At 37.9% G+C, this 129,874-nt stretch overlaps 2 protein-coding genes across 4 annotated transcripts; one reads left to right on the top strand and one right to left on the bottom strand.

The window, feature by feature from the left end:
• Positions 1-13,051: 13,051 nt before the first annotated feature.
• On the bottom strand, positions 13,052-96,325 carry urb1 (URB1 ribosome biogenesis homolog). The gene is made up of 39 exons (XM_052013906.1): positions 96,016-96,325; positions 93,721-93,860; positions 91,571-91,722; positions 89,438-89,570; positions 87,729-87,825; positions 87,174-87,259; positions 82,920-83,045; positions 81,481-81,611; positions 79,953-80,148; positions 78,245-78,382; positions 77,042-77,215; positions 75,568-75,715; positions 73,562-73,684; positions 70,782-70,894; positions 69,609-69,728; positions 66,056-66,172; positions 64,638-64,776; positions 63,340-63,510; positions 62,507-62,706; positions 60,549-60,770; positions 57,621-57,788; positions 55,605-56,469; positions 54,348-54,555; positions 53,183-53,369; positions 53,011-53,069; positions 50,805-50,995; positions 49,266-49,376; positions 49,109-49,172; positions 47,703-47,871; positions 47,422-47,524; positions 29,712-29,872; positions 27,673-27,784; positions 23,931-24,037; positions 22,514-22,657; positions 22,250-22,359; positions 19,925-20,080; positions 19,128-19,369; positions 16,578-17,159; positions 13,052-13,451 (listed from the first exon to the last, which is right to left on the bottom strand). Exons 1-39 carry the CDS (start codon positions 96,146-96,148, stop codon positions 13,243-13,245), a joined length of 6,807 nt encoding a protein of 2,268 aa, XP_051869866.1. The 5' UTR covers positions 96,149-96,325; the 3' UTR covers positions 13,052-13,242.
• Positions 96,326-97,124: 799 nt separating this feature from the next.
• On the top strand, positions 97,125-107,566 carry n6amt1 (N-6 adenine-specific DNA methyltransferase 1). 3 transcript variants are annotated; one of them, XM_052014317.1, is made up of 7 exons: positions 97,125-97,286; positions 99,800-99,937; positions 100,847-100,933; positions 101,320-101,410; positions 103,348-103,431; positions 105,140-105,281; positions 106,359-107,566. In XM_052014317.1, exons 2-7 carry the CDS (start codon positions 99,810-99,812, stop codon positions 106,463-106,465), a joined length of 639 nt encoding a protein of 212 aa, XP_051870277.1. In that variant the 5' UTR covers positions 97,125-97,286; positions 99,800-99,809; the 3' UTR covers positions 106,466-107,566. The 3 variants fall into 3 exon arrangements, with proteins under 3 accessions (XP_051870277.1, XP_051870279.1, XP_051870278.1); XM_052014319.1 differs by lacking the exon at positions 97,125-97,286 and adding an exon at positions 97,297-97,721; XM_052014318.1 differs by lacking the exon at positions 97,125-97,286 and adding an exon at positions 97,297-97,781.
• Positions 107,567-129,874: the final 22,308 nt, after the last annotated feature.

The raw sequence follows: 129,874 nt of genomic DNA, 5'->3' as shown, positions 1-129,874 counted from the left end.
AGGAAAGGCGGTTATGTTTTCTGCAGGTTTTATTTTCTAATTGTCTCATAATGTTATAGAGTCATAGTTATACAGCACGGAAACATGCCTTTCAGCCCAACTGGTCCATGTTGACCAAGTTGCCTAACTGAGCTAGTCCCATTTGCCAGCATTTGGCCCATATCCCTCTAAACCTTTCCTGTCCATGTACATGTCTTTTAAATGTCATAATTGAACATGCCTCCACCACTTCCTCTGGCAGCTTGTTTCATATACACACCACCCTGTGTGAAATAATTGACCCTCAGGTCGTTTTTAAATATTTCCCCTCACTTTAATCCTACGCCATCTAGTTTTAGTTTTCCCACCCAGGGGAAAAGACTGTAGCTATTCACCTTGTCTGTGTCCTTCATGATTTTATATACTTCTCTAAGGTCCTCAGCCTCCTATGCTCCAGGGAAAGAAATCCCAGCCTATCCAACCTCTCCTTATAACTCAAACCCTTCAGTCCCAGTAACATCCTCATCAATCTTTTTTTGCATCCTTTCCAGTTTAATGAGGAATCAAGAACTGGAGGGCATAGGTTTAAGGTGAGAGGGAAAAGATTTAATAGGAATTTAAGGGGCAACTTTTTTTTACACAAAAGGTGGTATCTATGTGGAATGAGCTGCCAGAGGAAGTGGTTGAGGTATGTACAATAATAACTTTTAAAAGACGATTGGACAGGTACATGGATTGGGAAGGTTTAGAAGATTATGGGCCAAACGCTGGCAAATGGGACTAGCTTGGATGGGGCATCTTGGCTGGCATGGACCAGTGGGCTGAAGGACCTTTATCCTTGCTATATAACTCTATAAGGCTACATTGAAACCAATATGCACCATAACTGCCTTTGCCTATCTTGGTTTAAATATTCTTTAATATCATTGCCCAATAAAAATCTATTAGTCTTATTTTCAATGGATCCCCAGTCTTTTGAAGGAAGCTCTAGGCCTTATGTGAAGAATAGCTTCCTGACATTAGCCCCGAAAAACCTAGCTTTGCTATTAAGATGTGCTTTGTTCTTGTCTACCTCACTAGAAGAAACAGTTTCTCCCTAAATACCCTATAAGCCTTATAATCAGTTACAATACTTATAGATATTTATGATTTGTGTCATGGGAAGTTATTTTGTTAGCTCAGCATGGTTTCTATAAATTTAATCTATTTTAGCACAATGGAGTTTTTTGTACTCCAAAAGCATTAGTTGAAAATAGCAATTCTTTTGGTTAATTCATAGCAAGCTGCTCTGAATTACTGAATTTTTCTGTGTACTTGTTTGCCTTCAATGTTTGTTTTCTTCTTTCGCAGAGTGTGCATATAAAAACCTATATCACTCTTTAAAGCAATTAATCCCTTGTGACCCTTTAAAACGATTAATCCCAGGCATTCTTGATTGGTGTCAACTTGCTGAAAGTTGTTTAAGCACAGCACTTTTGCTGAGCTTTTACAAAGACTTAGCACAGACTTTGGGCTGAAGGTGTTTACATAAAGTGCCAGATTTTTCTGAAGCAAGACATCTCACAGTGTGCCCACTAGTTGGGCTTTCCCCTCCATCTTTCACCTGAGAATTATATTATTCGTATTGGCACTGTGATACCATCTGTATGACTAATAGATTGGGATACCATCTATTGCTGCAAATAATAATGATGTAACAGAAATATAGGCCTTTTGGAACTTGATTGTATAACAGGATCAACAATCTGGGTCCTAACCAATGAAAACCAAGATGTACTCCTTAATATTAAATGGTTTGTTGTGAAGTCTGAAGTGTTCAATTCTGAAGTCACTTGGAGTTCCTGAATTTTGCCAATTAAACAGAGGTTTATAATGTTATGAAAACAGAAACTGTGGAATATATTCAGCAGGTCAGGCAGCACAAAATTTAAGTGGCCAAATGTGCCTTAAATCTTTATTATTTCATATAATTTCTATATAATTAAGATCTCATATCAACAAACTTTCATTAGAACTATTAGTAAATCGAATTGACAATTCCCACTGCCATTTATTGAGGAGGTGTGGTCACTTTGGGAGCTCCAGTTAGTGAAGTTAAGGGAGAAAAATAACATATGTGATGCTTTGGTACTCTACAAGTGTGCTGCAATGTCAGAGGTATCTTTTTGTTTGAATGATATGTAAACCCAAGACCATGTCTACACTTCCAGTTGGATGTAACGATCCTATTCTGTAAAGGAGGGGGTGTGTTATCTTTGGTATTGCCAATATTTTTTTCACAACTGGCAACTCAAAAATTGTTTGACCATTAGTGCAATGTTGTTGGTGAGAGATGGTTGTATGTAAATAGCAGCTTACATTATAAATGTTGGTACATTTCAAAAATACTTCCCTGGCTGAGATTGTCCTAAGGTCATAAAAGGTGCCATATAAATTCTTGCTTTGTATCCCTTTGGTGGAAGCAGGTCTAGGAAGCTTCGTGAACTCAAACCTCAGGGCCATATTACTTGAATAATTTCAAAACAGAAAATTATATTGTTATAAGAACACTATCGCCTTGCAAATATTATCTCTTCACTATACTACAAATGTTATTCCAAAATTAAGTCTTCAGCTTAATGGAGTAATCAGATTTACAAAAATTGCAGAGAAATAATTTATTTCCTTCTCCTTTAATTGGTAGAGTTTACTTACTATTCATCTTTGATTTTTTTTTCCACTGTATATCCTCAGTGGTTCCTTGAGAATAGCTGTTCCATTTGCCTTTCTTGATTTTGATTCACCTTCCTTAGCTCTTCAGTTGTATTTTGTTATTTTATGAATGTGACATTGTAGCCCATCAGAAAAGTGCAAGCTTGATCCAGAATTTGCAGACGGAAAATAGTTACAGTCGTGCATGGCACTAAAAATATGATAGAAAACAATTGCTCCATACAACTATATCCTGTTTAGTTTTGCATGGAACAGTCACATAATTGAAAGAGGGATGGTGGAAATAAAGTAAATCCCTCCAAATCTTTTCTAAAAATATTTTCATTTAACATTTTCATTAATAATTTATATACTAATGTTTACTTGTGCCATATTGCAAGGAATAAATTATCATTAACTTGTCTCATTTTCTGTAATTATCCCTGTCATTCTTTCTCTTCACCTAACTTGTATTTATATTGCACAGATGTTTTCAAGTATTTTCTCATTGTGGTGTTTCTTTGTCTCAAATGTTGCTGCTATTTGCTCTTCCTCTCTCGTGTAAGTTTTTCTGCATTGTGTATTTCCCAATCTGATAGTTTGATTCAATACTATGCAAGGTCACAAAGTGGGTTAGGAGGAGGAAAGCTATCTGACCCATTTTTGCTGTTTAATCCAGAAAAGTTTTACAACCCCAATCACAGAGTAAAAGTGCTTGTTAATAAATCCAGGATGTTTGTCTAGAAGTTCACTCCAGAAGTTGATCACAATCTGTTTGATGATATCCTTGGCATTAAGGATTTCTTCACTAATATGGACCTACCAACAAAGTGACCTCTTGTACAATTTTTCTGAATGTCACTTTATCAAACAATTTCCAATCTTAAACATCTCTTGTGTCTGAAAAGCCAGTCTTTCCATGTGCCACTGATGTTGAGAAAGTGTCATAGTTTCCCTGTGACCAGGATCATTCCCATTTTCTCATTCATGCAATCTCTTTCCCTCTCTGCGCTTACCTTATCTATACCTGGTGCATCTTCCACCTCACTCCTTAAAGCACAATTCACTTTCCTGATCTGATGCTAACTAACAGAGGAAATAAACAATAGCATTTATCTTTCAGGACTACAGCTACACATGTCATCAGGAAAAAAAATGCATCCCCTATTTGACCTCTGTAGTTACTGTCCCATCCCCAACTTTTAACTCTCCAAGGTTTTTGCTATACATCACACTTCCTAGTCCATTTCTCCCAAAGTGTAGTTAAATTCTGCAATCTCTAAACAGCAATAAAGGGTTGCTGAATAAATAGTCAAAACTAACATCCTCTTTGACTGTAGCTGAGGTAAAATATCTCCCTTCATCTTATATGCAACATTTAGTATAGGTGGGTTCATTGTCCTCTTTTGCTATTCAGCTATTAGAGGCAACCTCTTCTTATCCATTCCTACTGATTCCAGCAGTTTATATTTCTCCAGAAATGTCTTTTCTGCCTTCCTAACAGATACTCATTCCTATTTTTTCTTATGTAACATAGGGTCTTCAAACTGAAACATTTCTCTTTCCACAGATGATGCCTGACCTGTTCATTGGTTCCAGCATTTTCTGTTTTTATTTTCCTATCTAATTACTGTTCTTTGCTTAAATAACCCACTCTCATATTTCCAACATAAATGAACAAAAAATATGGTTGAAACACTTTTCGGCAGACTGTTAGGGAAAGATACTAAAACTAAATTTAAAAAAACAAAAAAAGTTTATTCTTCCACATGTTAATTATATTTACAAAGATAGAAAATAATTATGAAAAGAGACTTGGAGTCTAGAGACCACAACTAGAATTGCAAAGACTAAGAAGAGTATTTTAAAATTAATTCTTCAGATGGGAGATACTTCTGATTGAGGATTCAGTGACAAGAGATCACTAGTTTGAGAAGTGAAACCAGGAGGGATTTCTTTACAAACTATGCAATGCTCTGCTAATCATTGAGCCAGGGGCTATTTGTTCTTTAAGGAAAAAGCAGATGAATATTTGAAACAAAGATCAAGCACATGAGGAGATAATGGGACAGTGCAATTGCTTTGACAAGCACACAATAGATGATGAGTTTTTAGTGCTGGAACCGAACATGGCTTTATTTTTATCCCATTTCCCTTGATCACTCAAGACAGCTGGTCAAACATCATGTCCTGTATGAGTCACAGATTTCTCCAGCTCGATATTGAGAAGACTGAAGCCATTGTCTTTGCTATCTACTGTAAAGTCTGCTCCTTAGCTACTGACTCTATCATCTCCCCCGGCCTTTCTTGGCCTGAATCAGGTCACTGACAGCCCCATGTCTGGTTCAACCCTGGGTCAAAGCCTATTCATCAGCAATCTGATTATGTTTGTGTGCAGACACTGTTAACTCACTTCTTCACTTCCCTTTCACTGGAGTTCTACATGATCTTTGACCAGACTTGGCTGTTCTAACATCCTCCTTCCTGGCTCAGCATCATTTATCCTCCATAAACACATTGCAGCTTAACTTCATGTAGTCTATCCCACTGTTTGCCTGTTACCCCTTCTTTTTATTGACTATTAAAATCTTTCTGTTCCTCCATATATTAAATGTCAAATCTTCACCATCATTTACAAATTGCTCCAACTTTTTGCTTAGCTTTCCTCAGTTCTCTCTTCCTGTGTCAAAAGGCATTTTCTGTAAATTTGTTTACAAGTATTTGGCATGTCTTCTTCATTGAAAGTATAAGTGTCTTGCATCCTGTTGTCTAAATACTGCACTAAGACAAGAGAATCAAGCCCTGAACAATAGATTGGTGGTACTCCTGCCACTGAGCCAGGAGGCTGGGAGTACAAGATCTGGGCCATAGGTTTGAGCACATGATTACAGCTACATACAATTACAGTGAGCAATTGCTGCACTGCTAAACATGTCATCTTTTGGAAACTAAGGTCTGTCTGTCTTTCCAGATGGTTTGTAAATAATCCCATGGAACTATTTTTATCAAGGATGTAGAAGAATTCTTGTATTTCCTGGCCAAGATTAACTGTAGAAAAGTATGGCAAAGAAGGCAGTCATTCAGCTACACTTCCATGCCAGCCAAAAGTGCCATTTAGCTTACTCCCACTTCCCAGGTCTTGGTCCAAAGCCTTGTAGATTAAACTGTTCAAAAACTGAGTATTTCTGCCTTCACCATCCTATTGGTGAGTTCCAGACCTTCATTATGGGTTAAAAACTTTTCCTCAATCTTTCTGATAATTAACTTAATTAACCTAAATCTATGCCTCCTGGGTACTAATATCGTTGCTGAAGGAAATAGAGTCTCTCTGTTTCAATACTCAACATTTTGTGCAATGCAATTAAATCTTCTCTGAGTTCCAAAAAGAAAGCAGCATCAGCCTATCAGTTTCACCTCATTACAATCATGCTTGCAGCTCTGGCAACTTTCTAGTAAATCTCCTCTCTTATCCTCCCCCAAACCCATAGCGCTATCATAACCCTCCTGTAAGATGGTGCACTTAACTACACACAGCACTCTAGCCATCACCTAACTTGAGTTTTATGCAGTTTCATGTAACATCCTGGTTCCTATGTTCTATGCCTTGACCAAAAAAAAATACAAGTATTCTATAGGCAGCCCACACACAAAATTACCTACCCATCTTGCTACCTTCTAGCAGTGGGCACACACTCTAAGATCCCTGTGTTTCTCCACAATCCATTGTATCATAGATTATTTCCTTGGCTTTCCTGTGCAAATTCCAAATGCAATGCCCCTCACTTCTCTGGATAGAATTCCATTTGCCATCTCATGTCCACCAAACCAATCATTTGATACTTTCCTGTCACTTCCATTCTTATATTAAACCAGACTGCTAGTTTTGGTATTTTCAGTAAAACTCAATCATAATTTCAATCATGATTATGTACCACCAGAAGCAAAGTACTTGGTGCTGTGCAATGTGGAACCTCATTGCTCATAGCCCTTCAGTAATTTAAACTCCTGTTGACCCTTACCTTTTGTTCTCTCCCACTGAATCAAATTTTGATCTAATTTGCCAGTTTCCTTAGATCTCGTGGGATTTTACTTGCTTGATTGATCTGCCAAATGGGATTCTGTCAAATGCCTGCAAAAAATCATGTAGATGTCATTATGTGTGGTATCCACATTGCCTCTGCAAGGTATCTAAATTGTTTATTAGACATTACATTTCTCCAGCAAGGTGACTTAGAGATTAAAGGCCCTTCAGCCCATTGAATCTCTGCCAGCTCCCAGAATAATTCCCGGTAACCTCTCCCACATGCCCACCTTCTTCACAAATGGTATCACGTTAGAAGCCTTCCCATTCTCTGGCATCACGTCTATGACCTGGTAGGATTAGAAAATGATGGTCAGAACCTCTGCTCTTTATGTACTTTCATAAGTTAAAGCTTCACTATTTTTTTCCTTAGAATGTGCAAAGGTTGCATGTTTTCTATCAATTTTACCACATATCAAAAAAAATGTTGAAAAGCTTACTGAATAGGGTGGAATGAGATGGCAAGAGTAGTTATGGAACAAATGAATATTATAAAATTATTTAAATTTATAATTAGTCAAAATGCAGTGGCAAAAGTAATAAAGTTGGTTAAAGTCTAAGAGTTTACAGTGTGAGGAATTTTAATATGAAGATAACCTAGTCAGCCCAGTGCTCACTTTCTGGATCAGGACCCTTACCTCCACAGGTTGTGGATTCAAATCCAACTCTATAGAGTTCTTTTGGCTGAAATGGAGGCACATAACATAGAACGTTAGAAACAGTTGTTCTGCTCATTCATAACAATATGCCTGATCTTATCTTTGGCAACTTCATTTTCCTTTCTGATCCCCATAACCTTCGATTTCCCAATAGTTCAAAAGCCTAACTATCCATCGTTGAATATGCCTAATGCCTCAGCAGCCACAGCTCTCTGTGGTAGAGTTTTAAAGATTCATAACCCTCTGAGAGAAGAAATTCTGCCTCACCTCAGTTTTGTGATCTACATCTTAAGATAATGCCTCCCTGCCTCTTCCACATGTAGAAACATATCCTGTCAAGGCCCCTCAGAATTGTTTATTTCAATGAGATCACTTCTCATTCTTCTAGAATCCAGAGGTTAGGCCCATTCTTCTCAATTTACCCTCAAAACACAACCCCCTCATCCCAAGAATTAATATAGTTAGCCTTAGCTGCACTGCCTCTAAGTACACAGAAAGACCCTTCAGCCCATCTAGTCTATGCTAACCTGATCTTCTGCCTAGTCCCATCTACCGTAACCCGGATAAGGTCCATGACCTCACTACTCTTTTGCCTCAGTTCTATAGTCTCTGCATCTGTCTCTAGAGTAAATACGGATGCAGAAAATTCATTTAAGATCTCTCCCATCTCTTTTGGCTCCACACATAGATGACCACGCTGATCTTCAAGAGGACCAATTTTGTCCCTTGCTATCCATTTACTCTTAATATAGCTATAGAAACCCTTGGGATTCTCTTTCACCTCGTCTCCCAGAGCAACCTCATGTCCTCTTTTTGCTCTCTTTTAAGTGTTTTCTTGCATTTCTTATACTTCTCTAGCGCCTCATTTGATCCTATCGCCTATACCTGATATGCGCCACCTCCTTTTTCTTTACCAGGGCCTCAGTAGCTCTTGATAACCAAGGTTCCCTAAACCTGCTAGCCTTGCCTTTTATTCTAAAAGAAACATGCAGATTCTGTACTCTCAATATTTCACTTTTGAAAGCTCCCACTTACCAAGTATCTCTTTGCCAGAAAACAGCCTATCCCAATCCACTTCTGTCAGATCCCTTCTGATGCCATCCCAACCCTAGGACCAGTCCTATCCTTCTCCATAATTAACTTGAAACTAATGGATTTATGATTACTAGATCCAAAGTGTTCCCCCACACACACTTCTGTCACCTGCCCTTTCGTTTCCTAAGAGGAGATTCAGTATCATGCTCTCTCTAGTTGGGACCTCCACATATTGATTATGAAAGCTTTCCTGAACACATCTGACAAACTATCCCATCCAATCCCTTTACAGTATGGGAGTCCCAGTCAATATGTGGAAAGTTAAAATCACCTACAATCATGACCTTATTTTTCTTGCAACTGTCTGCTGTCTCTACAAATTTGTTCCTCTACATCCTGCTATTGGGAGGTCTATAATATAGTCCCATTAACGTGGTCATCCCTTTCTTATTCCTGTTCCACCCATATCGCCTCAGTAGATGAGCCTTCCAGTATTTCCTGAGCACTGCCGTGACATTTTCCCTGATCAGAAATGCCACCCCTCCCCCTTTAATACCTCCCCCTCTATCATGTCCCCTGTAATAAAGGCCAACCTACCACGTGATACTTAATTGCTTGCTATACCTTCACATTAACTTCACGTTTCTTCAAGGACAGGCAGACCTCTCTGCAGTCCTGTTCTTCAGGTGTTTGTAAAATATCCCATAGAACTATTTAATGGAAATACAGAGAAGTTTCCTATGTCTTGGCCAATATTTATCCTTCAATCAGCATTACTAAAAAAATTATCTGGTCAACTTCACACTGCTTTTGTAGGAGCTTGCTGTACACAAGCTGCATGGTGCATTTACAGTAGTAACTACAATACAAAATTATGTAGAGATGTTCTGAAGTTGATAAAGATGTCATATAAATACAAAGCCTTTAGCAGTAGTTTTTTTAATGTATTGATTATTTAAAGAAATGCTCTCTTCAACAAAAAATTCCGTAAATGATGGAAATCTAAAGGCTAAAACGGCCCCAGTCAAAACTGCTAGACATCTCATTGATTGTCAATTTTTGTCACTTCCCTGAAGCATCAAACAAAAAGTCTGGAGCAGATGACCATAATGAAGTAGTAAACCAAAGCCCTGTCAGCTCTCTCAGGTAAATGCCAAAGAATCCTTGTCACTATTTTGAACTGCGTCAATTATCCCATGGTAATATTTACCCTTCACCAAATAGACTGAAAAATCAAAGAGTTGCAAAAGCTGGGTAATAGAAACAGAAATTGCTGGAAGCATTCAGCAAGTCAGGCAGCATTTGTGGAGAACGAGGCCAATCACATTTCATCAGAATTGGGAACATTTACAGGTATACAAATGTTAAGATGATGTAAAAGGAGGGAAGGCAGAAGAGTAAGAAAAAAATACCAGATTTGTGATAGGGTAGAATTCAGGAGAGATTAATGACAAAAGGGATGATGGAGCACAATTAAAGAAGATAGCATAGGACAAGAAACCAAAGAGGTGTTTGGAGTTGCAAATAGGTTGCTTTATTTTGCTGTGTTTAGAATCATGTATTTCAAATGTAATTCTACTTGAATTAAAGTGAATAACTAAAATATCAAATTATAAAGAATTTATTGACCTTGTTAACTCCGAAAAACTGTACTGCCAAAGACATGTTGTAGATTGTGAATGACTGCATAATGTGCAGAGTGAATTACCACTTTTTCCATTCATCTCTCTTTTAATATTTTGGTGTTTCAAATTATCATAGATGAGTGGATGTGGATCTTTGGAAGGCTTTTGATTAGGTCTCCAACAGTTGGTTGGTCAACAAGTTTAGAGCACACTAATTGTGAGTGAGTTACTCAAAAGGATTGAGAATTGGTTACTGAAAGAACATAAATAGTGCAAATAAATGGATCCCTCTCTGTTTCACTGCTTAGGTCCCAGCTAATCACAATCTATTTCAAGGATTTGGCTGAGGAGACCAAATGCCATCTTTCCAAGTTTGTTGATGACACTAAACTAAGTGGGAATGTGGCTCTGGAGAAGTTTTCATGGACATGGAGAATGGGCAAGAACATGACCCATGGAATATAATGTGGGAACATGCAAGAAGATTCACTTTGGTGCACTAAACAGAAAAGCAGAACAATTTTAAGTGATGAGGGATTACATTATGTTGATATTCAAAGGGATCTAGGTGTGTTTGTGCACGTGACTGAAATCCAACATGTGATTAGGAAAGCAAATAGTATGTTAGCCTTTATTGAGAAAAGATTTAGAAAGTAAAGCCTCGCTGAAACTATGTGGCTTTGGTGAGACTATACCTGAAGTACTGTGTACAACTTTAGTCTCCTTACCCACGAGAAGTTCCCACTGGACTGGTTCCAAGGTTTAATGTACAAGATTGACTGGACGAGGTCTGAATACACTAGAATTTAGAAGATTGAGAGAAAATCTCATTGAAATTTACAAAATTCTTATTGGGCTCACCAGGCTGAATGCAGAAGATATTTCCCCTAATTAAGGAGACTAGAACCAGGAGTCACAGTGTCAGAATAAGGGTAGGCCATTTAGGACTGAGTTGTGGAAAGGCTTCTTCACTCAAAAGGTGGTGAACTTTTGGAAGTCTCTACTCTGGAAGGCTATAGACTGAAATACTCTGGATATTAAGAGAATCAAGGAACATGGGGTAAGAACACAAAGCTGGTGCTGAGGTAGAAGATCTTACTTAATGATGAAGCAGGCTCAAAGGGCTAAATGGCCAGCTCTTGTTTCTTATATTTGGTTATAAATAATTAAGACAACAATGTATTTATATAGCACCCTTATTCTTTGTTCGCATGCCTTTATATAAACTCTAGCTCCTGTAAAGCACATTAGAATGATTTGCTACAATAAGGCAGAGGAGCAAGAGATAGGTCAGAGACAGGTTGTAAGGAGAGTCTTAAAGGAGGAAAGAGAACCAGAGAGTTTAAGGGAGGAATTGCAGAGCTTGGTGCCTTGACAGTGAAAAGGACAGGTACCAATGATTTAGCAATTAAATACAGGGATGAGCAAGAGGCTAGAATTGGAAGATAACTCTGATGGTCCAAATAGGCTGGAGGGATTACAGAGAGAGGGAGGGGCAAGTCCATAGAAGGTTCTGAAAACAAAGATGAGGTTCTGAAAACAAAGATTTTCTCTTTGGAGAGGAGGAAGATGAGAGGTGACTTGATAGAGGTGTACAAGATGATAAGAGGCATAGATCGAGTGGACAGAGACTTTTTCCCAGTGCGACAATGGTTAACACGAGGGGACATAATTTTAAGGTGATTGGAGGAAGGTATAAGGGGATGTCAGGGGTAAGTTTTTTTACACAGAGAGTGGTGGGTGTGTGGAACGTACTGCTGGCAGAGGTTTTGGGCGCAGATACATTAGGTACGTTTAAGAGACTCTTAGATAGACACATGAATGATGGAAAAAATAGAGTGCTATGTGGGAGGGAAGGGTTAGATAGATCTTAGAGCAGGATAAAATATCGACACAACATCATGGGCCCAAGGGCCTGTACTGTGCTGTAGTGTTCTATGTTCTAATGTTGAAAATCAAGGCAGTGTTTCATCAGGAGCCAGTGTAGGTCAGCAAGAACAGGGGCGGGCAAAAATTAATAGGATTTGGTCCTAATTAGGTCACTGGTAGCAGAGCTTTCAATGAGAAACGTATGGAGAATAGAACAAGTGAGGCCATCCAGGAGTACATTGGAATAATGGTGCCTTAATAGAGGCACTGTTGATTTCAGCAAAAGATTGGTTGAGGCAGGGCTGCTTCAGGAGATATTACCAAGATGGAAATAGGCAGATTTTAAATCTAACGTTCATTTCACGTCAAATATGATACCAAAATTATAAACAGTCTGCTTCAGTTTCATATAGTTGCCAGGGAGAGGGATGGAATAAGTTGCTGCGAAATGTGTGTTATGGAGATGGAATTTGTGAAGGCAAAGACAATAAATTCAGTCTTGCCAATATGTTAGAGGAAACATGTTCTACTCATCTAGTGCTTATATTGAATAGGCAATCTGACAGCTTAGATACAGTGGAGTTGGATGGAGGGGATGGGGCCAAGAGAAGTGAGAGTGAATCAGAGCTGGTCTTTTAACATCCATGTAGAAACTGAGGTTGCTGAGAGGTAGCGTAGGGATGAGAAGCAATAGCTGGCCAAAGACACATCCTTGGGGAAACAACTGAGTAAACTATAGGGGTGTGGGAAGAGTAGGTTTTGCAATAACTAGGCTGGAATCCATCAAGATATATGGTTTGATACATGGGAGCAATGTTTGGTTTACAACACAGATAAATGATAGAAGATAGGTTGATAGTGAATAAGTTGTTTTCTCTAAAATAGTCTGGTACAAAGACTGGAAGAGTGAACTGTCAAGGATTTTCAAGTCTTGACCATAAGGAATAGACTTTGTTGAGATGTCATAACAAACATAAAGTTATTTGTATGCAAACACCTACGTAATGCCTCCTATACCTAAATAAATGTCAGTATTGTACTACTTAACTATTTAAATATCAAAATATTTGAAAAGTAGGACCAATATTCATTTGCAAAATAACTGATATTCGTAGAGAAATAATAATTTATTAAAAACATTTTTATAAATTTTCAATGCTGACAGATTAGTATCCAAAATACTGCATGTCTTGACAATGCTGAAAATATTCAATTGTGTGATCATACATTTTCCCACCAACAATAAACCTCCGGCAAAATAAACTGTGAATTTAGAAGTGTAACTAAAGAGGTAATTTTCCGCCTACTGCCTTTCAAGAAGTAAATTAATGTCTTTACAGAGGGACACAATAGCATCGGTTGGCTTCTGCTTTTCTTTCGTACTCTTGTCAAACCTTGATGTTACTTCAGTGGCTTGCAGGGTCAAGGATACATGAGACAGTAAAAGCTGAGGCTTCTGACCTCCAAGCCACGAATCCCACAAGTAATCAGATAGAAGAACCAAAGCTGCGGCTGTGAGAGAACATAGAATTAGTTACCATAAAAATGTCCATTGCATATAAAACACTTCACTTTTTACACAGGATAATTCTGTACCCTTGTTAGGTGTGGTGTGTGCACATTCTTTCATTTTCTCTCATTCCTACTTTAAAGCCAAGAACACTCGTAGTTGAGAGAGTGGTATATGGTCTTTCATCATGCTACTCATGCTTAGATCTCATTCATCGCTACCTCTGTTATCTAGCCCAGCCCTCCCAGCCTTCTGTGCATTCCCCCATTTCCCTCACCCAAACATTTGTAATGTTTTCTTCAGCTGTCTGGCAAATTTGGGAACATCCTTCCTAAGTGCCTCCACTCATCTTTTGTTCAAGGGGCTCAAAATTTACCACTTTGACCAAGCTCCTGCTCAACTGCCGTAAGGATTCTTTGTTAAATGTTTGATCATTATGTTCCTATGGAGCTCTTCAGGGCACTTACATCACATAAAAAGAATGTTGTTCTAATAGGCACCTGCATGGAGGTATTCATGAGCAACTCATCTGATTTACTGGAATAACACACAGAAAATGGAGGAACTCAGCAGGTCAGGCAGCATCTACGGAGGGGAATGAACAGTCGACGTTTTGGGCCAAGACCCTTCATCAGGACTGGGAAACGTCGACTGTTCAATTCCCCTCCACAGACGCTGCCTGACCTGCTGAGTTCCTCCAGCATTTTGTGTGTGTTGCTGCAGATTTCCAGCATCTGCTGTCTCTCTTGTGACATCTAATTTAGTGCTCTTTGATGTATGCAACACTGTAGAGATTAGGGATTTATTCTCAGGTGATCCAAAAGGCATTAGAAGTATAAAGTCGCCATATACATCTGTTTGGTTTAAGTTAATGAAACTTAAAATTCACATGCAGTATACTATTTTTGGTAAGCATCTGTTGATATATATATAAAAAATAAACAAATGACCACTTAAAAAAAGGAAATAAATATCTGATGAATATGGCAATGTGAAAACTAAACTGACCAGCAGAAAAGAAACAGTGATGAGATTATGCTGCTGGCAGTTCCACAGAGAACTGTTGGTGAGCTGCAGGCATGGCTCAGTTTATGGTTGACTTCCACAGCTGTGCATTGCAAAGAAGAACCTTTGACTTAATGGCAGGGATAACTGGTGTAGGTAGAGTGATTGAAAAGCTAAGTGCAAGAGTGGTTTGTGTTATATCTTCTTCATTTTACTCAATCCTAGTACTTTTATTAATTTATAGTATATAAAGTTAAGTAAATTTATTATATTTTCAATTTTTGATTATTTAAATCCTTTTGAATTGTTTTTAAGTGTATCCAGTCGTCAGGCACGTAAAAGCAATCCAAAAGCAGCAAGCTGCCAAGAAGGTCACAAGGCTGATCTGGGAGCAAGGCTTCAGCATTCTCACTGGATGGCTGTGGCAGTGAGATCTTGAGGAAAATATGACTGTTGGTGTTGCAAAAAAATACAGCCATAGGGATAGCATGAGCAGCAAGCCAGATTGAGCACAATTCAGACTGCTAATACCCAATGAGCAAGGAACAGTAAACCCTCTCAATAATATAGGCTTCAAAAGCTATATTAATACTAAATTTTAGGTGGCAGCACATTGAAGAAAGAATGCTTTATCTGGATTTATTGAGGAAACGCTATAATTTGAAAATGAGTCCTGAATTTTAAATCATTGATGATGATTTACTGGAGCTTAGGACAATTGAGAAACAAAGCTGGGTATTATAACAATGATTAGTACACTTAGAATATTACCTTTTTTTACCTGAAGAATTTAATTTCCTGTGATAACAAATTAGTTAACATGTCTATGTAAAATTTTAGTGTACAATTTCAATCTAGTTAATCAACATGCATATTGCCACAGGATATTAAATGCATTAAAACATAGTGTAAATCAAATCAGATGCTATCAATAGCATCTGTTCATTCTATTTAATCATATTTTATGACATCAGACATTTGCGCTATTATTGTCTGAAGCACAAAGAGTCAAGGAAGTGTAAATCAGAGTTCAAAAAAGCATCAGAAGGGATAAAAGATAAATTTGTAAATCAATTTCAAAGACCCCATCAGGTTGGATTTATGAATCAGCAGAAATATTGGTATTTATTCCCTGGAAATAATGACAAATTTAAAGCTCAAATCTCACTGAATCATTATTAACCTGATCCACTTCAGTTCCTCCAACAGATTGGTTGTAACCTTATGTTCCACCTGGGTAGTCTATAACCCAATGGAATGAACACTGAATTTTCCAATTTTGAGTAATGCTCACCTCCGGTGTGTTTCTCCCCACCTCTGGTGTGTTTCTCCCCACCTCTCTCTTCTTCCACTTCTCCTCTGGTCCTCGTAATTTTGTCCCTCTTTCCATACCACCCATCCAGCTCCCTCTCCTGGTACCATCTGCCATTCACCTCTCTGCAAATGGTTTCTAACTTATCAGATTCCAGCACTGATAGCCTTTGTTTGATCGGCCTGTCATCCTTTCACTACTCCTCTGTCCACCAATTACTCACTGGCCCCCTGTTGCTCCACTCCCCCTCTCCTCTTTGTGCTATTTATCTTCCCTCTCCACCCTTGGTTCTGATTTGGGGTTTTGACCTGAAACGTCGACAATTCCTCTCCCCACAAAGATGCTGCTCGACCCACTGAGTTCTTCTAGTAGATTGTTTGTTGCTCCACTTCAGGTTTTGCTAGTTTCAGCTAGGCGGTTGGTGGCAAGAGCTAAACTCAGTCAGGCCACGATAATCATATTTTCCTTACCATGATAAGCAACACATCAAGGTAAATACAACAAAGATAATAAGAAACTTTTCAAAAACCTGAGTAAAAAGCAGTATTAATGTTATTTTAGAATACTGAATTATCAAGATACTTTATGGTACAGTGTCCAATAAAAGTTTGGGTTTTAAGTTTTAAACACTGATACCATGGCTAAGCTGGGATCAAATATTTTACAATAATGAATTACTGTGAATGGATATGAATTTGGGAGAAATAAAATTCAAGGAAAGTTTAAATCATCCAGGGATCTTTCTTTAACAAGTCTGGAAACACAGCAAGGGAACTGGTAAACAAAGGCTGAGGGAAGATAATATATTCACCTTTTCTTTCATGATCCTGGCCTTTCAGAGCAGGAAGGCAGACTGGTTGGATAACACTCTTGTACACATAGTTGTCTGTCAAGCCTCGAACCTCCAGCAGCTGAAGCATAGTGCAGGTAAAGAGGTGCAAATGGTTCCCTGTCAAATCATCTCCATTTACATTGTTAGTAACTCTACTGTAAAACTGTAGCAGATGACGCCATAAAATACTGTCTTTCAAAAGTTCCTGAGTCACAGCACCACGAGACAGATTTCTCTGAAGCCATCCCAATAATGAGAAAGTTTGAGACTCACTAATTGGATTTTCAAGTGCTGACTTGACAACCCATTGAACTACAATGTGTATTGTTGCTTTAACAGCACAGTCCTCTTCCTCTTGGCTTTCTTGGTGGTCGATGGTTTCATCTGGGAGTTGTGCATCCCAGTTAGTGAATATGGACCTCAATGAAACTTTGCATTCCTCTAAACAAGATTCTTCGGCTTCATTTTCTGCATCCTCTTGCACCTCCTCTCTCTTTTTTCTGCTATACCGAGTTGCTCCCCAACCAAGTCCTTTAGCTTTGTTCTTCTCTTTAGTAACTTCTGTAAAGATTCATATAAAGGGCAAAATCAGTGGTAGCATACAGGACACAATTTATTTGGGGAAGAGTAACCTTCCATTTAAATATTTATGATTATTAATCATTAAATGAGTTAATGCTTTATCTTGTCTCTAATAGCTTAAGTAGTTTATAAACTTAATCTTCTTTATTATTAAGTAGAAGACTGTGAAAAACAATTACTTATTATGAAGGCAAAAACGTAATGTTACTTATTGCTGAATATCCTTCAGAGTCACAAGAAAAAAACTGACAAACATAAAAATACAAGATATTGAGTGATACAGAAAAAAAACAGGCACTTCGGCCCCCAAGACTGTGCCCACAATCAAGCACCCATTTATACTTGTCCTATTTTATTTTCCACACATCTTCATCATCTCCCCCAAGATTCTGCTACTCACTTAGGGCAATTTACAGTGACCGATTAACTTATCAACCCTGCATTGGGATGTGGGAGAATATGCAAACTCCACACAGGCAGCAGCACCAGAGGTTGGGATTGAACTCAGGTTGCTGGAACTGTGAGGCAGCAAATCTATCAGTTGCACCACTGTGCCAGCAGATAATTTATAATCTGTAAGTTCATTAAAATCAACTGACTTTTATGACCTTGCCTGAAGAATTTCTTTAACTGTAAGTAGCTAATGTATTGAGTGAGATGTGCTGTCATATTAGCCTAAAAACATGCAAGTACCTCTATCTAATGAATTCATTTTGGCCTCATTTTAAATAGACCTTCTTGCATTTACTTCTTCTGCTAAATGGCATGGTTATACGAAAGCAACATACTGCACGTGCTAGAAATTTGAAGTAAAGATAGAAAATACATGAAATTCTCAATGGGTCAGGCAGAAAACATGGAGAAGCAGAGTTAACATTTCAGGTCTATGATGCTTCATGAAAACTAACCCCAGGGCTTCGCTTTGAAACATTGACTCTATTTCATTCTCCACTGATTCTACCATGCCACTGAGAGTTTTTGATTGTTATTTCAGATTTCAAACATCTGCAATATTTTTCATGTAAATAGGGTCAAAATGTATAAAATAATTATAAGTAGCTTTATTGCAGGTATCAGTGTAGAGGTATTAGCTATCAACCTCTCTATATTTACAATGGTATCATAACTAAGGGAAATAAAAATTATGAATATTTCATAAGTTATCCACGTTATTTCGGCCACCAACCAGGGGATGTTTCAAATGTTGGTGCATGGAACTTGCTTTACCCTGGTAAAGACAACTTGGATCTAAGTAACAGTTGCAAGACTAGTAGCCTTTCACTAAGCATCCAATGAAACTGCAAGGTGATCTTTATTGGTTTTAGAGGTGTGAATGTCAGACCACCATGTTGAGGTAGTGTTCTGGAAGACAAAGAAGTGAGAAGTGCCTGCTGAACACTTCTCTTAACATAACACCAGAGAAAAAAACAATATATTGAGTAATATGCAAAACACTTTAAAAAAAAATCAGTAGAATGGTTGACTCCTTGATAAACAGCTGACATTTTCCAAAGACCTTCAGAGAGTTTACTATTCAAGATGTTAGTGTCACTGGCAAGGCCAGCAGTGAGAAGGTTGTGGTGAGCTTTAGTAATAATATGACTGAATGTTAGGTCAATCTAGAGGGCAGTTAAAAGTCAACCCCATTGCTGTAGGTCTGGAGTCACATAGTGGTCAGACCCACTAAGGGACAATGTTAGTGAGCCAGATGGCTTCTACAACCTGTTTGTTAATGAGTATTATCATGATTTATTCTCTTAAAACTTCCTGTATTTAATGACTGAATTGAAAGAGTAGAGATATTACGGTGGGATTTGAGCTTTCATTTTATTAGTCCAGATATCTGGTAACTTAACCACTATACCATTACTGCACCCATAGTTGCATCGTTTAACAAGACTGAATAAGATGAAGAATAATATTTTTATATTAAAAGTAAAAACTTACTTTGCAATTCCTTAACATTGTATTTGTGAGCCAGATTTTGCAAGAGTTCCTGCACATGGGACTCCCTTCCTACAATACTCCACTTATGTAACAATAACAAGGCCTCTGTGTAAGACAGAACTTTTTCATTCAGAACAATCCATCCTTTCTCCTTGTAGTCACCAAAAGCACCACGTTGATGTTGTAAAACAGAACTCAATGTGTGCAGAAATTTTGAAAATGTTCTGTTCTCCATTTTTATCCTGCCAAAAAAACGCATTGGGGTATTAGTTTAATATACTGAGTGGAGATGTACAAATCCCCTTCTATTTTTTCCCACCTTCCTTGTGATATTCTGGATGGAGTCAAACTGCCTGTCACCTGGGCATATTTTAACAAATAACTTTGGTGGCAGCTTGCTCTGTTTGCATTTATCTTCTTCCATTGAGCAAATACACATGAAGGCTTAATCACATAATCTAGGTTTGCATGCTGATGGCATACTGAAGGAGCTCCTCAATGTCAGAGATGCTGCATCTGGACATGATGTTGGGTGAAATTCTGCATGAATTCTGAAGATCCCATGTTATCATTGATGAAAAAAAGGAAATATTTGTGAATAACGGCAAAATGCACCCCTCAAATAAGATCACTCTAAAACAGGTTGACTGTTTATTCATTATATGTTTTCTTGGATTTTGTTGCATAACACAATGCTTTTAAGTATTTCAGCAAGCAAAGTAGTGGGTAAACATAAATATTATGTGAGCAAGTAAAAGCTTCCAGAAGAATGTCATTGAATAATGCATATTTCTTACCCAATGTGTTGTATCAGAATAGTCAGAACAAACAGAAATTCATTTATAAATAGAAAAGGTAGAAACTTTTGAGTGGTTTCTTTGTTTCCCAGGTTAGTGAGCCACAAGGTGTGGAGGAGTGAAATTAAATCAGACATCAGTCTGTTTTCTAAAACCCTGGGGGGGAAAGAAATCCAAATTAGTTCCAATAATATCCAACAGACAATTATCTATATTTCAAACCTCACAAATAAAATTAACATATTTGATAAAGTTTATTAAAGTAATGTAAAGCTATGAGTAAATCACATTATAAGGACGGCACATCTCAGGATGTCCAAGTATATCACGGGAATTATATTGTGTTCTCATAGCTGTTTATATGACCTCCTTTACAATTGATTAGGACATAAAAGTGCAAAGAATTTCACAGAGCAATATTTTAAAAATAAATCGGTTCAACAATTTATAGCCTGATAATAAATTATTTTTTAAGTGTCAAAGTTATACAGGAAGGAAACAGGCCCTTCGGCCCACTCGTCCATGCGGACCAAAAGGTGCCTACCTCACCTAGTCCTATTTGCCCACGTTTGGCCCATATCCTTCGAAACCTTTCCTATTCATTACAATGTCTTTTAAACATAGTTGTACCTGCCTCTACCACTTCTGCTGGCAGCTTGTGCCATATACCCACCACTGTGTGTGTGGAAAAAGCTGCCCCTCAGGTCCCCTTTAAACCTTTCCCCTCTCACCTTAAATCTGTGCCCTCTAGATTTAGACTCCCCCACCTTGGAAAAAAGACTATGATCGTTCACTTTATCTAAGCACCTCATGATTTTATATACCTCGGCCACCCCTGAAACTCCTGTGGTCCAGGGAAAAGCCACAGCCTATCCAGTCTCTCCTTATAATTCAAGCCCTCCAGTCCTGATAACATCCTTGTAAATCTTTTATGCACCCTTCCTATAGTTAGGGCACCAGAACTGCACACATCCAAGCGCAGTCTCACCGACATTTAGTACAATGTCCCAACTCTTGTACTTGATGCCTTGACTGATGAAGTTAAGTGTGCCAAGTGCCTTCTTCACTATTCCTGTCTACTGGTGTTACCACTTTCAGAGAACTATGTTCTTGTATCCCTAGGTCTCTCAGTTCTACATCATTCTCCAGGGCCCTGCCACATTTACTGTGCAAAGCCTACCCTAGCTTAACCTCCCAAAATTTCACACTTGACTGAGTTAAATTCCATCTGCCATTCCTTGGCTCATTTTCCCAGTTGATCAAGATCCTGTTGTAATCTTAGATGCCCTTCTTCACTGTCCACTATACCACCAATGTTAGTGTCATCTGCAAACTTACTAACCATGCCAACTACATTCTCATTCATATTGTTAATATAGATGACAAATGACAGTGAACCCAGCACTGATCACTGTGGAATACCAGTCCCCAGGCCTCCAATCTGAGAAGCAACCCTGCACTACCACCCTCTGGCTCCTACTACCAGGCCAATTTTGTATCTAATCTAACCTTCGAGACCAGCCTACCATGGGGGACCTTGTCAAAGGCCTTACTAAAGCACATGTAGACAAGGGATACCACCCTGCCCTCATCAATTCTCTTGGTCACTTCTTCAAAAACTCAATCAAATTTATGAGACACAATTTCGCATACACAAGCCACGCTGACTATCCCTAATCAGACCTTGACTTTCCAAATGCAGGTAGATCCTGTCTCTCAGAATCCCCTCCAGTAACTTTCCCACCACTGATGTCACACTCACTGGCCTGTAGCTCCCTAGCTTGTCTTTGCAGTCCTTCTTAAATAATGGCACAACATTAGCACCCTCCAGTCTTCCAGTACCTCACCCATGGCTAACGGCGATCCAAATATCTCAGCCAGAGCCCCAGCAATTTCTTCCCTGGCTTCCCACAAAGTCCTCGTCAGGTCAGGACCTGGGGATTTATCTACTTTTATGCACTTTAAGACCACCTGCAGCTGCTCTATTGTAATGTGGATATGTTTCCAGACATCAGTTTTCTCTTCTCTATGATCCCATCCACAGTAAATACAGATGAGAAATATTCATTTAAGATCCTGTCCACCTCCTGTGGCCCCACACATAGATGACCACATTGCTCCTTAAGGGGACCCTTACTACCCCTTTGCTTTTAATATACCTATCAAATCTCTTAGGATTCTCCTTAATCTAATATGCCAAAGCTATCTCATGTCCTCTATTTGACCTCCTGATTTCCCTCTTAAGTGTACTCCTAACTGAATGAAAAATATATTCGATAAATTAGAAAGAGAGTTGTTTGCTGTTGCTGTAGAATGTGAACATACCTTTTCTGTAAGATACGCGATATCCAAGTCAGTAGGTTGTGGTCTCTGATCAGCTGATATGCTGCTTTTGTGATGTGTGCTGCACGTAATAGAATCTGGATAATCTGGTACTTTAAATAAAGAAAAACATTAAAATAATTTGAAGTGAGGGACATTTAATCGCCAAACAAAATATAACAATGGCTTCCTCATGTTGCAGCAGATTATGAAGCCAGATAGTTAATTTTACAGCTATTTTACTTCCAAGTGGAAACAACATCTTACCTCTGCTGTCTCATCACACAATGGGCTGTTAAAAAAACCTAAGAGAACATGGACTATTTTCTGATGATTGCAAAGCTCAAAGCAATGCTTGTCCTTTAAACTATTGATAAGGAGGTCGAGAATCCATTCACGTTCAATTTTATGCTGTAAGAGAACAAAATAAGGGATGAAAGATGAAATCAATATGCACTTTCCACCATGGAAGTTTAGATATAGGAGATCATTTAGATCACTGTGATGGCCCAATAGCAATTCCACCCCAAATATGTTAAACACTGAAACGGGAAACTTCTACTTTTTGATTTGATCGGTATTGTGTAATCATTAATTTGCTCCTCTAATCTCTCTAATGAAGACAGTGTCTGCAATGGCTTCATGTGAAATGGGAAATAAACTTGGAAGCCATTTGTCAAATAGGTTTTACTAATAAATTTTAGTGGATGCATTTCCCATGGGGACATCACTGCCAAGTTCAATCCTCTATCTTTCCAAAAGCAATTGCTAAATAGGTGCTTCCAGGTAGATTGTTACAAGGCGTGAGAACAACACCCTGGACTTGTCTTGCTTTAAACTTGGATTCACATCTGGCTTGATGTACAGAGGGATCTTAGGGTGCAAGTATGTAGTTCCCTGAAAGTGGCAACACAAGTGGATAGGGGGGCAATGAAGGTGCATGGCATGCTTGCCTTCTTTGGTGGGGACATTGAGCATAAAAGTCAGGATGTTGCAGCCGTGTGAAACATTGTTCAGACCACATTTGGAGTATTGTGTGCAGTTTTGGTTGCCGCATTACAGGAATGATGTGGAGGCTATGGAGATGGTGCAGAAGAAGCTCCCCAAGATGTTGCCTGGATTAGAAAACAGCTGTGAGGAAAGGTTGGACAAAATTGGATTGTTTTCCCTGGAGCGTCGGAGGCTAATGGGCAACCTGATATAAGGGTAGATAGTCAGAGTCTTTGTCCTGGGGTGGAAATGTCAAATACTAGAGGGCATAGGTTTAAGTGAGAGGGGAAAAGTTTAAAGGAGACTTATACTGCAAATTATATAGAGTGTGGCTGGTGCCTGGAACATGCTGCCAGGGGAAGTGGTGGAAGCAGATATGATAACCACATTTAAGAGTCATTTGGAGAGACACATGAACAGGCAGGGAATTGAGGGATGTAGACCATATCCTGGCAGATGTGCAGTTTAACTGTCATCATGGTCAGCACAGACATCGTGGGCTGAAGGGCCTGTTCCTGTGCTGTACTGTCTTATGTTTACAGGAATTGAATCAGAAACCTTCTTGACTTGCATGGCTCATTGATGTACTACTTATTGCATTTACATAAAAAGTTTAATTACGTTTTTGGAATGCTGTATTTTAATTGCTCTTCCATCACCAAGTGCTCAGAAAGAAAAAGTAGAATAATTTTACCTCCATATTAAAGCTGTAGAAAAGCTTAAAAAATCCAGGCACTTTATTTAAGTCCAAATATTGATGTGCCAGAAGGAAATGATTAATCTTCATATACATGTGTTCCTCTATTGGGAAGTGAGGAAAAATACATTTATTTTAACAAGGAAAACCCATACTGACAATAGAAAAGTTAGCTTTTAAACTTAACATTTATTCTTAGATCTGACCTTTCCTCTTTAATTGCAAATTAAGTTATCTTTAATCAACGACAACCCTTTCGTTTTCAGGAAAGTTGAACTTTGTTCCAGTTTTGAAGTCATTTGTTCTGCATTAAAATTGCTTTAAACTTGTCATAATAGAATCATTTTTAAAACCTGATAAACACATGAACAGTTGAGACTCCTCGCTAAGTATTTAGAATAATGTTGACTTTTATGTCAAGGGCTAAGGTCCATGGCAGGCAATTAGTACAATATTGTTTACACAAAGGCGATTAGACACCCAACATTTAAATGTTTAACTGTAGTTAATGTGGCAAAGATGAAAAACAAGTCAAGTTATACACATTTTATGTTTGAACCAGAAACTACAAACCATGCAGTTAAACTTATTCAGTTGTATCTGTAGAACCGGGTGCAAGACATTATCCACAAGAGCCACTACAACTGTAAATTTATGTCAAATTACATATTATTCAAACGATCGATGTTTATTATAATTCATTATACAATACAAACACTTCTTAAAATTACATCATTAGGTCTTTTTTTTTAACTGGCTTAAGAACCACTGTTAAACAAAGGACTCAAAAATATCACCTGAATTTGCATTTCAGTTCTTCCAGATTACTGGAAATGGAACAAAGATATCCTTTTTTTATATTATTTATCATCACAGAAGGAGTATGCAGCAGTATCCTTGATATTATTTATAATTCCTACAATGATCCGTTGCACTGCTACCTGAAGCCACAAACCTTGGTATACTTTGCTGCACACTCCATCAAAACATATTGCAGTTCAACAAGTGACTTGCTTAAATTGAAAGAACTGAAAGATTATTCAACAATCTGCAATTTAAAAGGATATTAAACCGGCTAGATCAGAATGTGACAGCCTGAATATGATTATGTTGAAAGCTGAAATATGACTGAATTGGAAACAAATTAAATAAAATTATATTTGGTATGATACATCAAATAGGTACACAGGTAACTGGATGCAACTGATAATATAAACACAATTTCACTGATAATTTATAGATGCCATTTGATGGAATGGAACCAGAAATAAAGGACTACAGTTATATGGAGAGATCAGAGAAGATGGGGTTGCTCACTTCAGCATAGAGAAAGTTATAGAAAAGTTTTAACACTAGGCTTGGCAGGATGTGATTTTTGTTGGTAAGTGCTTATTTCACCTTACATTCAAAGAAAAAAATTTCAGTCGTTAATAGTGAGCAGACAACCCAACATGGTCAAATTTGTATTTTCAATTTTATTTGAATGCAATATAACTACTACATGAACAATTATTTATAGCAGGCAAAATTTATATTATTGATTTTCACACATCTACTTTTTATATTTTGACAGGTAATTATATAAAGCTTTTAATAGTATATAGACATTGCTAAACTGTTTGCCTCCCAAACCCCTAAATTTTGTGCAATTCTGAACTTTTAAATCAATAAAAATTAAAATAAATGCCTAAAAACAATAATTTTATGTATTGGAATTATTTAATGCTAAAAGAATCAAATTTTGCCAAGTCTGAATACAAATGATAAAAAAATTTGAGCTATTTCCATAGGATACAGAGATAGTAACTTTTTCACTAGTAGGAGAATTGGTACCAGAAGAGACAGATTCAAGATATCTGCTGAAAGAACCATGGTAGAGATAATGAATTGTGTCACATAGCAGAATGGTATGATTTAGAATCCATATTTTGAAAGAGTAGTGAAAACATATATCATAGGAATTTTCAAAAAAAAAATTGAATAAATACTTCGAAGGCATACCAGTTACAGGGATTTGGTGAAATTAGAGACATTAAGCTAAATTAATATGTCTTTCATAGGGCCAACACATGCACAATCGGCTGAATGGTCTTGTCTCTGCCTTATCATTCTGTTTGGTCAGCAGGTTCCTTAAACCTATTTTAATTTCATGGAATTAAATAATGCATTCTGGAATTAAAAGAGTCAATTAACCCAAAATTCACAGCTTCAGTGTTCGGACAGATACCTACCAAAAGCAACAAATCAAAGAATTGTTTGAACATTGGGGAATGGGAGATGCAATGTATAGATAGACAAGAGATGAAGATACCTCAATGAAGCATTGTGATATTCCAACTCTACTGAAACCATTGAAAAAGTTTCTTTGCAAAATACGATCAATAAAGTTTGAGTAGCATAGTGGCAGCATTGTAAATCTAAAATTATACTTTTCATTACTTTCAGGGCCACATCCCATATGAGATTAAAGGAGAACCTCTTGTGATACAAGTTATATATAATCTGTTAAACAAGCAGACTTGAAGGCTTTGCTTCTTCTGATCCTCATTTTCTAACCAGTCCTCCTTAAGATTTTGCACAGATAGCAATGGAACAAGTAATATTGACAATGATGCCATTTGACATATGCTGAGTTTATCAATTTACCTAAATGAACCCTCTTATATATTGCTGAATTTGAACCTAAGTAGCTAATAAATGTAAAGTGTATTCAGAGTGTGGTTGTTCAGAAAATGCATCTTAAGCATTTATGCAAAAATACCAACTATTTGCAAATATTGCAGGAACTCTTTTAACTGTTTCGATCTTGTCTTTGAGATTTAGTGAACTTTTACTAGGTTGCAAAGACTGATGCTAATCAACTAAAATTTAGCATTACATGAAAACAGATAATGCTGAAAACTTTCAGCAGGTTAGGCAATAACTAGAGAGGGGGAGAAACAAAACTAAAGCGTCAAATCGATGCTCTTTCAGCAAAACAATGTTTCAGGTCAATGCCCCTACATCAGAACTGAGCATTTGCAGTATTTTGTTTAGGAAAAATGTAATATTTTCCACCATTTTCCTCCTTACCCTATTTTGTTCCTACCCAGCATGGTTGTAGTTGTCTATTCATTGAGGAATTGATTTTTAAAATTCTGCAAATAACTATAAATATCTCTGCTCATATTTCTGATCAAAATAGATACTAAAAGGCATTAATCATTAATAAAGGGTTTGGAAAATACATTTTATTTCTGAATTTTGACAACAAAAATATTTTGTTCTATAAATTCCTGGCAAATCCACCAGCAATTTTCCACATTGAAGATCAGGAACTCTGAGAAATCTGTACAAGCATACAACAGTGTCAAAGTACCAAACAGCTTAGCACATCAGTGTCTTCCACTAGACTTAACAGATGTCCAGATGTGAAGATATTTGACCTCTAGCGCAGCTCAGACCTGCCCTTCAATGTGCAGAGGCTGAGATCAAAGGGAACATGGAGACAAAAGAGAGACTGCAGATGCTGGAAATCTGGAGCAACATACACAATATGTTGGAGGAACTCAGCTCAATGAGATCTTCACAACATCAATTATGTAAAACACCATTTGGAAACCCTTCCTAAACTAAGTGGAAAAATTTTTAATTCTGTCTCAACATATATCGGTCCCATATCATTTTCTGCCTTGGAGTGGTTATGATATCACACACTTTTAACTGACAGCAGAAAGTTGAAAGCACTATTTTCACTAACCTGGTTTCAGCATCTGTTGTGCAACTTTGGCAATATAAAACGCCAAGCAAAATGTTAACCTGAGATTAGGTTCTCGGATCCCATTTTTCACAACATCCAACAGATACAGCAGCTAGACAACAGAGAAGAGAGAGAAATTATCCACCATAACAAATTTGCGGGACATTACTCAAGTTTTGGGCACTCAGCTGTGGTTGAAAGCAAAACTATGAGCCCAATAACACAGGTGGAAAGAAAATATTGGGCAAGGAAAATGTAAGCAATCAGAGAGTCATGACTGATAATAAATTAAAACCATTTTAGTGATAGTAAAGCAAAACAGTTGCAATCTAGTAAAAAAGAACAATACTGGTTAAAAACGATGAGGCAGAATTGTCACTTTATAAACCATTGGTTTATAAACTGAAACACTGTATACAGTTCTGATTACTGCAGTATATAGAGGAGACTAAGTTATTGAAAAGGCATGGAAAAAAGTATGAGTATGACATGCTGCTGGGGGTGGGGGGGAAGTTTCCACTGGTATGAACAACAATGCAACAATGCAAACTGGCATATTTTCACTGGAAAAGATGTTTGAGTGGTAATATGATTACTTGTTTTTTGGATTCTAAAACGGATTAAGTAATGTAAACATGACAAGCTACTTCACTTTGTTCAGAACAAAAGAATCATTTTGCAGCTACAAGGACAAATTCAAAACTATGCAAGGGATGGAATATTTCAATGAACAAATATTCAATCAATCGAACTGACTCCCTAGAAAGATTGTGGAAGCAATTACCATTAATTCACTTAAATGGAAGTCAGGTAGTTTTGTTTCAGAGAACAGGGAAACAGTAGTGGAGACATTTTTAGTTGCATATAAATGCTCTGGGAATTGCTGACTTTAAATCTATTGTTTCTAAAATTCTTTAAAATGTTGGTATTTTCTTCCTGCTATGTTTTTGCCATAAACTAATTAAAAGAGATTAATTCCTATGATAAGTCAACAACACCATTATTGTTGAAGCACATGGCTAACTGCATAACAGAAAGTAAACAAGTTGGACCATGACTTTTTTCTCCTTTTAAGCATTCTGACATTCCTATCTTTCAAAACTAGTGTCCATCTTTTAGACCTGTTCTGATTTCCCACTTTGAGTAAGGTTTCATACTTTATCTCTGCATGCACTGGTGGTGTATGACATATTCAAATAACATCAGGAATAAATTTAGAGACCCCTAGTCAAACCCTGAAATAAAATACTGGAAAAAGAACCTGAATAAGAGTATAAATGATCACAACAACATGAAAACAAATAATGCCACTTTACCGTGTAAGAGGTTAAAACATCCCAAGGTATCAACAACAGCAGTCAGATTTGTGCTAAGAATTGAATATGGTCACAGGTAGAGTTGAAAATTGAAAAAATGTACAGTGTTTACAACTTGTGTAGTATTGCTGCTTATCACTGTGATTGAGGGCTTGCCATGGCGCTGATGACACATCATGTCATGATGGCTTAGACCTTTCTAATCTTCCCAAGGAGGATTGCAAAGTGGTGGTATAAAAGACAGAGGGAAGAAGAGTGAAAAATATATTTTTGACTGACCATCAGCTATGTCCAACTCGGAGTAAAATTAAAAGTAACGTTGCACTGACTCTATTTCAGAAGCAGGCACTTGTTGATCAGCAATGACTTTCCAAATTTTGTGTCTGTTGATTGCAACTTTGCACAAACAGGCAAAGATCTCTCATTTTATTAGAGGTCTTTGATGTGAGATTTCGAAGTGTCATTTAGTAGTTGTGCTCTCTCAGTGCATGATTTGCAAAAGTGTCTAAATTAGCTCATTTTGGGACTTTTTAAAAACTAAAACCTGCATTCCTTTTTTTAAAACCAAGTAATGATGTCAACACAGTTTACTCCTGGACTTGGAAGAAAACGTTGATTACTGCTTGAAAATCTAAATCCAGAATAGTTGAATGGACTGAGTATATATATTTGGGAGGATTCCAGGCACTTGTAAAGGTTTGCTGTACATTATATTCCACTTACTTGCCGCCTCTCCTTAAAATGAGCAGCCTCCAGATGTGTGCGGTAATTACCCAGTATATGATAAGCAGCAGCTCTTATTTTAGGATCATAACTGCTAAGAGATGCCGCAGTTAGTCCAAAAGCATTCGTGTCCACAAACTTGTAGCAGTTGACCACACTTTCTACAAAAATAAATATTACAAAGATTTTAATTTAACTGACATCAGAGATGGTGAAATATTCCATATGGCCTCAAAAGCAAACAATTACTTTGAAGCATAGTCACTGTATTATGAAGCATTCTATAGACAAACTTTGTAATCGTGTGTATGAAATGACTACCACATTAGTGATCAACAGACGGGTTTTGACTGGAGATGAATGTTGGTACGGCTGATGATAAATATGGAGTAAAAACAGAAAATGCTGAAAATACTCAGCAGGTCAGGCAGCATCTATGGAAAGTGAGTTAATTTTTCAGGTTGAAGATCCTTTGCCTGAACTTCAACCTGAATCATTAACTGTTTCTCTATCCTCGATGCTGTCCAACTTGCTGAGCATTTTCTATTTTCATTTTAGATTTCCAGCATCTGATTTTCATTTACCAATGGAAGATTTCCTTGCTCTACTCTTAATACTAAAAGAGCAGTTATTGGGAAGGCTTCAGTTGAAGACCAGGCACAACAAAATGTGTTCCAATACACAGAAATAATTGTCTATCATGAAGTGATTGCAGAAGCACACATCTCAACTAAACCTTATCAGTTAAAACTATTGATAACACCATTTGATGAGATCCATTTTGAGAGCAGGAAAATGATCACAAAACACTCATGCTCTGCTCTAATTTCACCAGTGGACAAAACAGTTTAAAGCCAATGATATGCTTATTTTAAGTATAGTTACTGCTGGAATGCTGTAAGTTTCATATATATCTTGTCAGTTTGACAGCAAGCAACTACCTTCTTGGTGAGATGGAGATGTTGTGATGGGGAATTGATAAATGGATTGATTTTCTTTGGTGTTGAGGCCACTACAAAAATACAGCTGGCAATGCATGTTTGTAATCAAGTCACTCCTTTGTGCTAGAGATGGTAATCTGATAGGTTAATCATACTTGCCTAATTATGCTATTAGGTTGACTTGCTACGAGAATATGAAGGAAGAAAGCCATCATTTGGAGCTAATCCTTTGGTGAGATAATCCTGCAAACCATCACTCTGTTAAATCATTTATTGTTTAGACAAGTAACAGGAAATGTTATCAGTCTAATGTACATAATAGCAAGCTTCTGTTTTGAGTAGTAAACTATAGCAATATGCTATGCAGATTGTGTTTTCTAGATCTTGGCTCTTGTCAAAATTTGTTCTAATTATTTTGATCTAACTTTTCTGCTCTGTTCTTGCACATTCTATTATCAAGATAATAACAGAAACACTTTTGTTTGAAGATTTCTCACTAGTTTGACTTGGGGATTATTAAGTACAGTGATAGCATTTCTGTACAGTGGATCACTAAATTACCAGGAACATAAAAATTCCATACCTTATAATAACTTAACTCGGGGAAACCACTGATCATTGGTGCAAGACGTGTAAATAGCACACTTGCAGAAAGTGAAGAAAAAAGCATGGTTTACTGAGTATGACTTGCTAATTACATTTTGCATTAAAAAAAAATTAGATTTCCAGTATTTGCAGCATCTTGCTTTTGTATGCCTTACTGAAGGTCTGGTTGAGGCAGATTTCAGCCATATAATTTTTACTGTACTTACTCTGGAAGTACAGATGCTAAAATATTTTATTTCACAATACTAACACTCTTACATTAATGTGCAGAAAGCGAGTATACCATCTGTCCAATCTGATGTTTACTTAATAATTATAGTTCTTTTACTAAAATTATTTGTTGCACAGCACTCAATTAAGACATTCCATAATTCACTAGTCCCAACAGATCATAAAATCATTTGACTTTACCTACATAATAGACAATTATTTTGCAAATAGATACTTTTATTTAAATAGACAAGGCTGAGTTAGAGGAGGGAAAATTGATAATCGATTTCTTCTTTTTCTTTTTAGTTGAATCCGGAATCTTAGATGTTTGGAGATTTCTACACCCATATGATAAAGAATTTTCATTCTTTTCTCATGTCTACCATAATTACTCAAGGATTGATTATTTTTTTATTGATGCTAGACTAGCTCCACTTACTATGGACTGCAGACACGATGCAATTGCCATTTCTGATCATGCACCATTGAGATTATCAATTAAATTACCAGACAATGGCGATTTAACCCTTCGCTATTACAAGATTTAGATTTCGTCCAATTTATTAAAGAACAGATTTCATTTTTCTTTTTAACTAATTTTACTGAAGAAATCTCCAGTGGGATAATGTGGGATACTTTTAAAGCATACATCCGTGGTCAAATTATTTCATATTCCGCTGGATTGAAAAAACGAACTAATAACGAAATACGTATATTAGCTGACAAGATTAAAGAAATCGATAAAAAATATTCTGTTGCTCCTAATCTGGAGCTTTTTAAAAAGAGAACAGAACTCAACTACAACATAGTTTATTATTAACATCTTCAATTGAAAATCTACTACTTAAAAACAAAAGTCAATTTTATATACATGGTGACAAATCTGGTAAATTATTGGCCAACCAATTGAAAGCTACTTTATCTAAACGTCAGATTAATAAAATTCATAAACCAGATGGTACCTACACGATAGATCAAGTTCAAATTAACAAATCCTTTCAAGAATTTTATTCTTCTTTATACCAATCAGAATCCCCTGAGGATCCTACGTTAATACATGAATTTTTAAGAGATTTGAAGACTCCCCAATTATCTTTAAATGAACGCTCTAAATTAGATGCTCCCATTTCGGAGGAAGAAATAAAGAAAGTAATATTTTCAATGAATTCGAGTAAAGCACCCGGCCCTAATAGATATACAGCTGAATTTTTTTTAAGTCCTTTTCTGATATTCTTGTTCCCTGGTTAGCCAAAATTTTTAAAGATGCCCTATCAGTGGGTAAACTACCACAATCTTTCCAGGAAGCAACTATATCTTTAATTCTTAAAAAGGATAAAGATCCCACTGATTGTGCATCTTATAGACCTATTTCTTTACTAAAAGTAGATTCCAAAATATTTTCCAAAATATTGGCCTTTAGATTGGAAAAGGTTCTTCCACAAATTATCTCTGAAGACCAGACAGGATTTATTTAGAATCGTTATCTACATTTTAATATCAGGAGATTAATGAATATTATATATACCCCTTCATCCCAAATTCCAGAATGTGTTGTTTCACTAGATGCTGAAAAGGCGTTTGACGGAGTCGAATGGGAATATCTATTCAATACACTTCAAAAATTTAATTTTAGCCCTAAATTTATATCTGCGATTAAAATGATTTATTATGCACCTATGGCTTCAATACTTACTAATAATCAAAGATCTCCTCTTAGCCTTTCTCGAGGTACCATTAAGCCCTTTATTATTTGATACTGCTTTAGAACCCTTGGCTATTGCACTTCGGGATTCTTCAAATTTATGTGGCATTACTCGTGGACAGAAGATTCATAAGATATCTCTTTACGCAGATGACCTGTTACTTTATATTTCTAATCCGGAGGAATCTATCCCCGCAGTACTATCACTATTAGATCAGTTTAGTGTTTTTTCTGGCTATAGATTAAATTTTAATAAGAGCGAACCTTTTCCATTAAATATGCAAACCCCAATTTATAGGCAATTACCTTTTAGATTGGTAACTATTTTATGTATTTAGGTGTTAAAATTACCAAGAAACATAAGGACTTATTTAAAGCTAATCTACTGCCTTTAATTGACCATGTTAAACAATTATTTACTAAATGGTCCCCACTGTCTTTATCATTGGTAGGCCGAATTAATGCGGTTAAGATGAATATTTTACCAAAATTTTTATATTTATTTCAAGCGATTCCAACTTTTGTCCTGAAATCTTTTTTTGACACAATTGATTCTAAATTCTTTCATATATTTAGCAGAATAAAAACCCAAGGTTAAGTAAGAAATATTTACAAAAACTAAAAAAGGATGGTGGTATGGCCTTGCCTAACTTTAGATTATATTATTGGGCAATCAATATCAGATATTTAATCTTTTGGATACAAGATTCTAATGTAATTCAATGCCCCAAATGGGTACAATTTGAGTCCCAATCAGTACTTGAATTTTCACTAGTTTCTATTTTAGGAGCTTCACTCCCTTTTGCACTTACCAAATTAAGTAAACATATGATTAACCCAACTGTTAAACATACAATATGAATATGGTTTCAATTTCGTAAATTTTTTGGATTGAATAAATTTAATCTGTCAAGTCCCATTCAATCTAATTTTTTTTTCATCCATCCAGAGTTGACTCAGCTTTTTCCATATGGAAAAGGAAGGGAATAGTATGTTTTTGTGATTTATTCATTGATAACTGTTTTTCATCTTTTGAACAATTGTTTAACAAATACGATTTGCCTAGATCACACTTTTTTCGATATTTGCAGATTAGAAATTTTTTAAAAGCTACTATACCCTCTTTTCCGACACCTTACAAAACTGAAATTACGGAAAAAATTTTAGGTTTTAATCCTTGTCAGAAGGGCTTGATAGCAATAACCTATGATCTAATTATGAAAATACGTCCAGAACCACTGGACAAAATTAAGAACGAATGGGAAAGCGAACTCCAGACGTCTATACCTACAGAGACTTGGAAGAAAATTCTTCATTTAGTTAATACATCTTCAATGTGTGCCAGACATTCTTTGATACAGTTTAAGGTAGTTCACAGGACCCATATGTCAAAAGATAAGCTAGCTCGTTTTTATCAACATATAAATCCTATATGTGACAAATGTAAATCGAATGTGGCTTCTTTGACACATATGTTTTGGTCCTGTCCTCTTTTAGAAAAATATTGGAAAGATATTTTTAACATTATTTCAAATGTATTGAAGATTGATTTACAACCTCACCCTATCACTGCAATTTTTGGATTATCAAGGGTAGAGTCTGGCCATCTATCTGCTTCCGCTAACCGTATGATTGCCTTTGTTACATTAATGGCCAAATGATCCATTTTGCTTAAATGGAAGGATCCAGTACCCCCTACTACTTTTCAATGGTTCTCTCAAACTATATCATGTTTAAACTCGGAAAAAATTAGGAGTGGTACTGTTGATCCTTTGCTTAAATTTGAGGAAGTTTGGAGTCCATTTATTCAATATTTTCACATGATATAGATCTCCTTGTAATAACCTTTCAACTTAGAGGAATGGAGTTGACGACATAATATTGCTCCGTTTCTACTGAGAAATTTTAGTCCAGTTTTTTTTTGAATTTTTTTTTGTTTAGCTTAGTTTGGTTTGATATATTGTTTATAATTTTTCTTATTGATTTGGGGATTTTTTTTCTTTCTTTTATATTTATATAATAAATCTTTTTCTTTCCTTTCTTTTATATTATATTGATTTACTAAGAGATCATTGGATCTACAGATTTTTTATATTTTATTGTTCTTTATGATTATCCAAGCCATGATTGTTCTCCTGATCTCTTTGTATTACATGTATAAACATTGATGTTATATATTAATCTGTATTAATCTGAAAACTAATAAAAAGATTGAAAAAGAAAGAAAGATTTCTTCTTGCATGTGAAATATTCTTGCATTGATCTTAATTTCATGCCGTGCAGTGAACTGTGTATTGGCGACATTGTGTCACTGAGTAGCATGACACAAGCACATGCCTAGGATTTCTAGAAATAAGCCAGTTAACTCTCTCTTTCTTCATTGAACTTTGTACACAAACACTGTCTGTTTGATTTCTTGACCAGAATAAATGGGAGATAAAACAAAAGATGGATGAAAACGATGGATTATTTCAGAACCACCCCACCAGGAAGGATTGTTTGGGACTACAGACAGTGGGAAGAGAGGAGATAAATGGGCAGGTGGTGCACCCTGTGACAAAATAGAATCTTCCCAAAGCAATGCTGTAAATAGTTCCTAATGCTCATACAAAGCACAACACAAATAGGGACCAAAAAACTGTATTAGAGTCATAGATTCATACAGCACAGAAACAATTGCACATATTTTGAAGAGTTGTCAAAGTGTCATGTAAAAATCTTGTTCCAAGGAATGGAAAATGTTTACATTTTGACACCTAGTATCAGGATTAGCATGCCACACAAAAATAGTGTAAATAACTTTCACTGATGTGTCTTGATAACTTTCATTGATGTGATTGAAGTCAGACCCTCCTTTGGCCCATCAAATCTATGTTGACTATCACCCTTTATACATCAATTCATATGGTCATAAGGTGAATATGCAAACTCTACAAAGACAGTGCTGGAAGTCAGGATTGAACCTGGGTCACTTGAGCTGTGAGGTAGCAGCTCTACCAGCTGCACAACTGGGCAACAGGGCCATCCCCCAAGTTATGGCTGCTCTAATTATGTATGTTGCACCTTGTACATCAAACTGTAATTGCTATTGTGAGACGTATTGAGCCCAACTGCATGAATTTGAATGAATCCAAGGTGCTACTGAACTCTTCTTTTTCGTATGTGTGAGGGAACAGAGAAAGAGCTAGTAAAGCATCTCAGGATTGTGCAACTATTTCAAAATAATAATTTTTGACATCACCTGCGGTGCAACTGCTAAAATATACAGTAGTTGCCTGAGTGCAACAGGTATTCATTAGTTATTCATTGGTCAGTTTTTTTTAATGCTTTAAGGAATTATAGAAAAGGAATTAGTCTCTGCCAAGCTTACACACAAACTTAAATGTAAAGAATACAAAACAGATTAACAATTTAAAACTATATAAAAAATCTGTAAACTATAAATCTCTGGTAGTAATAAGAAGCAATATTAAGAGCCTACAAAGAGTTCTGTGAGAAGCATTTCAAATGTGCAGCTACCACGTTAAGTATGCATAGTGGGTGACTTGCCTCCTGATTCCCACCTTTTCAGCATCTTCAGAGCAAAATTCAGGCCTGGGATGGAATGCCTTCCACTTATCTAAGAGACTACATTTCCAGCAACACTGAGGAAGCTTGCCAATATCCAGAACAAAGCAGCCCACTCACCATTCTCCCTATCGCTGGTATACTGCAGTGTTTACCATGAGCAAGATCTATATGATGCATCAATTCTCAAGGCTTCTATAATGACATTTCTCAAAGTGTGGTCAATAACTTAAGAAAGACAAAAGTAGCAGCTGTCAACATTAAGTTCATCTTTAAGTAATGTTATCCTTATTTGGAAAAATATAAGTGTTCCTGTGTTGCACGGAGTGCCACACCAATGAGAGAAGAATTTGGTGACTTAGGAGTTGATTTCACATCTTTGTTCTGTTACGGACTCAGTGAAAGTCCCTTTAAGATAGAGAGTGTGTGTGTATGTGTGTGTGGGGCATGCTTACGTCAATAAAAGATAAAGGACATAATGACGTTGTTGAAGAAGTTAGAAGAAGAAGAAGAGAGAAGAGAGAGAGAAGGGAGAGAGACACCAGCCTGCTAGTTTTCTCTATCGATGGATGAGAAACTATAACTGTGTCTGCCACTGACATCCATGTATGGAAGTTGGAAGTAATCCGGTGGAGTTCACTTTGTTGCTGACCTGTAGAAGGAAACAGGTATTTGTGTGTGGACGACCACGATTCGGATGCTTCTCGGGGTGAGGAAGTCACTACCGAGTAAACACTGAAGTGTCGTTTGGGTTCCATCGTGGAACATTTGGATTTCGTATGTACTCTCTCTCTGTTTCTCTACGTCTACGTCTTATCTTCAGACAACGGTGGTTGTTGAAGAAGCCCTTGCTCATGTTTCACCTTATGGCTTGCGGAACTGAACTTTAAGAACCATTCCTGAACTGGGAGTTTTGGACTTTGTCACACACACACACACGAAGAGTTTAGTTTTGGGGTTAACATTCGAGGTTTAACATTTTTGAATTCTAACATACTAACATTTTTACTTTTATTTTACGTATTATCATAAGTAGCAATTAATAATATAGTTTTTAAACACTGAATCATGCTCAGTGTGTTTCTTTTGTTGCTGGTTCGTGACAGTTCTATTTTATTTTACTGCTAGATTTTCTTAACCTTTTGAAATGTAGTTTTTAATTTCAGTAGTGAGCAAGTAGCAAAAAGTGGTAAACAGATAGCCTTCTAATCTTCCAGTTAATTAGGTGACAAAGTGGAAGAGGTTAACTGAAGTTACTGTCAGCTGACTCAGAACTTGTGGTACCTGGAAATATAAATGTATGGGTTCTGCTAATGCACAGTTTTTTTTTAGCACAATATGCAGAGCCCGTTCAGTTCAGTGTCTGCAGGATGTAGACTTTGATGAGTAAGGCCCTTTGGTAAGGTAAGGACAGGAAGAAATCACTGCAGTATTTAAAAATACCTCATTTATTTTTGGTTAATCTGATATAATCTGGCTGGTGAGATTGTAGTTTTCTTTTCTCCATTTTAAAGAGGCTAACTTCCAATTATAATTTATTGAAGATTCTAACTACATCTGGTTTTAGTGAGCAGATGAAACTTTAGTAGATGGGAGGTGATTGAGACCTCTGAGATCCACAGTGAACACACACAGAAAATTAACTAAATGCAAATGCATGCAGCAATCGTATCTAGATTTAACAAATTAATAGCAGACACCAGAAATATACAGATATCGTTTAACAGCCATTCTAGAGACATGGTTGTAAAGGTAGTAGGTTGGGAATTAAGTTTTGCTTGCATGCTGAACTTTTAAAAGAGATAGGCAAAATGGGAATGGAGGAGGGTTAGCCCTCATTAAAAAGGATGGAGGCAGAAAGGGTTTTATTTCCAGAAATCAAGAAGTAGGCTTGGTTTGAGTGGAGCTGGGGAACAGCGAGGGGTAGAAAATATTGGTAGGAATTGCTGCAGGCTCCCAAAGAGTAGTGATCATGTAGTGCACTGTATACATCAGGAGAGCTGAGGTAATGTAACAAGGATAATACAGTAATCACGGAGACTTTAACTACACATGGATTCTGTAAATCAAATTAACAGTAACAGTGTGAAGGACAAATTCAAGGAGTGTTTGAGATGATTTTCCAGATCAGAATGTGGAGAAATCAACTAGGGAATAGGCTATTTTAGATCAAGTGTTGCTTGATGATTGATAATCTTCAGTTAAGAAGCATTCAGGGAAAAAAAATGACCATTATGTAAAAAGGGATTGAAAGGGATTTAGTTTAATGCAAATCCAGTGTCTGAAATCTAAATAAATCAAAGGTATGAGACACAATTAGCTATGATACACTTAAGTTAATAAAAGTTTACAACAAATATTTATCACTTTAAGGCACAATAACCCAACACAAAAAGTTGTCCAAAAATGATTAACAAATGAAGTTAAAGACAGTATTAGGTCAAAGGAAAAGGCTTATAATATTGCCAAAATGAACAGAAAGTCTAAAGTGTGGGGGGAAAAAATATCAAAATTCAGCAAGAGGACCAAAGCATTGAAAAGGAAAGGTAAAGCAGAATATGAAAATAATCTAGTCCACAATCCTTAGGTTTGCTAATTTGTTTGGCAATTTTACATGACTACCTGTTGGATTTAATACTATTCTTAACTTATTTTGCTCATCGTAATAGCTTTGCTTTTTCTTTTGTATTTTTATTGTCAGGTAGGATTGCATAACAGCTGTAGTTCCTGCATTCGATCTTTAAATGTTTAGACTTAAGGCACTGTCACGCTTTTTAATGAAGCTCCCCATTCTATCATACCTGACTCATTTCTCATACCTTCATGGTTTCCTTTCTTTGGATTTTAGACTGAACAATTCTACTTATCTCATCTCAGTGAAGAGCTCTGTCACATTATAGTCACTCTTCCCTAATGGAACCCACAAAACAAAATTGAATGATAAAAAAAATAGCGTATCTTATTCCAAAGGGATTAACAATAACTCTGTTTCTTACTCTGCGTATGCTACTTGACCTACAGAATATTTCCAGCATTTTATTATTTTAGATTTGTGGCATCCTTGTTTCACATTATTGTTGCTGTTCTGGAACCTGAGCCTTTGTTACATGGAAGAAGCTTTTGATGAATCATATGAAGCTTGATGAAATGCTTGACTTTCATAATACCAAATGATCGTGCAAGTAGCTATGACAGTCGCAGGATGCTATATTGAACAAATTCCCACATGGAGCTGAATATGCTCTCTTCATATGTAATTGAGATACATCACTATTTTTTGTGGCATGCTAATCCTAATACTAGATGCCAAATGTAAACATTTTCCATTCTTTGGAACAAGATTTTTATACAAGACTTTGACAATTAACTATCATCTTTGGCTTTGAGCTGCCAGAGGAAGTGGTTGAGGCAGGTACATTAACAACATTTAAATGACACTTGGACAGGTACATGGATAGGAAAGATTTAGAGGGATATGGGCCTAACATGGGCAAATGGGATTAGATGGGCATTTTGGTCGATATGGAACAGTTGGGCCAAAGGTCCTGTTTCCATTCTCTATGACAATTTTTCACCACGCATGAACAAAGCAATTGGCGCAATATCCATTAGTGCTTTGCAAAGCCTCTTAATCTTTAAACAACAATCCAGTATTCAGTGAAAAAAAATGAGATTCATTTTTATAATGTATCTGTGATATGCCTCAAAGTGCTTTACTTTGAAGTATAATTATTGCTATACATCTGAATTCAGCAGTTATTCCATGAAAAGTAAGATTCAACAAACAGATGAAAATCAATTAAATTGTTGCACTTGGAAGATGTATTTGGGATCGATCTGAAGGACAGCTGTTTTTCTTTTCCTCTAGCAGTTCCATGGGACGTTTAATACCCATTGAAAAATCACTGGAACAGATTTGGCTTAACGCCTCTTGTGAAAGACGGCAACGTAGTACTCCTTTGCTATTGCAACTTAATATCTGCCTGGTAAAGTTCTAGAGCAACTTTGAACTTATGATTAATTTCTGTCTAAGAGCTGAGCATCAACAAATTAGGTGGTTGACAGAGAAAGGCTAATTTTATTAAATTTGCTCCCAGAATGGAACCTCGCCTGGCGGTTGTACATTGAGGTCACTTTGTGTTCTCGGTGGGTTAGCATCCATGCTGTGAGAGGGAATTTTAAGAATTGCCCCTCACATTACCCAAAGTTGAAAAACATCGTAATGAGCCTCTTTTACTTTCTAAATGTCATTAAAACCTTCTAGATTAAAAAACACATGGTTCCCAAATAGATTATACTCTTGAAGTGGACAAGTTTATGCTGAACTTCTATTGCAAAACTGTCATTACTTTTATTAACCTTGCAAGATCAAATACATCTAAAATTATAAAGATTTTCACTGACGGATTTGTGTCAGACAAATGTGATTTCCTTCACATTCCAAGGTCACTACTAGTTGCGAAGCAACAGCATATCATCTGAAACAACGCAACACATTTTTATTTAACATCCAGCCAGATGGTGATGTGGGCTATTTATGTAGGGACAGTTTTGGTTTTAAGATCATATAATTTTAACTGCATAATTATGATGTTAAAATTAAAAGAAAATCAAGGTGTTCTATTGCTCATCAAATCCATAAATAGCCTCAAGCTAATATCCTTATCATTTTATGATGACCTTCAAAGTCTTTGATTTACACATTTTGATGGAGCTTCTTTCAATAACTATATTCTATAACAGATACTAAACTCCATTGACACTGTCTAGGTAACTGCAAAACAGAGTTAAAAAAACTGACTCTTACAGAAATAAGTTTAAATTTCATAGGCACACATGCAGTAAAAATCCCCAGTGCCTGTTAATTTAGTATCAGCACTTTAAATATTATATTTAATGTGGGTAAATGATATTTTATAAAAATTGAATACAATGGGGTAGATATTAGTGGACCCGGCCAAGAATTGCTGTGTGTAGTCTCCGCACACCTACACTCAACAGGTCAGGATTCAGAAGGCATGTCACTTACCCACCACACCTTCAAGTCAGGTAACAAGATGTCAAGAACACAAGAAAAAAAAATCAGGAGTTAGCCACCTGGTTTCTCTAGCCTGCCCCACATTCAATATGAACATAGTTGATACATCCCAGGCCTCAACTTTTCCTCAGTGCCAGATCTCCATAGCCCTCTATTCCGTGATCTTCTAAAAATTTATCTACCTCCACTTAAAATACTTCAAATGAACTGGCCTCCATAACTCCTTGGGGTAGAGAATACCATACATTCACTACGCTCTGGAAAAGGAATTCCTATGTACTGTTGGATTTGACTGATTTTTAACATGTATAGTGTTTAATACACCTCAAGTGGCTGTACAAGGTATAACTGCTTTTTAGCTTACTGGTTCGTCCATCAGGTGAATATGTGTTTTCTCATTGGTTGGTTTTCTGATTGGACTATTGTTAGCTAAGGAGTACCTCTTATCTCAGGTATAAAAAGGTGTCGTTTTTTGTTAATCTCTCTCTTTGCTCTCTTCACCCTGGCCTTAGCTCATTTTTATTTCCTTTGTCTCCGCTCATCTCCTAGTAGTAAAGCTAGTGCCATGTGCTCTGTGACTGCTTCTTTGTTTTAAACTTTTCCAATAAAACTTTGTGAAGGACCAAGTTGTTTTCAACTCATTCTTGGACTCCTGAAAAAACCTGCAGAATCAAAAATAACCGGATCCAATAGTACCTTGTTTTAAATGACTGGCCCTTTATCTTGAAACTATTTCCCCTCATTCGAGACTCTCCCACCAGTGCAAACGTCTTAACATCTACGCTGTCATGCCCCTTTGGGATCTTATATGTTTCAATAAGATCACCTCTCATTCTTCTAAACTCCAAAAAAATACAGACCAAATGACAATGAAGTGGCTGGCAGGTGACAGAATATGAAGGCATTTAAAAATTATTGAAGTTGAATTAAGTTGTTAAAAACTTAAAAATAAAAGTTAATTTAAAATACATAAAATGGTTAGAAATACTTAAAAGATAATTGAAATTTACTTAGTTTCCTTTTTGCCTCTTAATCTGCAGGCCTAGAATCTTTACTGAAATCAGTAGGATTCTTGACCCTACTCCAGGCCTGACCTAGCATAGAGTCAACAAGATCATTCATCGGCATTGACTGGGCCTCACCAGTGACTCCACATGGAGGGCAGTGGTGAAGCACTACTGCAGATTCAGCACCATCTGTTACTCAGTATGTCAAAGTCAGAGGCCTACTGAAATTTAAATAGCTGAAAGCCAGCAGTCCTGTTCTAAAGCATCAACTCCATCCACAAATATTCTCCCTAATAAGATCATTAAGAGGAACAGGAGTCGACCATTCTACTTGCCAAGCTTTCTCCGCTGATCTGGCTTGCCTTAATTCCACTTTCCCTTCCTATTCTCATAACTCTTGATACCCTTAGAGATTAAAAATCTACTTAGCTCAGTTTTGAATATATTCAAGGATTCAGTCTCTGCAGTTTTCTGGGACAAGGAATTCGAAAGACTCATAATCTTTTGAGAGAAGAAATTCTTTCTATCTCAGTCTTAAATAAACGCCCCATTCTGAAACTATGTCCTTGGGTCCTAGACTCTCCCATGAGGAGAAACGTCCTCCCAGGTGCCAAGCTCCCGGAGAAAATATTATGCTTCAATAAGAGAGTCCTTCATTCTCCTAAATATCAAAGAATACAGACCCAAAATTAACAACTGAATCTAACATTTTTCTAATAATAGACATTCGGCTGACCAGCCTATGGTTACCAGTTTTTACTCTTCCACACATTGACAGCTTTTCCTTGATTTTGGAAGATTTCAATTAAAGCATCCACCATCTCTGTTGCCTTTTTTATACAAACCATTAAGTTCAGTGATGGTGACGGTATTTGATTTCTCTCCTGTACTTTTATTAGTGTTAATAGAATACATAGCATTCTTTACCCTAAAGACTGATGCAGAATATCTATTTAGCTCCTCTGCCATTTCCTTGTTCCCCATAACTACTTCCCCAGCATCATTCGCTGAGAGACCTACACTTACTTGGACCTCTTTTAAAATGTATTTAAAGAAGCCCTCATTATCAGTTTTTATACTTCTTATTAGTTTTCCATCATAGTTTATTTTCTCCTTGATCTGTTATTCTAAGATCATTTATTAAACTGGTCTTGTTACACATTACCAGATCCAAAATACAATGTTAAGGTTCCACATAAAATGAGTTTCAACTCATTTGTTTGTGAATAAGGAGATAATGTTCATTATCTCACAAAAATAAGTGAGAATTTCTGACTTTTTCTAAAATAATGAAACAAAAGACAAAATTATTACAATGCTCATGATGTCATTTGTAGACTGTTACTTGCAAGGGATGAAGCAGCCTGTTATGTTTATCCTGTTATGCAGGTTCTTTCACAAACTTAGGAAGTACCTCGACTCATTATCCATAATGAAGTACTCATTAAATGAAAAAAAATGTGCAAGCCAATTTCAATGCAGCAAGGTGCTGCAAAGAGCATGAACTGTAATGCACTGAGGATGAGACAGCTTTCATTGACATTGATTGAGAGATAAGTATTAGCCAGATAACCTTTCTCTCTCTGAAACAATGCTACAAGGCCCTTAACATCCACCTAGAATGTACATGGGCTTGCAATTCAAAAATCACACCCAAAGGATGACAGTCATACAGCAATGGAAATAGGTCCTTTGATTACCATATCTGTGCCGGCCATCAAATATTTATCTCCACTTATCCTATTTTCCAGCAAATAGTCCATAGCCTTTTATGGCATGGCATTTCACGTGCTCATCTAAAGAGTTAAATGCTTTGGGAGTACCTGCCTCCACCAACCCATCAGGAAGACTGTTCCAGATTTCAACCACCATCTGCAATTCATCCTAGCCTTCAGAAATTTTTTTCAATAATTTCCCTACCACTGATGTTAGATTCACCGGCCTTTGATTACCTGGTTTATCCCTGCTGCCCTTCTTGAAGGAAGGTGCCACATTTACTGTCTTCCATTCATCTGGACCTTTTCTAGAGAAGACTTGAAAATTTTGACAACAGCCCCAGCAATCTCCCGCCTTGCCTCCCATCAGGTCATGGGGATTTATCCATCATTAAACCCACAAAGACATCTAATAGCTCCTTTTCTAGGAATAACTTGTTCCAGAATTTGATTGTTCTGCCCCGACTTCTCTTTTTCCACATTTAGGTTAGGTATGATTAATTAAATCAAATTAACAATTATGCATTTAAAAGAAAAGTCTTCCCACTGACTAGGTGGTCCATAGCTAACTTGATACTCCAGTTGGATACCAGAATAACATGGTTATGTAACCAGCTGATGGAGAAGCCAATGTGCTCCTCTGCTGGGAGAGGTAAGTATAGTTTGCTATCTGGTGGCCTAGCCCAGGAACACATAAAACAACAAAACTAGGGCATAAATTTTGATGGGATTTGAACTTGCTGGCATTTACCTAAATAAATGCATGTTTAGACTTTGGCGCATGCTTATCCGTATTGAGTTCAGCATTATATCATGGAATTCACCCATTCATTTGGATTACTTAACACAGGTTATGAATAACAAGCCATTATTTACTGTCCACCCCAAACTGGTCCCTGAACGAAGTGGTTTGCTGAATCATTTTGGAAGGTGGTTAAGAGTGAACTGTATTGTAGATCGGAGTCACATACAGCCTGGATTAGTTCAGAAATGGAGATTTTACAGCTGTGAGAAAAAAGTAAGCAAATTACACTTTTACCAACTAGTTCTGTTTGGAGAAAAGTTTTTATGTGCTTTGGGCTATGTTATCTCTTTTCTGTATATTTTTAATTATTTTTTATCATGTTTCACGATTGAATGTCAGAGACATTCAGAGGTTTCATGGATGAGATTTATTCTGGCCCATCCACATGACCCATTAATATTATTCAAGGTAACGGCACCACGCTGGGTCTCAGTGATCGAGTCTACAAGGCATCCATTCAGAAATAAAAGGCATTGAATTTCAAAACTGAAAATGCCTGGCACAATCTGTATGGGAAGGAAGGGTATTGTTTGCCACTGAAATTAAGATATTTAGGTAACTTATAGTATTTCACAGACATTCTTACAATAAATATACATTTTTATAAATAAATCATTATTTCGTGAGGAGATAACTTTCTTAAAGACAACTCAAATGTGAGAATTGCTAAAAGAAGAAATGAAATCCAAGTACAAAAGCTAATTAATATCGAAACATAGATCTTAATGTCAAGAATAGGGCTTAAATGAAGGATTTTAGTGTTAAGTTTTGCAATAAAAAATTTGGATTTCAAATCTTCCTTCATAGCATTTTCAACACAGGCCAAGTAGTTCATTGTTGGGAATAGTCTTTTTTGAAAGACTGGCTTCAGCCTAACATCAGTGGTGAGTAAGTTACTGCAGGGGATTCTGAGATACAGGATCTGCATTTGGAAAAGACAAGGACTGATTAGGGATAGTCAGCATGGATTTGTGCATGGGAAATTGTGTCTCATGAATTGAGTTTTTTGAAGAGGTGACCAAGAGGATTAATGAGGGCAGGGCAGTAGATGTTGTCTACATGGACCTTAGTAAGGTTTTTGACAAGATTCTGCATGGTAGACTGGTCTGGGAGGTGGGAATCACATTGGTTGCAAGGTGAGTTAGCCAGTCAGATACTAATTTGGCTTGGTGGAAAGAGACAGAGAGTGGTAGTGGAGGTTTTTTTTTCCCAGATTGGAGGCCTGTGACCAGTGGTGTGCCACAGGGATTGGTGCTGGGTCCCCTGCTGTTTGTCATTTATATTAACGATCTGGATGAGAATGTAGGTGCCATGATTAGTACATTTGCAGATGACACCAAAATTGGTGGTGTGGTGGACAGTGAAGAATTTTGTCCAAGGTTACACTAGGATCTAGATAAACTGGGATAAATGGACAAAGGAATGGCAGCTGGAATTTCACTTAGAAAGGTGTGAAGTGATGCGTTTTGGAAAGTTAAACCAGTTTAGGACATACACAGTAAATGACAAGGCCCTGGGGTAAAAGTACATAGTTCCGGCTGTACATGTTACAACTGTGTAGGATGTTGGTGATATCGCACTTGGAATATTGTGTACAGTTCTGGTTGCCATACTATAGGAAGAATGTTATTAACCTAGAGAAGGTGCAGAAAAAATTCATAAAGATGTTGCCAAGACTGGCAGGCTTTAGTTATAAAGAGAGACTGGCACTGTTTTCCTTGGAGTGAAGGTGGCTGAGGGGTGACCTTATAGAGGTTTACAAAATCATGAGGCGCACAGATAAGGTGGATGATCACATTCTTTTTCCCAGGAAGAGGAATCTAAAACTAGAGGGCATACGTGTGAGGGGAAACATTTAAAGGGAATCTGAGGAGTAAATTTTTCACACAGAGGGTGGTGTGTATATGGAATGATCTGCCAGAGGAAGTGGTAGAGGCAGGTACAATTATAATGTTTAAAAGACATTTAGACAGGTGCATAGATAAGAAAGGTTTAGAGGGATATGGGCTAAATGCAGGCACATGGGACTAGCTCAAGCAGACAACTTGTTTGGCATGGACAAGTTGGGCTGAACGGCCGGTTTCCATGCTTTATAACTCTATGACTCTATTTTGCATACCTGATGTAATTAATCCACTGAAGAGAGGCAGCAAGAAACAAGGGTCATAAAGATCACGTGGTTCCTTAATACTGTACTCTTTGAACAGCGTCTCCTTTCCTTCCTGAAAGGAACAGAATGAGCAATGATGAATCTGTCATAAAATCTAGAACAGATAAAATTATTCAAGTTTGAATTATTCAAGTTATTGTAATTTAGTGCCAGCTTACACATGTCCTCGAGTTATATAAAAATAAACCAGAAATAAGAAAATAAAATGTGATGTCTTAAACTAAATGTACCTCAGGCAACATATATCTATGTTGTGGAAAGTTAACAATTGTCTGGAACATTTTCTCCCTGTCCAACAATGACAGGATTTCCTCCATGCTTGGTTGTTGCCACAGGGACTTCCCCAGGCTTTTGCAAGTCTTTTGATGTTCAACAGCAGCTGGGCCCCAAAATAGCAGTCTAGAAAACAGATGTTTATTTAAATTACAGCTGTGTAACCAGGTTTAAGATGATTGTAATTTTCTATTCTGTAAAACAAAATTATCTGTACTTTTTCTTATCAACATGCTTTCTTATTCCTTTCTTCTTAAGCAGAGGTTTATGCAAACTCTCACAAAATATAATTTGGTTCAAAATGAAACATGTTCTGACCACTTCATGATTCTCAATAATTTTTCTTCATCCAATTTCCCTATTCGGTTCCCTTAAATGTTGAGCCTTTGGCTCTCTAGACCAAATGTTCCCAAGTATTTTTCATAAATAGGTAGCATAGTTAAATTGATCAGTTTTCCCCACGCAAGTATTTCCAGCAAAAGGTCACAACATAGATTTCAGGCAATTCCTCCATCCCTTACCCCGACTCATAGAAGCCAACTGCATTCCCTTTAAAATCTTCTAAGATCTGCCAATTTAGCACAGATTAAACTGCAGCTTTTCTTGAAACTATACAGTATAGCTAATCATCGGAGAAATTGTCCAACTAAAATGGTGGTCCACCCGTTTAAAAATGTTGCTTGCATAGAACTGCATACGATATAATAGACTTTGAAACATCATACAGGCATGTAGGGGAAGAGTTACAATCCACAATAGATGTTGAATCCTTGCTGGACTTATGACTGTGCTGGTGAGAATTCAGTTACCACACCTCTTGAATAAACTGTTAAAACCAAAGCCCAATCTTTCTCTTGGATGTACATAAAAAAACTCCCTGGCACTACGACAGGCACTGGGAGGTTCTTCCAGTGCCCTGACCAATAATTATGCATTAACAAGCACTACTGCAACCAGCTCATTATCTCAAATGTGTTTGTGTAATCTTACTGTGAATAACTTGGTTGGTGAGTTTTCATTTATTACAATATTAAACATACTTCAACATTTTATTGGATATAAAGTATTTTGGGACATCCTCTTGTTGTGAAAGGGAACAACTTGCCAAACCTCCTAAATGTATGATCTTTACCACCAGTAAAGACCTGGGCAGCAAATGCATTGGAAAGCCATACATCTTATTAACTGTCACTAAACTTTTTTTCCACCAGAACCAAACCACCAGAACACGTTCACATAAGGACTGTAACAGATCGAGGCAGCCACTCACCACCACCTTCCCAAAGGCAATTAGGGATGGGCATTAAATGCTTGACTTGCTAGTGACAACCTCAACACATTAGGGAACATAAAAAAAACTCACCTGAACTCAGCAAGGCTTATGTTGTTTTTCTCATAAGACTGTAGGAGCAGCAGCAGTTTCTGATCTTTACAAAGGAAAAAAGGCAGATAATAAAATGGAAATAATTATGCCTGCTGTTCAATTATATGAAATTTAATCACAGAAATAAAATACATACCTGTGATGCTGAGTGTTGCTCCATATGCTCCCAGCAGTACAGGAAAATGGTTGCTGTTGCACACTGATGGACAAAGTCTGACCAAAGCTAGTAACACATCAATTAGAGCAACTACCGAAAAGAAACAGAACGAAATATTAATAAAAACCTGTTGAAGTGTGGTGTTACTTTATGTAATTTGGTACGCTAAACAATATCTGCAGACTTTTTTTTTCAATTTTGGACACAGAACCTCAAAGAACATACAAACCGTTAGATAAAGTCCAATGATGATTCACTGTGATGATTTGGTGTTTGGAGACCCAGCGAAAATGAGAGATTGAGGAATACTGCATTACGTTACTTGGAGATAAGCAGATCAAAAGCCTGGTCCAGCAAAAGGTCACAACAAAGGATTTTGATAGCGGAATCCCAGAACAAAGAGATGTAGTATTCAAATTTGCAATAAGCAGGCTTAAAGCATATCCAGAAAAGTTCTTTCTAAGGAACAGGAAGCAATGTTACACAGAGTGAGGAAACTGGCTCAGCAAAGAAGAGGGCTTTGGGCCAATATTCAAACTGGTGTGATGTGATCAGTAATGTCCCACAAGGGTCTTGGTTGGGCTGCAGTTATTTGTATACATCCTAGGTGAGGAGATAGAATGATGCATATCCAGTTTGCTGAATCACAAAGATAAGCAGCAGTGGAAACACTTTAAATGTGCATGACATATCTTAGAGATATTAAAAAAAATTAAGCTAACAAGCAAAACCGGTGGCAGCTAAATGTTAGCAATGATATGTGAAGTCAATCACATCAGTCTAATAAAGGGCAGAACAGAATATTTTCTAAATGCTGAAAAGCTGGAAACAGTGCAGCTCCTAAAGGATGTAGGAGTTCATGTGTATGGGCAGAGCTACAGGAAATGATATTGAGGTTGATGGAATGCAGACTTTTATATCCATGGGAGTAGAATACAATGGGGTAAAGTTATTTTTGCAGCTACACAAAGCTCCAACACTGTATGTTCAAGGAGAATAAAAAGGCCTTCGAAGGACTGCAGTGTTCATTTAGCAGAACAGTCAGTTGCTGCACCGTTACTGGTGCTTTCAGTCATAGTGCTTCATCATTCAGTTCAATGTCACTTAACAACATTAGGACAGCAGATCAGGGCTAAAGTGGGGCCAACTGGTAGGAATTAATCACTGAATAAGCAAAAGACAAGTTTCAAAGTCTTACACACATATAAATTATATTGTTTCTGGAACAGCGTTTTGATTTTTATTGTTCAGGTCCTGAATATCAGGTATAAATCAGAGTTGCCGTAAAAATTGACTCCTTTGAAAAGAACAACCAAGTGTGTGGAAAGCTGTTACAGCAAAAAGAATGGTTTAGAGTTGGCAAAAGTGCTATTTAAAATTCTGAAAACATTGTGTAAGAGGTTAACTGAAGTATTTATCACAGTCGTTATTCACCCCTCTTTTGCATATGCAAGTACTTTGTTTAAGGTGGGAAATCCAGAAGAAAATCATGGATGATCCTTCCAATTCCGGTCATACCTCTTATTCTTGAACTTTCATCTGAGTCCTCTCTGATCTTCAGCAGGGTTGGCAGAAACAGAGAATGATTTGTTACCATCATGTGAATCATAGGCAATGGGATCAAGTTTTGAGCCAGCTCTTCTTTCTCATACAATGCTGGTATTAACTTATGGAGGGCTTCTAAAAATCCCAGATCTGTATAACGATACCTGCCATTATAAAAGGATCATCAGAACCAGGAACATAAGTAGAACAGTTTATGTGAGCACTGACTCATTCAACAGGTTTCTGTTTTATAAATGTCACTGTAGTTGATACTTGTGAACTTTCATGTTCCAAGCTCCAAATAAACCACCCTATGTGCTTTCTCCTTCTCCTGTCTTCAACGTTAATTGTCTTGTCTTTGACCCACCATTTACCACAACATCTTTGCAGTTAGCAGTGTTCACCTCCAAATTTATTTTGTCTCAGACCCCATCAAAACCATTACTCACTCTCATCTTGTTTGTTTCCCCCATTCCTGTCCACAGCTCAGCTTCCTTATGTTCAAGGAAAACAAATTTGAAAGAATATGGCAAGTAACTGGTTTAATAATTCACCCTGGATTTGGGATCTTCACCATTTCCAAAGATGCTGAGTATTTCAGACTATCCTCTGAAAAATAATACTCACTTCTTTTCTTTATTATATAGTCTCCTTGAAGATTTCTTCCCATCATTGCCCAATGGCTCAGGTACTCATTTGTCATTAAGACCGATGCAATCTAGAAAGTTGTCTCTGTCACTTCTCCTAGCTTACTGGGCCAAACTTTAATGCTCAACCTTGCCTTAACTCCAAATTCCCATTTTCTTCAGACTTAATCTTTTCCTCATGCTATCTCCAAATCTTGTCTACAAAGTGTACCAGCTTTTTCCTCACACCTATACCCATTAAACTGCTAACTTCCTTCCTGGCCACATCAGCTGATATTTTTAATCCTTCTCTCATGAGGTATGAACCTTTCTCCTTCAAATCGGTCACCATCATCACTTTACTCCAAAAACCTTCTAATCACACTGTCCTTGCATCTATGGCCCCATCTCCAATAAACCTTTCTTCTCCAAAATCTTTAAGAATGTGTTGTGTTGTAGCCTCATAATTTCATGCCCACTTTTCCTGGGCTGCTGTTGAATGCCTCCAATAAGGTTTCAAATGCCTCTTGACAAATTTACCAAGGATATTGTTGGTGAATGTGATAAAGAAAATTTATCCATCACCCTTCTCTCTCTGCTTATGGTTGTTGACACAGTTGACTATGCTGTCCTCCAACATTTTTCTTCTATCATTTGGGCCAAATAAAACTTGTCTAATTCTAATATTATCTAGCCAGCCATTGCCAAAGAATAATCAGCAATAGTTTCACTTCTCATTCCAGCACTCTTATGTCCAGTGAACCCCCAAGAGCGCAATCTTGGACCCCTCTTATTTCTCATCTATACGCTGCCCAAGACAATATGGAGGATGAGGAAAAACAGGTTCATGTATGCTGATGACCCTCAACTCTACCACTACTACATCTCTTGATACTTCCATCACTTCCAAACTGTCAGTCTGTTTGTCTGACACCTACCACTTGATAAGCAGAAAAATCCTTCAACTAAATATCCGGAACACCAAAGTTATTGTCTTTGGTTCCTGCCACAAACTCCATTTCCTTCCCACAAACTCCATCGATCTCCCTAGTAAAAGTCTGAAACTGAATCAGCTTGCTTGAAACTTTGGAGTTATATTTGGTAGTGAGATGATCTTCCGATAATATGTTATTTCATTTACTTACACTTCTGTAACAATAACTCAGGTCATCTAATATTGAAACCCTCATCCACATTTTTATCATCTCTGGATTCAATCATTCAAGTGTAATCTTGCTCTCCTTCCTTGTTCTAACTCCATGGATTTGAGGTTGGCAATACTATCATTGCTCAAGTCCTGTTCACTCAATATCGTACATGTTAATTAATGTCTCATTTTTAAAATAGTTTTCAAATCCCTCCCCTTCTTCCCCATTCTCCTCTAGTCATCCAATTCTCAAGAGTTATCTGGACTATTCCAAATCTGAATTCTTATGCATCTCTAATTTTAATCACATGCACTGTTGGACTGTTAAACATGACTATTTAAAACATTATCAAGATGTGCACTATCTTTTACAAGGTTGCCAAAATGAATTAACATTTTAACTTACTTAAGCCCATTCTTTACACAACTGTTCCAATCATCTGAATTGACCTCACCAACTGAAATCTGCAAAAAGAAAATACAAATTTTGCCATCAAGGATTTTCATACATTTATAATTAACACAGGATGAATAATCATTGCTTTGCACCTAAATGAGGCAATAAATGTAAAACTAACCAGTAACTCCTGCAATCTGCTCAACAATGCCATTTCAGTCTCCTTCATTTTCTCTTCCTGCACCTTGCAGCTGCTATAGTTGGCCACTAACCACCGGATGCAAGCCTTCAGTAGGGATTTCCTCCAGGATCGTTTGTCCTCAGGATATTCCTCCAGTGCATTTGTGACTGCATCTGCTAAAGTCCACCTGAAAATTAAATAACTCCATTTTACAAAAAAGATTTTTTAAGAAAATAAATGAATGATGAAAAACTGACCACAAATACAAAAGATAATACACATGTTCATAGTCTGACACTGATTGTTTCATGACAAAAAAATGCACTTTACACATTTATCACATTCACACCAATGCTGTAAATTTATGGTGAGGAAAATTTAGAGATAGAGAAAATGACTATATCAATAAATGTATTTAGTTTGGGAACAAAATATGTTGAATTTGAGCAAACACATCTGACCGGGTGCCATTCTTGCTTCCAAGTCAGAATGTTGGTGTTCAAGTCCCATTCCACATATCTGGTCACATAATGTAGACTGCCGCGATAAATGCAGTTGAGTCTACCAGCCCTCTCTTGTTTTCCTTCCTGTCTCTGCCTACATTTCCCACTGGACTTGTGTGCTTTATTTTCTACATACGAGTCAGCCTCCCCATCTGCTAAGCTGTTGTTCTGGATCCCACCCCTCTGCGTCACTAGTTCACACTCTCCCTGCAAGGATATTGATCCCCTTCCAGTTCAGGTGCAACCTGCCCTTCTTGTACAAGTCACCCCTGCCCCAGAAGAGAACCAAATGATCCAAAAATCTGAAACCTCGACTTCTGCACCAGCTCTTTAGCCATGCATTCATTTGTCTTACCTTCCTGTTTCTGTACTCACTGGCATGTGGCATATTAAGAAAGATAACACACTAACAAAAGATATCAAAAATCCAGTGATTTGGATGGATCCCATGTCCAAGTTCCCCATTTGAACACCCCAACATCTTTTCCTTTCTTTAAGATCATCCTTAATATCCATTTCTCCACATAGGATTATAGTTACTCTGACTGCCTCCCTCAAATAACTCATCCTTCTATTCAGGATCTTGTACATCACTATAAATTTCTTCAGCCATTTTCCTATGTCGAAAACATGATGTAATGCAAGGCTACATTGCAATCTACCTTGACAAAGTTGCTGTTTTCTCCAGCACTGCGGGTAGTTGTTCCATAATACTTGCTACATCTTCACGTGTTGATGGGAACTGTTGCACTAATCTAGCAAGTACTTTCATCTGTAAATCAAGTTCATCGGATGGATCATCTGATGCAATGTTTCTTACTAGCATCTTCCACGTGGTATTTCTAATAACCTTGAGGACATCTGCAAAGACTAGATTAAGGGAAGAAAACATTGTTTATGGCCTGAAAAGTGAATTACATGATTACACTGGACAAGTCATAAGGAAGATAATTTGTCTGCTGTAATGTTCTGTTTGGTTATTTCTGTAGAGAATATTCTAATGATAACTGAGGCATACCAAAAGTTCAAATGAGTACATTTCCATTGAACAATTCCTAAAGATACTTACTTATAATGACACAAGACGTAGCCAGGATTGTTCTGTTGGGAGCTTGCATGGACCTGCTGGCTGCCTCCTGTGTCATTATAAGTATCTTTAGGAATTGCTCAATGGAAATATACCCACGTGAACTGTTGATATGCCTCAGTTATCATTAGAATATTCTCTAAAGAAATAATCAAATAGAACATTATTTTCCTGCAGCTTTGCAATTTATTCTCTCTTACATGTCCATCAATTCTCTTGCGATTCTTTTTGCCGCTTAACTACACCAAGTGGCCAATTAACCCATGAGCATGTCTTTCACTAGCAGGAAACTGGAGCACCCAGGGGAAACCCACTAAGCTGTAAACTCTTGGGGGAGTGCCCAAGATCAAGATCAAACCTGGGTGCCTGGAGTTCTGAGGTAGTGGCACTAGATGCCATGTCACACTCATCAATATTTTAAACAGGTTTATTGCTGAAGGCTTATTTTCTCCTTCACAAATAACTTCTGGTTTAAAAGTGACAACTGGAGAAACATTTATGGATTATCTATAGCCACTCTCTTCAGGTAAAGAGCAGCGGTGGTAATTACTGCAAGATCGGCCGGACAAGTCACAATCTATCCCAGTTCATATCCTTCTGCTGGCTTTTCACAGATGTAAAAATGGAACATTTGATATATAGTGGAATAACTTGTTGCCAATAAAAGATGCAAAATTTCATGTTGGGCATCTGCCAGCATTAATACTAACAGGTGAGCAACCATTTGCAATTACAGGCTACCATCTTAATTTCTTTCTCCAAATAACAATTCCCAAAAAAAGCACAATCTAAAGGATGAAACTAAATAATATATCTTTACGAAGTTAATCACCTCTCTCTGGCCGTGTATATTTACTCTTTTCTTGGCATTCCAGATATGTGCTAAGAAGCGAAAGGTAAGCATCCATATTTTTCCGAAGATGTTTCATTCTGCCTGATTCTAAGCACCATAGCTCAAACTGTAAAAGGCTAGTCTTGCTGTGCTGAATAAGAAATTTGCAAATAGAAAGGGAATCTTCAGACATGCGATTCAAGCAATCAAGAAACACGTCTGGTCTCACAGCCTGTGCAAAGACTGGTTCTTTCAAGAGGACTCGAAGAAAGACCTTCTCCAGCTCTTCACTGTTAGAGTACTGTAAGAGTGTTCCCACAGCACTGAAATGGTCACATGATAGCAATAGATCATCTTTGTCTGGAGTCTTCTGGTGATTTTCTGTAAGGATTTTTACCAAAGTCTTTCCATACAAGCCCAGCTGTTTCACTCCATCACCCCCTTTCTCAGGGTTACTTTTGATAGCTAGATATTCTTCTGGGAGTTCCAATATAGATGCCACAATTTCTTTGAGCCAAGTTATATCCACATAGGTGTTTAAATTTTCCAGGGCTTCTAAAGGCAAGGTTCTTTTATCCATCACTGCTGATTTAGCTGTAGATAACTTTTTCAGTTCAAGTTCTTTCAGAACACTTTCCACTATAGTTTTAAAATAAGTTAACACCATATCCATGCGACCAAGTCTCTGCAAAGATGGGACACTTAGTTCAAGGAGGCTCAGGGTGCCTGAGCTAAGGAGGGCTGACAACATTTTGAAGCTGATGGGGTTAAGACTGTGTGCTGGTGGAGCCTGTAATTCCAAAGCCATAAACCATTGCTCAAGTGTCTGGTGTTTAAAAATTGCTGACAACATGCTCTCCAGAACCTGAAATTAATAGTGGAGAATAAAAAGCACAAAATAAACATCAGAAGCAGAAACAGAAAATGCTGCTAATATATGCAGGTAGGACAGCACCTGAAAGGGAAAGTCAAGTTAATTTCAGAAAGGATGCTTTATTGGAATGGACACAGGTGGAAAATTGAGTTCTGGCAGAGTCCAGTAAGGAGTGTCTGCCTCCTTTAAATGCTAACTGATCTGCTTTGCTAATTTCAGAAATGAAGTGAGATATGATGTTAATGATGACTTAGTATTTAGCACTGCATAGCAATAAAAAAAATCATGAAAATTCACAAGAAAGTTTAAAAATAACTCTGCCTTCTATTTGAAAATTTAAAAAAAACTTCAGACGCTGAGAATCTGAAATAAAAACAGAAGATGTTCGAAACATTCAGTGGTAACAGAAACAGATTTATGTTTCAGGTCCGTGACCTTTTATCAGAACAAATTGGTAACACAAAGAAGAATTTCTATAAGTCCAATGAGCCCTACTAGACATACACATGTATGAATGCTGGAAAAGCTCAGCATCACAACCAACAGTGAAACCCCTGTGCCCAAAGCTACTCTAAAAGCACCCACCAAACCAGCCACCTCTCGCAAGAAGGACAAGGGCAGCAGGAAAATGGGAATACCAACACCTGCAGGTTTCCTTCCCAATAACACATCACATTAACTTGGAACCACATGTTCTTTCCTTCTGCAATACTATATCTCAATCCTGGAACATCCATCTAACAGCATAATGGGAATAATTTCACCAGGATTGCAGTGGTTCAAGGAAGTGGCTTACCAACATCTTCTCCTGGCCAATTACGGAAGGAAAATAAATGCTGATCTTATCAGCGACATTCATATTCCATTAAAAAGCAGGACATTCACACTGTTTAACTTCACAATTGAATAACGGCCATTTTGATGAAACTACTTACCTGCAAGGAGTCAACATTTGCAGCAAGAAACTACATGGGGGAAGGGTAACCAACAAAACAATGTTAACGCAGATGCATATTTTGTTGTAGTGTTGAAGTCCACAAATTTTCTCAAAAGGTTGAAATACTCTCATGGATAAAATTTATCTTTGCAATTCAGTTTATTACATTTAAGTACCCTATCAAAGCAAAACTAAAACGAAATACCTGCTCTTTAGTTCGTTCATCTACGACAACATTGAAGTCAACGAAAAGCTCATTTTCTTGTTTTTCTAATTTCTCCTGAATATCTTCTGACTGTTCACATCTCTGTAGCAGTGATTTCAAGAGATCCATACATAGTGCAATCAGTCCTAAGCTGGTGCTTCTTCCCAACTGAAACAACAAACAGACTCAGAACCATTGGAATAACTGGTACCTATCGAGCAATTATTCTTACCCTTTTCAATATATATGTGACTAATACAAATATCATATCTGTTAGTTCCTCAACAATACCGCATAAGTTCATTTTAAGAGACAGCAAATGCTGCTTTGTATTTATATAGCTGATATATTCCCAATTTTTTTGTGGAACATAGTGAAGATGACTAGCAGACTACAAAATGGACACCTACGCTGTTTTGGGTATTTTCAATGTATAAATAGCTTCAATGAGCAGAAAACCACAAGATCATTAAGCAAAGCAAAATTCTCAAAGTTCAATAGAAACTTGTGGATGTTCAGAGAAGCAGCAAATGGTACATGGCTGAACCCAGGAAATTTAGAAACAAACTTTCCTTTCAGAATTCTGAATTCAGCAAAAAAAAGTCTAAGGGATCGATTAAGTGAAACCAGATCAAGGGAGGCAAGTAACATAAAAGCAGACTGTTATAGCTTCTACAAGTAGGTAAAAAGAAAAAAAAATCAACAAAGACAAATGTTAGTCCCTTCTACTCAGAAAATGAAAAAAATTATAAAGGTGAACAAAGAAATGGCAGAGCAAGTAAACAAGTACTTTAGTTCAGTCTTCATGTAAGAGGTTATTCCCAGGAACCAAGAGTTTCATGAAAAGGAGGAATTAAAGGAAATTAGTAACAGTGAAAAAAGAGAGTGCTGGAGAAATTAATAGGACTGAAAGATGATATACAGTATACCCAGAGCCTGATAATTTGCATCCTAAAATACTAAAAGACAGCAATGGAAATAGTGGATGCATTGGCTGTCAACTTCCAAAATTCTGCAGATTTTGGAATGATTCATGCTGACTGGAGGCAGCAAATGTATAAAGTGAGGGGGAAAGAAAACCAGTAACTATAGATTTGTTATTTTAATATCAGTGTCTATTACAAAGAATGAGACAGCAGGACACTTAGAAAATATCAACAAGATAAGACAAGGTCAGAATGGATTTATCAAAGGGAAATTCCTTGATAAACATTTGAAGATGTAGTTGGTAGAATAGCAAATATGAAGGTTATGCAACCATGCTGGCTATCATTGCAAGAGGTTATGAGTACAGGAGCAAGGATGTCTTACTACAATTATACAGGGCCTTGGTGAGATCACATGTGGAGTACTGTGTGCAGTTTTGGCCTTCTTAGCTAAAAGGTACATTTGCCATGGGGGACTACAAGAAGGTTCACCAGACTAATTCCTGGCACGATGGGAGTATCCTATGAAGAGAGATTGGATCCACTGGTCCTACATTCATTAAACTTTAGAAGAATGAGAGGAGAACTTATTGAAACATAAAATTCTGGCAGGGCTCAAGAGGGTAGAGGCAGGGAGGATACTTCCCCTGGCTGGTGGGTCCGGAACCAGGGGTCACAATCTCAGGATATGGGGTTGGATTTTTAGGACAGAGATGAGGAGACATTTCTTTTCAAGGAGCAATGAATTTGGGAAATTCTCTATTACAGGAGGATATGGAGGCCAAGTCGCCGAATGTATTTATGGAGATAGATATATTTCCAGACAGGAAAGGCTGTGTTTAGGGGTATGGGGAGAGAGTGAGAACCTGGGATTGAGATAGAAGATTGGCCATGAACATACCAAATAGCCTACTCCTGCTCTTATTTTTCTATGTTTCTATGTAACTGCAAGGCATCTCACAGTCTAAAAGTGTGTTGCTGCCCCCATGTGACTATGTGCCATAACTACAAAAATTCTGTTTTAATTGGAGATCATATTTGTATATTCTAATGTAAAATTTTTTGGTTAATAGAAATAAATAAATTGCATTTATACAATGTTTGTTATGGTTTAGGGATGTTCCAAAGGATTTCATAGCTATGAAGTATAACAATTACCTTCTAAGCAATTTTAAAAGGAATCCAAGAGAATATTTGAAATTTGCAGGACAGCTCAACAAAACAATTAATTGAGGCTTATCAGAGTCTAGGTTTAAAAAAGGCATACAATATAAAAGTCAAGAACGTTAAACATTATAAAACAACAGTGTGGCCCAGCCAAAGTTTCAGATGGACATGATGGCTTTGGAGAGAATACAGTAGAGATTTACTAGAATGGTTCCTGGCATGAAAGATTAGTTACATTGATACCTCGAGAAACTGGTGATTACCTCCATGGTGTAGAGAGGGATTTAACAAAAGAATTTAAACTGTTTCTAAGGGCTTAAGGATATATAACTAGAAGGTCCAATTAAAAGTGACTGGCAAGATGAAGACAAAAAATTCAACAAGCGATTACGATTCAAAATCAATGACCTGATAGCTTCAATGAGTCTTCTAAAGCAATTGTATAAAAGGAGAAAAAGGAGAATACATGGAAAGAACAAAAGAAGTAGGATTAACCAGTTTGTACCCTGTAAAAGCCAGAGCATTGTTGAGGGCCAAATGGCCTCCTGTGCTCTATGAAATAACAATTCTACAATGTGCTTCAACAGTGCACAGAAGTTTCAAATTTTTCTCTTGTAAATATGTCTTCTTAAAATAACAAATCAGGATTTCAAATACTGATCTAATGATAGAATCTGTTTAATAATCCTGATAATCTACTTTAAACTAAAAAAGTAATGATGAGATGTGTAACATCTTGGCAAAAGGTTACTTATTATAACAAGTGAACAAATATTATTTGACTAAAAATGTATTTTTCAGTTATCAGGTGTTATAAGTAAACAATTTTACTTACTTTGTTAAAGTTTGCCACAGACATTCGGATGTACAGCATCACTTGCTTCACAGCCAGAACTAGCTCACACAAGTGCAACTGTGCCACTGCCTGCTTCAAATTATCTTTAACTTCATCACTGAGGATGCTGACCCTCATTTTATATGCTCCCATCAGAAGACTGCAGAATGAACCTTCCTTCAATGGAACAGAATGTGTTCTTTCTGTACCAAACTGTTCAAACTGTGGACAAGTTTCAGAAGAAAAGATGCTTTATAATTTGTTCTACACAATTTGCCTATTGCAATGCCAGAAGATTAATTTAACATCTTATCTTGGAAGTGCACCTTCATTTTCTAGAAAACTCAAATTACTTTTGGCTGGCTCTGCAATAATCTACCAGTGTAATGGGCCAAATCACAGCGATCGTGGTTGGCAGTTCCAAACAGAAGTGCCAGCATTTGCCAGAATGAAGGAACATTTGGACTTGTCTGCACCTGTGCAGGTAAATTTTATTACTAACAGGCCTAATTTCTTGGCTTGCTCATTACTTGGAATGATTTCAATGGGGTTTCTAGAGTACAGATCTGGGATGCAAAGGGGAAGGTTAGTTAGATTTTTTAAAATTAAAAACATAAAATAAATATAATTATGCTTTTATGTATTTTTTATTAACTTTGATTTTCAATCTTTTTTTTCTGTTTCTTAATTATTTACTTCAATCTGATTAATTTTTTTGTATCTCCAAATGCCAGAGACATTATTCATGTCAATTCACAAGGCAAAGTTCTGTCCGCTGCCTTGCCACGTGTTAGGTATTTCAGGGATAGAAGCTCCACATTGCGTCACTCAAAGCCCTTCACTTTCTGGATCTCTCCAATGGACTCGAGGGTGCAGAAAGCCAGTGGAAAAGGTCAGGTAAATGTAGTTGTGCAGGGATTGCAGTCACTGATTCTGGACTGGTCCAGATAATCCAGTCCAATATACAAATCTCCAGCTAGTCTCAAGAAAGACATGTTATTGCGCTAAAACAAATTGCATTCAGATTGGTCCATTTCGGAACTCACACATTTGAGATGGAAACAAGTCATCTTTGACCCCAAATAAAAATATACGAGATGGTAACCTTTACTGCAGTAACAACTTTAATTGTATAGAACTATTTATACTGTAAACTACTACAGATTCCTCCATTACCAGATTTGTTCCATTACCAATTTTTACTCCATTACCAGATGAAATTTGTGCAACTGTAGTATTTTTGTAATTGTTAATCTCATAATGTTTGGAAAAGGCATTCAGATGTCTAAATACTATGAGATCTACTTCCTGTAAACTCGTGTTTTTAAATAGAGTTTGGGTTCCTGGGCACTGAAAAATCATAAAACTCTAAGAATGTTTAAGATTTTGTTTCCCACGTCGTACAACACAATTTATTTTTTAAAATGCTTGTATAGCAGTTTAAAAAAATGCTCTGCAGGTTGCACTTTTCTGTAAAGTCTTGCTTTAACTCTTCATAACACAATGCATATTTCATGGACATCCCAAAGTGTTTCACAGATAATTATTTATTTGAAGTGTAGTCACTGTTATAACACATGAATGATAAAGAGATAAGTGACCAGACATTTGCTTTTTGGTGATGCTGGTTAAAGGATAAATGCTAATCAGTACATTAGGCAAACTTCCCTATTTCACATTCCAGAGATCCGTTTAGGACAAAGCTTTACTCTTGGAGATACTACAATTAATTCAAATATCAAAAAAATAGTTGTTTACTGAAACTGTTGACTGTGTAGTGCAAATAAAAAGATGATTTCTACGAATGCATGCATTGGACATTGTCATATAAACCTCAATAGTAGAAGCTTAAAGTAATTCTATCAACACTAACACTATTGGGAACAAAATGTTTTCAACCCTTAAGTGTCAAACCAAGTTGTGGGAGTGAAACCAAAGCTGGAAATTTAACTTCTTACCAGAGACTCCTTAGCCTGCTGTGGGATCCAAAGACTGTAATATGTATAGAACTGGAAAATATTTTTGACTAGACTTCGGTTTTCAGAAAATGAATCCAGTTCTTTGTCATACATCTGTAATATTAGACACAAAGCCAATGGATCTTGCTGCACATGTAGAATATTGGTAAGCGTAGCAATAAGGTACTGCAAAACAGCATCTGAAATAGCACAAAATAATGGAGAAATCAACAAATGAAGCATTTGCTCCTTTAGTCGCATTCAAGTGAGACTCAAGTTCGAACAAGTTCAAGATATAAGATCAGCATAGATCTAGAACTGAAGTATTCGAATATACTCAGTGTTATTAAGATTTCTTGGCTGCCTTCATTTGCGAAAGGACCAGATTATCTGGTCAAATCTGCTTCAACACCATTGTTGAATTTTTGGCCATAGCATGCAAGCCAAGTGGGACCAACATAGAGAGCTTGTTGGGTTTTCAAAAGATCTTGACAATTCGGAGTGAATGGATCATTGCAGTAACGACCATTTTAAATAAAATGAGGATTGATTGATGAGAACAGAACATGCAAGAGAAAGACAAAATCATTACAATAGTCAGCTCCCGCATGATTGTTAAATTGATGCAAACTGTATTCCTATGCATTTGAATTGAAGCTTCAGCAGTGGTTTGATGAACCTACTTTGTTTAAGTTTGTGTTAGGTAAAATGCAAAATTTTGACAAAGACATCAAGATTGAAATGATAGCATTAGGAGTAATGAAGTTTCTCTGCCACAATCTCGCTAGAACTCAGAGGCAGAAAGTCCTTTCAAGAATTATTCAGAAAGTCACCTGTTCCATTACTGTTTCCCAAGACCATTTTGTTCCTGGCTTCTAAAGCAGCTGTGACCACTGCACTGAAAGGAAATGTTTGTGTAATCACCTCTTCACTTAAAGTAAACCCAACCTCATCATTCAGACCTTCACTAGTGTCCATAATAATGTCCACCATATCCAGCACATCTAAAAGAGAAAAGGTCAGAGAATCATCATGTACAAAGTGAAAATAATTGGCTAATTGGTTAATAATTTATTTCCTACTACACATTTAAATTAATATAGTAATTCCTGGCTTACATAGCTTCAAGTGGAGTTTGTGCATTAACCAAAGAATGCTTTAGTTCACCTACTAATTGTTCCATTGAAATTACTTCAGTTGGCAGAGGGATTGATAATGCACCAGAGAGGTCTGCTCCAGTGAAAAGTTAAGACCCCACAGAAAATTAAGAGACCATAGGCAATTTGAAACCAATCCAAGTCAATTAACATGTTTCTTTTTGATACCCAATCCGATCTACATCTGACACGTAGTTAAGTCCCATTGGGCTTGGATTAAGTAGTCATGCTCTATTGCACTCAATCTTTTCATCTCCCAAAATTAGACAGCACTCAGAAAATGAAAGTCTCTTGCATTTTGGAAAGCCAATGGGTTTTTTTGTGAAATTCTGGGATAATTGTACTGCAATTGCTGCTAACTATGGGTCCACAGTAGAGCATTGCTCCTATCAGCAGGGTTACCATGAGAAGTCCCAGAAAGCTGCTGCAGAAAAATGTCAAACCATTGAAAAAAGGAATCCCTCTCTTCTGAAGTCAGAGTTAAGTTCATTGCTGGGTCAGAGTAGAAGCTCTAATCTGTATCTAACCATGCTACATTTGTCGTGTGAGTGCTTGATGCTGAAATATGTTTCACTAACAAGTATGAATATCAATTTTAAGGTGCACAAACAATAAACTACAACAACAAGGATTGTTTGCTGTGATGTACCATGCGTGCTAGAAATAGAAAAGAGAAATTCAGCAAACCCTGCCTGTAATTTTCATAGTGTTAAATTGTTGGCCAGAAAATTATTTGCATGGGTTTTAAATGTCCCAATATATAGTCCTGGAGTGCACTCTAAAGTGGAAAATCAGAACTACTTACTGCAGGACCCCTCTCAATTACATAATTGATCTTACTGTGACTGGCAATATTACTTGGAACATTCAACTGAAAAATGAATCAATTTTTTACTTTTTCTTTTGCTGACTATATTTATAAACTGACTGCAGAAGATTTGTTTTATTCAATATTGTTTTCTTTTCCTACTCACCATCAATATGTGAGATAGGCAAACTAACAGCATCCAAGTCCTGCCCATCAAGGTTTGCTTGCAGTGTACTTGCTTCTTGTATTGTTTCTGAAATCTTGTCAGTGTAAGGATATGGATTTGATATTAACTTTATCAAAACCTACAAAAAAATGCACAAAATGAAAGCTGTACATAGTTATCTGCACAAATTACAGAAAAAACAATGATAGCTGAACTTTGAATCAAGGAAGACTGAAAATCTTACTATTTTCAACTCAAAGACTCTTGGAACTCAAAATGGGGCTACCATCACCACAAGGACTGCAGCTTCTTAATGGCAATTGGAAATAAATAAATGCTAGCTTTGCAATTTCGCTTAAATCTCATATCCCACAAATGAACAATGAATTCAAAGGTCATACAAACTGATCAACTTGTTAGATCTGTTTGGTCTAATGCTGTTAAATGTTGAATGTCTCATGATGTTAAATAAGGATGTACAACGATACCATACGTTATTGCAGTAGCACCATCTCATGACCATCTCTCTACTCTGATCAGTTTATGATCTTAGTGCTATTGAGTGGGTATTCCTGGGTATAAAACTACCTGATTGCTAGTTAAAGTAAAGAGAGGCAGGGGTTACATAAGCAAACAATACCTCCTGCAGCATAGATCCAACTGCTGAGATCAAGTTACTCATAACTACAGAGGCACAACCTCTCAACTATAGAGGCACAGGAGAGAATATAGCTTTTGGGCAAATTTTTTTTATGCCGTCAAATCAAGACTGACTTCTTGTAAAAAGTGAATCAGCAACGTAGGTTGTCAATTTGGGATTTTTTTTCCTCCCACAAGTTATCAGTTTATCTAAAATAGGAGAGAACCATTAACTTACAGGAACTGGATTCATCAATTTTGAGTTTAAATCTATGTTTTCATAATATGCTAAGTAACAACAGTCAATTATAATTACAATAGTGGATGCAAATCAAAATAATATCACTAGCTGCAGATCTGATTAAATTGCTGCAGTCATTAATGGAGCTAGATTAAAGTATCTCTTTCCAATGAAAATGTCTGCAATATAGGATTCAAAGTAGTAGATCATGGATAGTCTAGATATTTCTTAACATCACTGGGTGGAATATGACCAAATAACATGCTAGGCAGAAGCATCGTATGAGCCAATGTTGAAATTTAATGAATTTTTAAAAGAAACTGATTCATCCATCACAGACCTTGAGCATTAAGAAGTATTAAGATTTAAGTAAATACCCATCAATCACATCACCAAACACATATTTCCCAGTAAATGATTGTGGATTTAAACTGATTGCTAAAAGGAATTGGACTCTGAGAGCTTGAAAAATAAGTACCTTCCACTGTAAGCTAAGATAGAGCATAGGACTCATGAATATCATCCAAATTATACTTACTCTTTCAAGAAACAGAATGACAATTTCTTGTTTTGATTCTGAAACAGAATGAAGACCTTTCATCCACAATTCTAGTTCATTCCAAGTGTATTCAAAAATTCCAGTGTCTTTTAATACCTAGGCAGGAATAAAATATTTTTCAAAGAAACATATTGAGGGAGTGGATGTATAAAAGTGGCTACTGGAGCCACTGGTGTTGGTGATGTCAAATTTAGCACTAGAATCTTCAAATCATCTTAACGACAGTGATAGAGATTTTTTTGGCAGTGGATAAAATTTATTTGATTCTCAAAACAGTTAAAAGCTGACACTTGCAATCCCAGGTAAAGGGACAAGTTCAGTAACAAATGCACATGCCCTAAGTATACAAGGAAAATTAGTAATACTACATTCAACAGGTTTTCCTTTGAAAGATAAAAGGATTATCATATGGTGAGAAATAAAAGCCCTAATTTGCTACATAGTATTATATTTCTTGTGCACATAGCCAGCTTAAAAAGAGGATGTCCATTTACTTTACATCCAGTAAAACAGAACATAACCTAAGAACAGTTAATATTAAGCTTTTACTCGGTTACTGCAAACATTTTCGTTTGTCTTGTTCCCATGAGACATTAAATTAGTGCAGCTTGATATGCAACGATACAGTTGATCACTTCACATGGTTCTATGTATTTCCCTTGTTAAACACTTTAAAGAAAGAGTAATTCTTTTAAATCATCTATTTTAAATTAAATTGATTACTATCTACAGGGAGTGCATGAGAAAACAGAAGACAACAGAATTAGGAAATAAGTAACAAAAATTAGGAAGGCAATGATGAACTATACAACTAAATTACCAAGAAATATAAAATAAAAGAGCAAAATATTTTTTGGACACAATAAGAAAAGGAAGGGAATAGGGTCACTAAAGGAAATAAAAGGAACGTTAAATCATTATTTTGCTTCAGTATTTACCAGGAAAATAGAACAGGTAGACATGGATATTAAGAGGGGTAAAGGAATAAGTGCATTTAAACAAAAAAAAGAAAATATTAAGTAAGCTAATCATACCCAAAGAGGATAAAACCACCGGTCCAGACGGATTATATCCACACATTTTCAAAGAATTGAAAAAGATTGATAAAGATAGCAGGTATACTGCCATACATTTAATAAATGGTTAGAGAAAGGTGTAGGGCCAGAGAACTAATGTAATAGCTACACTTGAGGACAGAATATGTCCTGTGAGTTATAGACCAGTTAGCTTAACATCAGCTGTGGAGAAAAATAATGAAATCACTGCCGAGGAAGGGAATGGAAGAATACCTAGAGATGAAAAGTATAATGATTAATCATCAACATTTAAGAGCAAACATCTTGATTGACAACCTTACTGACTTTTTTTTAGGAAGTAATAGAATAGACAATTGTAATGAAGGAGATGTTGTTTATCAAGATTTTTCAAAAGGACTTTGATGACATATGCTAATCAAGGGATGCACAGAATGGATTGCTAGCTGGTTTTAGCATACAATGCAGAGAATGGTATTAAAGGGTAGCTCTTCTCAGTGGAAGAATGTGAGTAGTGGTGGTCCAGAAGGATCAGTGCTGGGATCACTGCTGTTCACAACTTATCTTAATGATTTAGAATCTGGAATAAAGTTACTAAATTTGTGGATAATACCAAATTGGGGGTAACAGTCAATACTAAGAATGACTGTGACAAATTACACATGGCTATGAGTAAACCTACAGATGGGCAAACAATTAGCAATGAAGTTCTGCATAGATCAGGGCAAAGTTGTACACTTTGGTGAGAATACAGAAATCACATTACTTGGAAGGTTTAACACTACATGGGGCCTCTTTCTATGTCATACAAACTGTGCATTTATCAAATGTAATTTGTCTTAATGGTAAAACATTTCATATGGATATAAGTACACCAGTACCTAGCTTAGCATTCGGGATGTATTGCCAGGGACATCAAGGCTAATAGAATCAGTGCTAGAAGGGAAATGTATAGTTTCATATGCACATAGATTTAGCAACACTAATGTACCAGAAACCTGGAGTGAATGTTGGCCCTTCCTTTGGTGGCTTGCTGCTGTGCCAGAAATTTTGTGCGGCTCAATTTGGAGAGGCTGCCTGTGAGGCCGGGTCTTGGGCAGCCAACCAGGGCCTAGGGCAATTGCTGGGAAATGGCAGTATTTGCTTTATGATTCCAGATCTTACAGTCTCTCTTCTCACCATTTTTTGGATGTGACAAAGGCTATCGTCTCCCCTTCTCTCTTTATTTGGCTGCAAGGCTATTCCCAGTGCAAAGATATTAATATAGCAACAAACTCAAAAGTAAAAGTCGAGTTTACTATCATACACACAGGTGCAATGAAAAACTCACTTGCAGCCGCATCACAGGCACATAGCATCATATAAAACATAAATTAAACATAAATTATACACAATTTTTACAAGGAAGAACACAACTAGAAGAAAAAAAAGCAAAAGAATGGTGATCACAGGCCTTTGTGCTTGTGAGGCTGAACAAGGAGAAGGGGAGGCAGCAGCATCCATTACCACCAACAGGAGGTGATGAGAGACCATAGGATCTAGGAGGTCCATCAACATAGGGCAGGAGCACAAGATCTAGGAGGTCCCCAGCAATGGTTTTCACCCACCATGCTGGCCAAGGTGCAGCTTTGTACAAAATAGATGCAGCGTTCATCCCAGCTTGGTCAACACCAGCCCTCCCTTGCACAACTGAGTAGTGAGTGGTTCATTGCCAGTGGAGGGCTGGGGCTCACACGAGGCTCCTGGCATAGCAGTGTGCAGCCTGAGCAGTTGTCTTTACTTAATGTACAGGAGTGAGTGTTAGGACTTCAGACCAAGAACACTTGTGCATCCATTCACAAAAGAATCATAACAGTGATTTCATCTCAGGTTTTTGTTATTCACTACTCTCAAAGGACATCTCTGTGCAAAAGTGTCAAATGCAGGCAGTGCCACTTTATTGAATTCTTGTTTGTGTGAATATTTGACTTGGTTTATAAAATACATATTTATGACACTGAACAGCTAATAGATAAACATTTATGTCCATGGCCTGTGCTAGATTTAAAAACTAAAATTATTATACTAAGTAGTAATATTTGTGTATACTCTAAGCTTGTTCTATTTAGTTCAAATCAAACAAGAACTGCCAATGCATCTGCAAGCTATCATCCACTGAGCATGCTCCCAAAATATTGCATTAGTTCCAAGCATGAACCAATTAATTACAGTAAAAGCTGGAAAAATGTGAGCTACAGACAGCACCCATGGAGTGAGTTAATGTTTCATACTGGCAACCAGTTATGATGAATGGTTATTTACCTGAAATGCCAGCCGCTTCCATCTCTACAGATGCTGCCTGACCCAGCAAGTGTTTCTGGCATTTTCTACTTTTTATTCCAGATTCTGCAATATTTTGGCTTTTGATCATTTCATAATTGTTATCTGAAAGCTAATAGCTTGCATCTAATTTTTCTGAATTAGCAGATCTAAACAGCAGATAAAAAACATTAACTCACCTTTACGATAAGTTGTTTGGTTGATGCTTGCAGATGAGAGCTCTTACAGGTCACGTACATTTTAAGCAGCAAATAAAATACTGACTCCTCTCCAGTACTTTTCTCTGTGTTTGTGATACCCTACAAACAAAGAGCACAAATCAGCAACCGAACTTGACAGCTCTCTTGTAGTCTGCTCAAACAGACCATAATACTCTACCCGAATAGAACTTTATAGCATCAAATAGAACTTTATAGCATGCATCTTGGAAGAGTTTAAACTAGTCTGGCACAGGGTGTAGGACCCATAGTAGTAGTATGAGAGATGATAAGGTTGAGACAAATATAGAAATTAAAGCAAGCAAGTCCAGTAGGCAGGATAGGCAGGGGCAGGACAGGGAGCGAGGAAGGTCTGACAGGCTAAACTGCATAATGCAAGAAGTCTGACAGGTAAGGCAGATGAGCTCGGGGGATGGATAGTTACATGGGATTGTGATATTACAGCTACTACAGAAGCATGGTTGAGGGGCAGGTCTGGCAGCACAATGTTCCGGGGTACAGATACTGCAGGCGTTAAGGAGATAGAGGTAAGAGAGGAGGGGGAGTTACGTTTTTGAAAAGGGAGAACATCACGGCAGTACTTAGGGAGGATATCCTTGGGGAATTGCCCAATGAGGCTATATGGGTGGAACTTAAAAATAAGAAGGGAGTGATTACTTTTATAGAATTGTATTATAGGCCTCTCAATAGGCAATGAGAATTAGGGGAGCAAATATGTAGGGAGATCGCAGATAGTGGTAGAAATAATAGTAGATATATGGCACGCTTGCCTTCATTGGATGGGACATTGGGTATAAACGGAAATTTCCTGCTCTTCTTCAAAACAGTGCAAAAGATAATTTTTTCCATCAGCATTAGGGCTTCAGTTTAATGTCTCATTCAAATAACAGTATTTCTAACAATGTAGCACTTACTCAATATTACCTCAAAATGCTGATTTAGTTTTTGTGCTCAAGTCTCTGGGAGTTGAATGCATACTATCTGGCAAGCAGTCACATGCAAACTAATGCTGAATTAATTTGACTGAGGTGATTTAAGTCTGAAGTCTACTGAAAATGAGCAATCACAGCTGCTTATCTAAAATGCTATACTGATTTTAAAAAAAACAAAAATTTCTCCAAAATAAGATTGTACCTGAAATCTGAACCAGGCAAACTTATTGGAAGGCAGCTCCAGAGCCAGCTGCAGAATGCAGTGCTGTAGGATTGGAGCAACTTCTTTTTTCACCCCCTTCTCACTCACAATGCCTGAAAAGTAGGAGTTGAACACCTCATTAGAGAGAAACCCAATATCATGCTTACAGAGATTAACATGCAACATGTCTCCTCCCACCTCTCTTAACCCTACAAACATAAACTTATCTAATCCTTTTATTCTCATGGTTCTTCAGCTAAGCTTTTAATTTCTAATGCTACTTGCCTACACTATTTCTTAATTTATGTATTGTACATTCTAACCAGTTCTCAATAAGGACTGGGAAACACAACTTTAACAAAGGCACGGTAGTGTAGCGATTAGTGTAATGCTATTACAGCGCCAGCGACCCGGGTTCAATTCCGGCCACTGTCTGTAAGGAGTTTGTACGTTCTCCCCGTGTCTGCGTGGGTTTCCTCCAGGTGCTCCAGTTTCCTCCCACATTCCAAAGACGTACAAATTAGGACGTTGTGGGCATGCTATGTTGGCGCCGGAAGTGTGGCGATACTTGCGGGCTGTCCCCAGAACACTACGCAAAAGATGTATTTCACTGTGTGTTTCGATGTACATATGACTAATAAAGATATCTTATCTAAGATTTTTGGTAACTATCACAAGTTTTGCTTAACTAAAGGTTAGTCAGTTCACTGAATGTGAACTAAGAAATCAAGTGAAAACATGAAAGACAAATCCTTCTCAGATGACGTGCTCAATTATTCAGGACAAAGCAATCCATTTGATTGGCATTCCATCACCATAAGCATTGATGCCCTGCACCACCACTGCACAGTGGCTGCAGTGTGCACCATCTACAAAATCCACTCAGGTAATTCACCTAAGGGTACTGTGACTACACCTTCCAACCCCACAACCTCTACCACCAAGAAGGACTAAGAATTTGGGTGCATGAGAACACCAACGTTTGTAGGTTTTATTACAAGTTGCACACCATCCTGACTTGGAAATATATTGCTGGACCTTTGTCATTGTGGCATCTGTATCCTGAAACTCCCTATACAAAAGCAGTTCAAGAAGACAACTCATTGTCAATTAGAGATGGGCAATAAATACTGGTCTTGTCATTGATTTCCAGATCCCGAAAATAAATAAACAAACAATTAAGGCATGTTTCACTGGGGAAATAGATAAGATACCTTTATTAGTCACATGTACATCAAAACACACAGTGAAGTGCATCTTTTTGCGTAGAATGTTCTGGGGGCAGCCCGCAAATGTTGCCACACTTCCGGCGCCAACATAGCATGCCCAGAACTTCCTAACCCGTACATCTTTGGAATGTGGGAGGAAACCGGAGCACCCGGAGGAAATGCACGCAGACACGGGCAGAACGTATGAACTCCTTACAGACAGTGGCCGGATTTGAACCCAGGTCACTGGTGCTGTAAAGCATTATGCTAACCGCTACACTACCGTGCCTGTTTTGTAAAGTCAGTGACAATATAAAGTACCCTAGTTGTCTTAATGGCTGCTACGCCTAAAGTCATTTCAACTGGTGCCAAGTCAGAAAAACAATTAATGTCATGGAACAAAATGCCATGGTGCGAGACTGATTACATTTACTATGGTTGGAACCATTGCACCCAAAAGAAAATTTTACCTGATTAATCCAATATTATTCTAACCCATATCCTTGATGAGAAAGGGCATTACAGCTATAATATGAAACCATCTCAATTAATGTTGCTTCTTACTTTTCTGAATTTGTAGCTCCTCTGCTTTATTAAACCTTAGAATTATAAGCACACTAGTGCAACAACATACTGACCTTGGAAAATATTTGTTAACCTCAATGTTAATACACGAATTAACTGCTATTATGTGTGCTTCACAGGAATGTGTTCTACAATTAAACCTAGAAAATCCACTAACAGCACTACTGATTTCTCTATAAATGATTCCATTGCGTAGCTCATATCTAGAATCTGTATTTGGAATCACGCAAGGAGGTAAATAATAATGACATAAAGAGCACTAATCTGCTGCATTTCACTGTTTCAGGTTACCTTTCCCCAAGTGACTTAAGCAATTATATGTGCACCAAAGCTTTACTAACCTTTTTTTGCCTTTAAGCCATACAGCCTACACTTGACCAAATTAAATAATTAGACACCCCCATTAAACATTCAGTTTCTTCATCAGACATATCAAACAATGCTATAATGCGTACTATGTACAAGATCCACTGCAGCAACTTGCCAAAGCATCTTCTAAATCCACAGTCTTTACCAACTGGAAGGACAAGGAGAGCAAGAGTATGGGGACCAGACTACCATCTGCTTTCCTTGAAAGTCAAACACATTCCAACTTGGAAATGTGTCTTTGGGTGCTGGGTCAAAGCTCGAAACTCCATAACTAACAGCACATTGGAATTACCTTCGCCACAACATGGCCACGATTGAAGGAAGTGACTCACCAGCATCTTCAAAAGCAATAAGAGATCAGCATAAATGCTGACCTTGCTTGTGATGGCCACGTGCTGTGAATGAATAAAATTGCTACACTACATCTTCACATTGAATAACCATCTGCAGCTACTTTCATGCAAGAACAGACAAGTATCCATGAGTGATAAAAATGTAATCTTTTGTGAGTCAATGCATCTAATTTGCCTCCACTTAATTCACTTCTTCAAACTGGCAGCTGTTTGTAAGTTACACATTTCCAGAAAGTATAGACCTTTGAAGTAACAGAATGCTTACCTTTAATTAATTTACTGAAATCAAATGCACACTGTGAAACCACATGAGGGACCACTTTCTGGTAAAGACACATAACCTGGAGCACCATTGCCTTTACAACAGTGGTCCCAGCATCATCCCCAACTAAAAAAGAGAACAGGAGATGAGTATAGCTTTACCAAGTTAAAACAAACTAAGTTAAATGCACAATTTGAATGCATAATAATACCAAAACCATATTAAAAGTTGAATTAATACAAGATCTATTAAATATTTCCAGAATTTAAAATCATTACTGAAATTTATCAAAATTCTAAAATTCCCATTTCATGGTTGCTGTTATTTGTATTTTTAAAACTCTATGTAAGCATAATACTAATTGATTAAATTGTATTAACATCAGTGGAACAATCAAAATGCAGGAATTTTGTTAATAGAAGGGATGAAGTGAAGAGTGAACAAATAACATGGTGACTACAAAACATCTTCAATTATATCCTAACTTGTGGAAAGGATGCAATACACAAGATTTAGATTTATTATTTATAAAATAGAACATAGTAAGAAGCATACAAAATTTTATTGCATAAAGCTCTAAAGGAAAACACTTTTAATATTACATTAATCTTGCTTCCTTTATCATATATCACCTCTCACCACCACCCAATGGTTTATCCACCATCACTTGTAAGACTGAAGCAGGCATCTCATGCCTGGTTGGAAGGACACAATGATCAGACACTATTAATTTCTCAATGTTCAATGATTTTTTTTAAAAGTGTTTTTAAAATTGAGATAATGCTGGTAAGGCCATACTGAACTTTCAGCCAAAGTTGGCTTGAGGCAATGAAGGAAAAGCCTTGACTTTATTCATTCTGGTCTGTACACTGATAGTGCCCTGTTAATAGAAGTGATTCAAGCAACCTGAGCTGAGAGAAAGCCACCAGATATTACATGAGCTCAGGTAGGAATAGACTATGCAAAGGGCATAGTCAAGTAGTGGAAATACAAATGGAGAGCAGTAGCCACAAATGACAAGCTTCAGATTTTCAGAACTGATATTTTCTAGTTAGACCGTACCTTTTTATGTTGTTATTTATTATATAATGGGCCAATGTAGGGCAGCTCATGACATACACAATTACATAGATTTATTCTTGTGCTCTTCAACTGAAAATATTTTTGCCTACGAAGTTATTAGTAGTATGACAGCATAATGATGCAGTGATGGCCATTGGGAACTTGTTGAATGGCGAGACCAAGTGTCATCAATGAGAACATGATGGTAAGTTAAAATCACAATGATATTGTTAAGACTACATTCAACTCTCAGCCTGAGTTGCCTTGAGACAGTGAAGGAGAGCCTTAACTTGAAGGACTTTGATCCCTATGGTCATAGAGCACCCATATTGGAAGTGATTCAAGCAGTGTGACCTGAGGGAAGGCCAACACATTTAACCAGCTCAGGTAGGAATAGGCAATGCAAAGGGAATATGCTTACTGTCAAATCAGCTGCAGAAAGAGGAATGAAGGGAGACAAAGGAAAAATGTTTTAAGGCAGAAATGATGCAGAAAGGAGAGTATTTCTGATTAAGCAAAAAAACTCCAGTAATTTAAATGTTTGAAGGAATGGCACTACATATTTTTAATTGTTTATTTTCAGGGCATGGGAAATTAAGTAACCGTCATTAACAATTCTCATATTGTTAAAGGGGAAGTTAACCTTCTGTGAATTTAATAGGCAATAAATATGCAAACAAATGGAAATGATGAAACCAGGGGAGGATGCCATCTTTGTGAACCTAATGGGGGAGCAATGCAACAAGTTTTGTATTTTTTGGTGATTCACAATTATGGAATCTCACTCCTCCTGCAAGTTGATGGCAGTTTTGCATATTAATAATGATGGTCTGCATTATTCACATGCGGTTTTTGTTTGCAACAAATTCAGGACTATTGATTTTTTAAAAATCTAACCCACACTAGGTACTTCCTCTCCCTTCCCACTCTAGAGGAGAAAAAAGTACCATGATCTTCTGTAACATCTGAAGTCTCCAAGACTGCAGTGTCATTTTCTGTGTCTTTTTCATCTTCCTGTCCTTGCTTTCCATCTTTATCTTCATTTTTTAAAAGCGATTGCCACGTAGCTACAATGGTATTCATGTCCGGCAAATGCTGTGTTAAAAAGAGAGACTACATTAAAACAAAATGTTAATGTTCTTTATGTCTCCTGATGCTTTCTTAGAAATTTATCAGCTGTTTTTGGAAATGCAAATTGAAATTTCAATAGAATTTAGTATACTGTACATTAAATAACTGTTTCACTGATTATAACAATTACTGAATTGGACCTAATATGTCACAACAATTTATATCCTGAATACATGGTTAGGATGTTTTGATTAGCAGCCCCAAGGGCAACTTTAATACAATAAGTTGATATGAATGTAAAGCATTGCTGGCAATTACAGAAGTAAACGCTAAGTATGCTTCACCAAAACCCATTTGCACTTCTAAAATAGTGTGCAAGCTTTACGATACATGCTAGTTAGTTTTATTCTTCTTATCAAACACTGTGAATTTTATTTACATCCCTCTTGAAATTAGTTCATTTCCTATGATTTATTCAAAGCTGTGGATGTCAATCAATGCCAGTCCTCAACTGCCAACCCCCACTATCCAGCCAAAAGCACAGCCAGATTTTCATAGAGAAAGGGTCTCTGCCATTACCAGAAAACTCTAAATTTACATCTCAAAAAATCCAAATGGGAGTCTTCAGCTGATTGAGATTCAAATTAAGATCCATGATTTGGCAACTCACTTTTCCATCATTGCAACCAATGTGAGTGGCAACTTTTCCTCTTACAGTGTTTCATTCAAATCTTTTCCTTTTTAGACTTGATTTCTCTGATGTCTTTTGAGTGTTCTACCATCCTCTACTCACCTGAAACTTCCAGCTTGGCCAAATCCCCAACTCCTTCACCCTGAACCTCCAATTCACTGAAAACCTTCTACTTTCAGCCTGTCCTCTACTCACCTGCATACCCAACCTAACTCATCTATACTGGGTTTGTCAATCTTATTGCAATTAATTTAAAATGCACACCTACTAATCCATCCATGGATACCATACGTCTACAATTTCCTTTAGCCTTAAGTCTCCATCCAATTTTTCCAGTCTCTGACTATGGCCTTCAGTGCAGTTGTTCCTCCATCCCAAAACTGATTATGGAGTTTCAAACGCTTCACTCCCTTCTTAATATCTGTCCGTCTCCACCACTGTGTTCTTTCCTAAAACCCAGCTTTTTGATACAAGTTTTGATTACTCCTTGGAAAGCTCACACTGCAATTCAGCAACTGCTTTTACTTTTCCTGATTTTTTACCCACTCACTTGTGTCAAATACAGTGCAGTCTTTTCTATCTTATATAATATACGTTATAACCAAAATCTCATCCAGGCAAAAGGCAATTTCGCCTGGTGTGCCTGTAATCCTTGGTACCTTGCTGAGGATCTCTCTGAACTGCTGTGTGAAGTCCTCCATTACACTGGGAGTGTAAATTTCAGAGTGTTGCCACAGTTCCACGTTTAGACAATGCTCAATATTTTTCAGAGCCCTCTTCAGAACAAATGCTAGTAGAGATAAGGTTGTCTGTTGAACTACTTTATTTGCCAACTGAAAGCAAAGAAAGACAACTTGTTTAGTTTTGTAGATTGTTTAAAAGAAAGAAATGGCTTGCATTTCAATGGAATGGATGATAAACAATATTGCAAATAAAAATTGAAACTGACAGCAGAACACACAATTCAAATTAACATTTTCCAAAAGAGTCACTGAAATATTCTGAAAGGAAATACTATGGTACGATTCACTATTCATTGGAAAACTGGATGCTTAAGCCAAAATAACTTCAGAATGATATAAATCCATCTTTATTTTGTATCTCAATGGAAATTCAGTGGAAAGAAGGGTACTCTTAATGGTCAATAGGTGGATAATTTTATTTTAAAGTCATTTAGCTAAGAAACAGAAGATGATGGGAATCAACAAAAATCAAAAAAGAAAACCTCATCCTGAAATCTCAAAGAAAAACAGAAAATGCTGGAAAAATTCTGCAAGTTAGGCAGCAACTGTGGAAAGAGAAATGGTTAACTTTCAGGTCAAAGATCCTTCGTCAGAATACAGCATGAGGGCAATTTTCTTAGAATCCCAATAAATGATTTTTCTCTAAATGCAAATGTTAGAAAAATTGAGGTAAAAACCTGTAAAGGTTTCTTTTACCATGCTCTTGAAGTCCCATGGGTTCACTCTAGGGATATTTTGCTGAGATAATTGCCACCAGAGTAAGAAAAGGACATTTCCAGATTTTGGTAATCTAGAAAAGCTGTTGGTAGTTTGCAGGTAATGGATGCTTGGGCTGAAAACCAGAGAGTGCCTGGAAAGTGAAATCTGCTATTTCATTCACTTCTTAGTAGTACATCTCTAGCTTTACAAGATCAACCAGACGGTAACAAATGCCTGCCAATAGGTATACATGTGCTAAGAGTAAAATCAATAAACATTCAGTTACCAACTTAAGGCATAGTTATAATTAGCACTGATAGGAAGTAAAATGGCTGTAGAGCAGACAGTAACTTGTACGCCAACAAAACTAATATTCTTCACAGAGTAAAGAAATAAATGATTAGATATATTTTTTCTTACACTGATTCCCTGAATAAACATGGCTTTAGTTGCCACTGGAGGAACTGTTGTGACCATCACCATAGACAGGAGGCGGGAAATTGGGATGTATTCCTTTGTCTGGAAAGCCCTGCAAATGTCTGGCTGGGCTTCATAAATCTGGAATAAAAGTTGAAAATACAAATAAAACGTTAGTGTCTGCGATCCTGGCTTGGAGAAAAAGTTTAATATTAGGATGTAAAGAGGCTACTTATTTACATTGACTGAGTAGTTTTGATTACAAGAAATAATCAAATAAATCATATTAAGAATCATACAAATAGACTTCTCATATAAGTGTGCAACATCCTTGCTTAGAAGGTAAGAGGACACCAATTGTGAAATTGTTTTTTTTTTAATGCCATATCTTTTTTTTTGCTCCCCATTGCTTACTGTCATGAAAAATTAGTGAGATCTTGTTAGAACATAGAACATTACGGCACAGTGCAGGCCCTTCAGCCCACAAAGTTGTGCCAACAATTGTTATAGCAATCAAGAGAAAATTTTGGGGTTCACCATTATTGCACCATGAAACTGACAGCAAATTTGGGATATTTGAAGTTTAATGTGGAAATCCTGCAGTTGCTCCCAGTACTTCCATCCTCCTTCAAACACTACAACTTCTGCAGCCCACTAGGCAATCAAAGGAAAGTGCTCAAATTGACATGAACATGCTATTTATACATTAGTCTTGGTGTAAAACAATTGAAAAGTAAAAATTGCTGCTACTGGAAATCTAAAATCAAACTGTCTTTGTCCACAGATACTGACTAATCTGCTGTGTATTTTCAGTTTTTTTTTCAGTTTTAATCTCACTATAAAAACCTGGAAAATACTATTTTTTGTTGTATGACATTTTAGTGACTTTTTAGATAGCATATCAAGCCATCATTACTGCTTAGTTAAAAATACAATCCACCTGCATATAATTTCTAATTACAGCACATTAACAATTCAAAACATAATTATTTTTTTTAAAATGAGAATTAAACCTGCCGCTTTAATTACATACTCCAAAGTTTATTTTGTCCTCCGTAAAATGTTTAAAATGTCAATTAAAAGTTATGCTCTCGCTTTCCCTGTTTGCCATCTGTGAGAACTCTTTGATATAATTGGCTACTTGCCCAGCTTGATTTCAACACTGTTTCTGAGTATGACAACTGAGCTGGAAATGCCTAACAGCAAATAACAAAGGGAAAGGGACAACAGGTCTCTGACATCCATGGAGACCTTTCTTCAAGCAGTGGCAAATATGATCTTTTCATTGCTGAGTAAAATTTCTGGTATTCTAACTTTATTCAGCACTCAATAAAGCACTCTTTCATGGGAGTAGCTTTGTTTTATATATCACAGGAGGACCGAACCAAAACATGTTCTCCTATTCTTTAAAGGTGCTCCCTGGTCTGCCAATTGTCCATCATTTTCCATTTCAGATTTAAAGTTAAATTGATATTGTATCACACACAAAGAATTCTGCCATTTCTATTTAAAATATAAATTTTAAGCATTAATTGACAATCCTATTTTTAAATGTGTTCCCTTTATGTAGATGTTTGCTAAATTAATTAACTGGAGCTTTCCCCTATTTTTTCACTTGTCTCTTGTAACACTTCTGAACTGTGGTCTCAGAAAGTACGCATTCAGAATTGAACCAAATTTGAAAGCTTTGTGCAAATTATTTGCTTCCTACCTTTCGAAGTAATTTCATATTGTCTAGCCAGACTGTCTTAAGTCTGGGGACAAAAGAATACTGTGTTTCTTTGAAGAATCTGTTTAATAAATCAGGACACACTTTGAGGATGTTCACCATGAGGTCAGCCACTAGCTCATCTTCTGTAGCTGTTTTTAAGCCCAGCAGGAACCTCAGCAGCACGACGTTCCCTCCCCTGCAGGTGCAATGACAATTCATATTTAAACAAAAACTAATGTAATACATACAAAATGCTGGAGGAACTCAGCACCTATGGACGATGTTTCGGGTTGAAACCCTTCATCAGGAGTGTGTGTGTGTGTGTGTGTGTGTGTGTGTGTGTGTGTGTGTGTGTGTGTGTGTGTGTGTGTGTGTGTGTGTGTGTGTGTGTGTGTGTGTGTGTGTGTGTCTTAACGAAAACTACTATTTTTAGATCAGGTGGTGCATTAATAAACCATGGCAAATTCAAAAGGCAATGCACAAATTACAGCAAATCAAAAGCAAGTTGATGTTAATAACCATCCCCGACATTGCAATATAAATTTCTCCAACAATTCTGAGAAGTCAGACAGATATTTTCTTTCCAAAAATTACTTTACTCATAAATATTTCAAATTTATAGAAAATGGACCATTCATCAACATTTTCATTGCAAATCACTTCATTCCAATTACTTAATTCCAATCATGATGATATTTGGTGCAGACCACTGCCTGACTGATTTGTGATTAAGCCTTCCTTCTTGATAAACTGTTCTATGCAGGACATGTGATGAGCCATGGTCAAAATAAAAAGAACATTCTATGACAGATAGTCAGACCCATCACTGGCAAAACGGGAGACATAAGTGACTCTTCTTTGCCTGCCTAGGATCTATGCATCACTTGGATGCAATCACAAACACAAATAGCCATCAAAATGAGGGCCATGTTGGGTACATCTTTCCCCCATTTTATGGAGATTAACGCATGGATGTCCTGCAAACACAATCCATTTTGAGCTCCAAATAAACTGCAAAAGGACACGGGTAACAGATATTGCAAAATTGAGTGGTGTGGGCCATACCTGCGAACATAAACACCCAGCCACCTCACATATGAAGACCTGGTTCCTCCCTGTGATTGAAAGGGAATTATGTTGCCAGAATACCACCTTTCTCTTAACTTATTTATACACTCCACCCAGCTCTTCTGAAATATATTGCCAGCACCTTCAGATAATCAGATCTGACAGTGATGGGGACAAAGAATCAGTGGAACCAGCTGCTAAAGAACAGGGCCTGGCTTTTCCAAACCCCATTTTGAAAACCAGTGCTGGGAATTCCATGTTTGAAGCCCACAAAGGTTGGAAGGAAAATTCTTCTTTGATATCATGGAAGAAACATATTGACCAACTCGGTAATGAACTTGTAAACTACTGTATGATTTAGTAAGCTGATGGCTGGTGAGCACATTTTCCTGATACTCTTTCCAACTGAAAATATGAAGCACGGATTGAACCGACATGAAGCTACCAGTGAGATTCTTACCTTTTAGCTGTACCCAGACTAGAATCATAGAAATTGATGCCATATTTCAATGAGCAGCAGAGATCAATCAAGAAACTGTGCACAAGTTCTCGAACCAATTCTCTTCCAGCGACCAATGAATCTTGGCCTCCCTGTACAGCATTAAATAAGGTACAAATGCTCAATTTTATGTACCTTTACATAGCATTACATAATACTTATTCTGTCCAACTGACTTGTATCAGTGCATATGTAGCATTTCTTCCACAGTATTTTATCTTACCCTGTCAACATGGCTTTCTATTCCCCTCTTCCCCCAGGAACTTCACCATCTCCCCTTAATCATACATTTGAGTGAATACATTATTCCTGAATTCCTCAATAGATTTTATTATACATTGACTCAGTATTACAATTGCAAAACAAAAAGAAATGTAGATGCTGGAAATCCAAAATAGAAATAAATAGTAAGCAGGTCAGGCAGCTTCTGTGGAAAGAGAAACAGAGTAAAGGTGCATGACCTTTCAATTGGAAAAGATGAACAGTCACTAATCTCAGTGTTGCATCTACTTCTCCATCGACAGATGCTGCCTTATCTTCACAGTATTTATAGCACTTTGTTTTTACTTGGTCTTACAGTATTAACCTGGTTACAGTCACCCTAAAAGCAACACCTCTAACAATGGCTCGCTAGTGAAGACTATACACTTAATTCAAATAGCATTTGGTTCACAACCTCCAGACTTAGAAGCAGGATGCTAAAAACTGACACCTTTTATTAGATTTTTATAGCACTTTAAATGTAGATGACTGTGCTGTGCCATATATCAGCATACAAACCCATTAGCACAAATCTAAGAAATACTTATTCCATTATTTTAACATGCATTTCAAAATAAAGACTAAAAATATGGGAAAGGACTTTGCTCGCAGTCCATTAAGGTGAAGTAAAGGTAATACCAACAAAAATTATTTAATTACATACATCCTATTAGGTAATTTTAATTTCCATAGATAGCAAGAAGTTATTCAATAACTTATAGAAAAAAATTCCACAAATTCAGGTAACTTCACTCCATGGTATGGCTTTACTGTTGACACCCATGCAGGCAATTCCTTTCATTTGTGTTGCTTATCAGAACAGCCTTATCGACTTCAGCACAGCAGTGGTCAACAAGGATTATTTTAGACAGAGAGAAGCTTGATATTGAGAGCAGGAAAGAATGCAAAGAGCAGAATCAGCCCTGCCAGAGTGGAGAACCAAGAATTTGGGAGATTGTGGAGGTCACGTAACAGCATCTAACATTGCAAAAACCATTTTAGATGCATTTTGGAATATCCTCATCTTATGAAACGCAAGTCTTTCTGTTAAAGCAGTATCAGGATGCACGTTACTCCTGTAGCATAGAAATTTCACCGAGTTATGATCATTACTTTTTTGTCCCGACCCAAAGACCTACCTTCCCAGTATTGACATAAACATCAACAGTTCCACTCCAGCGATATAATGTCGCAATATGATTCAAAGCTCCTATCGAGAATAAACGAATCTTCTGTGTTTTACTTATGGCTTTATTTTGGACAACCTTGATGATGTATGAAAAACAAAGTGGATTTTATTAACTAAATTGTTAAGATAACAATTCCCAGAAATTATAAGTGACAAGGGTTTTAAGTTAATTGAAAATCCTAGGACTTACAATGCATTGCCTATATTCCTCTTGTTACAATGTATCTAATAGTTTAACTGTAAACCTGATCCATATGTCATTCATGCCACAACCAGAGAATGAGCAGGGAGATGTAATGAGGCAGTGGGGGGGTGGAGGAAGTCAAAAAACAATAGCTATTGTTATGGGTTAATTTCATGTGTATCCAAGAATCATAACTGTATCTTTAAGAATGGAAACATGAAGCATAGGTGACCTCAGACATTTCTCAGTGTAAATGTACAATCGTGTTAAAATATTGAACATGGATACATTTTTATGATGTATTTATGCACAGTTAGTTTAAGCTGCAATTACAAAATGTACTTAGCAACTATAAAAGTATGCAAACTATATGAACATAAGAACAAACGAAATTGATGCAGGAATGGATCATTGAGTCCTTTGGGCCTGCTCCATCCCTCAATAAGATTAGTCATATGTACACTGAAACACAGTGAAATGCATCTTTTGCGTAGAGTGTTCTGGGGGTAGCCTGCAAGTGTCACCACGCTTCCGGCGCCAACATAGCATGCCCTTGTATTTCGGCACCACTTTCCTGCATTAACTCCATATCCCTTGATTTCCTTAATATCCAAAAGGCTATTGATTTGCATCAAATCAACTCAGTGACTGAGCTTTGACAGTCCCTTCGGTAGAGAATTCCAATATTTGCCTCCCTATGGGTGATGAAATTTCTGCTTATCTCATTCTGAATGGTCTACTTTGAGACATAACCTCAGGTACTCCACATTCAGGGGAAACATCATCCCTGCATCTACCCTGTAAGAGTTTTGTATGTTTCTTTGAGATAACCTCTCAATCTTCTAAACTCTGGAGCATAGATTCATTCTACTTAAACTCTCCACATAGGACAAACCCACCATCACAGGAATCAATCTGGTGAAGACACAAAACACTGCAGATGCTCGAATCTGGAGCAACAAACAATCTGCTGGAGGAATTCAGGGGTCGGGCAGCATCTGTGGGAGGAAATTGTCGATGTTTCGGGTCGAGACCCTGCATCAGGACTGAGAGTGGAGAGGTGAGATGGCCAGCATAGGGAGAAGGGGATTGGCAAGACAGGATTCCGGGGTGATTGGTGGATTGAGGAGGGGTGTAAGATGACAGGCAGGTAGTGCCAGGTAGGAGAAGGGAGCAGAGATGGAGTTGGAAGACTGTGGCAGGTGAGTGATAGATGGAGACAGACAAAGAGAGAGGGGAAAAGAAAAAACAATAGATGGAGCAAAGTAGGGAGAGGGAGTGTGAAGATGGGAAACAGATGCTGGAGGGAGATAAGCAGGAACACAAAGCGTCACCAGAGCTGGATTTGGATAAGAAGATGAGGATGGGAACCACTAGAGAAGGGAGAGGTGAACGACAGTTGGAACCAGATGGGGAGTGGGGGAACCTGTGTGTTAAGTGGGTGGATAGAGCCAGGATGGGGAAGGAGACAAAGATGGGTGAAGGGGGTCTGGGGTGAGGGTGGGAAGGGGAACACAAAAGGGGAGGCCAAGACGATAAAGGGGGGGGGGGGGTGAGGGTGAGGAAAAAGGGGGGAGGGAGGGAGAAAGAGAGAAAAAAGAAAGGGGGCGGGGTAGATTGCTCCAGATTCCAGCATCTACAGAATTTCTTGTGTCTCAATATTAATGCTGTTGGGTTGTAGACTACCCAGGCGGAATATAAGGTGTTGCTCCTCCAGTTTGCATTGGGCTTCATCCCGGCAGTAGAGAAGGCCAAGGATGGACAGGTCAGTTTGGGAATGGGAAGGGGAGTTGAAATGGTCTGCATCTGGAAGTTCGGGATGGCCATTGTGGACTGAGCGTAGGTGTTCTGCAAAATGGTCACTGGGTTTGTGCCTGGTCTCACTGATGCAGAGGAAGCCACATCAGGAGCGCCGAATGCAGTAGACAAGGCTGGAGGAGATGAATGTGAATCTTTGCCTCACCTGAAAGGACTGTTTAGGTCCCTGGATGGTGGTGAGGGATAAGGTGTAAGGACAAGTGTTACATCTACTGCGAGGGCAGGGGAAAGTGCCAGGGGTAAGGGAGGGATGGGTGTGGAGGGATGAGTGGACCAGGCAGTCACGGAGGGAGTGGTCTCTGCGTAAGGTGTGAAGGGGGTGGAGGAGGAGATGTGGCTGGTGGGTGGGATCACGTTACAGCTGGCAGAAATGACAAAGGATGATATGTTGGATGTGGAGGCTCATAGGGTGAAAGGTAAGGACCAGAGGAACGCGATCTCTGTTCTGTCTGGGACGAGGCGGGGTGTGAGCAGAAGTACAAGCAATAGAGGAGATGCGAGATCAGGCTCCATCAACCACAGCAGAAGGGAAGCCATGCTTCCTGAAAAGGAGGACGTTTCAAATGTCCTGGAACAGAAAGCTTCACCTTGAGAGCAGATGCGGTGGAAACAGAGAAACTGGGAGAAAGGAATGGCATCCTTACAGTCCTTGAGATGGTGGGGAGAGCTGTAGTCTAAGTAGCTGTGGGAGTCATTCGGTTCATAATAAATATCAGTGGATAGTTTGTCTCCTGAGATGGAAGCAGTGAGATCTAGAAAAGGGAGAGAAGTGTCCGAAATGGTCCACGTGAATTTGAGAGCAGTGCGGAAGTCGATGGCGAAGGTGATAAAATTGATGAGTTATGCACGGGTGCAAGAAGCAGCACCAATGCAGTCATCAATGTAAAGGAGAAAGAGTTCCACAGGAGGTTTGGAAAAGGAACTGTTCCACGTAGCCAACAAAAAGACAGGCATAGCTGGGGCCTATGCGGGTGCCCATGACTACACCTTTGATTTGTAGAAAGTGAGAGGAGTCAAAAGAGAAGTCGTTTAAGGTAAGAACAAATTCAGCATGGCGGATGAGAGTGTTGGTGGAGGGGAACTGGTTGGATCTTTGTTGTAGAAAGAAGTGGAGGGTTTTTAGACTTTCCTGATGGGGGATGGAGGTGTATAAAGACTGGACCTCCATAGTGAAGATGAGGCAGTGGAGACTGGGGAATTGGAAGTTGTCCAAATGGTGAAGGGCATGCCTACCTGGCACTACCTGCCTGTCATCTTACACCCTTCCTCAGTCCACCAATCACCTCGGGATCCTGTCTTGCCACTCCCCTTCTCCTCTGTGCTGGCCATCTCACCTCTCCACCCTCTGTGCTGATGCAGGGTTTCGGCCTGAAACATTGACAATTTCTTTCCTCCCACAGATGCTGCTCAACCCGCTGAGTTCATCCAGCAGATTGTTTATCAATCTGATGAATATCTATTCCACCTCCTCTATGGCAAGTACGTACTTCCTAAATTAGAGATACCAGATTTGTACACAATATTCCAGATGTCGTCATACCAGGGTTCTGTTTGATTGCAGTCTCTTTCCTCTTGCACTCAAATCCTCTTGCAACATAGGCCAACATATTATTTGCTTTCCTAATTGCATGCTGTACTTGCATGTTAACTATTTGTGATTCATATACAAGGACACACAGGTTCCTCTGAAGACCAACATCTTTCAATCTTTCAGCATTTAAAAAATACTTTACTTTTCTATTTTTCTACATTATCCCCCAGGCTCTCACTCAGTCACTTAGCGTGTCCATATCCTTCATATCCCCTTCACAATCTACACTATCATCCAGCACTGTATTATTTATAAACCTAAATCTATTACACTTGGGCCCCTCATCTCAATCTTTCAATCAGACTGGGAATATAGGGGAACTAGCATTGATCCCAGGAGTACACCAAATGCCATAGCTTCCCAATCTGAAAGTGACCCATTTACCTCTACTCCATATTTTCTATTTAAAAAGTTTATATTGTAAATTAAAAACATAGAATCCATGCTACTCTAACAACAATACCAAAAGTAATCAGGAGCTAACAAGTCATCATAATAACTTTCTGCTAAAAATACATTACGTATGAAAGTTTTCCTCAAGTGGGAAATGTGATTTCTAGCTAGCCATTGGATACTTGAACTGAAAACTACTTAAAAGTAGACTGACAAACCTTTGTTTTTAAAGTTGATAGAAGTAAATTTATGACAGAAATAGGATCTTCTTTTAGTCCAGAAGTGAATATACCTGCAATAAAATCTAAAAACAAAAGACAACTTGAAGTGACTCTTAACTAGTAATTGACTCTTCCTAAAAATTTTTGCCATTATCACTGTTCCCAACTTTCTTCCTTATTCCTCCAAAGTTCCTGATTCCACACTCCTCATCGCTTGCACCTTGATCAAGATTTATCACTTGGTCTTCTACTTAACCCCTTGCTTAATAGAAGGATCTCAAAAATAATCAAACTTCAGCTTTTTAGCTATTTTCTTCTTACAAACCATGCTGGCTATCTTGCCAATTTTTCACTGCATCTTTTTTTCATCCTGGCAATCCCCCCAGACAATGCAGCTCTTCAGTTTTCACCATCGTTTCTCAACAAGAAAAACTTGGCTTACATAAATGTACCAAGAAACCAACTTGGCACTGTTATTAATACAGGCAAATAATTAAAAGAAAACAGTCTTCAGGTCTCAAATTCTGGTTGAATTTACAAGGCTGAAAATACCTTTTAACTCCAGGATTTGGCGAATTGTGTTGTTGTCACCAGCAATCAGAAATGAAACTGCAAACTGGATATAAGCCATGCGAACATCAGGCCTCCCCTACAGCAAATATGTTTTAGATTATTTAAATTGTCATCAGGATTATCACTTCAATTAAATTTCAACATCTCTGAGGCACTTCATTACATTGAAAGTTATTAGTGATTTAACCATGTTTGTTTCAAAGCTCAAAACATTTTTTTTAATTACTGCATGAATGACAAAGAAAGCTATTCAGTAATAAAACCATGCACACACAGTGCTCCTGCTTCATAAGTCTGGAAAACATACTGATAATATTGCACTAATTAACACAAGATAAATTAATTGAGTAGAGTTTGCCTGGCTGTTGTGCCACAGCTACAAGAAAGAAAAACAAATTACATCACAGATATAAAAATTACATGCACATAATGAACCAGTATCCTGCAACACTTTTACATTATTTACACTGTACTAAGAAATATAGCTGGAAGCAGATCCACAGTACTTATCATCTGCCTTGGTATCTTAAGGCACATATTGGCCTAAAACAAAAAACAAACTGTTGGAGCAACTCAGCAGGTCAAGTTGCATCTGTGGAGGCAAAGGGATAGTCGATGTATTGGGATGAGACACTGCATCAGATGCTGCTTGACCTGCTAAGTTCCCCCAGCTGTTTTTTACTTCAGGTTCTACTCTCTCTTGTGTCTGCATATACTGGCCTGTTTCGATATGGCTAATATACAAGGTTGACTGACCTATCCTCACTGTGTGGACTCCAAAGAATTTGTAAATGTCATATATTTAAAAATATAAATATGTGATATTAAACAGACAGGATATAGAATGATAAGGCCATAGCTGATGTCCTCCAGACCCATGTTCTCTCCTTTTTTAAAATCAATGAATAATTCGTATTTGGCGCAATTTAGTTTTATAAACCCTTAAGTGTCTCATCGACTGACAATTATTTATGTGTAGGAATACAGAGGATGACAGCATGGTATTCAAATAGAGTTAAGCATTAGATCTGAGTCCAATTCTGACATTTTATTTCTATGGAAATACATATTCAGTGAGTGTCATTAGACATGCAGGAAAAGGACTACTGCTTGGCTGTGATGTTTTCTTATGTGCTTGAGTTGGAATTGTGCCTAAAAGCAATGTTTACTTGTATGCCTCAAGGCCAACTACAGCAGTCCTACTCCTTGTGGGCTAAGGAAGAAAGCAGGAACCACAACGATCTATACCATCCAGCATTATGTCATTCATCTGCAGGGGACTGAGGAAACCCAAGAGGGATTTTAATTGAGATTGTGAATGTTATTTAAATTACTACATTGCAGAAGGAATTTGTTTGATTGCTTGCATCAGCCCAATCACTTATTTGTGTAGTTGAACACACTGGATATCCAGTGGATATTTGGATAAGGATATCCAAATAAAGCTTTATATGTATCGGGATGGGGACCAAGTCCAAAATATTGCATCAGTACCATTCCACCAGATAATATGCAGGACTTAATATTTAGAATACTGTATTGTTCCCTAGCATGGCATTGCAATAATATGCCTGAAGACTGGAATAAATTGGGCAGTATTCCTCCCAAAGGATGAATGGAATCATCAGTACAAAAAAAAATCAAAGTTTACAAGAATAAGTTAAAACTTTACAGGCCAAAGTACTTACTGTTCTCTCTCTCTTTTTCAATAAGCCTGGGAGCAATTTGTTGTTAAAATCAAAGTGGCTGATGAAATCTCGTGCAGCTTCTGGACCTTGGCTTACCATCGCAGACAATAAGCCAAGGCATGCTCGGGCATATCTGCAACAAAATTAAATTAAATTAAAAAGAACTCAAAATACATACTTTCTGGCCAGTCATAATTGTCACCAGAATTACGTTACATAGCAATGTATTGTTATCCAAATGTTGAGGTGAAAACCAGATCTACACTAGTGCAATTTAATGTTCTGTCAGTATGACTCGTGTCAGTTCATCAAATGACATTGTTTTCAAGTTTCCCACCGTCACTACCTGACCTATAATTGTTATACTTCACTGATGTTATACTACTCAATGTACTCTTCCCATACAGAAACTTGTTTGGAGTGGATAAAATGCATAACTATACATCTTGCAGAGTTTTTCCCAAAGTTCAAGCAGTGTAGGAATTCCAAAAATATGCTTTCTTGAATGGTAGAGAAAAAAAACAGGCCAAAAATGTCACCAAAAGTTGGAAAGATGTAACTAGATTGACCAACAAAACACACATTGTGTTATGCCAGCTCCCAATCCAAATTCTGAACTCAGCACCCTTAATGATTCCCATTTGTTTGGATTCCTAATCTAAGCACCATTTATACACAAAATTCAGCATCAAAGTTTAAAGGGTTATCAAAGAGAGTGCAATAAATCTCCAGCTATAAATCAATAGTATCACATTAATTATTTTAACCTTTTCCCTTGTGATTCAGTATATTTGTGGATGATAGAATATATTTTATAAACATTTTGAAAATTCTTTGAATTCTGAAGCACTTCACAAGCAATCAATCATTTTCTTTAATTATAGCCAATATCATTGTGTGAAAGTAACCACAAAATATTTTTTGGTAATGCTTCTGTGTAGTACCTTGGGATGTTTTATGTTATTGTTGTATGGCCTTTGTTTGATATCTGATCTGAACAACAATGCCTGCATTGCCTGCAAGTCAAGTTTTGTGATCAGGAAAGCATGGGCTAATTGGGATGCAGTTTGGAAGTGCTCATACAGGTGTAATGACCTATGTGCAGTAATGCTTTATCATATATTAGCATCAGAAAAGACAGGGCAGATTAACATGTTAGATACAAACATTTTGTCAGAATAGGTAGGGAAGGTAGGATGGTTCTTTTTATCGAGAAACAAAGGACTGCAGATGCTGGAATCTAGATGAAAAACATGATGATGCTGGAGGAACTCAACAGGCCAGGGACCATCAGTGGAGAAAAGCAGGCAGTCAACGTTTCGGGTTGAAACATTGACCCAGGGCAGATTAACATGTTAGATACAAACATTTTGTCAGAATAGGTAGGGAAGGTAGGATGGTTCTTTTTATCGAGAAACAAAGGACTGCAGATGCTGGAATCTAGATGAAAAACATGATGATGCTGGAGGAACTCAACAGGCCAGGGACCATCAGTGGAGAAAAGCAGGCAGTCAACGTTTCGGGTTGAAACCCGAAACATTGACCGCCTGCTTTTCTCCTTCCCTACCTATTCTGACAAAATGTTTGTATCTAACATGTTAATCTGCCCTGTCTTTTCTGATGCTAATATATGATAAAGCATTACTACACATAGGTCATTACACCTGTATGAGCACTTCCAAACTGCATCCCAATTAGCCTATGCTTTCCTGATCACAAAACTTGACTTGCAGGCAATGCAGGCATTGTTGTTCAGATCAGATATCAAACAAAGGCCAAACAACAATAACATAAAACATCCCAAGGTACTACACAGAAGCATTACCAAAAAATATTTTATGGTTACTTTCACACAATGATAATGGCTATAGTTAAAGAAAATGATTGATTGCTTGTGAAGTGCTTCAGAATTCAAATAAAATTTATATAAACATTTTCAAAATGATTATAAAATATATTCTATCATCCACAAATATACTGAATCACAAGGGAAAAGTTTAAAATAATTAATGTGCTATACAAATTGTGACTTATTATTTTAAGAAACATAGTAAGTCACAATGAATGTTCATTGCTTCTGTTCCCATACCAGCTCCTTGACTAATAGTTGTCAATTTACATTATGACACTAACCTGTGACTTGCTGAGAAGAGTGCTGAATATATTAACTTCATGTAAGTGTGCAGCACCTTCTTCACTATGTTCATCCCCACTGCAGTAAAATGGGTAAGATCACTGGCAGTCCGCAGCAAAATGGCCTCCAAGGCTTGGAAAATTAAAATCATCTGAAGCACAATGGAAAAGACTGATTATGTTCCATTCAGGGATATTAAAGGATCACATTTTTAGTTATTATACTGTCCCATAGCACTGCTTATAGCAAATAGGATGAACTATATTTTTATGAGTATTGTAGAAATCATGCAAAGTACAAAGTGTTTTAGCTAGCAATCCCTTTGGATCCCAAAATTGTCTTGTAAAAAAAGTAATTGGCAAATCTTTGTGCATTTTCAATGGTAGATCAAAGAAAGTGGTGTAATACAATCACTTCTTTCCTACTTAAAGTACAAGATGTGAATTGTGTAGGATATATGCCTGTGAGCATAGAATGACCTTTGAGTTCATTACTATCTTTTAAAAACCATCTTATACTGAAGCCATTTGGTTTCTAAGCTATAACATTGTTTCAGATACAATTCTCTGCTTCTGCATTTTTATGTTCTCCAGCATCTATTAAACATTTAAACTTTACAACTCATTTTCTCAGACTCAGGAAACATTATGTTGGCGGAATATAGTATTAATGGTAGGACTCTTGGCAGTGTGGAGGATCAGAGGGATCTTGGGGTCCGAGTCCATAGGACGCTCAAAGCGGCTGCGCAGGTTGACTCTGTGGTTAAGAAGGCATATGGTGTATTGTCCTTCATCAATAGGGGAATTGAATTTAGGAGCCGTGAGGTATTGTTGCAGCTGTATAGGTCCCTGGTCAGACCCCACTTGGAGTATTGTGCTCAGTTCTGGTCGCCTCACTACAGGAAAGATGTGGAAGCCATAGAGAGGGTGCAGAGGAGATTTACAAGGATGCTGCCTGGAATGCGGAGCATGCCTTATGAAAGCAGGTTGAGGGAACTTGGCCTTTTCTCCTTGGAGAGACGGAGGATGAGGGGGGACCTGATTGAGGTGTATAAGATGATGAGAGGTATTGATAGGGTAGATAGTCAGAGGCTTTTCCCCAGGGCTGAATTGGTGGCCACAAGAAGACATAGGTTTAAGGTGCTGGGGAGTAGATATAGAGGAGATGTCAGGGATAAGTTTTTTACCCAGAGAGTGGTGAGTGCGTGGAATGGGCTGCCTGAAACGGTGGTGGAGGCTGATATGATAGGGTCTTTCAAGAGGCTGTTAGATAGGTATATGGAGCTCAGTAAAATAGAGGGCGATGGGTAAGCCTAGTAATTTCTAGGGCAGGGGCATGTTTGGCATAGCTTTGTGGGCCGAAGGGCCTGATTTGTGCTGTAATTGTTCTATGTTCTAATTCACCAGGCTAATTGGAGACACTGCAGATGCTGGAAATCTGGAGCAACACACAAAATTGTTGTATTATGACAATTTTCTTTATAAAAATCCAATCTCTGTTGCCAACAAAAAGTTGCATTTTACTAAATATTATTTCCCATCTTTCTAAAGGTATTTAAATAGTAGAATCCAAATCTTTATCTAGCAGCAATATAAAATGTTTCCTTTTGGAGACAATAATGGAGTTATCTGGCATGGATACCAGATGCTACATATTACTAAACTGCATAATCTCCAAGACATCAATTGTGCAAAATAATTTATATTTTGATTGAAAATTATTTTTGAACAGAATGTCAATTGCAAACGTGAGGACCAGGCTCACCCAAGCTCTTCTATCACAAAAAGATTAACTGGAACTTAATCAATGTTAGCATACATTGTTGAGTATTTCTGTAAACTGAACAACCTATCCAATATAACAGGACAAATTGAACTGTGAGCCACCTAAAGCACAGATCATCTTGCTTGGTCCACACACAAGTTTGAATCCCACTCTCATCATTTGACAGAACACTGATTAGCTGAGGGGAAGGCAGGATGCGTTTCACATTCAGCTCCCCAGCTTTATTTTGGGCTTGGCTTGTTTACAAATGATGACCTCATTAGTGAATGAGGTAATACTCCGAGTTATTTTAACTTGTTTCAATGGTTTTAATGCTGGTAAGCAAAGCAATAGTTTTTATTCAAATTTTAACAATGAAATTCACCTCTTTTTCTGTTGGTGTTTCTCCATCAAGCAGCATAAAAATTTCTGCACATTCAGCTGAAATCTTTATGTACCCCTCCACAACATCATACAATCCAGAGCAGGGTAACTGTTTGGCTATGGAAATAAAGGTTCCTAAACCTGAAAGAAACACAAAGGGAGTTTGAACATTACAAGTGTTTACAATTATTACATCAGCAGTGTTCACATAAAAGCAAAATTCACTTGTTAGGTATATGAAATTTAAAGAAAAAATGTGGAATTGAATCTTTTCTTAAGGAATAATAACAAAGTTCACATTTCAGATATAGGCTCCCTGTTTTCCCATTTAGCTGTTATCAGGCCAGTTGCATATTCACACTATTTTTATTTAATTTCAGACAATGTTCAAATAGTTCTGATTTGTACTCAGACCAAATTATTAAATGCTTGCTGACTGGAGAGTAGTCTGGAACAGTCCTAGGAAATGTTTTATCCCAACCACATTGTAGTCTTTAGAAAATGAAAGACAAATTTTCTGACAAGGATTTGTGAAGCATTTCCTCACTCCAATTTTTTTTACAAATGCAAATGTCACCAATGGTAGTAACTAACTTGGCAATGTTTTTAAAGCCAGTATATCTTGAATTGACTTCAAAGTAGACTCTCACCACCAAAATGTATTTACAGGTTTGGACTCCAAAATTAACACTGAAGATATTGTATATCTCAATGTTATCAGTTCTATAAATTCATATGAGTACAGGTCAATCATTTCTTCCCCAATAACCCCTTTTTCACAAGATTAATTACCATATTCCCTTACCACATAGAAGGCACCCATTTTGGCCCATCATGTCGATGCCAGCTCAGAGTGATCAATTCTTCCACTAATTTTCCCTGTATCCTATATTCCCTACTTCCCTCAAATTCTACCACTGACCTACCTACACGCTAGCAATAATTTACAATTAACTTACTGACCCATGTCTTTGAGATGTGGGAGTAAACCAGGATACCCAGGGAAAACACATGGAGAATGTGCAAACTTCAACAGCACCAGTGACCAGGATTGAATCTGAGTCACTGGGGCCGTGAGGTAGAAGCTCTACTAGCTGCTCCACTGTGCACTCCACCCTTCCAAAAAAAAGATTTTTTTTCTCTGCATTTCTCAGTTCCTTTGTTCCCTAAGTTTATTGCTTTATTATAATTATGATTTTCCTCATTGCTTTCACTATTTCAAGTCACTGTTCCAACTATGGATGTAGTTACTTTTAAATTTGGAAAACTCCAAGTTTTACTTTAATCTCCCTAAATAACTTAAGCCTGCTTGTGATTTGGCACTACTATTATTGGCAAGTGGACTTTTTTTCCCCTTTGAATTGTGGGAAAGTGCCCCAAAGTGTCAATATTTTGCTTCCTCAGAGATGCATAAAATCTCAATAAAAGACCTATGTGAAGATCTTTAAGATACCACCAGTACCCCAAAGAGAAAGTGCTTATGATGTTTTACAAGGTGGTAACATGACAGGTTACATGTTGTCCACCACCTACAGGTGTGAATAATCAGATTTAAAAAAAATATGATCAAAGGAATTTATTATCTATTCTTATTTATTATCCATTCGTAGCTGCCCTGATAAAATGGTCTCATTGAAACACCAACTGTTATGCGGAGGTTTGGTAGATCAAGGATCTTAATCCAACAGAATAGGAGGAATGTACAAACCAAAATAAATCATAATTTACAATGTGATGTTTTACACGCAGCATTGTCTGAGAATGCAACACAAATGAAAAAAAACGTTCTATACAAACATTTAATTTTTTCAGTTAGTGCATGTTCAACCAGCTGAGAAAACCTGAATATGCTGGCTACACAAGACACACTGGTCCTGAGCACCACTGACAAGAATAGCCCCATCTGCATCCCTGCTATACTCTAGATATTCTCACTCGGGGACATGTGGAAGGGAAAGATTTAATATCCGAAGACGAGGAAATGGTTGGGGGGCGGGAGGAGTGGAGAGAGAAAGGTTTGCTGCTCTCATTTCCCCATGACAAACAGTTGGCCATGTTTTACCCCCCCTGCTCCGACTGTCAACGGCCTGCTGGCGTCCTCTTTAGAATTCACGAGAGATGGTCCGTTCAAACCTGTGCTCCATCTACACCACACTTCATGGTAGAAGAAAGCTTTTATTTTAAGAAGATGCTTTAAGCAATTCATCCACATTTCAAGGCCGGCGAAATGAAGCTACTGAGCACCAAAATACGCAGCGAGGAGAGACCGAACTCTGCAACCGGTCGCTGGCTTCACCTTTCTCCACTCCCTCTGGGCTCTTCAACTGGTTTTTAAACTGAGTCCCGGTGAACTCCACGGCCACAGACTTGGTCACTTTACTCGCTGCCGCGTCGGTTGGAGGGTCGCCGCACTTCCGTTTCTTCGCCATGCTCGTCTGCGGTGAAGATAAAACGTTTCCAGCCTCGCTTGGTGCCTCCGAGCCCGGCCACCGCGCCGCCGGAACTGTCCGTGCCCCCGCTGCAATCCGGCGGGGAACCGACGACCCGCTCCAGCGTTCCCGTCAACGTGAACACAGAACGCAATGTGGCAGATGGAGTTCACCAGAAACTTTTGTGGTGCCTATCTCGCTCACTTTATCAAAGTTATCACCGACTCTAGTTATAACATTACACTTTATCCGCTGAATAATATTATTGTTGTAATTAGTATCGCCTTTTATAAATCCAGAGGGGTCCCGACTGTCCATTTCCCTCCACAGATGCTGAGTTCCTCCAGCAGCTCATTTTTGCTCCAGATTCCAGCACCTGTAGTCTCTTGTGTCTCCATAAATCCATCCACTTTGATTATTTGCATTTCCTTACATTAACAACCGCCTTTTGTGAAACTTATTTGGCGGCTCACTTATATGAGCATTGGTAACAGAAGGAAAAGGATGGGCAGAACAGTCTCAGCCTGCAGCATAATCGAAGCAATAGTTTTCAACTGTTGCTCAGTCTGTAACACTCGGGGTGAGCATCTTGTGGGTTCAAGTTCCAATCCAGAAGCTTCATCACAAAAAATCTCTGTTCTAGTAAAAACAGATCAGAGAGTGTCTGTGGAGAAAGAAAGTTTCTGATGACGGGCATTCATCAGAACAGGTCTTCGATGTTATTTTGTTTTATTTTGGATTCCGCACTATAGCATCTGCACTATATTTGTGTTTTGTAGCATATCAATTCGCACATAAAAGTAATCGAAAATGCAACGAGATTGTTATGTTGGAGGATTTCTGCAAAGGCAGCAGTGCGGGAAAGTCTGCCGCTCATCTGGCGCATGCGCAAGACCGCACCACTCGTCGCTGCAGCAAGGCGCATGCGCTGGTTGACGCTGCTATTTTCTGTTGGGAGGGGGAGGGGAGTTTCAGTCATTTCAAATCGTTGCCCCGGGAACCGCGGGATCTGGAGTCTCGGGGCCGTTGTCCAGGCGACCGGTGCATGCGGAGTCTGCGCTGTAGGGAACATCAGCGGGCCTGTGCTTCAGAGCGGTTCCGGGAACGGCCGCTGCTCGTGCTGGATCTTTGCGCCGAGGTACCGGAGTTTGTCAGCAACCGCGGCCGTCTCCCCCCCCTACCGCTGAACGATTGCAGTCGGCGTCCCCTCAGCATAGGCCTAGGCCTGGGGGACATCTGCCGCACATGTTCCCAACGGCAGACAGCGTGCTCTGCTCAAAGGGCAACTGCACTTCACGGCAGAACGTGAATCCTATTCATCTGAGCACCGCAATCGTAGTGATGCTAGGAACAAGATAATTGGGAACTATGGTCTAATTTCATCGACCTGCAAAACTTATCCATTTGCTGCACAGGTTGTAGACTGCATTTGTTCGCATTGATAAGATTGAGCTCCCACCGAAATCATCCCTATGACGGACCAGTTATGCGGATAGATTGGAGCTCTCTATGGGTACAGAGGAGTGGCGAGGGGCCCCGAAAGAAGTATCTAATATCGTGGTTTATAGACGGAGTAAGTAGGAAGAAACATCCCACTGGGAGAAGAGCCAGGAGCCAGGGATGTGGAATGGAGGTGATTGACGAATGGATCAAAAGTAACATAAGGCTGGGATCCGGAATGCATTGCCTGGGTAAAAGGGAAGACCGATTTAATAAGAAACACAATTCAGGCTCTTCGGCCCACAAAGCTGTGCCGTACATGTCCCTACCTTAGAAATTAACTAGGCTTACCCATAGCCCTCTATTTTTCTCAGCTCCATGTACCTATCCAAAAGTCTCTTAAAAGACCCTATGTATCCAATTGTAGTGCTAAAAAGGCATTTCATTATACACCGGAAAAGAAGATTTGCAAGGGCCGGGAAATAGGGCTAGCTGGATTTATCTTACATAATCATTTTAGACTCATTTTAGACTCAGATTTTCTGTATCTTAAAAATTTTGTTAAATGGTCCATTTCTGAGAAATGATACATGGAATGTATGAACCTAAAAGATTGCAAACATACTTTGTATATCTCATTTCTGTGAAAAACACATCATTAGGGGCTTCCCTTTCAAACTCCAAAATGAATGAGATACATTGTTGAATAAATTACACTGTGTGATTGCTCGCTGATTATTTTGCAGTAATATAAGATATCTTTATTAGTCACACATACATCGAAACACAGTGAAATGCATCTTTTGCGTAGAGTGTTCTGGGGCCAGCCTGCAAGAGTGTGGCCACGCTTCCGGTGCCAACATAGCATGTCCACAACTTCCTAACCTGTACGTCTTTTGGAATGTGGGAGGAAACCGGAGCGCCTGGAGGAAGCTCATGCAGACATGGGGAGATTGCAAAACTTGATACAGGAGTAGGCCATTTAGTAAATCAAATCTACTCTAGCATGATTAATCTATGACCAAACTCCATACTCCTACTTTTCCCCATATCCCTTAATGCCAAATATCTATCTCTGATTTTAAAATCGACAATTGTCTCAGCGATAATTGCTGTTTGTTGAAGAGAATTCAAACTTTTACCATTCGTTGCTTAAAAAATGTTTCCCGACTCCCGAAAGGTCCAGATGTCATTTTTAGACAACACACCCAGTCCTGGGCCCAAACCAGTCAAAATAGTTTCTTTCCATTTTCATTTCTGCATAATATTTGAAAAATATCCATGAAGTTACACCTTAACCATCTAAAATCCAGGGAATACAACCTCAGTTTATGTAATTTCTTATAATTTAACCAGTGCAGTCTGGTTAAAATATAAAACTGCAAAATTTGTCTGGAGTGAGATTTTCAAGCTTATTAATCTGAAAAACAACTGTTGTTAATTATCACAAGGTATCACAAGCCCTCAGTGAATCAATTTTGATTCATTGAATCACTGAAACTATTTTGTTTAAATGGCGACACTCAAACTGCATTCTTGGTCCTCAACTGCATTGAGTTCTCTGACCTATGAACTCAAATCTATCTCGACTGCATTGCTTGTGAACATTAGGTTCACGGTCTCAGCTTCCTAACCTTGTGAAATTGATAGCATTAATTTTTCTCAACAAGAAGCTGGCAAATGTGTTTTTAGGAATTCTATTGCTAGGGTATTTTAAGGAGGCTCTTCAATGACTTTAAAGTGATAAAGTGGAGAACTATTTTGCAAATGCTTAAAGTATCCAAATCAAATGTCTTCTATTTTGACAGAGACAACCATTCATCTCTATTACAAGACTGACACAATTTTTTTTCCTGAAACCAGAATTGAGAATTCTGGTTTGAGAACCAGATTGTGTAGTTCCCACAGTGTGTAGTTCCTACCAATCATTCATTTAGGATTTATTTGTCACTAAGCAAAGCTTCCAATTATTGGAACTTCCTCACAATAATTTGATGAAAATTTCTTTTGATAGAGATTGAGGCAACCTCTGCAAATTGGCGTTTGGATACCTGTTACTTACAAAAGTTGGAATTCCTAAAAATGCAATCTTGATACTTTGATCTTTCTTGAGTGTAGCTCAGTATGTAGAGGGTGACTTGAGATGATTGAGAAGAAGTACAATCACTTGTGTGAATGCTAAGGAGAATATTTTGTTCTCTTTTTAAAAAGGAATAGGAGGATGTTTCCAACACCTTATAGTTCTCATGTTGGCCATGGAGAATATGCTGATGTATATGATCCAGCAGAGGACACCTTCCTATTAATGGATGCCTTAGAAAAAGATGTGAAAGAAATACAGCAGCTCTGGTATGTCATTATCTGAAATGTAACAAAATATTGTAATATGCAAAAAAATTTTCCTGTACAATCATTAAGTATTGTATTATCTATTTGATATCATATTTGACTATAAATTACTAACTATCCTATGATCAGACCTGTTAAAAGCATAATGGTAATTTGTAATTATTTTGCAGCTAACTGTGGACAGCTTTGTGCTGAGAAAAGCTTGATTTTAGTTAAAGAAAGTTTGAAACACAGTTGCCAGTGAAAGGAATTTAAACCACCTTGTTAAGGGCAGGTCAAATATGATATATAGTGTATACAGGCCCGTGTTTACATGTGTTATAGACTGAACATGTTGGATGCAGGTACCTTGGTCTGAGAATGCTCTGCTTTCCTCTTGTCCATTCTTTCATAACCTGGCATAGCCAGGTTTCCCTTTCCTGGACTTGGGGCTTCCACCTGCCTCAGTCCATTAAGTGGTAAAGTAATTACTGCAGTCAACAATCTTAGACCATGTTTGTAGTGTTCTACTGATGGAAATATAGATAAATAGAAAACAGAATCTAAACCAATTCCTATACAGTGTGCTGATGCAGAAAATCTGCCATATTCCTTGCCATAGCAAAAGATAAAGTTTATTTTTTTCACGGATAATGTCATAACCATGTCATGTCATAGGAGTAGAAATTTATCTTCTGTTGTATTGTTCAGTGTGTGATGTCCATGATCACATTGAACTACACTTCAAAACTAAATTCCAAGGATTCTGCAACAGCTGGATAAGCAATTTTACCAAACACCTACTCAACATTTTCAGGATCGGAGATATAATTACAGTAATTAATAATTCTGTGAGCAAACCATGCCATGTATTAATAGCATAAACATTGCCTACTTTCTACAGAAAAATGAAAAGTTTTATTTTTTCAGTCCCAGTATTTGCCTTGAGGTTGGAACAGGATCTGGTGTTGTCTCTGTATTCCTAGCTTCCATGATTGGGCCTACCTCATTTTATCTGTAAGTACTTGATCTATCACATTATTATTTGTTTGAGAATACCAAATTTAATATCTGGGACTACAGCTAAAATGACCAAACTTTGCATTGTGGCTTTATGTTCATGGGGAAGCTGTCAGATAAGTGAGTTTGAATGGAGAGTCACAGCATGAAAGGGACAAGCAGGAAGTATGTCTTCCATAAAGATTGTCGAGAGTTGACGGCAATGACTGACTTTCAAGCACTTCAGTGGGTTGGTATCGTACTCAATAGCTTATTAAAAACAGTGGGTTTGTGAAGTGAAAAGCAATTGATATTCAAGTTTTAACTGTAGAAATGTTTGCTGACAGATGTGGTGGAGTAAGGTGAATCTTGATGTGTGTCCTTTTAAATTTTTTGATTTATAGCTGTACAGATATTAACTCCTTGGCTGCTGCTTGCACACTAGAAAGTGCCAGGCAAAATGGGGTGAACATCCAGCCAATCATTACTGATCTGGTAAGTTATGAATCAGAGCCAAGGTAAAATTATTCTGAAGCATGATAGGGCTATAGGTTTAGGCTGAGAGGAAAGAGTTTTAAAGGGGATTTGAAGGAAATTTTTTCACACACACAGTGGTTGATGTCTGGAACTAACAACCACAGTAGATGCTGGAGTCAGATGCAATTACTATGTTTAAGAGACATTTAAATTGACACTTAAGGTATAGAAGGATACACGCCTAATGTGGGGAAATGGAATTAGTGTAGATGGGCAAAAAGGTCATAGGGCACTTTTCTGTGCTATACTATTCTATGACACTGCATTTTTGTCTTAATTGATAGAAAAGGAGGCCATTTGGTCCAACAGCTCCATGCTGGCTCCCAGGGAAGCAATTCCATTACCCTCATTTTCTAAATCCTTATTTCTCTGTATGCTTGCAATTTATTCTCTTTAATACTATTCAGAGCTGTTTCTATATAGCATGCTATTTGTAAGAATTTCTTCTGTCATTATCTCTATTATCAATAAACATCATTGATAACATGACTGATGCAATAATCTAATAAACTGCACTGTATAAATTGATATTCTTCAGGGAAATGATGGAGCTATAGAGTTATACAGTATGGATGAAGGCCTTTCTGCCTATTGAGACCACAGTGACTACCAGGCACCGATTTTCATTAATTCACTATGCTAATCCCAATTTTCCCAGCATTCCTACCAATTTCTCCTCCCAGATTTTACCACACACCTACATACTTGGGGCAATTTACAGTAATCAATTATCTTGCCAATCTGTATGCCTTTGGGATGTGGGAGGAGACCGGGGAACCCAGAGGAAACCCAGTCTTGGGGAGAATGTGCATTCTCCACACAGACATCACCCGATGTCAGGATCAAACCCAGGTCTCTGGAGCTGTGGGGCAGCGGCACTATGTGCTGTGCCATTGTTTCGGTCCACTAAAGTTCCATATAAATACAAGATTTTCCTTTTGTTTCCCCCTTGGTCTTTGCCTGGTTCTTATTTTTTTAGCATTAACATGTACTTGTATGTTTAATCTATTCAAATAGCAGCCATAGCATTTTAATTTCAAGTCTGGTGCAGTGTATTGGTCTCAACTACAAAATTGGAAATGACAAGTAGAGGCACATTTTGACATAACAGTTAGCTTAGCTATAAGATGGAGAAATATGGCAAGTGAGACCGATTGCTTTCTTGGAGAAGAGGGTAGAAGCAAGGATAGAAATTATGTTTGAGTGTAGGCCAGGTAACTCTTGTCCACTCTACAGAGTTGGGCTCAGCTACTGCTTACCTCAGGTCAATGCATGATTTAAGAAGGCAGGCATCTTGGATAATGGCTGAAGCTTTCCACCTCTTTCTCCAACTCCTGCTTTACGATTGCTACTGCATTCCTGTCAATATGTTTGCCCATATCTGGATGGATGAGTGGGGCAGCACTCAGTAAAGTCTCGTGAATTACCCAAGTTTCCTGCCATTTGTACTTTTTGAAAACTTTAAAATGTTTTTTTAAATACTTTACTGAGAGGGTTTATTCAATCAATCTTAACCTTATGTAGGCTCCTACCGAAAAGAAAAAAAATCCCTTAAAAAAAATTAGTACTCTGTTGGTTGCCCTGTTTCAGCTGCTGCTGCCATTGTGATGAGTTCTTGATTCTTCTCCTTAGTGGTGTATATCTGGGATACCATCAGTATGTAAATAACTGAGTGGCCAGAAATCCACTGGACCAAAGAACATTGTCTGGATCTCTTGGAAACTCAACTCCATCAGAGGTGCATTTCCTTTGGAAATAGATAGAAAGCCCTGGCCACTGAGCCATCCATCAAAATAACAGTTTTAAAAGTTGGCCTCATGGTTTGCTTCTTGTTTCCTGCATTTATATCTTTAATTGTAACATCCTTTTCATTTTTCCTTGCTTCATATAAATAGGTCACAGGATTGTTGCCACGACTACAAAATCAAGTTGATGTGTTAATATTTAACCCTCCTTATGTTGTAACTCCCTCAGAAGAAGTGAGTATAAAAGTGTATAAAAATTTAGCAACCTGACTTTCTAGATGCAGATTTACATTTTGAGCTACATTGTTCCATCTTATATTGGTTGCTTTAAAAGTGCTTTTGGAACACTAATCCTACTTTACAGTCATGAGCATAAAAAATCTAGTCTAAAACGCCAATGCATTACTAAAGGAGTATTGTACCATATCTATGATATATTGGCCAATATTTATCTTTCAACAAACATTACTAAACATAAATTATTTGGTCATTGTTACAATGCTATTTTGTGACTTGGTTGTGCACAAATTGGTTGCCACGTTTCCTTGAATCCCTTGATCCTGGAACATTCCTACATTGACAAACAGTAAATGTAACTTGGGTATTTAAGAAAGGAGAGAGTGGGAAAGTAGGGAAAAATTGAATAGTTAGGCTGACAGCTGTCATTGGCAAAATGTTGGAATCCAACATTAAGAATCTGGTAACAGAGCGTTTGAAAAATAACAATATGGTCATATTTGGTGGGGAAATTGTATTTGAGAAATCTGATAGAGATTTTTGAAGATTAATTTAGCAGAGTAGAACTAGTGGATTTGCAAAATGCATTGATAAAGTAACACTCTAAGATACCAGTGAGATACTGCAGTGATCAGTACTGGATCACTGGATCTTCAGCCACTCACAATTTGTATTACTAACTTAGATGAAAAGTTAGGTGTAACATATCCAAGTTTACTGATGATACAAAGCTGAGTGATAAAGTGAACTGTGATGTGGACACAAATAGTCTGCAAAGAGATGTAGACAGGTTAAGTGTGTGGGCAAAATAGGAAGAACAGGAAGGCAACACTTTGAATGGTGATAAACTAGTAAATGTTAGCTTTTATTATAAGGCAGATAAGAATTTGATGCTGAGATTGCACAGGGCTGTAGTGAAATTTCATTTGGTGTATTATATACACTTTTGATTTCCTTACTGTAAGAAGAACACAGTTGCTATGGAGTGAGTGCAGTGTAGAATCACCAAATTGATCCTGGAAATGAGGGAGTTGTTCTCTAAGAGCTGATTAAGTAAGATTGGGCTTTCTCACTCAAGTCTAGAAGAACAATCTTATTGAAACATACAGGACTTCGAGAGGTTTTGACAGGAACAAAAGACTTTCTTGTGGCCTAGATTTAGGATAAGAGGTTAGCCATTTGCTACAAAAATGGGAGAAATTCCTTTGCACAAATCTAGAAATCTCTTCTGCAGAGGGCTGTGGTTGCTCAGATGTTGAGTATGTTTATGTCGAGATTGATAGATGTTTGGACACTAAAGCTATTAGAGAATATGTGGATCAGGTGGTAAAGTGGTTTAGGGGCACAGGATCAGTCGTAATTTTATTGGATGGCTGAACAGGCTTTGGATGCCATATGTTTCTGTTCATGTATTCTGTTTCTGTTTCATATATTCTTAAGTACTTCATTAGATGTAAAATGATTTGGGATGCCCTAATGTTGTGAAAAATACTATATAAATGCTAGCCTTTTCTTTGAAAGACTGCTAAAAAGATTTGAAGTAGAGTCTATGGGGTAAGAGAAATTCTGTAAAAATGGAAACCAGAAATGTCCCAATTACTCCTGTAGTATTTAAATTATTTAGAAGATTATTTAAAAAATTCTGTAAAAATGTATATGTGTGATTGCATTCCAATCGCATATTATTGTGTTTTGCTTCCCCTAGGTTGGTACTCATGGTATAGAGGCATCTTGGGCTGGTGGAGAAAGAGGTCGTGAGGTCATGGATCGGTTTTTTCCTCAGGTCTCAAGCCTTCTCTCCAGTCAGGGAATATTTTATTTGGTTACAGTTCAGGAAAATGACCCAGGTGAGAGGATCTGAATTCTTTCTAATTTCTAAAAGACTGTTGTAAACAAAGTTGAGGAAATGTTCTCAGCACATTCAATCTTTTGAATCTGCATCAATCTTCTTTTCACTTCCTTCATTAGAATTTGGGATAAATGTTTTGTGTTTATGAACAGCCAGTAGATGGTGAGTGAATGCTTTAGGAGAAAGGAGGAGAAGCTTGTGGAGGGAAAGAGAGGAAGAATTAGACTTGCTTATTCTCAACAAATTGGATAGTAATCAACCTGACATCTCAAGGTGAAAATGAGCTATTTCACAAGGGGAATGGCAGAAGTGCATACATGTCTATTGTGGTTTGTGGTGTGTTCCTTTTTGTTTGCTTGTCTCTATAAGGGTGAATACTGATAACCACAAGAAGGTGTTGGCTAAGAGGGGTTGCAGTTTGTGGGAGCTAAACCAGTGGAGATAATATCAGTGCGTTTAGCTTCCTCTCTTGGTGGGTGCAACAATTCCCTCAAGCTTATTGTCCAGAAGGTATTATGTTTTTTTCTGGTCCAGACATAGACCTCCTGGCTGACTGATTCCAGCTAATCAAGAATTCAGCTAGGAGCTTTGCAGTACTTGTTTTATAATTATATTTTTCTGCATTCCTAGTGGAAAGTCTTTTCATCTTCTCTCTGCACTGTAGATGAAAAACAAATTCAAATTTGGCGGATGAGGGGGCAGAAGGACAGGGTGGTGAAATCACATCTCCATTTCATAATTCCATGCTTCATCATGCTGCCATATGGGGTTACCAATAATCTTTAGGTTTGATTTCCTATAAATATGAAAAAAATGTATAAACTGACATATGCCTTGAAATGTTTGTTTTTTTTTAATTAAAGATCTATAATAAAATAGTTAATTTACAAATTCAGGCTCCAGTTTCTCCTTCTGTATTCTGTATTCTATAATGGCATATCACTAGTTTCTAACAGTTTTTTCTCTTTAAATGGTGTTCACTTTCTAATGCATGTCCAATGATTTATTTACACATTAGAAGTGCTTCCTTCACATGAAAACACTGCTTTAATTGTTTGTGTTTTTTTTTAAACAGAGGAAATAATAGAGTCATTGAACAGTTTTAAATTGAAAGGGACCGTGTTTATTTCAAGGCAAGCTGGGAGAGAACGTCTGTCAGTGCTCAAATTTTGGAAAGCCTGATTGTTGAGTTCTGGTTCTCTTTCATCAAAACCACAAGAAACCATTATCCTAGGCAGGAAAGAAATGGACAGTCCTACCTACTGCTTTCCTTATGCCTGCCCAGAGAATTCTAAGCACCAGCATCTGTACACCAGCACTGTAGTCCAATTAAAATACAGTTGAATGCCTAGAACAATTTCCATGGAAAACTGGAGATAATTCAATACCACAAATGAGTACTTGAAACTGCCCCTCAGAAGACTTGTAACCTAGAGGCATTTTTTTGAATGCAGGTTTTGAAGGTCAATGACTTGATGATATTATGCTGAAAATTGCTTAAGGCAAAGCAAATGAAAGTATATATGGTAACTTGCAAGGTAATGCAGTCATTGCAGGATGCCCATTCTGCAAAGGAATTAATTGGAGCAGCAACAGTAAAGGAAAACAAGCAAACTGCAATCAAGTCATGCTGAAAGGAATAGTGTGATTTGGGATGATCTGAAATCTTTTGCCAAATAACAACAGGTGAAGCAATTCTCTGTATCCAATTGTAATAAATGTATTTTAAATCCTAAAGTATTGCCTTGCACCGCATTCAGTCTGAAATGATTTTCTGTGCATTTCTAACGCAATATGACAAATGGGGATTTTATGAAAAAGGAATGTAATTAAGTTAATTCACTATTTGAGTACAACAGTTCAGTAATGAAAATAAATGACTTAATTAGAAAATAAACCTAAAATAGTGGTTTAAAATGGTTTAACTGAGTGATATTTTTTCCACCTTGGGGAAATGTACAAAATGATTTTTTCCAAGACTTACACTACTTAGATAATTGTATTGAAAGCTGGCCAGTTTATTAACAACAAAGAAAACCCTGCAGATGCTGGAAATCAGAATAAATATAGAAAATGCTGGAAGCAGAGGAGATCAGGAAACAACTGTGGAAAGATAAACACAATAAATGTTTCAGGTCGAAGGCCCTTCTTCACAATGACCCTTCTGTCTTTCTAGTGAAGGTACTCCCACAGTGATGTTGGTGAGAGAGTTCCAGGATTTGAACCCAGCATTGATGAAGGACTGGCAATAAATTTTTAAATCAAGGTTATGTGCAAGTTGGAAGAGAGTGGCTAAGGAATTGTTTAAATGGAAATCACAAAGATGGTATATTAAATGTGATTGTACATTTTAGTTAAGTTCATCAAATGTTATCTTCGAACAGACTCTAATTTTCAATGTCTTGTTTGGCCAAATTTACATATACCTACAAAGCTGCCTGTGTGGCAGACACCACAAGGCAGTAATGAAGGATAGTAGTATAGGGAGTGAAAAAAATCTGATTAAAGTAGTGATTAAAGTTTTGCTCTTGTGGCAAGAAAAATAATTACATAATTCTAAACTGTATTTAGTTAAGTAGAACTTAGGAAATCCATCCACAGCAAGTAAACTTACCAAATAATCAGATATGGAAATAAAAATAGGAATGCTAGAATCAAGAGATGCATGTTAAAAAAAAAATCGGGTGATTGAAAAGGTCCAGAAATATATCCAAAAAAAATCCAAAAGTACAACAGCTACAAAGGTACCGTACCAATATTGAAGTGGTGAAATGGGTGTGATATTTTAGTGAATTCAGGGGATCCCAAGCCTACTTTAATTAATATTTATCCTCTGAAATGTGTACTGCCTGCAGAGAGGCAGATACTAGCCACTGAGACTATGGATAGCCAGAACTACACTTGATAAGCCATGGGAACAAATTTGGAATACTTTTGGAATGGTGGTCTTGAATATAAACGAAAATATTTGGTTTTCCAGTAACCCAGTAGAGGGAGACATTGCAGCATCAGCTACATTTTTTGTTAAAGTGTGTATGACTTCTGAACACCAGAGGCAGAAAAGTAAATCAAAATAATCTGCAGATGCTGAAACTCTAAAATAAAAATAGAAAATGCTGGGGAAAAACTCAGTAGGTCAGGCTGCATCTGCTATGGCTAGCTCATACAATATTTGAATGTTGAAATCCCTAATTATCACCACTCCCGTAATTTGCTGGCAAATACTTAGTGATTTGTAGAATGATCCAAGTAGTGTAATTGTTTTTTTTTGTGTATTCTAAATGTAGGTGCTGTCCTTGATTATTCTAGGACATGCTCTATCTCTGCCTCTCCTTTAATAATATTTGCATTCCCACTCATTTCTTCCCTTCCATATTTTTGCTGAACACTCATTCCTGCCTTCCTTTTCAGCCAGGTCTCTATTATTGACACAGTATCATAATCCAGTATGATTAACTGTGCATACTGTAGAGCAGCCTTAATAAGTACGTCTCTTGCTTTTACATGCTCTCAGGCTCTCTCTTAGATTTGGAAAATCTAAAAACTATCAGTTATTTCTTCTGTTGCTAGTTATCTCACTGAATCTTATTTTGCACCTTTTCTTCCTCCTTTTCAATGCTCCCTTTGCATGTCCATCCTAAAGCACTAGCAAGTTATGTTGCAAGGATATTGGTCCTAGCTCTTTTGAGATACAGTATAAACTGACTGACCTATATATGTCACACCCCCTCAGAACTGATACCAGTGCTCCAGGAAAGTAAAGCACTCCCTGTTGTACCTTCTCTTGAGCAATGTATTTATCTGACATAGCCAGTAGCCGGCTTAGCCTTGCTACCTTTATCATCTGCTGATGCTTTTATATTCTGCCATTCTTGCCTCCAAGAAGCTTAGAAGGTTGTTAGTTTCATGCTAATGAATTGGACTTTTCCACTATGTTTTCTAAATTGTAAATGTATTTGCTTCTTCTGAGTCCATCTGCTCCTCTGCCACTGATTTTTCCGATATAGTTAATTTTATACATTTGTACAAACGTTACCCTTGCTGATAACCCCATTATCTGTGATTCTTTCAAAACTCTGAAAGTAAGTTTAGTGCTGGCTGAAGCAGTTTTTATACCTACTGAGAGTGAAAGTGCTCAATTGTTGCTATGGTTTGTGCAGCAGCTTCACCCCCACTGAACCATATTAGTAAATTCGGCGATTTGAAACTACTTCAACCTTTAGAGCATGTTAGGCAAAGACAGAATGTGGGTGACTATGCAGGGAGCAATATATTTTAGAAATGATAAGGGTGAGCTCTCTATTTCACTCTGATGTGATTATTGAAAAGACTGGTTGAGTTCTGAGTGGTTAGGAATTAATGGACATGAGTAGTTGACATGAAGTGCTAAGGGGAATTCAAATCTAAGAGGTAATGTGTCCCCTGATGCCATATTAAAACTTTACTTACTAAAATCAACTTTTCCAGCAAGGTTCAGAATATTTAGAGATTCATTCATGCCATCCTTAATGTTAAGAATGAGATTGCTTGAAATAAAGAGCCAAATGTCTATGGACAAGATAATATTTCAACAGCTCTTTGTATCATTTCCATTAAAAGTTGAAATTACAAATTGATGTTTGTAGCAAAATATCACAAAGGATTAGCCATTACCTTGAAAAAGTAGTGGAGAATAACTGTCTAGGTGGTCTGACTTTCAGTTTTGCAAAATGGTAACGACTACAGAAAGCTTCAAAGTGCGTAGGCATGGATGCTTGTGTGTTGTGGGGTGCTTCTGTATCTCATTTAAAAAAAGAATGGAAAGTTTACAGTGGCAGCTAATAATTCTTGTGAGATGTTTGCAGTATCTTGCTGCACCAAAAATCAGCAGCCCTTTGAAAAAAAAATTGCCTTGCACTCTCTTTGTAGTTGTTGAAGATATGGATATGATCTTATTTGAATGTCTCAAGATTTTTTTGCAGTTTCTTCTGAGTTTTTCTGAATAACCCTTAATCGAAATATTTTTTTTCTCTTTGATTCTCATTTACTGGTACAATGAAATATTTTTTTTCCCTCAGCTTTGCCTCATCTCAATGAGTTTTTAACCATAATCACATGGATAATGTTTGGTTTTATTACATCACATGCTTAAAAACAATCAAATACTTTCATAAAAACTATGTCCCTATAAGGCAAATCACCACTTTTACCTTCAAGGAGCAAATGTTCCTGAGAGATATATCCCATTTGTCAGCAACCTTCTTACATTTAATTTGTACATGTAATATTTCTGAACGGGGAATAAATCCTGATTCAGTTATAGCATTTAATATTATTTGTACGGCAGTCCAAATTGAAATAAACTCATTCAACATTACATTTCTGAGAAAATGACTTTATTAAGGCAAAGCAATAGGTTAAAAAAAAGGCAAGAAAATTAAGTAACTGCAGATGCTGGAAATCTGAAAAAAAAATCAGAAAATGCTGGAAATACTCAGCAGTTCAGATGATGTCTGTGGAAAGAGAAACAGCTAAAGTTTCAGGTTTTGGACCCTACATTGAAATAGGAAAGAGAGGAAAACATAATAAAATTTATGCTTTATATCCACTAATGTTGCCTCCAATGCCAGATACTGAAATATGTGAGAATGCTCCTTCTAAAGTAAAAACAGACCTTTAATTCCACATTAACTTTATTTGTACTCTGTGATTATAATTTTTTTTGGAACAGTCTAGTTCATTGTGTCTATCAACCCTGCGAGACTTTAATTCCCTACATGAAGAGTTTCCTAGAGGTGTGTACCAATGAAATAGTTTTTGCAAAGAAAATCATAGTTCTAACACCATACATGTTATCACCTTTTGATTATCCAAATCTGAAATTGACAGCATTGCTTTGGTTTGGTAACTTTCCATTCCTTAAACAAAAAGTGAATCTTGCACTTTTTTTTACTGTATGGTTCTGAAAATGTATATGCCATCTGTAAGCATCCCCAATTGTCCTTCAGCTATAGAAAATTTCCACTTTTAAAACATATTTGTATCTTATGGTCTTTTACTAAATTTGGTAAATATATCTTTCTGTTACCCAACATGAATCTGGTCTACTTGTACACTTTGCATTTTCTTAAAAAATGGAACTGTTTCCTCGATACTGCACTATTCTTATCTTGTCTCTCTCTCCTTTAGGCTATTTTGTAGTAAATTCGAGTTAATACTGAGTTACAGTGGCACTAAATTTCCTTTTAACTCTGTTATCCAATTTATCAAATAACTATTTCTTAATTATGACATTGTTTTGTTTCTTGAATGCAACTTTTTATTATCTAGTATTAATTGTTTCTATATGCAGCTTTAAATATTGTGATATTTGTAATTTTGAAGTAATTTTATTGTCTGTATATGTGATTAACTTTCTGACTTTGATTATTTGGGAAGAAATAAATTCCAAATTAAAAACCCAACTTGTAATTATATGGTAGCTTTAATATTGTAAAATGTCCCAAGGTGTGTCTCAGAACTGTAATCAGACAAATACTGACAAGGTAAAGAATGTTAAGGAACTGACACTCCATTTTGAACTCTGTCATATGAAGATTTTCCCAGCAAACAGAGGAAAAGATTCAAGGATGTGCTCAAAAGTCTCTTTGAAAAAATGCAACTGGTGGAATCCCTGGTACATGATGGCTCAAAGGAGCATTTGAGAATCTCAAGTATGTGCATAAGGAGTACACAGAAATCCTGCATTAATGGCAGAAGTAGCAAATTATCTCACAAACCACTCATCAATTCACACTATGAGGCAAGTTCTTACCCATGTGGAAGAATCTGTGGATCCCACATCCTCGATCCCGGGCGATGCTAAAGGTAAAGATTTAAGATGGATAATTGGTCAAAGATAGGTGTTAGGGAACAACTTATAGGAAGAAAAAATGGCAGAGAGACGTTAGGAGGAATTCTAAAATTTAGGAGCTGAATGGCAGAAGGCAGAATTCCTCCGATTCCCACTGCCGTATTTTTGACTCCTGCTCTTGATTCCCCCACCATTTCCCACTGCCACATCGATGACTGCTGATCCTGATCTGCCCCCAACCCCCCCCCCCCCCCAACCCCCCCAATTCCCACTGTCACATCCTGACTCTAACTGCTGGATCTGTGACTCCTGCTTCCAGAACCTCAGCTTCCATTTTTCTACTCTGTCTGTTGCTGTTGTTGATTTGAACAACCCCTTCTTTCTCTCCTCACTCTCCTCAAAGACAAAACATTTTCTTTTAGACCAATCACTAATACCGCTACTTTGTTATTCTTTCAGCAGTGCACTAAAACCATAATTATAATTTTTAATCACATGATGAATGGAAATTAATTATTTCAATGCTAAAAAGTCATAGCTTTCAGAGGTGATATGAGAATATTGGTGAGAAAACATTTAAAGTGTTATTCAGAGCTGAGTGGTGTGCATGCTGAATTTTATGAGTAAATGTTGGTTATGTAGTGGCTGAACACAGGAAGGTTATTATTAGGTCAGCAGTAACACTTCACCTGAACTTAGTGATAAAGCAAAATACATGTCAAGTGTAATATTTCTGAAATAACTTGACATGTATTGTGCTGACAAAAGTTTAGCTTCAGCTAATTGTATTATTTGTATGTTCTTACTAACTTTACAATAGTTGGAAAAATAGAAAATCACAAAGGAAAGCTGCAATAATAATTAACAAGTTCAGTGCTCAGAAGAGATAGGATCAGAAAGAATGCATTCATGAATGCTTAAAATAGCCAAAGAAAGACTCATATTTATCTAATGCCTTATTCATTTTTAAACAAATATCTCAAATCATTGCAAGTATGTAACATTTACTACGTTCCATAGTTTCCTCTGTTACTTGCAATGACCTGCAAAAGCTTGGATTCAGGTATGCTGCAATGGCATGTGGAACTGCTGAACGCAAAGGGGAGTAAATAACTTAAGTTGCGTGTTTCTGTATGAAAGGAGAGGAAACAAATTATGTGCAATTTGCTGGAAACCATTAAAGTCAATGATGCTTTTAAATGTAGAATTACTTCCTCGTAAAGGTTTGCAAAACCAATAACAATGGTTTGACAAGTTGAAAACACAGGAACGGGGACTGTGAATGACAAACATGCCAACACAAATTGCAGACTCCTTTCCATGCCACGGCAAAGGTAGTATCATATCAAACCTTCAGTTACCATCCTTCCACACTTCCATTTTGAAACTCCGAAAACATAGTCTAAGGTTTTTCAATACTTTGCTCAAGCAAAACTTTACTTACTTTTTCCACCTTCTTGCAGAGGATGGTGAACTCTTGGAATTCTCTTCCCCTATTCGTGAGGGCTTGATCGGTAGTTAAAGTTTTGAAAGATTGGGGAATTGAAGACTCAGGGGAACTTAGATAGAAGAGGAGTTGCGGCCTGGAGTTGATCAGCCATGATCGTACACAATATCAGGGCAGGCATGAGATTCTAGGCAGCCTACTCCTGCTCCTATATTCTTCATTTTGACAGCAACTGTAGTTTGTTTCAAATGTCACTAATGCCCACAAATGCAGCTGTTCATCACATCCAAAGAATGTGCTCGGCAGTTTGATCAGTTATTAATCATCTGCATCTGATATTGTGGTTGATTATTCCAATACTGTCCTTTATCTTTTAACATCAGAAGTTGGGAAAATGTTAGAGTCTATTACAAAAGATGAGATTGGTATTGGTATTGGTTTATTATTGTCACTTGTACCGAGGTACAGTGAAAAACTTGTCTTGCATACTGTTTGTACAGATCAATACATTACACAGTGCATTGAGGTAGTACAGGGTAAAAACAATAACAGAATACAGAGTAAAGGGTCACAGCTACAGGCAAGTGCATTGCAGGTAGACAATAAGGTGCAAGGTCAAACAAGGTAGATTTTCAAGAGTCCACCTCATCATATAAGGGAACTGTTCAATTGTCTTATCACCGTGGGATAGAAGCTGTCCTTGAGCCTGGTGGTATGTGCTCCTGTATCTTCTGCCTGATGGGAGAGGAGGGAAGAGAGAATGACCTGGGTGGGTGGGGTGTTTGATTATGCTGGCTGCTTCACCAAGGCAGCGAGAGGTATAGACAGAGTCCATGGAGGGGAGGCTGGTTTCCATGATGTGCTGGGCTGTGTCCACGACTCTCTGCAGTTTCTTGCAGTCCTGGGCAGAGCAGTTGCCATACCAAGTCATGGTACATCCAGATAGGTAACAGAGCCTGTGGAATTTGCTACCACAGAGGGCTAAAGATCCAGAGTTCCCAAGTCTGACGTGATGCCATGAGACTTCATACAATTTAGGTTAATGTTAAGTATTCCTGGAACCTCTATCTCCTGCACCTCTGTCCTGCTAGTCCTTGTCCTTCTATCCTTCCAGTTGGACAGGGATAGTGATGAAGGAATCCAGGATGCAAGCTGAAAGGCAGGATTCCATTTTTGAAATACATCATATAAGTGGTGAAGAATGATGTGCTCATACAGTACATCATTCTTTGCCCTTTCCACTAGCTACAACGTGATTCCACCACCAGCTACATCTTCCTCTCCCCACCCCTTTCTGCTTTCTGCAGGGACCACTCTCTGTGTGACTTCCTTTCTCATCTGTCCCCATTCATTCCTCCTCCTCCCCAGACACTTTCTCTTGTAACCATAGGAGGTGTAATACCTGTCCCTACACCTCCTCCCTCACCACCATCCAGTGCCCTGAACAGCCCTTCAAGGTAAGGTAGACATTAACATGCATCTCTTCAGGCCTTGATTATTGCATTCGGTGCTCTCAATGTGGCCTCCTCTACATCAGTGAGAACAGGCACAAACTAGGCAACTGCTTTGCCGAGCACCTGCACTCCATCCACCACGGTTGTCTGGAGCTCCTGGTTGCCAACCATTTTAATTCTGCTCCCCCTTCCCACCTGGACCGATGTGGTGCTGATGTGACATGTGAAATGACATCTCTGGATCACCAGTCCAGGCTGCAGTACCCACCAGTCAGTAATAAAGCCACTGCCCTACCACTCCAAACAAGTGCATATGTTTGTTGGGAAAGACACATTTCAATAGGTATTGGTAGCATCTCAAGAACTCACTACTTTTGGAAAGATACTGTGTTAACTTTTAACTATTCTTACACATAAAACTCAATAGGTTCTGATAAAGTGTAGTGATAAAGTGATAAAGTACTCTTTTAAATTGATCTAACAGAAAATGGCCTCAATTTTATCACTAAATTGATGGCAAAATTGAGAGTATTTTGCATGGGTAAAGGAAAGGTCCATGCCACAAAAATCACTAAAACTTTGTAAGGAGTGTTTCTTTCCCCCTAGAATTAGCAGCGAGTTTCATTACTTTGCCACTGACTCCAAAATTTGGACCAGTAAGTAAGACATAAGAATACCAGAAATATTCAGCAGGTCAGCATATGTCATTGGAGAAAGAAACAAAATTAATGTTTCACTTTGATGATCGTACATCAGAACCGGGAAGTGTTGGAGATGCAAAAGTTTTTAAACAAATACAGTGACTGGGAAAGACAGGGCGGGAGGAAGAAATGAAAAAAAAAGCCTGTCATAGAATGGAGGATAGGAGAAATTAAAAGGAATAATGGTTCAATGTACTCGTTCTGCACTGTGGTTAAGAGGTTCACTAATTCTGAAACTTACATTTTATGAAATATATATTTCCATCTTCCTTAACAAAAATTACTCGTGTACTGAAGCTTTAAGTCCCGTCCTCCACTTTAGCAGGGTAATACTAGCTATCATTTGCATTAATTGGTTACTCCCTTAAATGGTCTCTTTCAGCTGAAGCACGTGTAACAGATGAATGCAGGAGATGGAAGGTACAATACTCAACATCAGAGGGTTCTCCCACTACAAAGATCTGACTACAGAATTGGTCAGGTTCCAGGTATTGTAGCCTATTAAACATTTAGCCTGAATGTGATATTTTCCTTCTATCAAATTGTGTATGGAATGATAATATAAAACCCATAGTCATGGCATGGTTGGAATAGCTTCTAAACCTGAATCTATGCATGGACAAAACAAAAACAAGATGGTGAACAACACAGATTGTCGTCAGGCTAATGAATTATGTGGGAAAGAATCTAAACTTGCAAGGACTGTGGCCAGAATTCCTAGGATGGTATCAACTAATTAAAACATTTGAGTAAATGGTTACAGTAGTGTTTTGCATTTATGGATTCCTTGAGTGTAAAGGAGGAAGAAGTCACATTGGAAAATTACTGGAGGCATGAGAGGAACTGATGTAATTGATTGCAATGTTACAATTCAGCCCCATTTATGATTTTCACACTTATACTTGGCTGGTGTACCATCAGCCCTGATTACATCAGCCAAAATTGCTCAATATTCCAGGAATGCAGAGTATTCCAAAACTTTTCTTACTGTGGCTCCTCTTAAATGAATCTCCTCTATCTCCTTTCTCCTCATTTGCAACAAGAAGCACTATTGCATCATCCGGAAATAAAGAGCTAATTTTAATGTGTAATGTCCAAGTCTTTTCCAGTATCACCTCCATTAAACTGAACATTGCTCATTCAACATCCAGTACTTTACATATATTTCCTCATCTTTGCTTCCAAAATAAGCCTCAGACTATGTATCTGAGTCATGATTAACACCAGCTATCTCCACCTCCATGACTTCATCTGACTTTGCTAAATGCAAATTGTGACTGGTAAGCACCTGGTGTGTACAATTAACAAGGGTATGATGGGGTTGTAGTTAAGTTACTGGACCTGTAGTCAGAGTTCTAGACCATTGATCTATGGACAGCAGCTCAAATCGAACGCATGGTAGTCTTAAAAATGGAAGATATTAACACAACACAATAGCAAAACTACATTGTTAATTAAAGGAACTATTCTGAACCTCTGAGTCTTTATATCACTTTGTTAGAAAGTTTTTCAAATATGTAAAAAAGTTTTAGCTGATGCAATGGATAACACCTAATAATTTCTGGATGTTGCCTTTTAACTGAGGTTGTTCAGTTTTTTCTCCAAGCTTGAGATGATCTATTTTGAATTCACTGATGATAGTTGGATTCTCTAATGATGGTTGGTGTTAGAAAGGATGACCTTCTTCATGTGCTGCTTTGAAAACATGCGGTGCTATGACCATGGAAAATTTCTTGGCATTAACTTCAGTTAGCTCTGTGTGAGGTGTAGTTGTTTGCAGGCATTTCCCAAGAACTCTCTTCAGAGTAATGATTTAGATTTAAATTTTGTGTTTTACATAAGAACATAAGAAATAGGAGCAGGAGTAGGCCATCTGGACCACCGAGCTTGCTCTGCCATTCAATAAGATCATGGCAATGGAATAGCAGGGGAATTAAGGGTTATGGGGAAAAGGCAGGTAGGTGGCGCTGATGTTGAACATCAGATCCACCGACCTGCCCTTTCCCCATAACCCTTAATTCCCCTACTATGCAAAAGTCCATCTAACTGCTTCTTAAATATTTGTGGCATGCAAAAGTTTGGGCACCCCTGGTCAAAATTTCTGTTACTGTGAATAGCTAAGCGAGTAAAAGATGACCTGATTTCCAAAGGACATAAAGTTAAAGATGACACATTTCTTTAATATTTTAAGCAAGATTACTTTTTTATTTCCATCTTTTACAGTTTCAAAATAACAAAAAAGGAAAAGGGCCCGAAGCAAAAGTTTGGGCACCCTGCATGGTCAGTACCTAGTAACACGCCCTTTGGAAAGTATCACAGCTTGTAAGTGCTTTCTGTAGCCAGCTAAGAGTCTTTCAATTCTTGTTTGAGGGATTTTCACCCATTGTTCCTTGCAAAAGGCTTCTAGTTCTGTGAGATTCTTGGGCCGTCTTGCATGCATTGCTCTTTTGAGGTCTATCCACAGATTTTTGATGCTGTTTAGGTTGGGCGACTGTGAGGGCCATGGAAAAAGGACCAGCTTGTGCCTCTTGAGGTAGTCCATTGTGGATTTTGAGGTGTGTTTAGGATCGTTATCCTATTGTAGAAGCCATCGTCTTTTCACCTTCAGCTTTTTTTACAGATGGTGTGATGTTTGCTTCCAGAATATGTTGGTATTTAATTGAGTTCATTCTTCCCTCTACCAGTGAAATGTTCCCTGTGCCACTGGCTGCAACACAAGCCCAAAGCATGATCGATCCATCCCTGTGCTTAACAGTTGGAGAGGTGTTCTTTTCATGAAATTCTGCACCCTTTTTTCTCCAAGCATACCTTTGCTCATTGCGGTCAAAAAGTTCTACTTTAACAGGAATTGCTTCAAAAATGCATCAGGCTTGTTTAGATGTTCCTTTGCAAACTTCTGACGCTGAATTTTGTGGTGAGGATGCAGGAAAGTTTGGAGAAAAAAGGGTGCAGAATTTCATGAAAAGAACACCTCTCCAACTGTTAAGCACGGGGTGGATCGATCATTCTTTGGGCTTGTGTTGCAGCCAGTGGCACGGGGGACATTTCACTGGTAGGGGGAAGAATGAATTCAATTAAATACCAGCAAATTCTGGAAACAAACATCACACCGTCTGTAAAAAAGCTGAAGATGAAAAGAGGATGGCTTCTACAATAGGATAACGATCCTAAACACACCTCAAAATCCACAATGGACTACCTCAAGAGGCACAAGCTGAAGGTTTTGCTATGGCCCTCACAGTCCCATGACCTAAATATCATCGAAAATCTGTGGATAGACCTCAAAAGTGCAGTGCATGCAAGACGGCCCAAGAATCTCACAGAACTAGAAGCCTTTTGCAAGGAACAATGGGCGAAAATCCCTCAAACAAGAATTGAAAGATTCTTAGCTGGCTACAGAAAGCATTTACAAGCTGTGATACTTGCCAAAGGGCGTGTTACTAAGTACTGACCATGCAGGGTGCCCAAACTTTTGCTTTGGGTCCTTTTCCTTTTTTGTTATTTTGAAACTGTAAAAGATGGAAATAAAAAAGTAATCTTGCTTAAAATATTAAAGAAATGTGTCATCTTTAACCTTATGCGTTTTGGAACCATTGCAATTCACCTATCGGCGAAACAGGTCTACAGCGGATGCCATCTCCCTGGCCCTACACTCAGCTCTGGAGCATCTGGGCAGTAAAGACACATATGTTAGACTATTGTTTATCGACTACAGCTCTGCCTTCAATACAATAATTCCAAGCAATCTTGTCACCAAACTCCGAGACCTAGGACTCAACATCTCCCTCTGTAACTGGATCCTTGACTTTCTAACAAACAGTCCGCAATCAGTGAGGATAGGCAGCAATACCTCTGACACGATTATTCTCAACACTGGTGCCCCACAAGGCTGCGTCCTCAGCCCTCTACTCTACTCCCTATACATTCATGACTGTGTGGCCAGATTCTGCTCTAACTCCATCTACAAGTCTGCAGATGATACCACCGTTGTAGGCCGTATCTCAAACAGCAATGAGTCGGAGTACAGGAAAGAGATAGAGAGCTTAGTGGAATGGTGTCATGACAACAATCTTTCCCTCAATGTCAACAAAACAAAAGAGCTGGTCATTGCCTTCAGGAAAGGAGGCGGTGTACATGCACCTGTCTATATCAATGGTACCGAGGTCGAGAGGGTTGAGAGCTTCAAGTTCCTGGGAGTGAACATCACCAACAGCCTGTCCTGGTCAAGTCAAGTTGATGTCATGGACAAGAAAGCTCACCAGCGCCTCTACTTCCTCAGGAGGCTAAAAAAATTTGGTTTGTCCCCTTTGACTCTCACCAGCTTTTACCAATGCACCATAGAAAGCATCCTATCTGGATGTATCACGGCTTGGTACGGCAACTGCTCCACCCAGTACCGCAAGAAGCTGCAGAGAGTTGTGGACACAGCCCAGCGCATCACGGACACCAGCCTCCCCTCCTTGGACTCTGTCTTTACCTCTCATTGTCTTGGTGTAGCAGCCAGCATAATCAAAGACCCCACCCACCCGGGACATTCTCTCTTCTCTCCTCTTCCATCGAGTAGAAGATACAGGAGCCTGAGGGCACGTACCACCAGACTTAAGGACAGCTTCTACCCCACTGTGATAAGGCTATTGAATGGTTCCCTTATATAATGAGATGGACTCTGACCTCACAATCTATCTTGTTGTGACCTTGCACCTTATTGCACTGCACTTTCTCTGTAGCTGTGACACTTTACTCTGTACTGTTATTGTTTTTACCTGTACTACTTCAATGCACTCTGTACTAACTCAATGTAACTGCACTGTGTAATGAATTGACCTGTGCGATTGGTTTGTAAGACAAGCTTTTCACTGTACCTTGGTACAAGTGACAATAATAAACCAATACCAATACCAATCAGGTCATCTTATACTCTCTTAGCTATTCACAGTAACAGAAATTTTGACCAGGGGTGCCCAAACTTTTGCATGCCACTTACTGCTTCCCTGGGCAGAGAATTCTACAGATTCATTGCTCTCTGGGAAAAGCAGTTTCTCCTCATCTCCGTCCTAAATCCATTCCCCTGAGTCTTGAGGCTATGTCCCCTAGTTCTAGTCTCAGCTACCAGTGGAAACAACCTTCCTTCCTCTATCTTATCTATCCCTTTCATAATTTTATATGTTTCTATAAGATCCCCTCTCATTCTTCTGAATTTCAGCGAGTATAGTCCCAGGCGACTCAATCTCTCCTCATAGGCTAACCCCCTCATCTCCAGAATAACCTGATGAACCTCCTCCGCACCACCTCCAAGCCAGTATATCCTTCCTCAAGCAAGGAGACCAGAACTGCACACAGTACTCTAGGTGCGGCCTCACCAGTACCCTGTACAGTTGCAGCATAACCTCCCTGCTCTTAAATTCAATTCCTCTAGCAATGAAGGCCAACATTCCATTTGCCTTCTTGATAACCTGTTGCACCTGAAAACCAACCTTCTGCGATTCATTCACAAGCACTCCCAAGTCCCTCTGCACAACAACAACATGCTACAGTCTTTCACCATTTAAATAATAATCTGATCTACTATTTTTCCTTCCAAAGTGGATGACCTTGTATTTACCAAGATTGTACTCCATCTGCCAGACCCTTGCCCACTCACTTAACCTATCTATATCTCTCACTTAACCTATCTTTATCTCTGTATTAACTCTGGTGGTGTTCCTTTTGGCTTTATCATACTGATAGAACCATAGAACACTAAAGCACAGAAAACACACCAGTCGGCCCTTCTAGTCTGTGCCAAAACTTTATTCTGCTAGTCCCATTGACCTGCACCCAGTCCATAACCCTCCAGACCGCTCCCATTCATGTATCTATCCAACTTATTCTTAAAACTTAAGAGTGAGCCTGCATCTACCACGTCAGATGGCAGCTCGTTCCACACTCCCACTACTCTCTGAGTGAAGAAGTTCCCCCTAATGTTCCCCCTAAATCTTTCCCCTTTCACCCTAAAGCCATGTCCTCTCATACTTATCTCTCCTAATCTAGCTGGAAATAGTGTACTCGCATTTACTCTGTCTATACCCGTCATAATTTTGTAAACCTCTATCAAATCTCCCCTCATTCTTCCGTGCTCCAAGGAATAAAGTCCTAACCTGTTCAATCTTTCCCTGTAACTCAACTCTTGAAGACCCGGCAACATTCTAGTAAATCTTCTCTGCATGTAGATGTTGATCATCTATTTCATGGATTTCCTGCAAGATACTTACACATAGTTGTGCAAAAGGAAGCAGAGCTCATGGTATTCCTGTCACTGAATGTGGTGTTGCATTATGTTTCCTTTAAGGCCTGTAAAGTTTTTGCTTCTCTGATTTTTCTTTGCATGAACAGTACAGATCTTTCTTTTAAGCATTTGCATTAAATCTCCCCACTTCAGTATTGCCTTAGCGTTATCTTATCATGTGTTTGTAATTTGCAAACTTGCTGAACCTATCATTGTTGAACAGAGATTTATTATCTGTCCTCACTATTTTGGGTGCATCAAACAGCAAAAAGATGTGATGACGATTTGGAATGGTAATTTCTGCAGAAACAGAGTTGTCAGTTTGTACAGCAGGGTATCTACTGGAGTCATTGACGATCACAATCAAATGATCATTGGAAAATAGATGTGCAAAAGTCAATGCCAACATTAACCTGTTGGTAATGTTCACAAATGTTGGTTCTTATAGATTTGACATTATGGTTTATTGATTTTGTTTTAATCCATACAATCTACTCCTGGAAACCATACCTTTTCCCATAATAATGATTTACCTTTCATAATTCATTTATGACCTTCTGTATTGAGTTCCGTTAACAACTATGGGATGGCAATGCAATTATTTCCTAGCTCAAGATTTGAGGTACATGCAGTTGAAAGTTCTTCATAAATTTGATACAAATGTTGCAGTGTATGTGCAACATCACTAGAGGGTGCATTTTCTGTAACCTGTCTCCATTTCTGAGACTGACTTGCTGTCATTTAGATTGGGATAGAGCAACAACTTGCTTCATTGCAACTTTAGCCCGGCTTAGCAGCATTGTTTAAGGTAATTCTTTCAAGCTCACATAACCAACATGCTCTTCTGCAAACTCTTCTTCATGGCTAGTAGTGTCAGTAGCAAGCACTGCCTAAATTAGCTGTCCAATGTGCAGACCTGACGTTATGTCAAAACTCAGAAGGGCATTACAGACTTCTGAGATTACATATAATGCAATGTTAACACTCTTGGATTTGAATGTTATTTGGAATAATCATACCCAGAACCTTCAAGAGTGTGCTATCACTGGCATTTCCTTGATGACTTAGAGTAGGATAAAGGTAATGATTGTTGAAGGTTTGTTTGCACATCAAGTTAACAGATGCACCTGTATTAACCAGTACATTAACTTACAAGGTGCAAGTGTCAACTTCCAATCATGCTTTGATTACCTCTGTATACCTCTGTATTCGCTTCAACACTCGCTACAGGTTCTAATGCTTTCTGACTTAATAAGCATGCTGAATGAAAAATTTTTGCAAATTTGGTTGGTTTTTCCACATTATTTACGCTTAGCTAACACCACTATAATAGTACTGTTTTGATTCTGCACATCTTGATGTTACCAGCAATTGTTTTCTCGACAGGTTCAAGTGAAAAAGTTCTGCCTGGTGTTTATTTTTTTTCTTATCCTATTCATAAGAGTACCTTGTGGTCTTTCTCCCTCAACTGCTCTATGCTCTGAACTCAAACAGCTTGCACAGTTTGATATCCTTTACAAGGTCTTTCTGTTGATGTTGCTTTGATATGCATCCCTCAATGACCGGCATTTTCAGTTCTCACTTAAGATCAGAAAATTCACCTCTTATAGCAAGTTTCCTCAGAGTCTGCAATTTTGATCAATTGTTTTGTTTGCTTCGTGACTGTGCATGGAACACCGTTATCTGATATAGCACATTCTGCTGTGGAGTGAAATATGCAGTCAGTGCAACTTTTGCTTCTATGTAGGTACAAATTGTAGATGGTAATATGTCAAAAATATCCTGTAATTCTGCTTAACCCTAGCTTAACTGGCACACCTTTTACTTATTGTTTGTCAGCTTTATTGTTTGTCATTTATATTAGTGTGGAAGAGAATACAGGTGGCATGATTCATAAGTTTGCAGGTGACAACAAAGTTGGTGGAATATTGGGCAGTGAAGAAGGTTGTCTCAGGTTACAACAGGACATAGATCAACTGGGAAAGTGGGCAAGGCAATAGCTGATGGAATTAATTCAGACAAGTGCAAAGTGATGCATTTTGGGAAGTGAAACCAGGCCAGGCCATACACAATGACCCTAGGGAGTGTTATTGAACAGCAAGACCTGAAAGTGGCAACACAGGTAGACCGAGTGGTGAAGAAGCCAGCTGGCATGCTTGCCTTCATCAGCTGAGGCACTCATTAAAGGAGCTGGGATGTCATGTTACAGTTGTACAAAACGTTAGTTAGTCTGCACTTGGGATATTATATGCAATCCTGGTCACCATGCTATAGGAAGGATGTGATTAAGCTAGATAGGGTGCAGATAAGATTCACAAGACATATTGCCTGGACTGGAGGGCTTGAGCTATAAGGTGAGCCTGGTTAACCTGGGGCTGTTTTCCCCGGAGCAAGGGGGCTGAGGGATAGTCTTATAGAGATTTATAAAATCATGAGGGGCATAGATAAGGTGGGTGGCCACATTTTTTCTTGCAGGGGAGGGGAGTTTTAGAGAGCATAGCTTAAGGTGAGAGGGGAAAAATTTATGGGGAAAGAGGTGCAACTTTTTTTTACAGAATGTGGTGGGTATATGGAATGAAATACCAGAGGAAGCTGTAGAGGCAGGTACAATTACAATGTTTAAAAGATATCTGCACAGATACATGGATAGGAAAAGTTTAGAGTGATATGGGTCAAATGCAAGCAAATGGGATTAGCTCAAGTAGGCATCTTAGTTGGCATGGATGAGCCAGGTTGAATGGCCTGTTTCTATACTGTATAACTCTATTATGTCATCTGTGATTCCAAATTCTGTTACTGCCCTGTCAAATCTGCAAGGCCATTTTTCCCAGTGGAACAAGACAGGATGGTTCAGAACTTGCATCAAATGGCATAAGTTTAGGCATGGATGTCATTATCTAAGCAGTATGCAAGTATAAACCATTGCACTGTGTGTGGCTGTCCATTGAAACATATATTTTCATTTGGCTTTCACAAGCTCTGATTAAATAGATTAGGTGTTAAATTTCTTAGCCTCCTGGCAAGTTATTCAGTTACAGACACAGTGTATAAAGGATCGTACACACTAGATTCAAAAAAAACACCAGGTGCATTTTGGGTGGTACAGTCACACACATAAAGTGTTCAAAACAGCAGCAACTACGGAGTTGACGACATAATATTGCTCTGTTTCTACTGAGAAATTTTAGTCTAGTCTTTTTTTTTGTTTGTTTTTTTTTGAAATTTTTCTATTTAGTTTAGTTTGGTGTGATATATTGTTTATAATTTTTCTTACCGATTTGGGGATTTTTTTTCTCTTTCTTTTTTTATTTATATAATAAATCTTTTTCTTTCCTTTCTTTTATATTATATTCATTTAATAAGATCATTGGATCTACAGATTTTTTTTATATTTTATTGTTCTTTATGATTATCTGTGCCATGATTGTTCTCCCGATCTCTCTGTATTACATGTACAAACATTGATGTTATATATTAATCTGTATTAATTTGAAAACTAATAAAAAGATTGAAAAAGAAAGAAAACAGCAGCAACTGCACCTCCAGTTTCTTCATCCTTGTTGCCAGTGTTAACCGCAACCGGTAAGTCCTTTATATGTGCAGTTACGTCGGCAAACATAATGTTGAATGCTCTAAAACAAATGGCTGCTTAATCTATTGCCGCAGTCAAGGCATAAAGAAGAAATACACACAGTATTCTTAAAAATAATCTATGAACATAGCATAACAATAGTAACACTGACTCCATTCATCAACTGCTGAAACTCTCACTCATTCTTTGGTTACTTCTGGACTTCATTATCCTTGTGTTCATTGGAAGCTGGCCTCTCTGAACTTGAACTAAGTCCCACAGTGCTCGCCAATTTACCTTGGCTCCCAACTAAGCAAGCCTTGATTTTTCTAATTTTCAGCCTTGTTTTCATATCCCTTCCTGGGCTGTCCCCCTCCCTTCTCCCACCTTTCTCTACAATCTCTTCCAGTACAGGAAGCCTCTAACATATCAGCATTATTTCTAAGTCTATAGCATCCATCATCTTAATCATCATCATCTCTAATTATAGCCATGTCTTCAGTTTCCAATGCCCAAATTCTAGAAGCAAAATACTGAAGATGTTGAAAATGCAAAACAAAAACAGAAAATGATTGGAAACTTAACTGGTCAGATAGCACCTGTGGAGAAAGAAACAGAGTTGACATTTCAGGTCAATAACCCTTCTTCAGAACTGGAAAATAATCATGTTTCAAGTAACAGAGAAGGGTAGGGGTGGAGGAAGCAGAAGGAACATCAGTAATAGGGCGGAGGCTAAAGTTGTCACAGTAACCATTGCTTTAAGAACCAGCAAGAAGAAACAGCAGAGAAAAGAACAAATTGAAATGGAAATATTCAACAGCATCTGTGGGGAAAGAGGGAAAAAAACCTGTTCAGTCCACAAGGGTGACCTTGAGCTTCCAGTCACTGCTCACTTTTATTCTCCATTCCACTCCAAAGCTGACCTCTCTGTCTTTGCACCCCTCCTCCCCCTCCATTGTTCCAGTGATACCCAACAAAAAGATGAGGAACATTACTTCATCTTGCATCTGCGCATGTTACAGCACTTGGGGCTCAATATTGAATTCAACAATTTCCAATGGCCAGTACTTTTTGCCTTTGTCATGTATGTTGCTGGATATTTCAATTTTAATTGTTCCCTTTGCTTCTCTGTTTTTTCTCCATCCACCAGTTCTTAAATAGTTACCTTGTCAAATTTAGACTGCATCCTATCACAGACATTCTCTTTATTCTCTTCAACCCCTTCCCTTCTTGGTTGCTCATTTTTTTTCAGTTCTGATGGTTATGAAATGCTGACTCTGCTTCTCTCTCCATGGATGCTGCCTGACACTTGAGTTCTTCCAGTATTTGCTGTTTCTGTCCCTGTTCTAGAATTTCCACGCTGAATGTGTTCACCTCTCAAACTCTCCACTTTATGAGCTCCTTAAATCCTATCTCTAGGCTACATTATGTTATCTGTCCTAATGTCTACATGTGTAGTTCAGTGCCAAACACTGTTTGATAATCCATTTGTGGGGTGCTGATTATTGCTGTGGATGCTATGGAAATGCAAGATGTTGTTGATTTGATTGATGGTGTTTAGATCTGAGTCTGTAAATGTGTTGATGCATCTATTTAAGATCTTCATTTGAACTGGATGCCAGAATCTATAGCTATTACTGGTGTGCACTCAGGAGGTAGCAACCTTGCAAAATTAATGGCAAAGATATCAACTCATCAGCCTGTCTCCCCTCTGACACAATCGTCTTCCTTATGCAAGATGAAACTTCTGTTCATCTAAATGGGCATCTGTGTTAAGTATCTTGCCCTTCTGGGTTTATGCTCCTGCTCTCCCAGTGCACGTCAGGCCGCAAGGAAGTCCAAGGCCCTGTACCTCCAGTGGAGAACAGAGACAAATGGAGTTATAAAGAGAAAATGAACTTAAAAAAAACCTGAAAAAAGCAGCTTTTTCGTACAGCTGTTGTGTGAGAATTTTGGGAAACATTTCCAGCAGCGATATCCAAAACCAGAGTGAGCTGAATTTGCTGCTTTAAACTCATGTATGGTGTAGGAGGAAATGTTGTTGTAACGGAACCACATCTTTTTAGAATAACCTTACATTGCAAATAATTGCCATTTCCTGGAAAAATGAGTGAATGATAGACAGATGATTGATAGTTTAACACTCTCTCACTTACATTTATGTAATAGATAAGCGTCATTCCATTGTCAAAAGATTTCTATCAGGCAAAGTCAAAAGTAGACCCTGGTCTTGCTACACTGCTGTACACCATTAAACATTTCTCTTTGCAAGAGCAAAATTCTGGCTGGTGTCACCTGAGCCACATTTGGTCTGTGCCAGGAAAGTGGAAATACTTGCTTTTTTTAGTAAAAATGTTACTGTTTCTTTACATACAAAAAGATAATTGTGGAGGGGAAAGGGAGTAGAATTGTGACCAGTTGTTCCAACTTGCATATGCTCATTCTGTGGCCACAGTGCAGCACAATCTGGTCAGAAATGGCTGATCCAGCACATAATTTTGTAGAACCTAAAGCACTTTTGCTCTTGTATCTCTCCATCTTTTACGCTGGTTTAACATTCACCATCCCTGAAGGAGGTCTCTGACACAAGGTGGCTGCACACCACAGGTTAAAATTACGAGTTTCCACTGACCATTTTGAGAAGGCTTTTCAAATTACACTCACCTGTTAAGGCACACACTCACACATGGCATATTTTAAATATGTTACCATATCAAAATATTTTATTCAATAAGAAACACACATAGTGTACACCAAAATAAAACTATTACACTATTTGAAACAGATTTTGATTGTATATTAGATTAAATGCTGGACAAACTTACCAAAAATGACTTGCCTGGACTTCCCTGATTGTGACTTGCTACCCATTGCCTTTATTTCTCATTGGCCAGAACGTACCTTCTCTGAAACTGGATGGATGATCTCGCTGGACCATGGTCCTGGAGCCAAACAATGAGGTGGAGTGACCGCAGTGCCTCCAAGGATGCAAATGAGTCAAGTGGGTTGGCCACAACAAGCCCCACCCATGAAACACTCTGGAAGCATATGGCAGCCTGAATCAGTGAAAAGTAGTGCTTCCACATACTGTTCCTGATAATCCATGAGCAAATACTACATAAGTTCCACGCTGGATAGCTCTGTGCATTGCATATTTCTGCAATGGCATTGTTGTCCTCTCTCTTACTCAGGAATGTACCTGGAACATAGACGTCCAGGACGGAAATAAGAGCCATTAGCATACCTTGCCTACCTCAAAGTTTGGCTGCAGATTGCAGCAAGTGCCATGACTCTGTCACAGCCATAATGCTGGATGTTGCCTATAAGCAAGTGGTGATTTTGAAGTTGTTTTGTGTGACATCTCTGGCATCTCTCCATTCACATGTAGCTTGCTAACAAAAAATGGCTGGTTCAAAAAGGGGCAGCACAGTGGGGAAGCAGGTAGTGCTGCTGCCTCTTAGATCTGGTGATACTGACCTTTGCTGTTTGTGTGGAGATTGCACATTCTTCTTGAGATTGTAAGGGTTTCCGTGGGTGCTTTGGTTTCCTCCCACACGTCAAAAAATAAGATGGTAGATTAATTGGTCATTGTAAAAGTGCCCCAGGTGTAGATAAATAGCCAAACAAATCAAAGGGGAGTTAATGAGCTTGTGAGAGAAAGGGTTTTGGGAAATGAAAGGGGGAAATAGCTTGGTGGGATTGCTACGCTGAGAACTAGCATGCACCCGATTAGCCAAATGGCCTCCTTTGCTGTCGTAATAAGTAAGTTTGTTTCTAAGCTAACCAATAAGAAAAGGCAAATATAGTGAACTACCAAACTTCAAGAACTTATTCCAAAATCATATGGAAGACTTGTCTATTGTTATATTGTATTATGGTCTAAGTGTAATAACTAATTATAGATGCTTAATTTACCAGGCTTTGAAAGAGACTTAACATCCTACAAATGCCACTTCCACCAAACTTTTATGTTATAATGAAGCCCCTAATTTTTTTTTTGCTGGAATTTTTCTGCAGCTGGTGTAAACGTGATCGGAAATCTGAATCATTTTCATTAGGGGTAGAAGTTGGACAGAACAATTTCCACCCACATTTCCATTTCATTACTTTCGATTGCAATCATTCAGGGGCGTATTAAAGTCTATGTGTGCAGTATGTTAACAAGCTGCACCTGCAACTCTTTTCAGAGCAGAAATATATAAAAAAATTAGTTTCTGCTTAACTTTGGAAGTATTTTTCTCCTTAATGTTAATGTCCTTTTATTTGTCTCACTGTTACTCTGCAGTAACTGAGCAGGAAGAATGAAAGAATGGCCCAGAGT

This window comes from Pristis pectinata, chromosome 4, assembly GCF_009764475.1.
Source record: "Pristis pectinata isolate sPriPec2 chromosome 4, sPriPec2.1.pri, whole genome shotgun sequence".
NCBI lineage: Eukaryota > Metazoa > Chordata > Chondrichthyes > Rhinopristiformes > Pristidae > Pristis > Pristis pectinata.
This window is presented reverse-complemented; position numbering and strand designations above follow the sequence as displayed.

What these genes read in the sequence shown, in the direction of transcription:
- urb1 (XM_052013906.1), bottom strand. Translation starts at nt 96,148, where the DNA reads ATGGCGAAGAAACGGAAGTGCGGCGACCCTCCAACCGACGCGGCAGCG. An exon ending in AGTCTGGGTACAGCTAAAAG is followed by an intron (nt 80,149 to 81,480) that starts GTAAGAATCTCA and finishes TTGCACCTGCAG; the next exon opens with GGGAGGGAACGTCGTGCTGC. An exon ending in TCGCGTATCTTACAGAAAAG is followed by an intron (nt 20,081 to 22,249) that starts GTATGTTCACAT and finishes TTTCCCCCCCAG; the next exon opens with GGTTTTAGAAAACAGACTGA.
- n6amt1 (XM_052014317.1), top strand. Translation starts at nt 99,810, where the DNA reads ATGTTTCCAACACCTTATAGTTCTCATGTTGGCCATGGAGAATATGCT. An exon ending in AGCCAATCATTACTGATCTG is followed by an intron (nt 101,411 to 103,347) that starts GTAAGTTATGAA and finishes TCATATAAATAG; the next exon opens with GTCACAGGATTGTTGCCACG. An exon ending in AGTTCAGGAAAATGACCCAG is followed by an intron (nt 105,282 to 106,358) that starts GTGAGAGGATCT and finishes TTTTTTAAACAG; the next exon opens with AGGAAATAATAGAGTCATTG.